The sequence below is a fragment of the Cricetulus griseus genome, chromosome 6 (genome assembly GCF_003668045.3).
Source record: "Cricetulus griseus strain 17A/GY chromosome 6, alternate assembly CriGri-PICRH-1.0, whole genome shotgun sequence".
Lineage (NCBI taxonomy): Eukaryota > Metazoa > Chordata > Mammalia > Rodentia > Cricetidae > Cricetulus > Cricetulus griseus.
Window position 1 is genome coordinate 141,526,390 of NC_048599.1, and position 107,236 is coordinate 141,633,625.

The following is a 107,236-nucleotide window of genomic DNA, read 5'->3' on the forward strand; positions in this document are numbered from 1 at the left end:
CGGGATTCCCGGGTGCCCGAATTCTAGGAGTGAGATGAACGTTCAGAGTGCGAGCGGTCCACCATTGGCCCCGTATCCTCCCTTCCTGGCCGTTGCCTTTTGAGGTCCACACAGAGAGGGCAGCCCGGGGACGCGTCTGGAGCAGGTGTCTGACCATGGACATCTAGGACCCGGGCTGAGAAGAGGGCAGCGGAGCGTGCGGGCACCCGCAAGGGTCGCAGGGGCCCCATTGCTGTAGCCACGCCCCTCAGAGACCCCGCCTCCATGCCCCGCCCGTCCCGCCCCCTCCCTGCCGGGGTGGGAGACCCGGGGGCCTCCACAGCCGTGAGTCCCGCCATGAATGTTGCCTCGCTCCTACTTCTGCTGCTCCTGGTGGGCCGCCGGCTCCAGGCTGCGGTTGTCACGGAGTCAACGCTGCCCACTGTGGTCCTTGCTATCCTGGCCCGCAATGCGGAACACTCTCTGCCCCACTACCTGGGCGCACTGGAGCGCCTGGACTACCCCCGGGCCAGGCTGGCCCTCTGGTGAGAGATCATGGGTGGGCACATCTGGGCATCACACCCCAGGATCCAGGACAGCCTCTGACCCGGAGGCTTCATCGCTCCTGTTCAGACACCACCGGGCAAGCTCCTCCCTCCCAGACATGCACTTAGGGCCTCAAGCCCTTCAGCAGGGTCCCTAACCCTCTAGGGGCAAGGGCAGACCTCTGAGGCCTTGGGTCAGCCCAAGGACACCCACTCCTCCTTCGGGCCTCCTAGTTTTCGGGCTCATCCCCGGCTTACTCTAGTTTAAGTTAGGCCTGTCCTTTCCTACCCAGCCCTTAGAGCTCACAGCGCATCTCAGTGGTCAGCTTGATTTGGAGTATAACAGGAGTAGAAAACTCTGGAATCCCCAGGGACCTAATGTAGCAAGGATCAGTCAGACTGGAGGTTTCTAGGGAGCAGATGGAGGGAACCCTCAGCTCCAGGCTGCATGCTGGGCAGGGGCATCAGGCTGAGTCCCCTCCTCAGTAGTACTGCCAGCCTCTCCCGGTAGAGGGGCTGGTAGGTTCCATCCCCAAGGTCTGTGGCCTGGGCTCCCAGGCTACAGCAGCCTGTCTATAAAAGTCTAAACAGGGAGGAGCCCAAGCTGAGGCTGGAGATAAACTGCTCCTCTCAGCACACCAAAGTTGGGCTTGGGGTGGAGCTGTGGCCTGGGGAGGCTGCCCACAGTCTCAACAGCTTGGGAATTAGTTCCCACCCTTGTAGGACTTGACACGTAGTTAGTCTTCACTTCTGAGGAATTGGCTTAAAGGGGCAGCATCGTCCGAAACCTGGCTCTTGGCTGAGATTCCCAGCTCTTTTATAAGAACCCCTTCCCCAGCAGAGAGAAAATTGTGCTCCATGGTAACAGGTCTGGCCTCCAGCACTTCTCAGTGTGCTCAGAGCATGGTATAGAGTCCCAGTTACAGTTCAGGATAGAGAAAGGCGGTGACTCTTTTGTCTGATTCAGAGATGGAAAGGGCCTGGCTTGTGGTGCCATGAAGACGGAAGAAAATGAGGGGCATAGCAGGTGCAATCCTTAAGGTCAAGTGCGTCTTTCACAGTGCACTCAGGCTGAGGATGTGGCTCGGTGGTCAAGGGCTTGCTTGGCATGTACAAGTCTCTAGGTCCAATCCCCCAGGACAATGCCCCAAATTAGAAGGGAGGATGTGAAGCACAGCACATCCTCCAGCACCTCCACTGTAGGAATACCTCTCCCCCATTGCTCTCAGGACAGACCAGACTTGAGGGTGTCCAAGGGCACTTCAAAGTCAAGTGCACCTTGGGGTTCCAGCCCCTCTGTGGCTGTGGTCTCTCAGTTTTTATATCATGTGCTCACAGGTGTGCCACAGATCACAACGTGGACAACACCACAGAGATGCTACAGGAGTGGCTGGCTGCTGTGGGCCGTGACTATGCAGCTGTGGTCTGGAAGCCCGAGGAGGAGGCCAGGTGTTAACCTGAGGGCAAGGGTGTTGGAAGAGATGGAGAACAGCTGTTACCCAGTGTCACAGCCCCCAGAGCAGGGCTGTGTCCACAGCCCTGCTGAGAAGGAGAGGTTCCTCCCTTAGAAGAACATCTAACTTCCTTCCCTCCTCAGGCCCTACCCAGATGAACAGAGTCCCAAACACTGGACCAAAGAAAGGCATCAGTTTTTAATGGAGCTGAAGCAGGAAGCTCTGACCTTTGCCAGGGCCTGGGGAGCCGACTACATCCTGGTAAGGAAGCCTGGTCTGGGATTACGTGGGAGGCATTGGTATTGGTCCCCAAAAGAAGTCTTGGTTATGACCAAACCACCAGGCTGCATCTTTTTAGATTGAGCTGAGACCCTGTATTGGCTCCTTGCATACTAGATACTAAGCCTGGATCCTAGGACAATTCTGAGGTTACATGTTGTGCCTAGATTCCTGAGCTTTTGTTTAGAGTATAAACTAAGCCTGGATCACAGGACTGGAGTGCAGAGTATGTTTTTTAAATATTTATTTATTTGGTTTTTCAAGACAAGGTTTCTCTGTGTAACCCTGGCTGTCCTGGAACTCATTCTGTGGCTGGTCTTCAGAGATCCACTTGCCTCCACCTCCCAAGTGCTGGGATTAAAGCTGTGTGCCACCACTACCCTGGGCTCATTTTTGTTTTATGAAAGTGGGCGTTTGGCCTGCAAGCATGTCTGTGCATCACATGCATGCAGTGCTCACAGAGGCCAGAAGAAGACCTCAGATCCCCTGGAAATGGAGCTACACTCAGTAATGAGCCACCATATGGTTGATGGGTTTCAAACTCAGGTCCTCTGGAAGATCCAGTAGTGCATCTAACCACTGAGCTATCTCTTCAGTGCCCTCAGTGTTATTCTTTTGTTTAAATTAGAAATAAAGAAGAAAAGAGGCGGATGAGACATAAGACTGAGAGACATATTAGACATATTAAGCAGTTTATTTTAGGCCTGGCAGAGTAAAGAGACTAAGAGAGAAGAGAAACAGGGGTAATGGCTGACCGCCATGGCCGGTCACCATAGAGAGGCAGAGAGAGTGTAGGTGGGGGAAGAGAAGAGCAGAGAGAAGAGTAGAGAGAGAATAAAGAGAGAGCATAAATGGGCAGGGATCTGTCTTTTAAAGGGGTCCTCTGCACCTGTGTGCAGAATTAGTTCCCATGGAACCCTGGGCTGACCAGGGTACTGCCTGTTCCACCAGGTAACAGGGGCAGGCCAGCATAATGCCTGAACCTTTCAATCCTACCTTTACTTATTATTTTAAGAAGGTGGGGTGTTGGACATGGCAGAATAAGGAATAAGGGCGTTGAATTCTCAAGACTGCCTCCTGCTGCCTTGGGGGCGTTGACCATCTTTGGGGGACCTGAGAAGGTTGGGGTGCTGCCACGTCCTGGGGAAGCTGGTTGTTTCATCGCAGTCCAGGCTGTATGGAACTTCTTAGACCTGGCAAGATGTTGGCAGAGTAGAGGACAAGGTTAAGTTTAGAAAACAATTTGTTTCTTAGGTCCTGTCACTTGAGGGGAAGATTGTAAGATGAAGTAGGGGTTCCCGAGGAGTCCCAACATGAGGGAAGGGAGTCCTGGGACCAGGGAAGGATTGAATAACTGGAGTGAATCTGACCTGTTTGTCTGGATCCAATTCAGCTCCCTGGAACTTACAAGAATCCTTAGAGTTTGTGGAAACATAAGTATTAGACACATTAGCAGCATATTCATGTTAGAAGCAACTTGGCTGAAAGCATTAACATTTTAAAATTGACAGATTTTTTTTAGGACAATGAAAAGCATCTTAATCTTGACCTTGTAGTTATGATCGTATAGTGGTATTGTAGAACTTTACTGACTATGAACAGTATCGTGAGAAATAGAGAAATCAGGAACATATTTCATTCTTTTTAATGTCTCAACTCACTTTATCATCACTTAAGCCTTTTTATCCTCAGACCTTTATAACTTTAATTCATACACCTTGCATTACCATCTTAGACCTTCCATTGACCTTCCATTTTTAGACCTTTATACCTTCCATTTTCAGATCTTCATAACTTGTATTTATCTACCGTGTTAGACCTTTCCATCCTCAGACCTTTGTAACTACATTCCCAGACCTTCATATATCTTATACTTTTCTATCTTCACATAGATAAACCCCAAAATACCTGTTCCTGAAATCTGTTTTGCTTTAAGCTGGCAAGATTACCAGTCGTCAAAAGCATCATTGTTCTTGAGAAGGATAAGATTTTACCTGAATCAATGAATAAAGAATAACAGAGACTTGCCAGCAGGCTGTATGGACAGCCACCCCCAAGGTCCTGCATCCATAGCAGCGGGCTGCAGGACACCTGCCTTCCTCCTGATAGCATGTGACCTGTGGATTACAGACTACGGGAAGACTCCCTACTGTTGGCCCAAGCAATGCAGGGAAAGTCGATTCCACTGTCCTCTTGTCCACAGTCTGGAGTACTTTGTAGCAGTTGAGGTGAAGGGCAGGGTTGCTCAGTGACTAGCGTTGTCACTGACTTAAGATGAAGTTTCTTCAGTGCCCATCAGTCTTCTTTGAGGAAATGGGATGGGGCCAGCAGCTGGTCTGCCTCTCTGTTATAAAAAGCTTTTTAACAAAACATTTTAAATGCCATGTTCTCTAGATCTCTGAGCATTTTAGGGCTGTCTGTCTGTTTAGTATCTTAGCAGTCAAAAATTGCCTTTAGTTAGAGAAAAATCCCTTTTTGTAATAAAAAACCTGTACCTTTGTAAACAGCTTACAGGATGAACTGAGTGGTATAAATATTTTATTAATTTGAAATAGACCTTTATGATTTTAAACTTTGATCATCATTTAAAGATATATGAGTTAAATTTAAGTTGTATAGACTTAGCTTATATTTTAATATATTATATTATATATATATATAATTTTTTTTTTTTCCGAGACAGTGTTTCTCTGTGTAGCTATGGAGCCTATCCTGGCACTCGCTCTGGAGACCAGGCTGGCCTGTAACTCACAGAGATTTACCCGCCTCTGCCTCCCAAGTGCTGGGATTGTCTCTTAGTCTTATGCCTCATCTGCCTCTTTTCTTCTTTATTTCTAATTTAAACAAAGAATAACATTTGGCGCCCAACTCGGTTTAGGCTCTCTCGGCAAGCTCTCTTGCAGCTTGCTGGTGGGATAGGCTTTCTCTGTAACCTCTCCTGCCAGGGGCACAGGAAATTTCAGGGATCCTAAAATCTCATAACCCACTTTCCATCTCGGCTTTTCTTGGCACTTCCTCCTGCTTGCGGCAGCCTGCGATGCCAGGACTCTGTACACTTCAACTTGCTGCTTTTCCAACTAAGCATCTTTGGAACCCACTCATCTGCCTGTTTGCTACAATCCTGTAAGACATCCCTTGATTCTCCCTTGGGTCAGGTTTGGGATACCGTTCCAGGAGTGGTGCTGTTTTGCTTTTTCAGTTCGGACCACTGGGTCCTTTCCCATTTCGGGACAGCTGTGTCCCCTTCGGGGCCAGGCCCCTGGCAACTCCCATGGGCCCACGGGCATCTGGAGAGGAGCTTTTTTGCTGGTTTTTACATTTGCCTCACCCATGGGAAATGCATAGAGGAACCTTTCTGGTTGCAGCCAACAGGCGGGCAAACAAACAAAAAAGCAGCTATGGTCGCCACCATCTTGGCCATGTGGTCTAACCTGGGGGCTACCATCTTGGCCATGTGGGCTAACTTGGGGGCCACCATCTTGGCCATGTGACCTACCTATAGGCACGCCCACTCTAGCGGCCTGTGCCAGCAAACCTGGCTGCCAGATCTTTTTACTTTTTATTATTTATTTATTTATTTATTGCCTGTGATTTCTTCTTTCACTGGCTCTGTTGCTCATGGCTTGTTTACAGAATACTGTGTCTTTTCAGGGCCAGTTTAAGTCTACTCTGTCCCTTTAAATCTCCTGTCTGTTTGCTACAATGTACAGATTAGAGATTACATTCTGGTTCCCCCTTTTACTCTTATCAAGTCCTGCTTGTCTCTGTACATGTAATTTAAATTTAACTTTATACTTATCTAACTCTATATGCAACTTAAACTGTTCTAAGTCTCATATTTCTAAATTGCTATGTATCTTTAAATGATGGTAAACATTTAAAGTCATAAAGGTCTAATTTAACTATATTTAAAATATAGCCGGGCGTTGGTGGCGCACGCCTTTAATCCCAGCACTCCACTCGGGAGGCAGAGGCAGGCAGATTTCTGTGAGTTCGAGGCCAGCCTGGTCTCCAGAATGAGTGCCAGGATAGACTCCAAAACTACACAGAGAAACCCTATCTCAAAAAAAAAAAAAAAAGACTAAGAGACATATTAGACATATTAATCAGTTTATTATAGGCCCGGCAGAGTAAAGAGACTAAGAGAGAAAAGGAACAGGGTTAATGGCTGACCACCATGGCCAGTCACCATAGAGAGGCAGAGAGTGTAGGTGGGAGAAGAGCAGAGCAGAGAGAAGAGTAGAGAGGAAGAGAGCGTAAATGGGCAGGGATCTTTTAAAGGGGTCCTCTGCAATTGCCTGCAGACTTTGTTCCCATGGAACCATGGGCTGACCAGGGTACTGCCTGTTCCACCAGGCAACAGAGGCAGGCCAGCATAATGCCTGAACCTTTCACTCAGATCTACCCTCTAATTTAGATATCCAAGCCAGGACCTCAGAACAGCCTCTGGTCACAAGTGGACTGTGATAGTTAAGACCCCTCACATCATTTATTTGTATCCTGTGAGTATGTGTATAAATGTACGTCCACCACAGTACGTGGATGTCAGGGAACAGCTTTCAGGAGTTGGTTCCTTCCTTCTACTGTGTGGGTCTGAGGTTGAACTCAGGTTGTCAGGCTTGGTAGTGCCTTACCTCTCTATAGACACCTCTCTGGTCCCGGTTAGATTTCTCTGTGGATACTTGTGCCCAGAGTCACTCTGAAGGAATTCCCACTCAGTGAGCTCTTTAGTCCTGAGGCTCAGACAGGATTTCTGTGACATCTTCCTTCCCCAAAGTTTTCAGACACAGACAACATTCTCACCAACAACCAGACGCTGCGGCTTCTCACAGAGCGGCAGCTGCCAGTGGTGGCCCCAATGCTCGACTCCCAAACCTATTATTCCAACTTCTGGTGCGGGATCACTCCACAGGTAAGGCTGGGAGGATGGACTCAGCACAGAGCCTGAGACTTCAGGGCCTTTGGGGCAGGACAGGCCTGGCCTCAGCCCCAAACATTCCTTCCTCCAGGGCTACTATCGCCGTACAGCTGAATACTTCCCTACCAAGAACCGCCAGCGCCAGGGCTGCTTCCGGGTCCCTATGGTCCACTCTACCTTCCTGGTGTCCTTGAAGACTGAGGAAACAGCCCAGCTTGCCTTCTACCCACCTCATCCCAACTATACTTGGCCCTTTGATGACATCATTGTCTTTGCCTATGCCTGCCAGGCTGCTGGTGAGGACCAGGCCTCCTGGAGCATTCTTTGGAGGCCCCTGGGCCTTAGCATTTGCCGCTTCTCCCTGCTTAGCATTGCCTTTCCACCCCACAGTTCATCCTGACAACTCTTGTTGGTCCTTTGGGTCATGACCTTTCTTAAATCTACTGTCTAGTGGAGGAGATAGGCTTCTGGCTGTCCCCATTTTGGTACTTTCAGATATAGCTTCACGGCGAACATATTTATGGGACACCAACTGTGTGACAGACACTGAGGAGATAGTGATAGTGAGGCAGTCCCTGCTGTCCTACCGTCCTAGAGCCTGCAGCCCAGTCAGAGGACCTCACAAATCAGTGTCCATGACGGGAAGGAGGCCTTGATTATAGGTGTTCCAGGAGCTCAGGCCAGAGTGGATTTAGTCAGATAGTCAGAGAAGACCTCAGTGAACTCTTTTTTGTTTGTTTGTTTTGTTTTTGTTTTTTCAAGACAGGGTTTCTCTGCATTGCTTTGGAGGTTGTCCTGGAACTTGCTCTGTAGACCAGGCTGGTCTCAAACTCACAGAGATCTGCCTGCCTTTGCCTCCCAAGTGCTGGGATTAAAGGCACCACCGCCGCCCGATGCCAGTAGTCTTTTTAGACAAGGTTTCACTATGTATCTCTGGCTAGCCTCATTATTAGGTAGACCAAATTAGGCCTCAAACTCACAGAGACCAACCTACCGCTGTCTTCCAAGTGCTAAGATTAAAGGTATTCACTACCATGTGCAACTTAGTAGGTTTTTTGTTTGTTTGTTTTTTTTTAAGACAAGATTACTCTGTATAAACAAAACAAAACAAAAAGCCAGGCGTTGGTGGCGCACGCCTTTAGTCCCAGCACTTGGGAGGCAGAGGCAGGTGGATCTCTGTGAGTTCAAGGAGGGGTGCTGATTGTTTCGTCCAAAAGGTGCCGGGGAAGTCTGCAGTGTGTAGACAAGTAAGATGAAAACTGCTGGAGACATGGCCCAGTGCCCTCACCACTGTGGCAAAACTGAGTCCCAGACAAGACTTGGGTCACTGGCAGTGTCTGCTGAGAGACTCAGCCCCAGTCCCGCACTCAGGGGCCCTCTCTGCAGGGGTCTCCATGTATGTGTGCAATGACCATCGTTTCGGGTACATGAATGTGGCAGTGAAGCCCGACCAGGGGCTGGAGGAGGAAAAGACCAACTTCATCCACCTGATTTTGGAAGCACTAGGTGAGGGCTGGGGTCCCCTGCCTTCCCACAGTGTGCTTTTCCTAGGCATAGATTTAAGCATGTTTGGGTGTCAGCCTTGCTCTGAACTTGTGTTATGACAATCAGCAAGCCCCTTTCCCTGTGGTACCTCAGCCTTCTGAGCTGTACAATGGGGTAGGAGCTCAGGGAGCCCGTCCTGATTGGTGTTCTGCTGGAGTCATAGGAATGAAGCTGGGGCTGGATTCCAGGGTGTCTGTAGGGACTCATGCCTGGGGGTTGGGGGTGTTGTTTCCTTTTACAGTGGATGGGCCCCCCATGATGGCCTCAGATCATGTGTCTCGGCCCCTAAAGAAGCCCAGCAAGATGGGATTTGATGAAGTAAGTCTCCATCTTATGGGACTGGGGTGGGGGTGGATGAGCAACCCCTCCCTAGGCTCACCTCTGCTTCCTCTAGGTCTTTGTTATCAGCCTGGCGCGCAGACCCCAGCGCCGGGCTCGAATGCTGAGCTCTCTTTGGGAGATGGAGATCTCTGCTCAGGTGGTAGATGCTGTGGATGGCAGGTGAGGCACCCACAGATGGGGCTCGGGGACCATGAAACCCATCTGAGATCCTAGGAGTAGACAACAAGACTAGTAGAATGAGCTTCCTAAAGATCCAGGAGGTGGCCACACAGGGCCAGAGTCCTGCTGTCTCAGGAGTGCCAGAATAGGCCAACAGGACAGACATCCTCCCCCAGCCCACCTTAGGGAGAAGAGTGCTGTTCAGGGGACTCTAGGACCTGGGTTGATGACTGTCACGTACCACTGTCCCATTTCTCACCCTCACTTAAAAAAGGTATACAATCATGTTTTGTCATTGTGGTCCCCAAGGGTCCAGTGAGACACTTAGGCAGGATCCATTACCTATAAAGTATTCCAAGGGGTAGGCAGCTTCAGGGATGTTCTCCTTGTTTTGAGAGTTAGGTCCCTGAGGGACCAGAGTGTGGTGTGTTCATGCAGTGTGGCTGTGTTCCACAGGGATCCAGAGGCCAAACTACAACTGCTACTAGGGTCATGTGACCCATATGTCATATCATGTGCTATTTGTTTCAAATCCCCAGGTCCTTTATGTTCACATATACATAAAAATTATATATATACATATATATATTTCACAATTTTACATAATGTGCTTTGAGCATATTCTCTTGTTATCCTTTTAGGGGTTTATTTAGAAAAATTTCAAGCTTATTTATTTGTGTGTATGTATGTATGTGTATGAGGGTGGACACATGCCACAGAGTTCCTGTGGAGGTCAGAGGGCAAGTTTTGGGAGTCATCATCTCCTTCCACTGTGGGACCTGGGGATTAAATTCACATTCTCAGGATTTCAGCTCAAACACTGTATCTCACCGAACCATCCCACTGGTTCTTGGCTTGTTTCTTTGAGACAGGGTTTTTGGCCTTGAATTTGCTGTATAAATGAGGATGACATTGAAATCCTGATCTTTCTGCTTCTACCTCCCAAGAGCTGGGATGATACACATGCACCAGGAAATGCTTCCTTCTGTCTGTCTGTCTTCCTCCCTCCTTCTCTCCTTCCCTCCCACAGTAGAGGATCTCACATAGCTCTGCCTGGCCTGGAATTCACCATGTAGACTGGGCTTGGCCTCAGAGGCACAAAGATCTGCCTGCCTTTGCCTCCCGGGTGCTTGGATTACAGGCCTGCACCAGTGTATCTGGCTGTCCTATGGGATGTCTGTCCTTTACTGGGCCTTGGTGCAGAAAATCTCTGACAGGTTGTCCACTCATCCTGGGGTGCCTCCCCCACACAGATTCCATAAATCCATCCTCCTGGGACTTCCTCAAGGAGGCTAGAGCTCCGAGGCTAGAGGCTAAGCTCGGTTCACGGCAGCCTCAGGCCACATGAAGGAGTTACAAAGCTGGGTCCTCCTTTAAACCAGGCTCCTGTGTGATTCTCTCCAGCACATACAAGCGAGGACCCTCTGGATAGAGGGTTGTCACACACTTACCTTCTGTCTTTCTCACAGGACACTCAACAGCAGTATCCTTAAGCACCTTGGTGTGGACCTGCTCCCTGGCTACCAGGACCCCTACACAGGCCGCACACTGACTAAGGGTGAGGTGGGCTGCTTCCTCAGCCACTACTCCATCTGGGAAGAGGTGAGGATACCTGCCCTCTGGACCATGCCTGTAGAGAGAGCAGTCTCAGTCACTGCTGTGTGCCAGGCACACAAGTGGTTGATTGACCGAGTGAATAAATGCATCCAAAAAGAAGGTTCACTGAGCCGGGCGTTGGTGGCGCATGCCTTTAATCCCAGCACTCGGGAGGCAGAGGCAGGCGGATCTCTGTGAGTTCGAGGCCAGCCTGGTCTCCAGAGCGAGTGCCAGGATAGGCTCCAAAGCTACACAGAGAAACCCTGTCTCGAAAAAAACAAAAAAAAAAAAACAACAAAAAAAAAGAAGGTTCACTTCTTTGTGGTCAACACTTCCCTGGCACCCTCAGAGGTGGGTGACTGTGCTTATTCTAATGTTTCTGTTGAGCACTGACTATTCCGTAGAAGGGATTCTTCTCTGCTAACACAGGGGACACGGAAACCATGTCTGTCTCATGCCTACAGTAGAGAGATCCTGTGGGTGAGGAGATGGCTCGTGGTGAAGTGCTTGCTGGGGAAACATGCAGACCAGAGCACAGATTTCAGTTGGGTATAATAGCACAAAAAGTTGGGTATAGCAGAGCACATCTGTAGCCCCAGTGCTGGGGAGCAGATCCTGTGGGTTTGCCTGGCAAGCCAGTCTAGATGAAATGGAAAGCGCCAAAAAATAAGGTGGGTTCTTCCTTTAATCCCAGCACTTGGGAGGCAGAGGCAAGTGGATCTCTGTGAGTTCAGGGCCAGCCTGGTCTACAGAGTAAATTCCAGGACAGCCAGGGCTACACAGAGAAACCCTGTCTCAAAATTTTAAAAAAAAAAAAAAGTGTCATGATTAGAGAAAGACATCCCAGGATTGACCCCTGGCCTCAAAATGTAAGCATGTGAACACACATAAAAGGAGGGACACAGCCTGGGGCTCTAGAGGGTGACAAATTAGAAGAGGGGCCCCGAGGCTGCATTTTGTGGAAGAGGTGTAAATGGTTCTGTTAGTCTGCCTTGCTTGGGGGCAGGGAGGGCAGAGAGGGCAGAGAGGGCAGAGAGGGCAGAGAGGAGAGCCTTGTAGGCAGGAGAATATGAATTCCTCCAGGCGGGAAGGTGTACCAGGAAGACCTGGACCTTGGTTCATGTTGGGGGCTTGTCTTCAGTCTTGGCGGGGACAGCAATGCTGAGAACTGGAGGGCGCCCCCTCCAGGAGACAGTGAGCACGTACCTTGTTTTTCTTTCTTCCAATGCCAAGGAGTGTGTGGACGTGTCTGTGAACGAATTTAGGGGATGACTCAGTTGGCACTTCACCTAGCTGATTTCACATTCTTTTCACATTTTCCTGTTACAAAAAGTAGCTTTTCTTGGTGAGTTTAGGGGTTGGACTCTCTCACACCCCTGCCCACCTCAGCTTCAGTTGGCAGAGCAAGAACCTGTGCTTCTGTGAGGCTGAGCAATGGCACTGGCCCCTGGGAGAGCATGGTTTTCAGTAAAAGTAGCAAACCCTGTGATTGTCACCATGGCTGTCTCGGAAGCTAGACTGGGGTGTGGGAACTCAAGCACCTTCAATACCAGAGCAAGATGGGTTTCGGTCCCAGGCAGTGGGAGCCCCAGCAGGTTTTGGGGTAGCAACATAATATGGCCTAGATATGTGGCACTTAGGCAGAAAGAGTCTGCTGGCCTGAGTCTAGGCAGACAGGAGCAGGCAGTTCAAATCTTTGAGTTCTTTCCCCTGTCATGTGTACTGCAGGTGGTTGTCAGGGGCCTGGCCAGGGTTGTGGTGTTTGAGGATGACGTACGCTTTAAGGACAACTTCCGGAGGCGGCTGGAACAGATGATGGAGGATGTGGTGACCCAGAAGCTCTCATGGGACCTGATGTAGGCCGACTGCCTCTCAGGGGCTAGGGAGAGAGCATATGCCCCTGGGGTCTGTTTCTTATGCTGGGATCCTAGCTAGCACCGCTGCATAGCCCGGCCTTAGCGTAATGGGAAGGGCCAGGACATCCTAGGCTTTGTAGTGACTCCTGCCATACCTTGGTGTCATTTGCAGCTACCTTGGCCGGAAGCAGGTGAGCCCTGAGGAGGAGGTGGCCGTGGAGGGCCTGCCTGGTCTGGTGGTGGCTGGGTACTCCCACTGGACGTTGGCGTACACCTTGAGCCTGGCAGGGGCTCGAAAGCTGTTAGCCACCCAGCCTCTGCAACGAATGCTACCTGTGGACGAGTTCCTGCCTGTCATGTTTGACCAGCACCCAAAGTGAGACCTGGGTGGGGCAGGGCAAGGTCGTCCTAGCCAAGGGCCTACTGCAAAAATCCCTTACTAGGCAGCTGGAAAGAGGGAGATGGTCAAGGTCACCCACATGACCTTGATGAGCCCACTCAAAAGTTTCCCAGGTGCCAGGCTCAGCTAGGTGTGAACACTGTGCTGCCCATTTCCATGTGAGTTTTAGGTTTTTTTTTTTTGGGGGGGGTTAGAGATAGGGTTTCTCTGTGTAACAACCTTGGCTTCTCTGTGTAACAACAACTCGCTCTGGCTGGCCTTGAACTTACAGAGATCTGCCTGTCTCTGCCTCCCAAGTGCTGGGATTAAAGGCGTGTGCTACCACTACTCATTTTATTTTTCAATTTTTAATTTTATGTATCTATGTGTGGGTATGTGTATATGAGTACAGGTGTCCAAGGAGGTCAGAAGAGGGTGTCAGATCCCCATGTAGCTGGAATTACAGGCAGTAAAGGGCCACTTGATGTGAAGGCTCTTAAAGGCTGAGCCATCTCCTTGTGGCTTTCAATCATATGACTCAGTATAATTCCTATACTTAGCCTCAGTGTCCTCTTCATGGGAAGTAAAAGTGTCACTTCTCAAGTAGCTGTGAGGACTAATGGGCAGGGCAGAGGCAATATAGACAGTCAGGCCCCCATTTTGGATTAGCATCATGGGGTCTAGGAGGAGAGTCATTTCAATCCACCTAAGCTTTCTTCTCTCAATCACAGTGACCAGTACAAGGCACACTTCTGGCCTCGGGACCTCCAAGCCTTCTCAGCCCAGCCTCTGCTTGCCTCCCCAACCCACTATGCAGGAGATTCTGAATGGCTCAGTGACACAGAGACATCCTCCCTCTGGGATGATGATAGTGGCCGCCTAATTAGCTGGACTGGCTCTCAAAAGACCCTTCCTGGCCCCCACCTACCCCTGGCTAGCAGCAGTGGACATAGCCTCCATCCTCACCCCACGGATGAGCTCTAGGTAAGGCTGCGCCTGGAAGAGGACCAGTCTGTGGCCTGGGCTTTCTCCTCTGGGCTTAACTGTGTCAGTTTTCTACCTTTTTAGCTCCACCACCTTGAGCTCTCCCTCTCTGATTTTACTAGTTTTGTCTCCATGTTGTCTTTGTGTCTCTCTCTTTCTCCACAACTGTTGGTGTCTATGTCTAACTCTAGATCTTTCCTTTTCTTTCTTCTTGCCCCCTGAAGCCCTAGCCCACAAGGTCTGAGTGGGAACTCCAAAGGAGCAACAGGAACAGAGAGGGTCGACAGGAAACACAGAACCTACAGAAGCCTGACTGTTACCTTGGGCTCAGCCATTCTGGACCAATCCCAGGTTGGGAGAGCCACTCAGAGACAGGATCCATTCCCTGAAAGTCACAAAGTGAAAAGACAAGATTCGGAGACACTTGATTCTGACTGCAGCTTTAGAGCCCAGTAAGCTCAGGAACAAGGGAGACCTCAGCTTTTGGATTTCAAGCTGGCCAGACCCCAGACTCCTGCCCTCTTTGAGGACTCAGCTGCTGGGCCTACCTTGCCTCCATCTACCTCCACCTCAGTGCCCTCCCTGGCTTCACATCTGGGGCTCACTATTACCTTCTTCCCTGTTTGGCAGAAAGTGCAGGAAGGTGGGAGGCACACCTGGTGCTCGGCACACAGTAGGCTTTCAATAAAAGTCCTCTGCATTAGCACTTTATACTTCACTAATGGCTGAACCTCTTTGCATCTCACCAGGACTGGGCAGGAGAACCTCTGAGTTAGGGACAGAGAGGGAGGGTAGAGGAAAAGGGCTCAAGCCAGCGGGCGCTTGCTTCCTGGCTGGGCATCTATCTCCTCTTTGGTAGCTCCTGAGTAGAATGGATACTCCTGTCACCACCATCAACCTTTGTTCATCAGGTTGGGCCTGGTCAAGATCCAGCCAGGGGTCACCCCTACTCCTGCCTAACCAATAGCTGTGCCTGGAGGAGATCCAGGGTTCTGTTCTGGCCCTAAGAAGTAGTACCACCAGAAGGCGCCAGGTGGCAGAGCACTTACCTTGTGGACCAGGATGCTTTGCTTCTAATGGACGGACCTACAATAGAAAAGGGAGTGTGGGGAATTTAGTCAATCTGCTGAGGTAGCAGAGATGTGATAGGCTACTCCATATGCTGTGCCCTTCTACTTTGGAAGTGGGGTACTTACCTCCTTCCACTAGGTGCAAAGGACCAGGTTTCTGGGCGTAGCAGCTGTCAGGTGCTTGTTCTTAGCTGGCTGGAAAACTGAACGGGAGGGAACTCCTTGTCTTGATCATGGCTGCCTTAGCCCCTACCAGCACAAACAGGCTCCTTGCTTCAGAGGCGCCCCTTTTCCACCCATCTTCCAGGGAAGCCTTTGGACATGGGTCATGTGAGCACCCAGTCCTGGCAAAGTCCACTGGTACGCCCTGAGATTAGGCTGCCAGTGGGCTCTGTCCTGGGGTGAGAACCTGCCATGGCTCTGAGAACTCTGGGCCAGAGCTGAGGGCGAGGTAGGTGCTCTGGGTGGCTGTGATTGGGAGTGAGTGACTTTTTCATCCTTTCATTCATTTTGTGAAATTTGATGAAGTCCTTGGGACCGAGATTTGGAACTAAGGATTCAGCAGTGAATGGAACTGACACAAAGAGTGTCAGGTGCCTCAGTGTGGAACCTCTGTCCAGTACTCAGAGGTGTCTTCCATTACCAGTACTTAAGACAACAAAATACTACAAACCACTGCAAGCCTGACATGGGGGCTGGAGAGATGGCTCAGCGGTCAAGAATATGGGCTGCTAATCCAGAGGACGTGGGTTCAGTTTCCAGCACCCACATGGCCGCTCACAATTCCAGGTGATCCAACTCCTTCCTCTGGCCTTCTTGTATTTGCATTAATATGTGTGTATGCATGCACACACACATACACACACACACACACATACACACACACACACACACACAATTTAAAAAATATAAATCAGGGGTGGTAATGAATTTGGGCAGCAGAGGCAGGAGGACCTCATGTTTAAGGCCAGCCTAGTTCTCATACCCAGACCTGAGGATTTGTGGTTTTTTGTTTTTTTGTTTTCGAGACAGGGTTTCTCTGTGTAGCTTTGGAGCCTATCCTGGCATTCGCTCTGGAGACCAGGCTGGCCTCGAACTCACAGACATCCGCTTGCCTCTGCCTCCAGAGTGCTGGGATTAAAGGTGTGTGCCACCAACGCCCGACTGTGGTTTTATTTTATTTTTTGTTTCTTTTTCTTTAAGATTTATTTATTTATTATGCATACAATTATGTATACAGTGTTCTGTCTGCATATATGCCTGCAGACCAGAAGAGGGCATGAAGTCTCATTATAGATGGTTGTGAGTCATCATACTGTTGCTGGGAATTAAAGGCAAGACCTCTGGAAGACCAGTCAGTGCTCTTAACCTCTGAGCCATTTCTCCAGCTCCTATTTTTTGTCAAGACAGAATTTTTCCATAAAGCCTTGGCTGTTTTTCGAACTCTGTAGACCAGGTTGGCCTTGAACTCACAGAGATCCTCTTGACTCTGCCTCCTGAGTGCTGGGACTAAAGGCGTGTGTCATCACAACCAACTGATTTGTGCTTTTAACAAGTTCCTTAGTGCTGCTGATGCTGTTATGCTGTTAGTTTATGGACCACACTCTGACTCCAGTACCATCACTGAGCTCAACATCCATCCAAGGCTCAAGAACAGTGAGAGGCAGTTCAGAGGATTCAAGGAGACCAAAACCTGAGGGCCTGGGATGCCCCAGCCGGCGGGGCTTCCAGTAATTCGTGAGTCTGAGGTGGATTAAGCCTGAAATAATGGGCGGGAAAGAAAGATCAGGACCAAGCAGGTTTTGTCAAGGCCCAACTCTATTGAAACCAAGGGGGTTTTTAAAGAGAAAGGAGGAAGCAGAGAAAAAGGAGGTGGGGGAGGAATGAATGTTAATTGCTCTCAGGCCAGGTATCCAGAATCTCTTATGTTTATCTCAAGCACTAAGAAAGTGGGGGAAGGAATAGGTGTTAGTTGCTTCTCAGGCCAGGTCCCCGAACCTGAGGGGTGGGCTGCTAGACTAGCTGGTGGCTAGCTAGGCATGGGGGGGTCGCCAAGGCTGGCTTCTGACACTGGGAGAGCTTCTTCTAGCTCCTCCATAGAGACTTGAAGGCACTGGGAGTAAAGTCAGACCCACTCTGTAGCACTGATACCCTCTCCCCAGGGCTGTGGCAGTTGCATCAGAGCCTCAGAGCAGGTGTTCCTACATGGAGACAACTTAATCAGGCCCTTGAGTAAACGGAGAGGCCTTAGCCAGTGTTATGTTTTTATTTAAAAAGAGGAAAAGAGAAAGCTGCAAGATGAGACATGTTAACTAGTTTATTATATGGCCCGGCAGAGTAGGGAAACTAAGAGAGAAGAGGTACAGGGGTAATGGTGGACCACCATGGCCGGTGGCCATAGAGAGGCAGAGAGAGTGTAGGTGGGAGAAGAGAAGAGCAGAGGAGTGAGCAGAGAGAGAACAGCATAAAGAGAGTGAGCAGCAGGGAAGTTGGAAGGCTGTGCATGTGCACTGAGGTTCCACGCATGCCCAGAGTCCTTAGTAGGCCGTAATGTGTGGTGGGTGACGTGGTGATGACATAGCACGATTTCTTGTTTGTGCCCTGAATGTTGTCAGGGGGCGGGGTCTGTCTCTTAAAGAGGTAGAGCCGATCAGCATCAAAGCCTGAACCTTTCTGCCAGGGGTCTGTAAAACATCCCTCAGTACAGAGTTGTGTGGCTGGGACCAGGTCTGCAGCCCAGAAAAACTCCTTGAGATTCACAGAAGGAAGGAAAATATAGGTAGCTGTAAGATGGATTGTTTTCCTCTTGGCCCTAAATTTCGAATATGAGTTTTATTTTTAATTTTTTTCAAGACAGGGTTTCTTTGTGTAGCCCTGGCTGTTCTGGAACTTGCTCTGTAGACCAGGCTGGCCTTGATTCAAGAGATCCTTTTGTCTCGGCCTCCCAGGTGCTGGGATTAAAGGTGTGCACCACCACTGTTCAGCTGAGTTATATTTTTTAAGAGATGCTAAAAGCTTCTTTTATCCCTACCTGGACCTTTTTTTTTTTTTTTTTTTTTTTAAAGATTTTATTTATTTATTATGTATACAGTGTTCTGCCTGCACACCAGAAGAGGGCAGCAGAAGAAGAGCAGTCAGTGCTCTAAACCTCTGAGCCATCTCTCCAGCACTCCTTACTGGGTCTTTTAAAAATAATTTTTATTTTTTATCTGTATGAGTTTATGCTTAGATGTATTCGTACCATGTGCATGTAGTACCCATGGAAGCCAGAAAAAGGTGTTTAATCCCCTGGAACAGGAGTTATAAACTGTTGTGAGCTGCCACATGGGTGTTGGAAGCAAACCTGGGTCCTCTGCAAGAGCACCAAGTGCTTTTAAGTGCTGAGCCAATTCTCCAGACTCCTCTCACTGGCTCTTTATTGTTTTGTTTCTTGAAGTTTTGGCTTTGTAGTTGCTTGGCCTTGTTCTTTTTTTAAAAAAAAATATTTTTATTTTATGCATATTGGTATTTTGCCTATACCTATGTGGATGAGGGTGTCAGGTCCCCTGGAACAGGGGTTATAAACAGCTGTTAGCTACCATGTGGGTGCTGGGAATTGAAGCCAGGTCCTCTGGAAGAGCAGCTCTTAACTGCAGAGCTGTCTCTCCAGCCCCACTTGGCCTTGTTCTGTGTTCTGCCACCAAGAACACATTCTCAGCATATATATATATATATATATATATATATATATATATATATATTGCTTGTGTGTATATGATTTCAAGGCTGACCACTTTGCCTTGACCAACCAATAAGTCAATAAGTGGTTCATCTCTGGGAGACTCTATTTCTCTTTTTTTTCTGGCAGTCATTGGTTTTCTATAGTACTTTGTCTGGAGGTGGGACCCCATGAATCCCCCCTCTCACACTACCTTTGGTATTGCCATCGTTCCAAACTTGTTTATACAACCCTTTCTAGGAGAGACTATTTCACAGCACACTTCCTGGTATTCTGTCTCCCGACCTGTAACGCTCACTTGGATGCTTCAGTTTCAGAGGTCCAGTTCCTTATGATCATGAAGGGGAGCATGGCGGCATGCAGGCAGACTCGGTGCTGGAGCTGAGAGCGGCACATCTTGACTCAGAGGCAACAGGAAGTCGACTGCCATTCTCACCCTTCTTTACTAGAGCTTTATTGATGAAAGACCCCCAGACCCCTAAGGGCCTCAGGATCCCGAGGAGCCCCCGAGACTCAGAAACCAGACCAAGAGCTGCAAAAGCAAGAGGGTTTATTGAACGAATGCATTCGGGTGTCAGCAATATTGGGAAAGCTGCACACCCCAGCATGGGGTGCAAGCTCCTTATATAGGAGAAAACCGCAGATCAGCATTCAGGCCGGGGGCACAAGGTGATTGATTACAAAGTATGATCTCATGTTAGAGTGGTCACCCAGGTGTGACCTGCTTTTCTACAAAGGAAAAACCACAGAACGTACCCTGAAAAGTCCTTGATTGTCTGTTGGCCAGCCAGGTGTGACCCAAAGAGGGTTGTCTTGGCGATTGCCCCCGTCTAAACCATAGGATGTGCCGGGGTTGGGGCCAGCTTCCTTGTAATGGGCCAAGGCCCGTGGGAAACCTTTTCTCTCTGTGAACTAAAATCTTTCATTTATTTAGTTATTCTTGTTTTTGGAGACAGGGTTTCTCTGTGGCTTTGGAGCCTGTCCTGGCACTCGCTCTGTAGACCAGGCTGGCCTCGAAACTCACAGAGATCCGCCTGCCTCTGCTTCCTGAGTGCTGGGATTAAAGGCGTGCGCCACCACTGCCTGGCCTTTATTGGAGTTTTACTCTGAAACTCACAAGAACCTGTTTTGTGCCCGGCTCTACAGGATAGGAAGATGCCAGAGAGAGCAGCCAGCGTCAGGTAGTGATGGATCCACATGTAATGTTCATGTATGCTGGACCCGCACACAGAAGGGAGCTGAGGACACATCCGTCTCAGGGTGGCCCACAGATGGCTCCAGAGAGAAGGGAGCCACTGGAAGGCCTTCTTGTTGTATGGCATGGTAGTCAATATTCTATTGTTGTGAAGAGACACCCATGACCAAGACAGCTCTTATAAAAGGAAGCGTTTGATTGGTAGGCTTACTTACACTCTCACAGGCCTAGTAGATTATCATCCTGGAAAAGATCATGGTGGTGGGTGTGTTGCTGGAGAAGTAGATTATTTGAAAGCACAGAGACAGAAAACCTGGGCCTGGCAAGGGCTTTTGAAACTTCAAAGCCCACCCTGTAATACATTTCCTCCAATAAGGCCACACTCCTAATCCTTCTAATTCTTTCAAATAGAGTCACTTCCTGGTGAGTAAGCATTCGAATATATGAGCCTCTGGGGGCCATTCTCATTCAGACCACCACACAGGGTAGCAGGTCCCTATCCAGTTCAACCCAACCTCTGCCATCTTGAAGCAAACATTCTTCAGAGACAAGAGCAGGGCAAAGACATTTCTGGTTTTGGGTGGGTTTGTGTTTGGCCAAGGGAGTGTCCCAGGCTGCCTTTCTTTTCTAGAGTGTCAGTGTGCTTAGGTGTATACATACAACCGCAAGCTATTTGGGCTCTGCCTCCCGATTGCTGGGGTTAAAGGTGAGTGTCACTACCACAGTGTGGAAAATGACTTTTCAGTGCTGCCCATTCTCAGACCCTTTGTTACAAAAGCTACACTGTCAGGGAGGACTCTGTTTAGAGGTGAAGAAAAGATAACATATGAGCTCTATTTGTCTGATTTCATTAGGGCGATAGGCCATGCACTTCTTTGAGACTGAAACGAACATGATGTCCCTTGAATGTAGCATGGATTTAATATAACTTCATTGAATGGAGGGCACGATAAGAGATGAACAACAATTTCATTTTTGGGGTTAGCAAAATGAAATTTAATTATTTTAATTATTTGTAAGCATGTCTTGCTATGTAGACCACTAGCCTCAGTCTTCTGAGTTTTGACATTATAGGTGTGTGTCATCATTTTAAGTTTATAATCAAAGTTTATAAGACCTAGACCTGAAGGGAGAATTTAAGAGAAGTTAAGGAGGAGAAAGTATGCAAAGGTTAAGGGAATTCCTTGTTGCAGCTTTTTCTCTATAATAAGGACCTTAATAAGGACAGAAGAGGCACAAGTTTGGAAAATCTACTATTGGTAACAGTATAGATAGATTGCTGGACAGTGTGGAACAATGATGTGTAGTGTTTATAAAGTTTATTGGTATTGAAAATTGAATCTAGGCTCTTGCTCATACCAGGCACCTCTACCATTGAGCCCTTATCCCCAACTGTAGATTTGATCTTGCAGAACCTCAGAATGGTAGGGTTAAGTTATGACTCAGGGATCTAGACTGGCTTCCAACTCATTGGCAATCTTCCTGCCTCAGCCTTTTCATTGCTGAGATTACAGGCATTAAAATAATAATAAAAAAGACTGGGTATGGTGGTGCACTCCTTTAATCCAAGCCCTCAGCAGGCAAAAGGCAGGTGGATCTCTGCTCAAGGGTAGCAAGTTCCAGGCCAGCCAGGCTGCACCCAACAAAATGAACTGTCATGGGTTGAGGAACAAATATGACAGTGTGAGAATGCCAAGGACGAAGGTTCACACGCCAGGGAGGAGCTGATGGGACCAGAAATGGTGTGTTGGAGATAAGGGCGTCAAAGAAAGGTCTTGCCGGCCCTGAGGTTGTTAAAGTCCCAGAATCCAGGGCGGCAACTAGCCACGTGACAGTCTCACGATTGGCTAACAGGGAAGTATAGTTGGGAAGATGGCGGCTCAACAGAGGGAACCTCAGCAGAGTAGGTCCGTACAGAAGCTGCGTACGGCATGCCAGAGGGCGGCGAGGGGCGTGGGGAGTGCGGCCTCTTCTTTCTGTTGGGCGGTGTGGGAGAGGGGCACAGCCCGGGTAGTGTGCACAAGTTGTCTGCACCGAGTGTACTAGGCACAAGGATGGCTTTCCAGAAGCCCAAGCCCGTAGCTTGTTCAGCGACCCCCCTCTGCGCCCCGCTTCCTACTGTGTTTGAAGGAGAGCGCGTTAGGCTCAGGAGTCAGGAGGATCAGGGCAAAAATGGCGGTGGGGACGCGGGGCCCTGAACGGTGGGACAAGACTGGCTGGCCTGCACGGGAGGCGTCGCGCGTCTCCCTGGCGACGGGGCGGTGGGCCGGCCGCGTGGCCCGGAAGTGGGCGGAGCGTCTCCCGTGGGGCGGGGCATCTCTGTGACGCTGGGGGCTGGGCCTAAATGGCGAAACCCGAGGGGCTCCGGGGGGGGTTTGAACTGGCCAATGGGCGAGCTGCCGACCGGGTGTCGGAAAAGGAGGCGGAAGCGGGGAGGAGCCGCCGCGGGAGCCGGACTGCATCCGCCGCGGCGTCTCCATGGCACGACCCTGGCCTCCGACTTCAACGACTTCATAAGGAGACGGTTCTGGGCGCAGCCGTGCCGCTCTTGGTGAGAGGCCGCGCGGCGGGGCGGGACGCAGAGCGTCGCGGGTTCAAGCCCCGCGCTCCCGGCCCGGGGCTGGCTCGACCGGGCATCGTCCCCGCGTCCAGGCGCGCTCCTTTCTGCGTCCGAACCCGGCCCGCCCCGCCCCTCGTTGGGCGCGGGCCCGTCCTCCTCCCGCTAACGGGCGGGCCGGCCGCCTCCGTCCTCTCCTGGCCATCGGCAAGGCTCTTTCCCTCCTCTGCTGCCCTCGGGCAGGGCTGCGCCCTTCTATGGGCAGAACCCCGTGCCCTCTTGCCCGCTGGTGGGTGGCCGTGTGCCTCATCCTCCCCGGAGGCTACCCCTGCTCCCTGCGTGTTGGGCCGGCCTCCGGGGATCCTCCCGGCCAGCCCCGAGGATGCGGGCGGCCTTGGAGCTGTCCGGCTGCCCCTGTCACCTGCCTTGGCCGCCGCTTCTCCCTCTCCACCTGTTGGGTCTTCCCGGTAGCTATTCTGCCGGGAACGCCCCTTCACCTAGGAGACAGTTGCCGGGGTACCGCCCCGAATATCCCTCCAGCTCCCTGCGCGGGTTCCCGCCCCTGGGGGGCCCACTTGGGGCCTAGCGGTTCTCACCTTCTTCGCACTCCAGCCAGCCCTCAGGTTTAACCCCTGGTAGCCATCGGCCCGCTCTCCTTCCCGGGTGGGGCCTGGGCATGCTGATCGTCTTTCAGTGACGCGTCCTCTCTCTGTTCCGCCTCGCCCTCCACCTGCCTTCTGGCAGCTCACTCGGCACCACCCCGCAAGTCGCTCAGCCTCTCCTGTCTTCCCCCTCCCCACTTTGGCAGGACAGTTGCTGTGCGACTTGGACAGTAGAGGAGCGCCTCCCAAGTTTTCATCCAACTGCCACCCCCAAAGCTTCCACCCTCCTCCCCTCAGAGAGAGGACGTTTGATGCCTGGCCCCTGAGATTCTCATTGGCAAGCCCCTCTGGGTCCCCCTGAGCAGAGCCTGCCGACCCAATTGCCCACCTTTGCGGCTTTGATGCTTAGCCATGTCTGCCTCATCCTCAGGCGGCTCCCCCAGGTACAGCCAATGTGGGGGGCGCCTTTGCAGTAGGGCAGGGAAAGGTGGTTAGGGCTCCCCAGGCCACGCTCAATGGAAACTTCTCTTTTAGTTTCCCAGGTACTGAAAGTCTGGACCAAAACCACTTAAAAGTGACTTTGTATAGTGAGCAGTAAAGACACACAGGCTTACCGGCCTCCTCTCCCCACCCCAACTCTATCCCCTTCACCCCCCAAGACGCTACAGCTTTCTAGTAGCAAACAAGATCACTCTTGTCTTAACAATGGAGTGTGAAGGTCTGAGGCCAGCTTGACTCAGACTTACCAGGTAGCCAAGGTTGTCCTCAAACTCTTGATTCTTCTGCCTCTACCTCTACCTTCCATATGGTGGCTTAAGCATTTCCCACCATGCCACCTCTAAACTAGTTTCTCTGAGTGAGCAGAAATGTTACAAGTAAGTAGAAGGGGGAAAAGCTGAGTTCCTAGTTTGGACAGTCTTCTAAATGACATCCAGCTCAGCAAATAGTTGTAAGTCAACTGAGCAAAATGCACACTGGTGCTGTTTTCATGTTTTAGTATTTCCCCCAAGAATTTGTGAGGTTGGCAAAAGGCTATTTGGGGACTGCAAGGAGGCAGTGGGATATGTTAATTTGACCATCTAAATCCTTCTCCCCCAGCCTGGAATTCTTGGCTGGACTGCTAATTCTGGATTATATTATTTGCTGTTGTTCCATGTCTCATGTTGGGCTGTGTATATACAGGCAAGGCTCTTGCAGGGCAGTCAATGGACTGCATTGGGAAGTGGGTTCTTCATGTGCTTAGGCAAATGAGTGAGCCTTTGTTTTATAAGCTTGAGTCTCATAGACTTCGCTGCTTAGTTGAGTGCTCTAGACGTCTCTTAGTTTCTTAGGTTAACCTTTCACTGAATGTTTCCCCAGAGGAACCTGTCTTCCAGACACTGACCACCACCCTTGTTTGAGACTACCTTGGCAGCTTTTTTTTTTTTTGTTACCTGGTAGGATGACAGGTAGCCTTTTCAGCAAAAGGTCACAATACATATGATGCGATGCAGGTTAAAAGGCCAGACTTGTAGACACCCTTCACCTTGTTTCCATCCTCTTGCTGGGCACACCATGCGTACCTTGTGCCCATCTACAGGGAGCCAAGGGATTCAAGATTGGTTCTCCTGGCTGTCAACTCAATAGGCCACCACATGCAGTGTGTCATCTCCCAAGAGCTGAGAAATAGGAGAACCCTGGTTTTCTGCTCATAATCTGGTTCTTGTGCCCGGGTACAGGTTTCCATCGTGTGGGAAGAACGGAGTAACGAGTCTCACACAGAAAAAGGTCTTGAGAACACCTTGTGGCGCACCCAGTGTAACTGTGACGGTAGGTGACTCTCACAACAGCACCATCAGAAACGCTTCTGCAAGCCTTTGCTAGGGCTGCCAATACTGTGAGGGCCCAGGTGTTCTGCTTGCTGATGAAAGTGCCAGGTGTGAGGAGGTTGTCTTGGTAGACTTCCAGCATCTTTAGAACAGATATTTTAAAGAGGGAAAAGAAAAAAAGTAAAAATAAGAGAGACAGGATAGGAGCTGCTGGTGGACAGGGCACCTGTACCTGGGGTACAGCCCTGCTCATGTTTTCTTTAGTCAACACAACCTTCTTACCCTTGGCATGACCACTAGCTCTCTATGCCCTAGTGTCTTACTTGCATGTGTCCTGATTTATCTATGCCTTAATCATTTTGTGTACAGTTTCCCATGCTAATTTGCATGCCTGGTTGAAAGATGCAGCTTTGCAGCTGAGCTACACTAAGTCCAAGAAGGAGCTGCCCAGGCCAGTGTGCCCAGGCCAGTGGAACTGCAGCTCTGAGGACCCCTCTGTGGCTTGCCTTTGGGCTTTTAGAGAACCCTGTCCCAAGTGGACCTGGAGGCCTCAGCTGGGACCTCTGCAGAGTCTGCCTAAGTGATACTCCTGCCTTGCTTCCTGCCTGCATGCTTGTAGTTGGTAGCTGTCCTGCTCGCTTGGTGGCTGAGCTTTCAGGTGTCCCAGAAGCCTCTGAGCTTTGTTTTCATGCCCAGTTTACTCATCCACAGATCAACCTTTTTTGTGTTGCCCTCCCCTGCCTGCCAGAGGTGAACTATGAAGGACCGATCTTCAACTCCCCCCTTACATGTTCACGTGGATGAGAACACTCCTGTCCACGTCCACATAAAAAAACTCCCGAAACCGTCAGCAGCCAACAGCCAGGTAGGAACATGACAGTGGGGTGAGGTCACAGCTGTGGATCAGGGCACTGTCTCCTGGCCCAGCTTCCTCACCCTTCTGACTCCAAAGGTTTGGGAGACACTCAAACTTTTCTGATTACGAAGGTAGGCAACAGTAAAGTTACCCAGAAGAGGCATCCCTGGAGAGTTGATGTGTGCCATTAGAGGGGCACTGAGCAGCTGGGCCTAGAGATGACTCTAGTTTGTCTCTTTCCACAGAAATCTCATAAGCGCGGAATGAAAGGGGACACCGTGAATGTACGGCGGAGTGTCCGGGTGAAAACCAAGGTACCTTGGATGCCCCCTGGAAAATCATCTGCCCGGCATGTGGGATGCAAGTGGGAGGTAGGCTCAGTCTTGTTCAGGCTTCTCTTCTTGGACTGGTCAATCAGACTCTAGCAGGCCTCAAACTTGGTATGATTGCAGAAATTACAGTATGCCTCATTTATTGAGTGCCTTACTAAACTCCAAAAGCATACAGCACTACTTGTAGCATTGCTGTGTGGTGGGGTCCTGCTGTTCTAGCATAGAGATGAAACAGCTGAGAACTGCTGTCTCTGGAGCTGAGCAGCAGAGCTGGAGTTAGGATCTGTTTCATTTTGGAGACTGAACTCAGCCTCTGCTTTGCTAAACAGATTTATGTGTCTGTCATAGTACCTGAAGCATAATTAAAGCTAAGGTTCGGTATATGTGCAAATGTACATATACCAACATATAAAATAGCTAAGAAAATGTGGCCATATGGATGATTCAAGTATCTTATTCACACTATGTTTGGAACAGTCTATGGGGGAAATAATGATTGCTTTCAGTAGTAGAGCATATGTGTCTTATACCTTAACAATATTTATCCATGCACCTGCTCAACCACCTATCCATCCATCCATCCATCCAACCACCCACCCAGCCACCCACCCACTTGTCCCCCAACCCCAGCCATCGTTCTACGTCAACCACCCCTACTCAGCCATCCATCCAATGATTCATACACAGTACATTCCCTGAGACTTGTACCAGGTATTGCCAGCACAGGGGTTCTAGCTACAAGCCTGGCAAGACGTGTTTCTTTATTCTTCGTTTAAGTGATTGCAGCAAAGAACTCAAAGGCTTAAAAAAAGCTTTTGACTGTGTTTTGAACAACATTCTCATTATCACTAGAAGTAAAGGCTCAGCACTCTGTGAGCAGAGGCGGGCTGATCTGAGTTCCAGGCTAGCCTAGTCTACATAGTAAGTTCCAGGCCAGACAGGGCTACATGGTGAGACCCTGTTGAAAAAAACGTGCTCAGCCTGATTTTTTAGAGTCAGTCCTTTTCTTATAGTTGTTACTCTGAAATGAGAAACCCAAAAATGGATGTAATTCTGACATTCATAATCATACCACATGGATTTGATTTTTTGATTTGTCAGTTTATCCTCAGCAGACAAGAGGAATCTGGGTATCCTCAAGAATGCATGTAAAGTGTTGAGAACAGTATAAGAACACAAGAAATATGAGCATTTCTGGCTCCAGAGTGAAGCTAACTGGCAGAGTGCATGTGTGAGGTCCTTGGTTCACTGCCTCAGTATTGCCACTATAAAAGACACTGCTTCCCCAAAAGAAGGTTGATATAGGGGCTGGAGAGATGGCTCAGAGGTTAAGAACACTGGATGGTCTTCCAGAGGTCCTGAGTTCAATTCCCATCGATCACATGGTGGCTCACAACCATTTGTAATGAGATCTGGTGCCCCCTTGCTGGCCCGAAGGGATACATTTATTTATTTAATATATATATATATATATATATATATATATATATATATATATATATATTAAATAAATAAATAAATAAATCTTTTTTGTTTTTTCAGACAGGATTTCTCTGTATAGCATTGGAACCTGTCCTGGAACTCTCGTAGACCAGGCTGGCTTCGAACTCACAGGGATCTGCCTGCCTCTGCCTCTGCCTCCTGGGATTAAAGGTGTGCGTGCACCACTACCACCTGGCTCTAAATCTTTAAAACAAACAAAAAAAAAAAAAAAAAAAGAAAAGAAAGAAAGAAAGAAGGTTGAAATAAAAATGGTCCCTTAACATTGCTTTACTACCTTAGTAGTAATCATTGAAAAATAAATTTGAAACTTTGATTTGCAGAGAAGTGCCAGATGTGGTAAATGTCTGTAATCCCAGCACTTGGGAGACTGAAGCGGGAAGTTTGCTAAGAGTTAGAGGCCAGCTGAGACTTAGTGAGGCCTTGTCTCAAAATCAAAAAAATAAAGAAATTGAAACCAGTGCAGCAAGGTACCATTTTTATTGAATGGAAAGAAGTTTAAAAGCACTAGAAGAGATGGCTCAGTGGTTAAGATCACTGAATACTCTGCAGAAGACCCAGATTCAATCCCAGCACCTACAAGGTCACTCACATGGCCTAACTCCAGCTCTGACTCCAAGGGAGTCAGTTCGCAGTTATTTCATGTGACACCCTCTTTTGGCCTCTGCAGGCATAAGGCACACACATGATGTACAGACATACAAGCAAGCAAAACATAAAAATAAGTAAATCTTAAAAAAAAACAAAAACAGAAAGGAGGTAAAACGTTATAATTATCCTACGTCATTAAGCATATGAGGATCAACTTTTTAAGGTATTTTTGTTGTTGAGACAGTCTAGCGAAGCTTACTCTGGCTTCAAACTCAATAGGTAGTTAAAGATGACTTTGAATTTCTTTTAAAAATTTAAGATTTAAAAAAAATTGTTGGGCTGGAGAGATAGCTCAGAGGTTAAGAGCACCGACTGCTCTTCCAAAGGTCCTGAGTTCAATTCCCAGCAACCACATGGTAGCTCACAACCATCCGTTATGAGATCTGGTGCCCTCTTCTGGTGTGCAGATATACACAGAAGCAGAATGTTGTATACATAATAAATAAATAAAATCTTTAAAAAAAATTTGTTGCTGGACATTGGTGGCGCACACCTTTAACCCCAGCACTCAGGAGGCAAAGGCAGGAGGATCCTGTCTCGAAAAAAAAACAAAAAACAAAAAACAAAAAAAAATTGTTTATTTGCATGAGTGATTGTCAGCGTGTACGGCTGTGCCGCTTTTGTGCCTAGTGACCATGGAAGCCTGTGAAGGGCAATAAGTTCCTGGGACTGGAGGTACAGATGGCTGTGAGCCACTGTGTGGGTGCTGGAGTTAGACCCAGGTCCCCTGGAAGAGCATCCAGTGCTCTTCACCACTGAGCCATCTCTCCAGCCCCAAGATTCATTTTAGTTATATGTAGTGTGGGTGTGTCCTCATTAGTGCCGAAGCCTGAGGCGGTCTGAGGCTTTGGACTCCCCTGCAATTGAAGTTATGGGCAGTTGTATATCATTAGATGTGGGTACTGACAGTTCTGTCCAATGACAGTGCACACACCCTCTTAATGCTGAGCCATCTCTCCACTCTAGCAGATCTTTTTTTGGTTTTACTTTTTGAGACAGTCTGCTTGTCCCTGGCTGGCTTAGAACTTATCGTGTAGCTCTGATTGACCTCAAACTCACATCATCTTCCTGTCTCTGCTGAGTTTTTTTGTTTGTTCTTTTTGTGGTTGTTTTTTTTTTGTTGTTGTTGTTGTTTTGTTTTTTGTTTTTCCAGACAGTTTCTCTGTGTAGCCCTGGCTGTTCTAGAACTTGGTGTATAGATCAAGCTGTCCTGGAACTCACATTGATCTGCCTGCCTCTACCTCCCGAGTGCTGGGATTTCGTCCTTTGCTGAGATTAATGGCATGTGCCACTATGCCCAGCCTTCCAGCCCTTTTCCTTTTTTGAGACAGGGTCTTTATTATATAGTTCTTTGACTGTCCTGGAACTCACAATGTAGACTATGCTGGCCTTGCATTCCCCAAGATCCATTGCACTCTCCCTCATTAGTACTGAGATTAAAGGCCTGAGCCACACCCTTGGCTCTGCTCCTTTTAACAATTAAAAAAGTATGTGTGTGCATGGTGTGCAGGTTCATGGACACAGGGCGGTGAGAGGACAGCCTCTGGGGTCTTTTCCTTGAGAGATATGCAACTTGGTTTGTTTGTTTTGTGACATGGTCTCACTGAACCCGAAACTTGCCAAGTAGGTAAGGCTGGATGACCATGAGCCATAGGGATCCTCCAGTCTCTATCCCTCCAGAGCTGGAATCATAGGCATGTACCACTGAGCCTGAAATTTTTGTTTTGTTTTGTTTTTTTGTTTTTTAGAGACAGGGTTTCTCTGTGCAGCTTTAGAGCCTATCCTGGCACTCGCTCTGGAGACCAGGCTAGCCTTGAACTCACAGAGATCCTCCTGCGGTTAAAGGCGTGCACCACCAACGCCCGGCTGATCGGTCTTCTTAATGGCTGAGCCATTTCTCTAGCCCCTGAGCCTGGATGTTTTAATGAGTTCTGGGTATTGAACTCAGACCTTCATGTTTGTGTGGCAAGTACTTTATTGACTAAGCTGTCTTCCTGTCTCTGGCTTTGAATTTCTGATACTCCTGCAGGAACAATAGGCATAAACTACTGTGTCTTTTTATGTGTTTTTGGTAGTCCTGGTGATTGTACCCAGGGCTTCACACATGCTTAGCACTCTACAAACTGAGCTGCAACTCTAGCCTATTTCTAGATATTTTAAAAATTACACTTATGGGGGTTGGGGAGATGTGTCTGTAATCCAAGCTCTGAAGAGCCAAGGCAAGAAGACTGCTGTGTATTTGAGGCCAACCCAGGCTACATATACCCTGGGACAATATGGAACAAAAACTTGCCAGGTTTTGTGGCTAACATCTGTAATCTCAGCACTCAGAAGGATGAGGCAGGAAGATTGCCATGAGTTTGAGGCCGTTCTAGGCTACATGTTGAGGTCAGGCCATCCTGGATCTATTTATGCTCACCATCAGCTAAATTTGGTTTGGTGGCTCATGCCTCCTAATCCTAGCACTGGATAAACTAAGGCTGCAGTATTAAAAAACAAGGAAAAAAGGGGCCAACAAGATGCTTTGTGGGAGCCGGGCGTTGGTGGCGCACGCCTTTAGTTCCAGCACTCAGAGGCAGAGGCAGGCAGATCTCTGTGAGTACGAGGCCAGCCTGGTCTCCAGAGGGAGTGCCAGGATAGGCTCCAAAGCTTCACAGAGAAACCCTGTCTCGAAAAACCAAAAAAAAGATACTCTGTGGGTAAAAGTACTTGCCTGATGATCTGAGTTCAGTCCCTGGGACCTACGTGGCAGAAGGAATGAAATGCTGCCATGAGAGGATGGTGAATGGCTCTGTGGACAAAAGTACTAGTCTTGCCATTTGAGCCTGGTGATCGAAGTTAAGTTCCTGGAAATCCTGGAGGTATAGATGTCAAGAACCAACCTCAAAAATCTGTCCTCTGACCTACACACACACACAGTGGAAATTGGCTTCCTGTAACAGTGGGTTGCTGGGAGAAATAATCCTGCTGTTTTGCCTGGAAGCTTAATCCCAGAGATTCCCCAAAGAAGTGACTTTTCCAAGCTCTCCCAGGAATCCAAACTGCAGCTGTTTTTCCTGTTTTTTGTTTTGTTTTCTTTGTTTGTTTGATTTTATTTTACATGCTTGAGTGTTTTGTTTTCATGTATGTATGTACCCCATGTATGCTTGGTGTCACAGAGGTCAGAAGGCAGTTTTGGATTGCCTGGATCAGATGGTTGTAAACCACATTGATATAACAGCTCTTAAGCACTGAGCTATCTATCTCTGCAGCCCTGCCTCTGAGGTATTGTGTGATTTGGTGGTGGTGGTGCTGGGGTTGAACTCAGCTAAGCATGCAGCCTGCCACTGATCCCATGCCTTCCCCTGCTTGGTCCTGCATACCATTGTTTCTCTTGGGGAGAAAGAGGATCTAAGTTTTTTCCCTTTTTAAAAAATTTTTTTGAGAAAGGGTTTTACTGCATAGCTGACCTAGAACTCACTATGTAGATAAGGTTCACAGAGAACCTTTGCCTTCCCAGTGCCAGGATTGCTGATGTGCACCTCTATGTCTGTGCCCAGCTTCCCCTTACCTCTGGCCTATTCTCATCACTACCACCCTATTACCTACCACAGTAACCTCTACCCCGGTCATTTCTCATCACATTTTCCCCCCTGTGTGAATTTCAGGGGTTTTTATTTGGTGTTTTTTGGGGGGGGGGGCATTTTGAGACAGGGTCTCTCTGTTTAGCTCTGGCTGTCCTGAAACTAGTTGTGTAGACCAGGCTGGCTTCAAAACTCACAGAGAACCGCCTGTCTTTCTCTGCCTACCAAGTGCTGGGATTATAGGCATTAGCCACCACTGCCTGGCCTATTTTTATTTATTTATTTATTTATTTATTTATTTATTTATTTATTGTGTGTGTGTTGCCTGTATGTATGTCTATATACCATCTGCATCCAGTGCCAGCAGAAGCCAGAGTGGGTGTCAGATCCCCTGGAACTGGAGTTAAAAAAAAGAGGTGTGAGCAGCCCTGTGGGTGCTTGGAATACCAAATACTCTTAACTGCTGAGCCATGTCTCCGGCCCTATTTTGTTTTGTTTTTTCACTCAGGATTAAAGGCCCTGCATATACGAGGCCAGTGTTCTACAAGACTATTGCTGTTTGAAAAGAGAGTTGTCATTTTTTAAATATTCTCTTTTCTCAGAAGTGGCCCCATTCTTTTGCTCTTAGTAAGAATTGAGGCATATTTTTCTTGTGACTGCATGAGGTGTTTCTGTAAATTTTCTGTTTTTGCATGACTAGCAATTAAAACCAGGTGGTGCTCAAAGGTGCTCTACCTGAGCTATAGCCCCCAGCTCTGGAAATGTATTTTCATCATGCTTTAGTTCCTTTGAAAAGGTATTGCTATGTTGCCCAGGCTGACCTGAATTCATTAGCTCAAGTTATTCTCCTGCCTCATGGGACTAAAGGTGTAGCCTTGAATTTATGATCCTCCTGCCTTTACCTCTCAAGATAGGTGTGTGCCACCAATCCCAGTTTTTTCTTTTTTTTTCCTCCGAGACAGAGTTTCTTTGTGTAGTTTTGGAGGCTTGAAACCCTGTCTTGAAAAAACAAAAAACCAAAAAAAATTAACATTCTAACCCATGCCTTTTCTTTCAATGTTTGTTAGAAATCCTTTAAAAGCATCACTTAGACTTGGGTAGGTAATGTTCCCCCTCAGGAGGGCCTGGAGCGGCTTGTTCCTGGGCAGGATCTCTGTGGTTGGCCATTGGTTTGTGTTGGCTGTGCCAGCCACCTTGGTAATCAGCAAGCCTGTAGTGCACAAATAATTAGTGGAATTCTGTTAGAGGCTTGACCTCAGCCACTTATGTGTCTCTCCGTCCTTTGCATCAGAATCCACCTCACTGCCTGGAGATCACACCACCATCTTCAGAAAAGCTGGTCTCGGTAATGCGATTAAGTGACCTCTCTACAGAAGACGACGATTCAGGTCACTGTAAAATGAACCGTTACGATAAGAAGATTGACAGTCTAATGAATGCGGTCGGTTGTCTCAAATCTGAGGTGAGGGAGCTAGTTTCTAGTACCTGAGAACAAGCAGTATGGGCTAAGCAGGTTGGTCTGTGGATGCTTCCCTCAGGCTGCCTCTCTGTGGGTCTCCTGCCCCTCCTCAGCAAGCCTTCCCAGGGCATCTATTTGGAGAGGTCACTGGGCAGTTTGAATTTCTCCAGGAATACTTAGCTTTCCTGGTAAACTCAGTAGTGGCCAGATGTGATTACTGTAGTCAGTGAAGCTGGCAGGATTAGCCCCTTTTTTGTGTTTTGAGACAGTCTTACTATGTAGCTCTTGAGCTATCCTCTTCTGCTTTTTGAGGGCTACAGTTATGGGAGTGTGTCATTCCTCTGGCTTAGTGCCTAGAAAACAGAGCCCAGCCTTTGCTGCCTAGATAAAGCTGGGGAGGAGGGAGTGGAGCTGGAAACACCCCATGCTATGCAAGGACTCACCACCACCACCACCCGGAAGCAGGTGGGGCTGGCATTAAAAGCCAGGTCCCTTACTGCTGAGGTGCCTGTGTCATACATTTTTTTGTTTTGTTTTTTATTAATGCTATAACAATTAAGGTAAATGCATCAGGACACATCTTCTAATCCTTCCCAAAGAGTTCCACAAACTGGGACTAAGTATTCAAATAGATAAGCCACTGGGGGCCATCTCACTCAAACCATACAACAGCTTGTGGGAATTGGTTCTCTCCATTCAACCTGTGGTTTAGCCAGGTATTCAGGCTTGGTAGCAGTTGCCTTTATGTGCAGAGTCACCTCATCAACACTTCTCCTTAATTTTTGTTTTTGTTTTTGTTTTTCAAGACTAGGTTTCTCTGTGTAGCTTTGAAGCCTGACCTGGAACTCGCTCTGTAGCCCAGGCTGGCCAATTCAGAGATCTGCCTGCCTCAGCCTCCTAAGTGCTAGGATTACAGGCGTGTGCCACCACTACCCGGCTCATTTTTATTTTTAATTGTGGGTTATGTATATGTGAGTGAGGGTGCCCTTGAAGCTCAGAGGCACTGGATCCTCCACGGCTGGAGTTCCAGGTAGTTTTTTGAGTCACCTGGCATGGGAGCTAGGAGTTGAAATCATGTCCCATAGGTACTGAACCAAAATCATGTCCCATAGGTACTGAACCAACTCTCTAGTACCTTTTCTCTAATATTTAAGAAAAAGAATTGATACCCTTTTATGTGTGACTTTCCTGTGTCATATCTTGTTTTTTTTTTTTTTTTCGAGGGTTTCTCTGTGGCTTTGGAGGCTGCCCTGGAACTAGCTCTTGTAGACCAGGCTGGTCTCGAACTCACAGAGATCCGCCTGCCTCTCCCTCCCGAGTGCTGGGATTAAAGGCGTGCGCCACCAATGCCCGGCTCTGTGTCATATCTTTAACTCTTTACTTATTGGAGGTCCTGAGACCAACCTTCCTGACAAACAGGCCATCCTAGCTCCCTAGCCCACTGTCCTTTTTTGTGACATCTTCCCTCCTGCATCGTGCCAACTGTACTACTGTTGCTGCCTAGCCCCACCCCTGGCTAGCACGCATCACTCAACTTGTTTGTACTCAGGTTCTTCAAATATAGACTGGGTGGAGTGTGTATCTGGAGGAGAGCCAATGTTTTTGTGACTGAGAAATGCCCATAAGGCCTCAGGCACAGAACCCTATCACCCTTCTTAGAAGGGTTGGATATAGCTGTCGCTTCAGTGGCTCTTTCCTGTATCCCCTTTCCAAGGTCAAGATGCAGAAAGGAGAACGTCAAATGGCCAAAAGGTTCCTGGAGGAGCGGAAGGAGGAGTTGGAGGAGGTGGCTCATGAACTGGCAGAGACAGAGCATGAAAACACAGTGCTCAGACACAACATTGAGCGCATCAAGGAGGAGAAGGACTTTACTATGTAAGGAGTCCTGCTTCTGTGTTGACCCCTTCCTGCCCACCCTGGTAGTGCCTGTGGGGAGCCTGCTCAGTACCGCACACAGCTGTCCCTGGGGAAAAATGAGGACCCAGTGTGGTATTGTGGATAGTGGCCAGAGATCTCCTTTAAACAGGGATTTGGGGGGAGACAGGACTGTAGAGTTAGACAGGTAGGCATCAGAAGATGAAATGCTGGGAACCCAGAGTGGGCATCGTTTGCCTTGAGCATGGAAAGTAGGTTAAGAGAGGCTTCAGAGGGCAAAAGTGTCTCAGAGATGGCAGGGTGTAGAGTTGGGATTTTTTTTTTCAGTTCTAGGTATAGAATCCAAGGCCTGAGCATGCTCAGTGCTTTACCTTTGAGCCATGAGTCCTCTAACCTGTTGGTAACACTTTGAGGATGTGGGGAATACTTAAAAACCGAGCAGTGACCAGGCATGGTGCCATTTGCCTGTAGTCACAGCACCAGAAGGTAGATCCAGGATTGAGAATTGAAGCCCAGTTCCTGTGACATAGCAAGTCCAAAAGCCATCCTCAGCTACAAGAGACAGACTGAAACAACCAGAGTGACAGTGATGAGAAGGGATGAGTGAGCTCAAGAACATGGAGACAGTCTTGAGATAGTCGAGGTCATTGGTTATGGCATGCTGTCTCCAGTAGAGGCTGAAGCAAGTATGACTCGTGGTTCTCAAGGCCACCTGGGCAGGAATGGCTTCCTGCACCCTTCCCTATTGTTTCCTGGCAGAAGGGGAGTTTCTCAGGCCATTGTGAGGTAGGCTTCAGAGCTCTGGGCAGGCTATGTCTTGCCACCGCTCAGGAACCCTCTTTTACTGGCCCCAGGCTTCAGAAGAAACACCTCCAGCAGGAGAAGGAGTGCCTCATGTCAAAATTGGTAGAGGCTGAAATGGATGGAGCAGCCGCTGCCAAGCAAGTCATGGCTTTGAAGGATACCATCGGAAAGTTGAAAACCGTAGGTGGAGCCCTAGGATGGGGTGGGTGGGGGTGGGGTGGGGGCTTTACGCAGTCATCAGGCTGACTTTATGACATCTCCAGGCTGGGGGAGGGCACACTTAACTGCTCAGTCCCAACCCCCCACTCTCACTTCCTGGGCCTTGGTCCTTGAAGATGACCTCTGTTGATCAGGGCATCTGAGGAGACTAAATCATGGGCCGCTTTGGATCACAGTGAGTCAAGGCATGTGGTTGATCCTGCAAGTGCCAGTCATCAGATGTTGCCATCTCTCTTGCCTCCTGCAGGAACCCTGCCCTTAACATCCTCACTCACACTGAGCATTCCCACCCCTCTCCACCTCTCCCCTTCCCCAGGCCCACTTCCAGGACACCTGCCCTTGACCCAAAACCTCAGCTCTTTTGTCTGAGTTTCCTGGTACTCATGGGCCTGTCTCTCCTGCTGTGTAACACATGCATAGGCCTGCCTTCCCCTGAGCTGCATAACACATGCTTCTCCTCCAGGAGAAACAGATGACTTGCACTGACATCAACACCTTAACGAGGCAGAAGGAACTTCTCCTGCAGAAACTGAGCACTTTTGAAGAAACCAACCGCACCCTCCGAGATCTGCTGCGAGAACAACACTGCAAAGAGGTGAGCATCTAACCCGGCGTAGCTTCAGTGCACTTCTCTCGCTTCTCCCTGCCCGGTTTGAAGCCTGCTTGGTTGTCTCTAAACTCTGTAAGGCCTTGCCTGAAAGGACCAGGGAGCAAGTCAAGGAAGTCATTGATGTTAAGTGTTCGAGACTGTCACAGCTGGTCTTGAAGCCAGGCTCAACAGCAGAAGGACCTCAGCAGTCGAAAGGCAGTTCTGGGGGGAGGGGCAGGGGAGGCCTAGACTTGGTTTTCCTGTCCTACTCTTCTTTTCTTCTCTCCTCCCTCCTCTTTTTCCTTGGATCATAAGCTTGCAGTTTTCCAGCCTGAGCTATTAAAATCTTAAAGAGTTAAAGGTGGACCAAAAAAAAAAAGTTAAAGGCCTCTGAATGCATTTTATGTTAGGTGGAAAAGTGACCATTGGCAGGGATCCAAAAATTGGGTGGTGGCGCTTGGGCTACATAGCAAGACCTTGTTGCAAATAAACATTTTAAAGGGTCAGAGAATCTGGGTAGTGGTTGCACACACCTTTAATCCCAGCCCATGGCAGGTAGAGACAGGTAGATCTCAGAGTTCAAGGTCAACCTGGTCTACAGAGCAAGTCCAGTACAGCAAGGGCTACACAGAGAAGCCTTGTTTCTAAAACCAAAAAAAAAAAAAAGGGGTGGGGGGGGACTGGCATGTTGCTCAGTGTTGGAGGCTTTGCCTGTCACATGGTGGCCTCTAGGTTTAATCTGTAGTGTCACAGAAAAATAGGTATTTTGTGTGTGCATGCATGTATGTGCATGAATATGTACACATACTACAGAAAACATGGAGATCAGAGGCTAATTCTGTGGAGTTGGTTCTTCTACCTTTATGTGGGTTCCAAGAATCATACTTGGGTCACCAGGCTTATATAGTCATTTCTCAGGCCTCTTATTTATTTTATTCTCAGAGGGGTCTTACATAGCCCAGGCTAATTAGCCTTGAACTCTTGATCCTTCTGTGTCTACCTCCCAAGTGCTGGGAAAGATGTGAGCCCCACACCTGGCTCTAATATTCCTGGAACTCTTTTGTAGACTGGGCTGGCCTTGAACTCAGAGATCCTTCTTCATCTGCTTCTGCCTCCCTAGTACTAGGTGTAAAAGTGTGTGCCACCATGCTCAGTCGTTAAATATGGACCTTAAGAGAACAGGAGAGATACAATAGAGTAGTAAGTAGTCTTTTTGGGTGGAGGGTGGGTATCTCATTTTGTAGCTGGCCTGGGAACAGGTTGTCATACTACCTGTTCTACTGAGTGCTGAATAATGTGAACAGCATTACTGTTTTGTGATAGGTGTACTTAATGAAATCAAGACAATTAATATATGTAGGATAATTAATATATGTAGGATAATTAATATATGTGTGGTAACAATACATAGAAACTACTTTTTTTATAATAGATTATTAACCAGAGTCATTATGTTGCATGGTGGGTCTCTTGAACTTACTATTTTGTAGCTCTGTGTGTGTGTGTGTGTGTGTGTGTGTGTGTGTGTGTGTGTGTGTGTGTGTGTCCGTGAGTATGTGCACATGAAGTGCCTGGAGAGACCAGAAGAGGGCATCAACTCCCCTTACAGATAGAGTTACAAGCAGTTTGGGAGCAGCTATGTAGGTGGTGGGAACCAAACTCAGGTCCTATGCAAGAGCAGTATTCACTCTTAACTGCTGAGCCATCTCCCCTGTAAATGAAAAAATTTTTTTCAACTTTTTTTATTTGAATTAGGAACAGGATTGTTTTCCTGTAACTGAAATTGTGAGTCCTTGCCCAATAACTTACCAGTTGCACCTCCTCAATCTGGTCACTACTCTTCTCTGCTCCTATGTTTGACTTTTGCAGATTCTATATGCGAATGAGTCTATATGCAAATGAGGTGATATTGCCTTTGTCCATCTGTGTCTGCCTTATTTCATTTAATAGTGTTCCCCAGGGTCAGCCATGCTATCACAAATAGCAAAGACACCCACCCCCCCCACCTCCCACCCCCCGCCACAAGACTGTTGATGGGTGTCTGATTGTGCATTGTGTGCCCACTTGTTCTTCAGTGGCTCTCCAGTAGGATAGACTCTAAACTTTGGAGTGAGAAATACTGCTAGGTTAGCAAACATCCATGTTTCCCCAAAGTGGGGATTGTGGCGAGGGTGCATGCATATTAGACAAGAGCTCCACACCGAGTTACAGTCCCAGCCAAGTGAACATTCCCGAGAAGACTGAGAATACCTATGGTTTCTGTTTGTTTCAAACACACACACATGCACACACACACACACACACACACACACACACACACACACACAGAGGCACTGTAATGTAATAACTAATAAATATGTAATATTTATTATATGTAATAACTAATAAATAAATATAAATATTATAAAAATATGATATACTCCCTGTCCAACTTCCAATGTCAAGTCCCTTGTATCTCCATTTGTGATAGAATCTTTGCAGAGGGAAACTTTTTGTTTTTATTTTTATTTTATGTGTATGGGTGTTTTGCCTGCATGTGTGTCTGTACACCATGTTGAAACAAGGGTCTCATTCTATATATAGCCCAGGCTTGCCTGGAACTCATCTTTGGCCTCAAACTCACAACAGTCCCCCTGCCTCAGCCTCTCAAGTGTGCAATTGCAGGAGTCAGCCACCATGTCTGACTGATAGCTCTCAGACATCACTCTTCTCCTTCAGGCCTCACATGGATTTTTGTTGCTATATTCTCATTGTAATAGACCCCTTCTCTTGATGGACACTTGAATTGTCCCTCTTTCTGCCAAATTGTCACTCTGCTGTGCTTGAAAGTTTCTGAGTGAGCATGGCAGCACAGTTCTGAGAGGCAGAGGTAAGAGGGTTACCAAGTTTGTACCCAGCTTGGACTACATAGTGATTTCCAATTTGCATAATGAGAACCTGTCTCAACTAAACATAAAAACTATATGAAAAGTCTTAAATTTATGTTTCTATTAATGCTTTTAATTATAGCCAAATTTGTTTCTAAAAGAGTTATACCTGTTTAATTTCTGGCTTGGTGATCTCAGTCAGGTAATTCGTACCTCAGTTTTTCTTCTATAAAATGGGGAGAACATCCTCCTCTTGAGATTATGCAAAGATGAGAGAATTTATGGATGATGAGAACTGACATCCTTCCTGGCATGTGACAAGTGCCTGGTAAATTGTAGCTGCTGCTTCTTTTCCTGGAGGAATGCGGCACTTTCAAAAAGACTATAGCTATTTGTTTTTTCTCTTGGGGAGCAGAGAAAGATTTTTTTGTTTTGTTTTGTTTTTTGTTTTTTGATGACAGCTATTCGCTCAGTAGCCCTGCTGGCCTGGAATTTACAGTGTAGGCCCAGGCTAGCTTTGAATTCCTGATTACAAGTAGGTGCCACTACTCTCAGCTTTTATTTGGTTTGGGGTTTGAGACAGGGTCTTATGGGTAACTGAAATATAACCTTGAATTTCTGAACTTTGTGTTTCTGTCTTAAATGCTGTGAAGACAAACCAAACCCTTGGTTCTGGTTTTGCTTTGAGATGGTGCCTGTGTGGACTTAGTTTTCGGTGTAACCTAGGTTAGCCTTCAATTTTCTTTTTTAAACAAATTCATTTTGCTGGGTAGTGGTAGCACACACTCCAATCTCTTGAGTTCGAGGCCAACTTTGTCTACAGAGTGAGTTCCAGGACAGCCAGTGCTACACAGAGAAACCCTATATCCCAAAATCTTAAAAAACTAAAATAAAATACATTATGTATATTAGTGTCTTGTCTGCATGTGTGTCTGTACATACATGCCTAAGACCAGCAAAGGCCTGAAGAAGGCCTCAAATCTTCTGGACCTGGAGTTAAGGACAGTTTAGAGCTGCCAAATGGCTTCTGGGAACCAAACCCTGGTCTTCAACAAGAGCAACAAGTGTGCCCCCCCCCCGCCCCGCCCCCTGTTTCTCTATGGCTTTGGAGTCTGTCCTGGAACTTGCTCTGTAGACTAGACTGGCCTGGAACTCACAGAGATCCACCTGCCTCTGCCTCCTGAGTTGCTGGGATTAAAGGCCTGTGCCACCAACGCCCAACTGCAACAAGTGCTCTTAACTGCCATCTCTCCATCCCCTGACTGTCAACCTTTTTTTTTTTTTTTTTAAGAATATTGTGTGTGTGTGCTCTCGTGTGCGTGTGTGCGTATATGAGTGCAGTACCCTAGAAGGCTAAAGGCCAGGGTTTTTAGGCAGTTGTGAGTTGCCACATGGGCGCTAGGATTCAAACTCAGGTTCTCTGGAAGAGCAGCAAGCTCTTCCCTCTTAGCCTTTGAGCCATCTCTCTTGCCCTCAGCTTTCAATTCAATGCTTGCCTTCACCTCCTGATTGTTAGGACTACAGGGGAGCACACCAGGCTTTTCTCCTTTTGTAACATAACCTCTATCATCTTGGAGTCTGTCTCTTACTGGATAAAAAACGCTCACCCAACTTGAGTTCCTATTCACAACATGTATGATCTGTTTTGTGTCTCAATGCCTACTTTGGGGACAAGTGCTTAGTGTTTGGACTGCTGCTCTAGCTTTGTAGCCTGAGCCTACTTCATGGCCCAGCTCTGCCCTTTGTTGTGCAGCCTTTGCTTGTTCCAGTCCTGCCCTCAGTTATAAAGTGAGAGAATGCCTCCTTGAATATGGTGGCAGGAACCTGAGTGGCAGACCTGAAGGCAACAGCTATAGGCTTTTCTTTCCTTTCCTTTTCCCTTCTTCTTCCTTTTCAGTCACAGTCACACTGTGTCCCAGTCTGTCCTTGACTATTCCATTCTCCTACATGAATCTCCCAGGTGCTATCTCTTGTCAGTTCCTAAGTTCTTGGGAAATGGCATCAGGGAACCTGGGAAATTAGAGGGAAATTAGAGTGTGAGCCTTTGTCAAGGGGTGATTTGTTTGTGTGTCAAGAAACATACTTGGGCAGTCATAGAGATACAATGAGTGAGAAAATGGGCAAGGAGAAACAGATAGTCATCAGAGGACATCCAGATGACTGTCAGTGTCTAAGATGCTGAGTCATGGCTTGGCAGTGGTGGTGCACACCTTTAATCCCAGTGCTGTGAGACAGAGATTTCTGAGTTTGAGGCCAGGCTGGTCTACTGAAGTGATTTCTAAGATAGCCAGAGCTAAACAGAAAAACCCTGCTTGAAAAACAAAACACCAGGGGGCTGGAGAGATGGCTCAGAGGTTAAGAGCACCAATTGCTCTTCCAGAGGTCCTGAGTTCAATTCCCAGCAACCACAGGTGGCTCACAACCATCCCTTATGAGATTTGGTGCCCTCTTCTGGTGTGCAGATATACATGGAAGCAGAATGTTTTATACATAATAAATAAATAAAATCTTTAAAAAAAAAAAAAAAAAAACAACAAAGATGCCTAGTCTCCCTGATAATTAGAGAAGTGTAAATTAAAACAGCCAGGAAAGCCTTGGCTGAGACCTTGGCTACCTAGGGCACTCAGCTTCTGTAGGGTCCATGTGAGTTAGTGTGTCTCTCTTCCTGGTGTCATTCATTCTAAGAGACCACTCTCCATGCCTAGTAGTGTCCATTGCCTCATTGTTGCAAGTATAAATCCACGAACAGCCTAATTGCCCAGACTGTAGAAGGAGTTAATATGCTAGAAGATTAGAGACGAGATAGCTCAGAGGGTAAAAATGCTTGCCAAATAGTTAAATGTGGCATGAGTGAGAGCTTGAATTCAAATCAAGAGCACTGACTGCTCTTCCAGAGGGTCCTAAGTTCAATTCCCAGCAACCACATGGTGACTCACAACCATCTGTAATGAGATTTTGTGCCCTCTTCTGGCATGCAGGCGTATATGCTGGCAGAACACTGTATACATAATAAATAAATCTTTAAAAAAAAAAAAGCTGCTGGGTAAGGGACTGGAGAGATGGCTCAGATATTAAGAGCACTGGCTGCTCTTCCAGAGGTCCTGAGTTCAATTCCCAGAAACCACATGGTGGCTCACAGCTATCTCTACTGGGATCTGATAACTTCTTCTGGCATAACTATGTACATGCAGACAGAGTACTCATACATAAAACAATCAGATCTTTAAAAAGGAAGAAGCTGCTGCATAGAACTGGTGTCTATAATCTACTGGGAAGACAGGTAAGAATGTCCTGGTAACTTAAGGACCATCTAGCCTGAGTCAAGGTAGGAGATGAGGACCAAAACCTGAGGTTGTCGTCTGCACACATGCATTCACACACATGAGCGTGCACATACACAGCTGTGTCTGTACACATTGTATACAAAAATGCATATGCAAGAAGTTGAGAGACAGGAAAGAAAGGGCTGGTTTCCCTGTGGCTTTGGAGCCTGTCCTCGAACTCACAGAGATCCACCTGCCTCTGCCTCCCAAGTGCTGGGATTAAAGGCGTGTGCCACCAACGCCCGGCAGGAAACAGCTTTAAATTCAATAGAATTCAGGTAGTGGCATGGGCTTATAATTCCCAGCACTCTGGGAGGTAGGGACAGGAGGATTCTAAGGATCTCTCTAGGCCAGCCTGGGCTACATAGAGACTCTCTGAAAAAACAGTAGAGAGGTGGATCATTAGTTAAGAGCATTTGTTGCTCTTGCAGACAACTGGAGTTTGATTCTCAGCACTCAGGTCTGGTGGTTCTTAACAGCATATAATTCCAGTTTGATAGCTGCATACATGCTATACATATGCACACACCCATATAAATAAAAATAAAGTATTTAAAAACATATGGAAGGTAATCAGCAAGGAGAGTGAAAGTGCAGTGGCTGCAAATACACCTCAGAGCTGTTGCGCGTCGACCATGTGTGATGTCCTAAGTTCAATTCCTAGTACCAGGGGAAAAAAAAGCAATGACAGGTTAGAGACAGGGGTAAGTTGGTGGTTTCCAAGGACTAGAGGGAGGGTGCAGTAGGGAGAAGATGCTTAATAGGATCAGGGTTTCTTTGGCATGATGGAAGTGGTAGTGATTGCATTGTCCTGTGAGTGCACTAAATGTTACTGCTATATGCCTAACAAGCTAAAGTGGCAAGTTTTATGTTACATATTTTACCAAGATTAAACAACAATGTACCCAAAAGTCATTAATTTTTCTATTTTAAAAAGTTTTGCCAGTGTAGGAGGACTGTAATTGATAAGAACAGTATATATTGCAGTTGTTGGGTAGATATGTGTGCTGGGAAATGGTCACCACAGTGAACTCATTAACTTTTTGTGTGATGAGCACATGAACTGTGTTGGATCAGATGGTCTGTGCATACGCAGTGCAGCACTATGAAGCTCCAGTCACTGCGGTCTACAGGTCAGGATATTGATTGTATGGCATTCAAATCTGTTCCCATAAAGCTTTCTTTAAAAAATAATAATAAGCAGGGCAGTGGTGGTGCCCGCCTTTAATCCTGGCACTCAGGAGGCAGAGGCAGGCGGATCTCTGTGAATTAGAGACCAGGCTGGTCTACAAGAGCTAGTTCCAGGACAGCCTCCAAAGCCACAGAGAAAAAAAAAAAAGAAAGAAAGAAAGAAAGAAAGAAAGAAAGAAAGAAAGAAAGAAAGAAAGAAAGAAAGAAAACGAAAAAGAAAAAAGTAATAAAGGAGGGGCGGGAGAAAAGGCTCAGGAGTAAGAGCACTTGTTGCTCTTGCAGAGGACATTAGGTTCTCAGAAGCCACTCCAGTTCCAGAGATTCTGATGCAACTCTCTGACTTCCTCAGGAACTAGGCATATGTGTGCTCATGCAGGCAAAATGGTCATATACTTATAAAATAAAATCTAAAAAGAAGAAGAGAGAAAAAGAAAAATCAACTGCAAGGCAGCATGGTGGCACAACCTGTAACCTCAGCACTCTGGCTGAGGCAGAGAGATGGAGGTGTTCAAGCCTAACCTGAGCTACTTAGTGAGTCCTAGGCAAGCCTGGGCTACAGAGAGAGACAGTCTCCAAAAACAAAACAAAACAAAACAAAACAAAAATTCAGGTTGTAACACATAAAATATCTTTTTTATTTTATAAAGTATTTATCTTTTATGTATGAGTTCTCTGCATGTATGCCTGCAGGCCAGAGAGGGCACCAGATTTCATAATGGATGGTTGTGAGCCACCATGTAGGTGCAGGGAATTGAACTCAGGACCTCTGGAAGAGCAGCCAGTGCTCTTGACTGTTGAGCCATCTCTCCAGTCCATGATAGCATTCTTTAAAAATTGCATAGTCCCTGCCTATTCCCTTAAGGAAAGAGAAATGTCTATATATGCATCTAAATGCAATGCCCAGAGGAGCTGGAGAGATGACTCAGTGGTTAAGTGCAATGGCTGCTCTTAAAGAGGACCTGTGTTTGGTTCCCAGTACCCACATGGTGGCGGCTCACATCCATCTAATAACCTCTTCTGGCCTCTGTGGGCACTGCATGCATGTGATGCACAGAGATACATGCAGGCCAAACATTTATATGAATAAAAAAAAATGAAATAAAATGAAGGGGCTGTAGCAATGACTCTGTGATTAGAAAACACTTACTCCTCTTACAGAGGGCCTGAATTGAGTTCTCAGCATCCACATGGTAGCTCATAACCATCAGTAACAACAGTTTCATGGGATCTGATGCCATCTTTTGACCTCTATGGACACCAGGCATGCACTTGGTACATGTGCATACATGCAGGTTAAACGGTCATATACATTGTGCCTGGAAAGATAGCTTGGTGGTTAAGATCCTTACTTGCTCTTCCAGGACTTATGAATTTAATTCCCAGCACCAACATGGTGGCTCAGAAACACCTCTAAGTCCAATTTCCAAGGGATCCAATGCTCTTGTCTGACCTCTGTGGGCACCATACACTTGTAGTACACAGATACTCACAGGTAAAACACTCATAAACATATGATGAAACAAATCTAAATTTTAAAAACATTAGAAGTAAAATGAGTTGAACAGTGGTGGTCCACACTTTTTAATCCCAGCACTTGGGAGGCAGAGGCAGGTCAAGGCCAGCCTGGTTTACAGTGAACCACCACCACCAACACACACACACACACACACACACACACACACACACACACACACAGACCCCGTAAAGGAAGCAAAATTTAAACATAATGCATAGAAAAGCGAAAACTTTTAGCTTTAGTTGAGATCTGGAGGGTGGTTGTGGGGATGTGTATTCAACTTTTATTTCTATTTTATTTTGGTTTTTTGTTTGTTTTGCTTGTTTGTTTGTTTTCCCTTGAGATAAGGTTTCTCAGTATTGTTTTGGAGGTTTGACCAGGCTGGCCTTGAACTCACAGAGATCCTCTTGCCTCTGCCTCCCGAAGGCTGGGGTAAAAGGCATGTGCCACTACCTGGCATATTGAACTTTTATTAACATTCATGACTTTATAATGAGTCTGGATTGACATATACTAATATGGTTAGAAATAGTTTGGGGAAGCCGGGCGTTGGTAGCGCATGCCTTTAATCCCAGCACTTGGGAGGCAGAGGCAGGTGGATCTCTGTGAGTTTGAGACCAGCCTGGTCTACAAGAGCTAGTTCCAGGACGGCCTCCAAAAGCCACAGAGAAACCCTGTCTCAAAAAACCAAAAAAAAAAAAAAAAAGAAAGAAAAAAATAGTTTGGGGAAAAGAAAATCAGTGAGATATAGACTACTTATTTTAAAACCTTTTGTTTTGTAACCATGCTGAAGGATTCTGAGAGACTAATGGAGCAACAAGGTGCATTGCTGAAGCGTCTGGCAGAGGCGGACTCAGAGAAAGCGGTAACCACAATACCCCTTGCCCACTCCCCTGTTCTGCCATTTGTCTGGGTGGTATTTTGTGATCTATAAAATGGGTTGGCACCTGCTTTGCTTCCTTCTCTACTAGACTTATCTAGCTAGTTGATCACTAGAGGGCTCAGGGTACAAAGTGAGAAACCAGCATGAGGGATCCTTAGTTCTCTGGCCCTGTTAAACCTGGATTTGTTTTTTTAATTTCCAGCAGTCAAAAAGTATATGTTGCTAGGTGTGGTGGAATATGCCTTTAATCCCAGTACTTGGGAGGCAGAGACAGGTAGATCTCAGTGAGTTTGAGGCAAGCCTGGTCTACAAAGTAAGTTCCAGGACAGCCAGGATGACAGAATAGAGAAAGACCCTGTCTCAAAAAAAAAAAAAAAAAAAAGTAAGTACCTTTTTACTAGAAGTCCATCTTAGAATTGTCTTCCAAGGCTGCATGTTCCATGGAACTTGAAGCTGTGCGAGATGTTAGTTCCTGAGTGCAAGCAACCAATAGGAGTCTAGTGGCCAAATAATTTGGGAACCTGTTGGCTGCCCTCAACTTAAAAGTACACCAGACTTTTTAACCTCAAGATGTTGGGAGCCTCTGGTATTGAATGGCCTTATGTGTCTCTGCGAGATGTTAGGAAGTGGAGCTAAAGGCCTTGCTGCCTGACTAGTGATCACCGTGAAGGATACCAGTCTGTGTGTGCCTCTTCCCAGCTTATCCGGCTTTCACACTCTAGTGTGCTTTTCTTAATAAGCCATCTCTAACCAAGGCTCAGAGAGAGAAAATACAGATTTGAGGAAGGAGTTGGGGCATTGACATTGCACTCCCAGCTTAGGAAGAAGCTAAACTAAGCTATGGTGGTCAGGATGCTGGAACATCAGCACCTGTTCCAAAAGATGTGGAGGATTCAGTCATATTGTGATAAATGTGAGATTTGTAGAGTGCAAAACAAAACGCATTTAGTACTTATTTTGAATGATGTGTGGTTATCGCTGGGCAGAAGTGTCAGGGATTCTTTGAGCTTTGTGTTTTTCTATATTTTCCAGTTAACATCAACTTTTTTAAAACTGAGAAACATTCATTCTTTAAAAAAAGAATATAGGCTAGATGCTTCCTACCTGGGTCTCTGACACTTGCCAAGTGGCTTTCTATGTTGAGTAGTCAGGCCCCTCTGCCCGATTCAGAGGCATGTGACTTTTTTCTCCCAGCGCCTGCTGTTACTGCTGCAAGACAAGGACAAGGAAGTGGAAGAGCTTCTCCAGGAGATACAATGTGAGAAGGTACCATGCCCAGCCCCTAAACTGTGTTGAGTCCGTGCTGCTGGGCGCTATGCTAGAGCAGGCTCAATCACTTTTTCTGTCTTCCAAGGCTCAAGCAAAGACAGCATCTGAGCTCTCTAAGTCCATGGAGTCCATGCGTGGACATCTACAGGCACAGCTCCGGTGCAAAGAGGCTGAGAACAGTCGCCTGTGCATGCAGATCAAGGTACTTGCTGGCTCCCAGGTGGGGCAGGAAGAGACTGTCACTCTCAGGTTTCTTATGACTACCTGAGGAAGTCATTAGTCTCAAATGCTTTCCATGTTCCCAGAGTGGCTGCTCTCCTGAGTCACTTGGGTATCTGATTTTAAAAGCTCTCCATGCTTAAAGAGACTCAGAGGAGTCACAGCTCTGGTGTCTGTCCCAATAGGTCTGAGTTCTTCCATCTTCCCCCTCTCTGTTCTCCACTGCCATACTTCCTTGCTGTCTTTTCTACCTCTTCCTTCTTGTCTCCTCCCAGAACTTGGAGCGCAGTGGGAACCAGCACAAGGCGGAAGTGGAAGCCATCATGGAGCAGCTGAAAGAACTGAAGCAAAAGGGAGACCGAGACAAAGAGACCCTGAAGAAGGCCATCCGAGCCCAGAAGGAGCGAGCTGAGAAGAGTGAGGAGTATGCCGAGCAGTTACATGTGCAGCTTGCTGACAAGGTAACAGGCCTGGGCCATGCCTCTCCTCTCAAAAGAGCACCTTTGGTTAGAGTGAATGAGCTGGGAGGGGTGTGGCTGGGGAAATGGAGAAGATTGGAGGGTTAGGACTGTGTAGCACATGCAACTTAAGTGAAGGGTGACTCAGGAGCTGTCCACAGGATGCAGTGAGATGCTGGGAGCCTGGGATCTCAGCTTGGCTTTCTGTACCATTCCCAGTATTCTGTCATCTTGAGAGAGGGAGGCTGGGTCTGTCTTCCTTTTGGCCTGAGTGTTGAAAGCAGGCTGACATGCCCACTGTCCTATGTTCCCAGGACCTTTATGTTGCCGAAGCTTTATCTACTCTGGAGTCATGGAGGAGCCGCTACAACCAGGTTGTGAAAGACAAAGGAGACCTTGAGTTGGAGATTATCGTCTTAAATGAGTACGTCTTTGTGTTAAGAGAGGAACTGAGGGAGGAACTTTGAGAGGGGCAGGTGGAAGGAGCATGGTACCCTGAGGTCTCAAAGCTATTGAGGCTGCTGTGGTCTCTGTGGGTTGGAGTTGTAAACTGCTGAGATGTGAGCAGCCATGTGCCAGGCTCTGGCTCTAGCCCCAGGCTTCTACTGTTCTTGCATAGCACATGAGAGGCCCTGGTTTCCATCCCCTGAACTGTAAATATCTGTAAGTATCCTGGGTGTGTGTGTGGGGGGGGGGGATAAGGTTCCCCATCACAGAGGCCTAGTCTAGCCCGAGTCTTTGTAACAGAACATGGGTATACAGTTATCTTGCTTGATTTTGGGGCATGGTACAGCTGGTCCCTGTGTATTCCCCATTGTCTGCCAGTGCTGCCTGCTAACAGGTCAGAGGCAGCAGTAGCCTCCAGGGTGGTATGACTGACTTTGATGTACTTTCTTTCCCAATGGTGGAATATCGGTGACCACTCAATCGTTCCCAGCCATAGTCATTTCTTCCTTCATTGTAAAAGTGTGTGTGGAGCATCTCCCATGTACCTGTGTGCTGGCTGTGGGGCTGCAGCTTGAAGAATACAAATGTATTACCTGCCCTGAGTTCCACTTGAGGTCTTGGGGCTACAAGTTCCTTTGGCCAAGGAGGTAGGGCCACAGGGAGCTAGCAGCCTCCCATTTGAGGACAGCTTTCCTTGGGAAGTATTTGTGTTGCATTCTGCTCAGTTCAGCAAGGTTGAGAACCTGCTGCGCATCAGGTGCTATTCTGAGGGAATTCTCAATCTGGTGGGAGAAGAGAGAGGGAGAGGAAGGTGTAAAGAAGGATACATGGTACAGATGAGGGGTTGAAGAAGGGATGTTCTGAGGAGGGGAGGAGCCTGAGTGAATCTTTAAGGGTGAGTAGTAGGCTGCCTGCTGAGATGCTGTGTTCTGGCTTGGGCCCAGTCAGTGCTCACTCAGTGTTTGCTAAATGGCAGCCTCTAAATGAACACCCTAAGAACACAGCTGTGGTAGACCTCAGTGGGGGTGTTTGCCTAGTGTGTGAGAAGCCCTGGTTTACATCCCCTGAGCTGAAAAACCCCAAATAATAATAATAAAAATTTCAAAGTCCCTGAGAGCAACACAGGGGGTGAGGTGGAGTGGTGGCACATGCCTTCAATCCCAGCACTTAGGAAGCAGAGGCAAATGGATCTCTTGAGCCTGGTCTACACAGTTGAGTTCTGGAACAGCCAGGACTTTTACACAGAGAAACCCTGTCTTGAAAAACAACAAATATGCCGGGTGTTGGTGGCGCACGCCTTTAATCCCAGCACTTGGGAGGCAGAGGCAGGCGGATCTCTTGAGTTTGAGACCAGCCTGGTCTACAAGAGCTAGTTCCAGGACAGCCTCCAAAGCCACAGAGAAACCCTGTCTCGAAAAAAAAAAAAAAAAAAAAAAAAAAAAAAAGAAAAACAACAAACACAGAGAGTGCAAAGATTGTGTGATGCTGTGAGGTTGAGGTGTGTAAACCTAGAGCCTTGGAACTCTCCCACAAGGCCACAGTCTGTAGATTTAACTGATAGCCTGGCAACAAAGAAGGGAGAGAAAACAGGAAGCCAGCTTCCAGTTGGCTTCTTGACTGTCGCTCAATCATCTCTCACAAAATCTTTACAGTTTTTTACAGTCTTTACAGATAGCCAGGTGTATACACATAGGAACATTGCTGTGGGGACAAAAGCCACATGTGCCAAGTGCCTGGGGGTGAGGACTAACTGGGCAATCCTTACCGACTGACCACCAGCCTGGAAATTGTGGGAAAGATCTCAAAGGACTCTGTCCTAACAACAAGAAAGGATGGGTAGAGGGCTGTCTGGTGATCCTGAAATCAGGGAGGACTGTGTCTCAGTCTTTCGAGATGATCAGAATGGACACATTTAACAGTTATCCTGGCTAAATAGTAGACAGCTTCCAGAGGACATCTCATGGGAACAGTTTTTGAAAGGATATTATGTGGAGGTGGGACAATGATGTGAAAAGGCCACTTCTTAGTATGGAGACTGGGGGCAGAAAGAAAGACAGCAAGCATTGATTCTGTCTGCTCATCTTCCAGCCGGGTGACAGATCTTGTAAACCAACAACAAAGCTTGGAGGAGAAGATGCGGGAAGACCGGGACAGCCTGGTGGAGAGACTGCACCGGCAGACCGCCGAGTATTCTGCATTCAAGCTGGAGAACGAGAGGCTCAAGGTCTGGATGCATCCTGGGAGCTGGGAGGCCAAGGGCAGGCTGACCTCAGTGGGACAGACCTGCCTAGGCTCTTCAGAGAGCTTGGGCAGTGTGCTGATAAAGGGAGTGCTCTGGAGTCAGTGAGTCTGACCTCACTCGCAGTGCTACCTCTTACTAGCTTCAGGGCTGTGCGTGTGTGTTGGGGGTGGTGGGATGGTGGTAATGTAATTAATCATTGCTTTGGCTCCCTGAGTTGGGGAGTCCTGCTGAGAATGTAGTATTATGTGAAATGCTTACATGATGCATTTAGTGAACAAAATTGACTTTGGCTCTTATCATGGCTCTCTAGGGGTCTGCTGGGTACTTCATTTTCATTTTAGCCTTGCAATTGTATGTTGATTGTTTTGGTTAATAAGGAACTTAGACTGGGATGTAGCTTACTTGTAGAGCGCTTGCCTAGCAAGCCTGGGGTTCTACGTTTGATCTCTAACCTGCCAAAGATAATAAATAAAGCAAGGCTTGGCCAGATGGTGGTGGCGCACACGTTTAATTCCAGCACTCTGGAGGCAGAGGCTCTGTGAGTTTGATGCCACAGCCTGGTCTACAAAGAGAGTTCCAGGACAGCCAGGGTTATACAGAGGAAACCCTGTCTCAAAAAAACCAAAATGAGAGATAGAGGACAAAAAAGCAAGCAAGGCTTAGAGAGAGTCACACAGGGTTTTTGCCCAAGGAAGTATTTAGACTTGGGATTTGAAATCAAGAATGATTCTGTAGATCCAGCTATTTATTTGTCTTTAAATACTAAATGTGGCGTTACATACCTGTAATCTCAGCACCGAGGAAATCTGAGGCAGGAGGATCACTGTAAGTTTATAAATTTGAGGAAACTTGGCCTACGGAGTGAGTCCTGTCTCAAACATACTAACCCAAACTCCAAGTAGGCTCTGACTCAGGCCAGAGATCCTGAGCAGAGCTGACACTCCAGAGAAGCTGATTTTCCTTCTGATTTTAGTTTTTGTTAGGCAAGACAAGTGTAACATGGGAAAGTATACAGCTTAACCTTTCAATCACCCTGGAAGGTATGAGCACCCTGTAGCTGTGCCCTTGTAACGGCAGCTGCTGAGTGTTCATCACAAATCCATCTATGTGCTGTAGACTGAGTTCATGTACTCAGCACAGTGTGTATAATTTACACTGTAGGTGGGAGCTGGGAGATGAATTCACTAGAACTTGTCTGTTTTCCTGGTAGTGGACATCTCCTGGTACATGTAGTTGGATATACTCCTTGAAAGAAAATTGTGAGGTCATCTGGTAGTTCAGCCTTAGCAGATGTTAACAAGTGGCAAACAGTTGTATACATTGTTTCCACCGGTGTCAACAGTTGTTCTGTGTCCCCTTGGCAACACTTAGTATTATAAGTCTGTTTTATTTTTTACTGCTTTGGTGGTACAATATCTTTGCTGTGCTGCATTACTAGACATCCTGGAAATAACTTCCAAGGGTGACACACGAGCAGAAGGCCAGCATGGGGGACTATATACAGTGAGATTTAGGTCAACTTAGGATACATAGAGACCCCATCTCAAATACTATTAATAACCTCCAAATCTAACCCTTAGGGATTAATTATAGCATGGTGTATCTGTGTAGAATATACACTGTAGCCATTGAAAGTGTGGTCTGTGGAAGTGCATCTACCTATTCTTAGACAGTCAGATATGCTCATAGGAAATGTTTGAAACATCACAGAAACTAAGGGTGTTGCTCAGTGGTAGAGCAAGCAGTTGACATGCACTAAGGCCCAGGGTTGCTTGTCCAGCACCAGATACAGGTCTCTGTCATAGTGAGTGTCTTTGTCCTGACGGTAACAGTCAAGCACGCCTGCACTCTTCACCCAGCTGATGCTCTGAAGCTCCCTTCTGCTTTCTGCTCCCCCATCTCCCTCTCTTCCTGGCTCAGCTCCCCCATCTCCCTCTCTTCCTGGCTCACTCAATCTGATGCTGAGGACAGAGCTCAGGGCTTTGCACTGTACCATCAGACTGTACTCCCAGCCTTTTCCTTGCTTTAGCCTTTCATTTTTCCTTCCTCCCCACTTCCACCTCCTTTGTTTTTTTTTTTGGATAGTGTATTTTTAAGCCTTAACTAGCCTCAAACTTGCAACAGTCGTGCCTCAACCCATTCAGAGCTGGGGATTAAATATGAGCCACCACTCATCTGTGTTTATTCATTCTCATACTCACTCCTGTTTCCTTTTTATCTGTATATATTGGGGTTATTTGGGGGGGGTGATTTTTCAAGACAGGGTTTCTCTGTGTAGCTTTATAGTTCAGGCTGGCCTTGAACTTACAGAGATCTGCCTGCCTCTGCCTTTGCCTCCTGAGTGCTGGGATTAAAGGCATGTGCCACCAACGCCCGGCTCATATTGTTAATTTTAAAAAGTATTTTTCAAGTTTTAAAAGCATCAAATATGTACTGGGCAACAGTGGCACACACCTTTAATCCTAGCATTCACGAGGCAGGCGAATCTCTGAGTTTGAGGCCAGCCTAGACTACACAGGGGGTTATAGGACAGACTCCAAAGCTACATAGAGAAACCCTGGAGAGAAAGAAAGAGAGAGAGAGAGAGAGAGAGAGAGAGAGAGAGAGAAACCATCATATAATCTTTATTCATAAAAATGTCCAGAACATAGCTGTGTGGCTAAGTCTTGAGCCTTGGGCATATGAGCTTTGTGTTTTATCTTCATTTTCTTTCTAGCATGCTAGATAACTACATTATCACTTGGCTTCACCACTCCTGTTTCCTTTAGAGTTTGTATATTGCTTTTGGGATAAGAAATATCATTTGCTGGGTATTGGTGGCCCACGCCTTTAATCCCAACACTCGGGAGGCAGAGGCAGGTAGATCTCACGACTTCTGGGACAACCTCCAAAGCCACACAGAGAAACCCTGTCTCAAAAAACCAAAAAAAGAAAAAAAAAAAAAAAGAAAAGAAAAAAGAAAAAAGAAAAAGACCATTTATTTGTCATCTCTGTTCAATGGAGGAGTCACATTTAGGAATCATACTTGGAAACTCACTAATGAAAATTGCTATAGAGGGGCATGTTCTTTACTGGTTTCTAGAAGTAGACTAAAGGTCAGGAGGCCCTGATCTTGAACCATCTTTCTGGTTGCTCACAAGCTTTGTCGTCTTTAGGCTAGCTTTGCCCCTATGGAGGACAAGCTCAACCAGGCTCACCTGGAGGTCCAGCAGCTGAAGGCATCGGTGAAGAACTACGAGGGGATGATCGACAACTATAAGAGCCAGGTAGACCCTTGGGTAGCCTGGCCCTGCTGGTTGGCAATTCACCACTAAGCCTCTGAGGGAAAAGGTGGGAGGGGAAGGTTCTGCCCAAGAGCACCTATTGTGGTTTTGTTCCCTAGGTGATGAAAACCAGATTGGAGGCTGATGAAGTGGCTGCCCAGCTAGAGCGCTGTGATAAAGAGAACAAGATCCTTAAAGATGAGATGAACAAAGAAATTGAGGCGGTACTGTCCCCCTTCCTTGCTCTCCTCACTGCCCTGTACAAGTGTCTGATCCCAGTGGCACCCTGTGTGCCCTTAACCCTACCTGATTTAGCTTAACAAGAGTAACTGATTGGTTGGTTCCCACTCCACCCTATGTATGTGTTCTTTTTTTCTCTGTTGTTGTCCCCTCTCTGGCTTTTTTTCTATACTGTGCATTGTTGCCATTTTTTCCTCTGTGTGTGTGTGTGTGTGTGTGTGTGTGTGTGTGTGTGTGTGTGTGTGTGTGTGTGTGTGTGTTTTCTTTTTCCTTTACCTTTTTCTCAAGAAAACAAAGGTCCTCCTGCTTGAGGCATCTAAGTGGACTCAGACACACCCAGTGGCTGGGTATTTGGATACCTATTTTATTCTGCCGGGAACCTTTGTTTTTGTAGCATCTGAAAATGTGCCTCTCATCTCCTCTGGAAGGACCTCCTTCTTCTAGAGCTGTTGGCTGACTGGTGTGTGGTGATTACCTTAAAAATAACCTTGGAGACAGTCTGAGTCAGGCTCAGCATCTGGTTTCTTGAGCAGCTTCCTGCTTGCCTCTGGTCCTCAGTCTTGTTAAAGCTCAAGGATGGAGTAGGGCCAGCTATTTTTAGTTTCCCCCCTGGTATTTGTATCGTTGTGGCTGCCTTCCTAGGGGATTTGGAATTAAACCAGCCTGTAATCCTGGCTTTTCCAGGTTTGAGCTAAGTTTGAGCCCTGTATCCTTAGTGTCCTTTTGTGGTTACAACTGTGCCTTATTATTGTTCAAATAAATTAAATTCAGAGCCCTCAGGATGGTGCTGAATCCCGGTGTTGCTCCTGATACTGCTGACTAAATGAATGGCCACCTCAAATGGCAAGGCAGGCCCACATGTGCCCTGCAAAGATCAGTCGCTTGGCCTGTGGGAGAACAAGCCAACTGCTGTCTGTGGGCTTTGTGAGATCTTTGGAGACTGGGACAGCCCTGCTGTACTCTAGAGGAAGTCCATCCGATTCTAAGTCAGGATCTTGCTAATGGTGTGCTTCTCTTCCTGCTTCAGGCCCGCCGGCAGTTCCAGTCGCAGCTGGCTGACCTGCAACAACTACCTGACATCCTCAAGATCACAGAGGCCAAGTTGGCCGAGTGCCAAGACCAGCTGCAGGGCTACGAGAGGAAGAATATCGACCTCACAGCCATCATTTCAGACCTGCGCAGCCGGGTAAGGGACTGGCAGAAGGGATCCCACGAACTGGCCCGAGCAGGGTCCCGCTTACCGAGATGAGCTGCACGCCCCCCAAGGGAGGACCACTTCCTTTTTCTTGGCTGCCGATTTCTGAAAGGAGTGAGCTATCATCAGTGCTGTGAAATAAAAGTCTGGTGTGCCAAATGCTTTGTGTTGCACAAAATGATTGTAGCTATAGAACTCGCCACTCTAGGAGCCTTTGGGCCCTCCTGCTATGGCCACCCAAGTGCTCCGTGCTCTACCTACTTCTGCCCCGCAAATCTTGGAGCTGTCTTCCGATCCACGGACATAGAAAGGAGACCCAACAGATACCTGGCCATTGCTTGTCCTTTGTTCCATCTTTCTCAAGCTTTAACTGCCTCTCCTTGTTTTCCACAGATCCACTCCACACAGAAGCAAGCAGCCCCTTTGTCCAGAAGCAATCTGTCTCTCAGTTACTGGAAACATGTCTCGTGCCTGCATTGTCCAAGACATCATATGCCACTCATTTTTTGTCTGACTAGGGCAGGTCTCTACCCTTTCTTTTTAAAATCTTTTTTTTTTTGGAGACTGTACTTACTGCGCATAGCCAAGGATGACCTTACACTCCTACTCTTGCCTCTGCCTCAGAGAATGCTGGGATTGTAGTCATGCAACATTGTGCCCCACTCCTCTCCTGAAGTGTTTGCCTTGGGTAGCCATAAAGCGAAGCTGCTGTTTTGTTTTGTTTGGGGCACCTGCCCCATTCTAGCAGGCTGTCATTTCATCCCCCAGAAACCTAATGCAGTTACATTAATGACAGCCTGAGTCTTAGAGGGGACAAGTGAGTCCCTATGTCACGGGGATACTTAGTATCCACAGGGCTTTGAACCCATTGTCTCAAGACTGTTGAATGTCCTCAAGGTCTCTTGAGCTCTTGTACCTGAGACTCTCACATAAGGCAGTGCTCAAGATAACTTCTCAAACTTGCTGGCCTAAATGAATCAAAGGTGCCCTATTGCCTTGCTGCATTGCTCCATTGAGGGAGATGAAATCAGTGGTGCCAACAACATAATTGGGAAAGTTCAGTGGTTTGTTATACAATGAGCTGCTGTTAACACCTCGTGCCTCTGACAGTCCCAGCTGGGCCTTTGGAGCTCCTGATCAGGGACAAATCACAGTTGTAGCTCTTCAGCATCTAACCTGTGGTCTCCTGGTGTGGGAGGTAGATTGCGCCTGCCCTGCCCCTGCTCTTCTCTCTTCCAGGTTGTTGGTTGCATATGGGACACCTGCTGAGGGCAGCATGCTTCTGTCCTGGGTGTGATGACATCACAGGGAGAAGGGAGAATTCCTTCATTAGCAGCTCTTACGGGAAATTCCCTCGTAAACCAGTCTACGTTCCTGTCATTTTAGATCGAACACCAGGGGGACAAGCTGGAGATGGCGAGAGAGAAACAGCAGGCTTCCCAGAAGGAAAATAAACAACTGAGTCTGAAGGTGGATGAACTGGAGAGGTTAGAGGCACTTGGTCCCATGTCTGTCCTCTTCCTAGGACTTGAGACTTTCTGCCGCTTAGCTGCTTTGCGCTTAGTATGCCAAAGTATTGGAGGGACTCAAGGCCCTGGAAGGTGCTAGGCAGAACTCAAGGAAGAGCTGCTTGCATTTCATTGGTAAGCCTTGTGGGTGAGAAGGAAGGGGACGTCAGCCTGAAGGGGTGCTGTGCGACTGTGATGGAGGCCGGTCTACTGGTAGGCACCATTCCCTCAGAGGCACATTTAGACCAGCAGGGCCTGCCTTGAATGAAACATCCCGAACACCAGTGTGCTGCTGAGCTGCATTCCTACAGCCTCCGTGATCTGACTCTTCTTATTTACAGACTGTCAAAAGCAGCTATAGGGGAGGCTTGGCATCAGAAGCCCTGGCCTTGGGTCCAGTTCAGACACTTGCCTACCTTGTGACCTTGGGTAGATTATTTAGCTTCTGAACCTGTTTCCTCATCTAAGGAAGGATCAGTGTAGGAGTAATCTACCAGCTGAAGGAGTCACGCTAGTCCTCAGTGAGAGGGTCCTCATAAATGGGTCTAACACGTCACGTCACTTAGAGATGAAAAGATAAGCTGGTTGTAGATTGTTTGTCAGCTGGTACTACTCCTATTTTAATTCTATGTATTTGTAGGTATCTGGGAGTATGTGCACAGAGGCCAGAGGCTCAGATCCCCTGCAGCTGGAGTTACAGGCAGTTGTGTGCTGCCCCATGAGCGTGCTGGGAACTGAATTTGGTTCCTCTGCTCTTAACCACTGAGCCATCTCTCTAGCCCCTATCTTTTTTTACCCTGTTTTTATTAAGATTTATTTGTGGGGCTACAGACATGGCTCGGAGGTTAAGACCACTGGCTGTTCTTTCAGAGATCCTGAGTTCAATTCCCAGCAACCACATGGTGGCTCACAACCATCTGTTGTGAGATATGGTGCCCTACTCTGGCGTGCAGGCATATATGGAGGCAGAATGTTGTATACATAATAAATCTTTTAAAAAAAATTTATTTGTGCCCTGCATGGGTGTGAAAGTCAGAGAACAACTTGTGGGAATCAGTTCTCATCTTCTACCATGTGGGTCCTGGGGATTGAACTCAGGTCATGGGGCTTGACAGTAAGCACCTTTACCCACTGAACCATATTTTGCCAGCCCTGCATTTTGGCTCTTTGAGATCATGTCTCAATCTGTGGCTTGCCTTAGCCCCCCATGTACTGGGATCATAGGTGTGATCTACCCAAATGTGAACTATGAGGAAACCAAGCTCAGGGAATGGTGGTAACTTGCCTATATGCACACAAATGGTGCTTACAAAAGCTGCTTCTTATGCTGGGAATTCTTCCTGCAGAACCATGTTAGCACCTTTAAGTAGAGGACCAGGAACCCCAGCATGGTGGCATACCACTAACCCAGTACCTGGGAGGCTGAGGCAGAAGGATTGTTGCCACCTAGAGAGTATCCTGAGTTATGTAATAAGACCCTGTCTCAAAAAAATAAAAATGGGCTGGAGAGATGGCTTTGCAGTTGAGAGCATTGGCTGCTCTTCGAGAGGAGCTGGATTCAATTCCCAGCACCCACATAATAGCTCACAGCTGCCTTTAAACTCCTGTTTCAGAGGATCTGATTCTGGCATACATACTTGTAGGCAAAATACCAACGTATATAAAATAAGAACAAGTTATTAAAAAAACAACAGGACTGGAGAGATGGCTCAAAGGTTAAGAGCACTGACTGCTCTTCAGAGGTCCTGAGTTCAATTCCCAGCAACCACATGGTGGCTCACAACCATCTGTAATGAGATCTGGTGCCCTCTTCCAGCCATGCAGGCAGAGCATTGCATAAATAAATAAATACATACATAAATACATAAACAACCCAGAGGGCTAAGAACTAAGGTCTTATAGGGTCTTAATTGCCCTAGAGGCCAATACAGCCTGCAATGGGGCTAGAACAGGTGGCCTCCTGTGTTGCACTTCTGCTCTGCCTAGCTGGCCCATAAAATGTAGTCAGGTTCAATAGGACTTGCTGTGTTCATTAAGAAGAGGGGAGACAGTAGCCTGAGCTGTGCTGACCTCAATCCTGCTCCTGCTGCTTCCTTTGGGCTCTGCTCCCTTATTCCTGGAATGGACTGATAATGGCAGCCTTCTGTGAGCTGCAGGTTGCTGTTCTCTGTGTGACAACATGTAGGTGGCATCGTGCACAGTCAGTTACCCTTGCAGTCTTCCCTCTCTCTGCACTGTTGGAATTACACAGTCCAGCAGCCACATTCCTGATCTGCAAATACTGTTCTTGTGGAGATTCTTCAAGTGACGAGATCCCCAGCTCAGGGGAGGCGGCAGGTAGGTCATTGCAGGGTCTAATGGAATGCTCTTACCTAGGAAACTGGAGGCCACCAGCGCCCAGAATGTCGAGTTCCTACAGGTGATTGCCAAGAGGGAAGAGGCAATCCACCAGGCTCAGTTGCGGCTGGAGGAGAAAACACGGGAGTGCGGGTCCTTGGCAAGGCAGCTGGAGAGTGCCATTGAAGATGCCAGGCGGCAGGTCAGTCTCTGTCCTAACCTTTCTCAGCCTACTTTCCCATCTGAAGAATGGGTACAGTAGTATCTTCCTCCTGAATACACTGTGAGGATGAAATGGATATCTGTTGTAGAGGATCAGCCCTTTATATGATTGCTCATTTACTTTCTGCCCTCTTGAGACTCACGAAGACTTTTTTACATTTTAGGGATGCTAAAAAAGAGTAGGCAAAGGTGGATAGTAAGTTTCCCTCTAGTTAGCTTCTGTTCTAGGGCCCCAGAAAAAATTTTGCATATTGGTATGCCAGTGGGCTGTGACTCGTTTGTGGGACTGGCCAGCCTTCTCTCTGCAGGGTCAAGCAACCCTACTTCTACCTTGTGTACAGGTGGAACAAACCAAGGAGCAGGCCCTCTCCAAGGAGCGAGCAGCCCAGAGCAAAATCCTGGATCTTGAGACCCAGTTGAGCAGGACCAAGACAGAACTTGGCCAGCTGCGGCGGACTCGTGATGATGTGAGTTGGGCTAGTGGGCAGGGCTTCCTTGGGCTGCAGGCAAAACTGTCTACTTGTGTTTCCATGAATCTCACCTAGGTTACTGTCTCCAGTCACCTTGCCACCCTATAAGGTTATTCTGGGTAGACCTCCCTCCCTTTTTTGGTACTATGGATTGAACACAGGGCCTTGACTGTGTTAGGCAAGCTGCTACCACTGAGCTATGGCTACTGTTACATCCCTTCTTTTTTTTAAAAAAAGAACATTTTCTTTTAAGATGTATTTATTATGTATACAATGTTCTGCATGTACACCTGCAGGCCAGAAGAGGGCACTAGATGTCATTATAGATGGTTGTGAGCCACCATGTGGGTGCTGGAAATTGAACTTAGGACCTCGTCCTAAGCCAGTGCTCTTTTTTTTTTTTTTTTTTTAATTGAAATTTATTTATTTATTTATTTTATAAAATACATCAGAATTTTATTGCTTGGAGAATATAGCATATGAAATCACAAGAATATCAAAATGAAAAGTCACTAGGCTTCAAACATAGGATACATTACCAGATGCAGTGAAATATTAATTAACCTGAAGTCTACATCAGAAAGAAAAAGGTATGGGAAAATACCTAAATTGTTTACTTGAGAAACATACACTTAAAACAAAGTAAAAGAATGTTCTAGTACAAATTAAAAAAGCCAACAATGACTTTTTTACGTATATATATATTTATATTTATATAAAAAGACCAATAATGGCAATATGTTATGCATCAATAGCAGCAACAGCTTTTCCAGGTTCTGCAGTCATTTAAACAAAATTGTAGAGGCATCTAGCACTCTCCATTAAAAAAAAAAAAAAGTAAAAGACAAAATCCCAGAAAAACAGCACAGTTCTGTTACTCTTGTGGTACCTGGCACCATTTTTTTAAAAATTAGCTTCTCAATCATCATCTGGGAGGAAACCATTCTGAGCAACATCATTAAAAACAGCTCTGATAGAGCACGTTCACTACTATGTATCATAAAGCAGGTCCACATATGAGTGAGTACATATCATGTTTGTCGTTTTGTGATTGGGTGACCTCACTCAGAATGGTTTCTTCGAGTTCCATCCATTTTCCTGCAAATTTCAAGATTCCATTGTTTTTTTCTGCTGAGTAGTACTCCATTGTGTAAATGTACCACATTTTCTCTATCCATTCTTCAGTTGAGGGGCATCTACGCTGCTTCCAGTTTCTGGCTATTACAAATAATGCTGCTTTGAACATGGTTGAACAGATGTCCTTGTTATATGAATGTGCTTCTTTTGGGTATATGCCTAGGAGTGGATCTTGTGGTAGACTCATTCCCATTTTCTTGAGGAGTCGCCATACTGATTTCCAAAGTGGCTGTACAAGTTGTCACTCCCACCAGCAGTGGAGGAGTGTTCCTCTTTCTCCACACCCTCTCCAGCATAAACTGTCATTGGTGTTTTTGATTTTGGCCATTCTGACAGGAGTAAGATGGTATCTTGTCTGGGTTGTTTTGATTTGCATTTCCCTGATGGCTAAGGATATTGAACACTTTCTCATGTGTCTTTCAGCCATTTTAGATTCCTCTATTGAGAATTATCTATGTAGTTCTGTACCCCATTTTTTAACTGGATTGTTTGGTGTTTTCGAGAATAGCTTCCTGAGTTCTTTGATTGACAGGTCTACCTGTCTATTTTTGTGCCAATACCAAGCTGTTTTCAGGACTATAGCTCTGTAATAGAGCTTAAAGTTAGGGATGGTGATGCCTCCAGTAGTTCCTCTATTGTACAGGGTTGTTTTGGCTATCCTGGGTCTTTTGTTTCTCCATATAAAGTTGAGAATTGTTCTTTCAAGGTCAGTGAAGAAATGTGTTGGGATTTTGATGGGGATTGCATTGAATCTGTAGATTGCTTTTGGCAAGATTGCCATTTTTACTATGTTGATCCTGCCTATCCAAGAGCATGGGAGATCTTTCCATTTTCGGGTATCTTCTTTAATTTCTTTCTTTAGAGACTCAAAATTCTTACGGTACAGGTCTTTCACTTTTTTGGTTAGTGTTACTCCAAGGTATTTTTTGTTGTTTGTGGCAATTGTAAAGGGTGATGCTTTTCTGATTTCTTTCTCCACCAATGTGTCATCCGTATATAGTAGGGATACAGATTTTTTTGAGTTAATCTTGTATCCTGCCACTTTGCTGAAGGTGTTTATCAGCTGTAGGAGTTCCCTGGTTGAGTTTTTCGGGTCACTTATGTAGACTATCATATAATCTGCAAATAGTGAGAGTTTGACTTCTTCCTTTCCGATTTGTATTCCCTTGATCTCCTTTTGTTGTCTTATTACTCTAGCTCTAGGTATGGAGAGAGTGGACAGCCTTGTCTTGTACCTGATTTTAGAGGAATTGCATTGAGTTTCTCTCCATTTAATTTGATGTTGGCTGTTGGCTTGCTGTATATTGCTTTTGTTATGTTGAGGTATGTTCCTGTTATCCCTGATTTCTCCAGGACCTTTATCATGAAGGGAAGTTCGATTTTGTCAAAGGCTTTTTCGGCATCTAGTGAGATGATCATGTCATTTTTTTTCCTCAGTCTGTTTATATGGTGGATTACATTGATGGATTTTCGTATGTTGAACCATCCTTGCATCCCTGGGATGAAGCCTACTTGATCGGGATGAATGATTTCTCTGATGTGTTCTTGGATTTGATTTGCCAATTTTTTTTTTTTTTGGTTTTTCGAGGCAGGGTTTCTCTGTGGCTTTGGAGACTGTCCTGGAACTAGCTCTTGTAGACCTAACTCAAAGAGATCCTCCTGCCTCCTCCCGAGTGCTGGGATTAAAGGCGTGCGTCACCAACGCCTGGCTTCGATTTGCCAATATTTTATTGAGAATTTTTGCGTCAATGTTCATGAGGGATATTGGTCTGTAGTTCTCTTTCTTAGTTGTATCTTTGTGTGGCTTGAGTATCAAGGTTATTGTGGCCTCATAAAAAGAGTGTGGTAATGACCCTTCTGCTTCTATTGTGTGGAATACCTTGAGGAGAACTGGTATTAGCTGTACTTTGAATTTCTGGTAGAATTCTGCACTGAAGCCATCTGGCCCTGGGCTTTTTTTGGTTGGGAGACTTCTAATGACTGCTTCAATTTCATCAGAGGTTATATGTCTGTTTAAGTTGCTTATCTGTTCTTGTTTTAATTTTGGAAAGTGAAATCTGTCCAGAAAATTGTCCATTTCCTTTAGATTTTCAAATTTTGAGGAATATAGGTTTTCAAAGTATGACCTGATGATTCTCTGGATTTCCTCTGTGTCCTTTGTTATGACCCCCTTTTCATTCCTGATTTTATTAATTTGCATGTCTTTCTTGTTGATTTTCTCGAAGAACCAAATCTTTGTTATATTGATTCTTTGTATTGTTCTCCCAGTTTCCATTTTATTTATTTCAGCCTCAATTTGATTATTTCCTGGCGTCTGCTCCCCCAGGGTTTATTGGATTCTTTGTTTTCTAAAGCTTTCAGTTGTGCTGTTAATTCTCTAGTGTGATTATTCTCCTGTTTCTTTATGTGGGCATTTAGCGCTATGAACTTTCCTCTTAGCACTGCTTTCAGAGTATCCCACAACATTTGGATATGTTGTGTCTGCATTCTCATTGAATTCTAGGAAATCTTTAATTCCTTTTTTTATTTCTTCCTGGACTCATGAATTGGGCAATTGGGTGTTACTTAATTTCCATGTAAGTTTGTAGGTTTTCTTTAGTTCTTGTTGTTGTTGAATTCTAATTTTAAAGCATGGTGGTCTGATAAGACACAGGGGGTTATTTCAATTTTTTTGTACTTGTTGAGGTTTGCTATGCTGCCAAGTATGTGGTCAATTTTAGAGAAGGTTCCATGTGCTGCTGAGAAGAAGTTAAATTGTTTTGTATTTGGGTGGGATGTTCTATAGATATCTGTTAAGTCCAATTGTGCCATAACTTCTATTAGTTCTTTTGTTCCTTTGTTGTTTCTTTCTGGTGTTCCTGTCCAGTGGTGAGAGTGGGGTGTTGAAATCTCCCGCTATAAGTGTGTGCGGGTTTTATGTGTGATTTGAGTTTCAGTAAAGTTTCTTTTACAAATGTGGATGCCTTTGTATTTGGGGCATAAATGTTCAGAATTGAGACTTCATCTTGATGGATTTCTCCTGTGATGAGTAGGAAATGACCTTCTTCATCTCTTTTGACTGATTTTAGTTTAAAGTCCAATTTGTTGGATATTAGGATTGCTACCCCTGCTTGTTTCTTGGGTCCATTTGATTGGAAGATCTTTCCCCAACCTTTAATTCTCAGGTACCGTCTGTCTTTGAGGTTCAGGTGGGTTTCTTGTATGCAGCAGAAGGAAGGATTCTGTCTTCTTATCCATTCTGCTAATCTGTGTCTTTTTATAGGGGAGTTAAGACCATTAATGTTGATGGATATTAATGACCATTGATTATTGTTCATTCTTGTTAGTTTTTGATTTGGAGATGGTGGCAAGATTATGTGTGGGATTCTATCCCTTTTTGCTTTTGGCTGTTCTTTCAGAGATCCTGAGTTCAATTCCCAGCAACCACATGGTGGCTCACAACCATCCGTTCTGGCGTGCAGGCATATATGGAGGCAGAATGCTGTATACATAATAAATGAATAAAATCTTTTAAAAAAAATCAAGTTTCCCAACATAGAAAAGCCCAGGATTAGATAGATGCATGATTCACTATTGAACTCTACCAAACTTTTTTTTTTTTTTTAAGAGACTAGGTCCGTCTATGAAGTCCTAGGTGTCCTGAAACTCTTTGTAAATCCGACTGGCCTTGAACTCAGAGATCTGTCTGCCTCTGGGTCTCCAGTGCTAGGATTAAAGGTGTGTGCCACAACACCTGGTTTGTTCTCTTTCTGTCTTTTTTTAATTAATTTATTTTTTAAGATTTTTTTATTTTTTATTTTATGTGCAATGGCATCTCCCGTGTTCATGTGAGTTGTTGGATCCCTTGGGACTAGAATTACAGACAGTTGTGAGCTGCCACGTGGTGCTGGGAATTGAACTCAGGTCCTCTGGAAGAACAGCCACTAAGCTGTCTCTTCAGTAACAAAGTAACAGTATACATATACTATCACCATGCACTATCAAGCTGGCTATGCAAAGCCAGCTTTCTCTTGATACCAAAACCACACAGATACAATGAAAAAAGACAACTAGGAAGCAGTTCTTTTGATGAACATAGATTTAAAAGGCCTCCAGATTCTTAGAAATGGAGGTTAAGAACATATTCAAAAGATCACAAACCACAACCAAGTTGGTTTCATTGCAGGGATGTGAGGTTAGTTCTGCACATGCAGGTCAGCAAGTGTAACAGAGCATACTTAGACATAAAGACATAAGGGCAAGCTGCAAGGTCATGTTAATTCAGAAAAGACCTTCAGCGTCCTTCATGATACAAGCCCTGTGGAAATGTGTAACAGAAGGAAAATACCTCACCATAATAAAGGTATTTTTTGACACACCTAAAGCTGACACTGTCCTAAATGGAAAGAACCTGAGTTATTTCCCCCTAGATTTTCTGTTTGGTTGGGTTTTCTCTTGGGGGGAGGTTGTTTTGTTTTTTTGGTTGGTTATTTTTCTGAAGCAGGGTGGCCCTGGCTGGCCTGCAACTGGCTCCAACTCACTGAGATCCACCTTCCTCTGTCTCCCAAGTGCTGGATTAAAGGCGTGCACCACTTCCACTGGCTTTGTTTTTGTTTTTTTGTTTTTTTTTTTTTATTATTTTATTAGTTCTAGTTAGGGAACAAGCTTATTTCAAGTCCCTTCTCCCTCTCCCTCCCCTCACCCCCAAACTTTCTCCCCCACCCCCAGCCCATCCCCCCAACCCCATCCACCCACTACTCCCCAGGCAGGGTAGGGCCCTCAACGGGAGCTCAGCAAAGTCCACCAAGTCTTCCTATGCTGATCCTGGGCCCTTCCCCATGTGTCCAGGGCCAGAGTGTAACCCTTCATATGGGATGGGCTCTCAAAGTCCCTTTTTGCACCAGGGAAAAATACTAATCCACTACCAGAGGCTCCCGGCTTTGTTTGTTTTTAAAACAGGATATCACATTTAACCTTGACAGGCCTTGAACCTATCATGCTGACCAGGATGGTCTCAAACTCGTAGAGATCTGCCTTGTTTTGCCTCCTGAGTGCTGGGATTAGTGGTGTATGTTACTATCCCCAGCTCAATATAGCTTTTATGCTGAAGAACTGGAGAAATGGTTCAGTGAATAAAGCACTTTCCACTAAGCCTGACAAGTTAGAGCCTCAGAATCCACATGATGAGAGTTTGAAAAAAATCACTTACACAAACACAAATGAATGTTTTTTTAAAAAAACAAAAAACACAGGGGTGGGGGTGGGTGGGGGGGTGGTGGAGGTGGTGGTGGTGGTGGTGGTGGTGGTGGTGTGTGGTGGTGGTGGTGGTGGTGGTGGTGGTGGTGGTGCACACCTTTAATCCCAGCACTCCGGAGGCAGGAAGGCAGATCTCTGTGAGTTCATGGCCAAACTGGTCTACGGAGTGAGTGCCAGGATAGCCTCCAAAGCTACACAGAGAAACCCTGTCCAAAAACAAACAAACAAACAAACAAAAAACAAAAACAACAACAACAACAAAAAAAAACTTTTAGGGAAAAATCTCAGTTGAATAGATGCTTACATGTTTGAAGCCCTGGGTTTAATCCCTAGCAACTATTTTGCTTTTTTAAAACAGAAAAACAAATCAAGCAGGGTGGTAATGCTTGTAACCTCAGCCTGTGGGCAGGCAGAGGGGTCAGAGATCCAACACCATCCTCAGCTTCAGAGCAGATTTGAGGCCAGCCTGGGTTACACCAGTCCTTGCTTAAAAATAAATGAGAACACAAATGACGATGTGTGTTGCAGAGGATGTGGAGGAAGAGCAGTCCTTCAGCCCTTAGACATTGTGATAGGAATGTAAACCTGGACTGTGGAAATCAGGATGCAGCTTTAGGGGGAAAATGTATAACCCAGCAGTACTGCTTTTAGCTTTATTCCCAAATAGCTTTTTTAAAGGTGTGTGTGTGTGTGTGTGTGTGTAATTAAGTGTAAGTTCTCTCTGGAGGCCATAAGAAGGCATTGGGTTCCTTGGAACCACCTAGTGAGACTCTTGGTCAAATAGTTAATAAAGTAAAAACAAATTCACCGGGCATGTTGACTCTGTGTGTTGCCGTAATTCCAGAACTCAGGAGGTTAAGGCAGGAAAATTCAAGGCCCATGTACTGAGTTCAAAACAGTAAAACAAAAACAAACAAACAAACAAAAAAACCAAACAAGTAATTCCTCCTACCCAAGGGTAAAATACGAATCTCCGTTTCAGGCTCTGGGGCTTCTCCAAATGCTGGCACCCTCTAAGTGCATGTCTTTGTCTCCGACTGCCCATTATTACCTTCTTAGTCTTGGCCCTGCTCTTTCTTCTCCTAGGCGGATCGTCGATACCAAAGCCGGCTGCAGGATCTGAAAGACCGCTTGGAACAGTCTGAGAGCACCAACCGCAGCATGCAGAATTATGTCCAATTCCTCAAGTCCTCCTATGCCAACGTATTTGGGGATGGCCCTTATACATCCTCTTATCTGACGAGCTCACCCATTCGCTCCCGATCTCCCCCTGCCTGAGGCCACCTGTCCAGAGTCTAAAGCCCTTGCCTGATGCCAGGAACTGAGGAGTTGCCATCCTATAGCTGGCAAGCCCACTGGCTTTCTCTTCTAGTGATCAAATGTGCTCAGGGTCTGTTCCTCCACTCCTAATCCCAGGAAAGCCCCCAGGGCAGCTAGAGATGAATAAGGAAGAACATAGTTCTTTCCTTGTCTGTGAGCCTGGTAGGATTTGAAATGGTCTTCACAGGCCTTATATTTGCTACATTAGGTACCAGATTTTTAAGTCCTTGTGATTTTTCAGAGTCTGCTTCCTTTCCTCTAGGGATTCAGGATGAACTTTCCCTGCATTCTTCTTCCAACCCTCACCTTGCTATGCATCCATGTCTTTGGTTTATCTGAGCTGAAGTAGCAGGAGTCTTCCTTGGACTAAGAAACACCTAAATCACCCTTTCCTTTTTTTAAGTTTATTTTTATTCTATTTTACTAAAAATAAAACTTTATGTGTATCAAGAAATAGTGAAATCAGATAAATTAGTAACTGAGTGAGTCTCTGCTTCTATCAGCATAAAAGTCAAATGGAGTCAGAAAGATGTAACATGTTCTCCTAGAGTGATTAATGGTCACAGCTCCCTTTGCTCCTTTGGAATCTGTAGCTGCAGATGTCATGAAGTGGAGTAGTCACAGCTACAGTAGTCAACTATGAATTGTTTCAGCACAAAGCTAACAGCAGCAAGTGTGCTCACATCAATGTATTCTGTTTTCATGGTGCTGTTAACACTTTAAAAAAAAATACTTTAATTCATCACCTCTTATTGGCAAGGAAAATATGCAGTGCTTCAGGAATTTTTGTGTCATGCTTGAGCAGAGACCATGCTAATCTGTGTTCTGATTTTACTATATATGCTGATGAAGTGAGCATGCTTTTTCCTTCTTGATGGGTAAGGCAGGAATTGCTGTTGTCTGTAGCGCCAATGGACACCTCCCACGTCTGCATTTCCTAGAAGCCACCTGTCCCCACCACTTCACAAAAGCTAATGTCCATCTGGCTTACAAGTATAATTCTAATCTCATTGCTTTTCTTTTCTCTTTGAACCTCTGAAATTCACTTATTTTTGAAATTTTTGCGTGATTTTATTAGAAATAAAGTTTTATAATTGGTTATGTAAAACTCCTTTGATTTCCTTTATCCTTCTCTCCTCACTTTAAAAAAGATTTAGCTTAGCCGGGCATTGGTGACACACGCCTTAAATCCCAGCACTGGGGAGGCAGAGGCAGGTGGATCTTTGTGAGTTTGAGGCCAGTCTGCTCTCCAGAGTGAGTGCCAGGATAGGATCCAAAGCTACACAGAGAAATCCTGTCTCAAACAAACAAACAAAAAGATTTAGCTGGACAAAAATTGTTTTTACTGGGTTGTGGTGGCACATGACTTTAATCACAGCACTTGGAAGACAGAGGCAGGCAGATCTCTGTGTGTTCCAAGCCAGCCTGGTCTACAAAGTGAGTTCCAGGACAGCCAGGGCCACACAGAGAAACCCTGTCTCAAAAAAAAAAAAAAAAAATTTAGCTTCGAGTAGTAATGCACCCCTGTCATCCAGTGACTTGGGAGGTGGTGGCTAGAGTTCAGGGTTATCCACAGCTACAGTGAGTTGAAGTCAGCCTGGGTTACATGAGACTATGTCTGAATAAAAACGATATTTTAAATTATTTAATAAAATGCATGCGTCAGGTGGTGTTGGTGCTCGATTTTAACCCCAGCACTCCTGAGACAGAGGCAGTCAGATTTTTGTGAGTTGGAGGACAGCCTGGTCTACAGAGTGAACTACCTGATAGCTGAAGGCAAGGCACTTTCTCAGGCATTACAATTCAGGGTTTTGGGAGGATCACCGTAACAGAATAGATAGGTGTGGGATGTGCCTGTATTTATATTAAATGCTATCTGCTTTCTACATGATAAGATTTTGGGCCATTTTATATTTTCCTGTATTTGAAAGAGTGAATGGTATGCAGTACTTGCTTAGTTTGTGCACATGTGCAAGAACCTAGGGTTTTGCTTTTGATTGATTTTTAAGTTGGACTCATGTATTTTATGTGTGAATAGCCTGCATGTGTATATATACTGTGTAACTGTGTTCTTGGTGCTCTCTGAGGTGAGAAGAGAGCATCAGAGTCCCTGATACTGGACTTATGGGTGGTTGAGAACCACCATGAGTGCTGGAATTGAACCCAGGTCCTCTATAAGAGCAGCAAGTGCTCTTAACTACTGAGCCATCTCTCTAGCCCCAAGGGCCTAGATTTGATCCCAGGACCCCTTACCCCATCACTACCATCATGAACCAAAACCCACAAATGATACAAAACAAAGCCTGTTCTTCAAAGAGATCACAAAAAACAAAACAAAACAAACAAACAAACAAAAACCTGGCATTGACCTGAGTTCTAGGCTTGACTATTCTCTTGTTATTTCTATTGCTGGAATAAAACACCAAGACCAAGGCAATTTATGAAAGAATTTAGCATGAAAAATAAAAGACCCAGAGATAGATATTTGGGTTTAAGCTTCAAACTAAAGATCAGAAAAAGCCAGAGCGGCAATGCTGAAAAGGGAGTTCTACCAGAAGATGAGGAGCTAGCTGCACCTGAATCTCCCCTACCATCGTTGTCTGAGATCTGACACTGTGAACCAAAATAAATTCTCCCTCTGTTACAGTATTCCTGGCGGATGTTGTCACAGCAATATGAAGATATCTCAACGGAGTGTGAACAATGGCGTGCATCTTTACCACAGCATGAAGAATATGCAGCCCATCACCCAGACGCTAGCTACTGGAGGGGCATATGTGACCTGACATTTCATGCTAGTTTTTAATTTTTTCTTTTATTCCTTTGCTTTATATTTTGGGTTAACATTGTAAAATATTAAGTAAATTGGTAATGTCTTTCGTTTAATGAAAAGGGAAAAAGTAATTACACATGGGAGGGTGTATATTTTGAAAGCACCAGCTTTCAAATATATACTTAGATTTAATGTGACACTGGTCTACATGGGAGTCTTCTGCCTCCTAATGGCCTGGTTCTCCTGCAACTACCAAGTACAGAGGAAGCTGTTCTTCCTGCAACACAGACTGTCCACTGTGGGATCAAATGGAGCCGAATGCTTAGAAGATATTTAACTACAAGGGAGACATACAAACATTATAAAAAAAAAAGTGTATCTCTTGTTTTATCCTGGGCATAATAGCAACAGGGTGCCTACTGGTCCTGAGATCAAAATTTCTCCCCAAGTAACCAACTTCCTGTGTGAAGATATAGTTAGCAAAATGTTTCCTGGAGTAGCAGCTGTAGTAGTGAAAAGCCGAGAGCAGAGGGTCTTTGCTGAGTAATCTTGGCTGTACCCAGGCACGTAGAACATGATACACCAAAATGTATCTAAATCTGTGGGTGTGGTAAGATATTAATGACAGATTGGTAAGTGACTAAACAGAATAAAATATGCATATATGTGTATGTAGTCAACGAAAGTTCTGCTCTTGCAGAGGACCTTAATTTATTAACGTGGCCTGGAGAGATGTAGGAGTACCCACTGTTCTGGCCCACATTACATAGTAGTTCATAACCACCAGAAACTCAATCCTGCTGCTGGGACCTTCAATTCCTCTGGCTTTAGGAGGCCCCTACACTCAACGTGTAGTCAGATTTTCTTTGGACTACCAGAACCCAAATAATGACACAGATTTCTTATTAACCATAAATACTTGGCCTTAGCTTGGGCTTGTTCACAACTAGCTCTTTTAAATTAACCTATTTCTATGAATCTACATCCTGTAGCTCATTACCTCTTATTCTTACTGTATGCCCAACTCTTCCATGTCTGGCTGGAGAAAACCCACATGCCTCAGATTCTTCCCGAATTCCTTTCTCTCCCTGGGAGTAAAGAGAGTAAAAAGAGCAAACAGCAGGGAAGTTGTTATTTTTAAAGGGAAGACTGCGCATGTGCACTGAGGTTCCATGCATGCCCAGAGTCCACAGCAGAGCAGGCCGTAATGCGTGGCGGGTGATGTGGTGATGACATAGCAAAAGTTTTCCTGTGCGTGTCCTGACTGTTGTCAGGGGCCAGGGTTTGTCTCTTAAAGAGATATTGCTTATCAGTACTAAAGCCTGAACCTTTCACCATGGATCCACTGAAACTGAAGTTTCCATTGTGAGCTGCTATGTGGGTGCTGGGAACTGAACCACTGTCCTCTGCAAGAGTGGCAAACACTTTTTTTTTTTTTCCTCCTGAGACAGGGTTTCTCTGTGTAGCTTTGGAGCCTGACCTGGAACTCTCTCTGGAGACCAGGCTGGCTTCAAACTCACAGAGATCCACCTGCCTCTGCATCCCAAGTGCTGAGTTAAAAGGCATGTGCTGCCACTGCCCAGCTGTATTAAGCACTTCTTAAACCTGAGCCATCCCTCCAGGAAAAATATTGCTTATCTTCTTGAGTTTCTCTCCTACCTCAAACAGATGTCACAGAGTCATGGGCAGTACAAGATGGAGAGCATCCGTCCAAGCCAGCTCTGGGCAGTTGTGATCTTCAGTGAAATTGCATTTGGATTCAACCATGTGTGGAGCTTTAAGGGAGGCTTAAGTGAGACCTATTAAAACTCTACGGTAAAGTGAAGGTTTTTTGTTTTTTAGCATATTTACCAAGGTGTGGTTATTACCATGATCTTATTCTAGTTCATTCTCATGAACTCCAAGAAATTCCTTCTGCATTTGCAGTGACTCGATGTCCCACTTCTGCCTCTGGCTTGTCCTGACAATCTCTAATGTCTCTGGATTTTTTTACTCTGGACACCTCACATAAAGGGAATTATATACTGTGTTCTCGCCTTCAACTTGCTTCTTTTTGTAGTTTTGTTTTTTATTTTTTTCCTTTTTGTTGTTCGAGACCGGGTTTCTCTGTGTAACAGTCTTGGCTGCCCTGGAACTCAATTTGTAGACCAAGCTGGCCTCTGTCTCTCTCTCTCAAATGCTGGGATTAAAGGCATGTGCCACTACCGAGGTGCAACTTGTTGCTTTTACTTAACAAAATGCTTTCAAGGTCTGTGTTACACAATGTACCATTATTTACTTGGGACAGGGGAAGAGTTCCATTGTTCTTCACAGAATAATTTGCCAATTCAGGAGACTGAATTTGGGAGGCTTGCACACTACTATTAACGCCGGTATGAATATTCATGTTCAACTTTTGGTGCGTTTCGTTTCTCTAGCGTAGGCCTTTAAGAAATGATACCTCCGTTTAGCTTCTCCAGACGGTCAGTCTCTCACAGGAGGGTCCCCCATTGCTAGAAGCACCGCCTCATTTCCGCTTTCTTGCTCGCACAACTGTCTGCGCAGGCGCAGGTGTTGACAAGTGGGCGGTGCGCCGCTGACGGGCGGTGTCTGCGACCGTTACCGGCGGGGTTGCGCCGGATGTGGGGCGGGAGCCCCGGAAGCGGAGGCTTGCGCCTCCTCGGCGGCGGATTCGAGGGTTTGTTTTGTTGGGAGAGTTTTCTGATGCGCTGCTGGTGACCCGCCATGCCGTCCGAGGGTCGCTGCTGGGAGACTCTAAGTGCGCTGCGGAATTCCAGCAAAGGCCGCCTGCGCTACCACCGCGAGTGGTTGATGCACTACGAGGTAAGCAGCGGCCGGCGTCGCGTGTTCAGCGCTCTTCCTCGAGGCGGGCGCGGAGGACTCGGCGTGGCGATGGGCAGCATTGCTTTGACTCCTGTGCACACAGCTTTCTCCGGCCTCTGTAGTTCATCTGCGTCCCCTCCACTTCACGGGAAGCCTTCTGCCCAAAGGCATCACTGTCACCCCAGTCCCGGGTGGGGCATCTTGTAGCAGCTCCGGCCTTTCAGTCTGTCCTTCTGCTTTATATTCCACTTGTTAGGACAGTGGCTCTCAGTCTGTGGGTCTCGACCCCTTTGGGTAGTCGAACGACCTTTTCACAGGGGTCACCCAAGACCACCAGAAATCAGACTATTTGCATTACGTTTTGCAACAGTAGCAAAATTACAGTGATGAGGGAGCAACGAAAACAATTCGTTGGAGTCACCAGAACGTGAGGAGCTGTATTTAAGGGTCGCAGCATTAGAAAGGTTGAGAACCACTTCACGGAGTTCCATGTTTCTCGGAGAGCGGTCGATTTGACCTAACTCTAGCTGCCAATGAGATGACCACCTTTTTATATTACTAGCAGACCTGTGAAGGGGGGTCGTGGTTCCTATAACTAGTATTTGAAAACCTCTTCCGGAATACTTGTTGGTTGCCGTTCTAATTAATGATACACATTTGCCTGCTCACTGCCTGAGTTTTGTATTACAGGCTTGAACAACTATATCCAGTGATAAGATACCTTTGGACTCCATGATAGTTTACTTGAAATTTTCTCACGGGCTGTATTTTGTTTGATGTTTTACTTTGCTTTCATACTTGCCTTAGTGAGGACCAGTGAGTTGTCTCAGCTAGTAAAGACACTTGCTACACGAGCCTGGAGATGTGACTTCAACCCCTGGAACCTAAGTAAAGTTGGTTGTGACCCCCAACCAGAAAATTATTTTGTTGCTACTTCATAACTGTAATTTTGGGGCTGGAGAGGTGACTAAGCTGGCTACTCTTCCAGACATCCTAAATTCAATTCCCAGCAACCACATGATGGCTCACAACCATCCGTAATGAGATATAGTTTTGTACATAATACATAAATCTTAAAAAAAAACACTGTAATTTTACTACTGTTATGAATCTCAATATAAATACGTGATATGCAAGATACCTGATATGTGACCCCAAAGGGGTTGTGACCTGTGGGCTGAGAAATGCTGCTTTTGGGAGTGGGTGATTGAAAGTCTTTTGTAGCTGAGGATTGCTTTTAACTCCTGACACTGCTTCCCTATTGTTAAAATTAGAGGCATGTGCAAGCCCATCTGACTTTAGTCTGACAATTTATTTATTTATTTTTGGTTTTTCGAGACAGTGTTTCTCTGTGTAGCTTTGGAGCCTATCCTGGCACTTGCTCTGGAGACCAGGCTGGCCTCGAACTCACAGAGATCCGCCTGTCTCTGCCTCCCGAGTGCTGGGATTAAAGGCATGTGCCACCAATGCCTGGCTAGTCTAACATTTTAAAGAAATGTATTCTGGGTCCTCATTAAGAATCCACTTATGAAAAGAAAAGAAAAGAAAAGAAAAGAAAACCACGTACTGCCGGGCATTGGTGGTGCACGCCTTTAATCCCAGCACTCGGGAGACCGAGGCAGTCAGATCTCTCTGAGTTCAAGACCAGCCTGGTCTACAAGAGCTAGTTCCAGGACAGCCTCCAAAGCCACAGAGGAAACACTATTGCTGGGTACAGTGGCTTATAATCTCAGAGCTTCCTAAAGGTGATCCTTAATTTTTTTTTTTTTTTTTTTTGGGCGTGCACCACCAACGCCAGGCGGTGATCCTTAATTTGATACCCTGTATCAAAAATGAAAAGTGGAAGAAAGAAAAGCCTGCTTTGCTTTCATCTCTGGTTGTGTTTTTTTGAGGGGATGGTGTTTTCACGACAGAGTTTCTATGTGGCTTTGGAGGCTGTCCTGGACCTAGCTCTGGTAGACCAGGCTGGTCTCGAACTCACAGAGATCCGAGTGCTGGGATTAAAGGCGTGAGCCACCACTGCCTAGCCATCTCTGGTTGTTAATGCAATTACTTTATCTACAGTATAACTTATTTGTTTGGGCTCTCAGTTATTGAGCAATGCATTTAATGTCTTATATTAGTGGACATAAAAATAGTCTTAACCTTCTTCTTAGGATGTGTTGGAAGAATGCACGTCTCTTCCCAAACTGTCTTCTTACTCTGGATGGGTGGTAGATCACATCCTACCCAACACCTCACCCCACCTGCAAGAGAACTCTCCTTCTGATAATTCACCATCCTCTGGATCTGCTTCAGGCCTGGACCAACCCTCCCTTCTTAAGTCTCCTGTCAGAAGCACCCCGGAACCCCCCTCACCTTCAACACCAAATGGAACCAAGGTTGGCTGCAAAATTGAAGTGTTTATGTCAAAATTGAAGTTTAATGTCACATGACAGTCACATTACCCTGGGGAAATGATTGTTTCCTATTGTAGCTGTTTGTAGGAACAGTATTTTTTTTTTCCCCGAGACAGGGTTTCTCTGTGTAGCGTTGGAGCCTATCCAGGCACTTGCTCTGGAACCAGGCTGGCCTCGAACTCACAGAGATCGGCCTGCCTCTGCCTCCCGAGTGCTGGGATTAAAGGCGAGCGCCACCAACACCCGGCCTAGGAACAGTATTTACCATATCACCCAATGTTCTTGTGTGTGTAGATGTATGCATATGTGTGTGGAGGCCAGAGATCAGCTTTGGGTATTTATTCTCCAGGGCGTTCACCTTGTTTTTCAAGACAGGGTTTTGTTTTTCTAGACTGGGTTTTTGGTGTAGCTTTGTAGACCAGGCTGGTCTCCAACTCACAGAGATCTGCCTGCCTCTGTCTCTGGAGTGCTGGGATTAAAGGCATGCACCACCACCAACCGACCACCTTGATTTTTGAGACAGTGTCTCTCATTGGTCTGAAGCTCATTAATTAGTATTAACTGGCTGGCCAGTAGTCCCAGGAATCCTCCTGTCTCTCTTCTCCAGTGTTGGAATTATAAGTACTTGCCACCAAGCCAGTTTTATATGGATTTTTGGGATCAAATATTAGGCCTTCCTGTTTGCACTTTACCTACTAAGCTATCTCCCCAAACCAAGAAGAAACATCATTTATTAAAGAAAACCAGTTTGACACCAGGTGTGGTAGGGCACACCTTTAATTGAAACACTTGGGAGGCAGAGGCAGGTGGATCTCTGTGAGTTCAAGGCCAGCCTGGTCTACAAATTATAGGACAGCTAGAGCAACATAGTGGAACTCTGTCTCAAAAAAGGAAGAAAAGTATTGTGCTTCTTGACCTTTTGGGAAAGATCAAATGTAAATCAACTAGGGCCAGAAATGGAGAGAGGGAGAAGAGGGAGGAACAAAATTGACATCATGAAAAACAGTGGTTCTAATCTGTTTGCTGCTCTAGTTGGCAGTGTGAACCTGGGAGAGTGGGCCCAAAAAATAAGGCAGAGTCATGTAATAAAATAAGTAAAAGTAAGTCAGTCTCATGTAATAGTCAACTTTATTCAGAGCATTAGTCAGTTTATATTCTGAAGGTTAAGAAGACTCACCCGAGTAAGGTGTTCAATCACAAAGATGAGCCACATGTGGCAGAAACGTGTTTTTCTGTAGAGACATAAACATGTCTGAAATAACTCACTCCTATCTGCTATATGTGGGGTAGGCAGGAAAGCACATTCCAAGAAAAATTTTTGTGCTTTGAAGAAGTTGAGGTCATAAGATCATGTTTTCTTGGAGATTTCTCACAAGCACTCAGAAATCCCCTCGCACAACTTGTATGGTGTTCTGACACTAAGCTAAATTATTTTCATTATTGGTTCCTAAATTGGACAAGTTAGGGTTTGGCACTCAAGCGTACCTCAAAGGATCCTGTGTTTAACTTTGACCCCCCCAGGCAGCAACATTGAAAGGTGAGGCTTTTGGGAAGAGATTGGCTCATTATCTTCAGTAGATTAATCCATTGATGGGCCCATCATCCGATAGGGTATCAGGTTGGGAACGTAGTAGGTGGCAACAATTTGAAGGGAGTAGGTCCTTGTTGGCTAAATCTAATCCCAGGCCCCTCCCTTCTCTTTCCTTTGCTTCCCAGCCACCTTGAGGTGGCTGCTTTTCTCTAGCACATGCTTCTGCTGTTGTGTTCTCTGCCTCAGCATAGCCCAGAAACAAGCAACAAAATCATGACACAGAGACGTCTTACTAGTTATGCATGCTTGGCCTTATGTCCATCCCACTAGCTCTTATAATTTGTATTAACCTATTTCCATTCATCTACATTTTTGCCTCAGGGCTTTTTACCTTTCTTTCATTCTGTATGTCCTACTTTTCCTGTTTCCTCCATGTCTATCTGTCCCCTGGTGTCTCCCTCATTTCTCTCTCTCTCTCTCTCTTTCTCTATCTCTATCTCTCTATCTGTGTGTGTCTGTCTCTTTCCTCTTTCTATTCTCTCTGCCCACCAGCCCGCCTATTCTTCTACTTCCTAGCTATTGACTGTTCAGCTTTTTGTTTTGTTTTTCGAGACAGGGTTTCTCTGCGTAGCTTTGGCGCCTATCCTGGCACTCGATCTGGAGATCAGGCTGGCCTTGAACTCATAGAAATCACACTGCCTCTGCCTCCCGAGTGCTGGGATTAAAGGCTTGCGCCACCAACGCCCGGCCCGACTGTTCAGCTTTTTATTAGACCAATCTGGTGCCTTTTGTAGGCAGAACAACACATCTTTACATCATTAAACAAATGTAACACATTTTTACATAGTTAAAGTAATATTCTGTAATAAGTGAATCAGTTGCCATGTATAGAAACTTCTGAGTTGGGAGCCAAAATAAATCTTCATTTTGGATTATTATCTAGGAAAAACACCTAGAAAACCACAGTAACAGAAAGACATGATCTTTGTCTATAAAAGGCAACACAAGTTTACTGTGTTGAAAGCTCATTTATTTATTTTCATCTTCTGTTCAGAGCACATATGAGTCCCAGCACACAGAACCTATTGCTCTTCTGTCCTCCCGAGCAATCAAAGTGGAAGGCTGCATCAGAATGTACGAATTGGTGCACAGAATGAGAGGAACGGTAAGTGAGACCATAAGGCAAGGAAGACTTGGCACTAGAGAGAAACCCTTCACTAGATCCACCCCTCCCTTTGGGGGGAGCTACCCACTACATTTGACACCCACTGAAAACTCACTTTGGAGACAGTATGATATAAAGGTCAAAAGTGAATACTCTCAAGTGAAATCTGGTTTCATTTTCTGGCTGTTCTAACTTCAGGAAAATTACTTAGGCTTTCCTATATTACATTTAATACTCCAAAATTTGCAGATGGTATAGATGTGTCAGATATGTTTATATTATGACAGTTGTATTTTAGCTTCTGAAAGAACAGCACTATTTTAATTAATTTGACTTAGGGAATACTTCTATCTTGTAAAATTAAGTTTTGCCTGAGTCTATAATTGAAAATACAGAAAATTAAGATCATTAAAAATGGGCTGGCTGGGGCTGGAGAGATGGCTCAGAGGTTAAGATCACCGACTGCTCTTCCAGAGGTCCTGAGTTCAATTCCCAGCAACCACATGGTGGCTCACAACCATCCGTAATGAGATCTTGTGCCCTCTTCTGTGCAGATATACATGGAAGCAGAATGTTGTATACATAATAAATAAAGTCTTTTTTTTTAAAAAAAAAAAAAAAGGGCTGGCCGAGGGTGTGGGGGTGTAGTAGGTGGTGGTAGTGTCGAATGCTGTTACTCCCAGCATTCTGGAGGCAGACACAGGCAGATCTCTGTGAGTTCGAGGTCAGCCTGGTCTGCAGAGCTAGTTCCAGGATAAGCTCCAAAGCTACACAGAGAAATCCTGTCTCAAAAAAAAAAAAAAAAAAAAAAAAAAAAAAGGAGAGAGAGAGAGAGAGAGGCTGGAGAGATGGCTCAGAGGTTCAGAGCACTGGCTGCTTTTCCAGAGGACCTGAGTTCAATTCCCTGTAACCACATGATGGCTCACAACCATCTGTAAAGAGATCTGGTGCCCTCTTCTGGCCTTCAGGGTATATGTAGGCAGAACACTATACATAACAAATAAATCTTTTTTTTTTTTTTAATTTTTATTTAGTTTTACTTTATGTGCATTGGTGTTTTGCCTGCATGTGTATCTGTGTAAGGGTGTTAGGTCCCCTGGAACTAGAGTTACAGACATCTGTGGGCTGCCATGTGGGTGCTGGGAATTGACCCAGGTCCTCTGGAAGAGCAGTCAGTGTTCCCAACCACTGAGCCATCTCTCCAGCTCAAACAAATAAATATTAAAAAAAAAAAAAAAATGGCAAGAGCACTTGCTCTGTAAGCATGAGGACCTGCCCTCAAATCCCTAATACCCAAAGAGAAAGCTAGTCATGGCTGTATATGCCTGTAGCTCCAGCATTAGGGGAGAGATAGTCACATGCCCACTTTTAGTCAAATGGTGAGCATCTGGTTCACTGGTAATTAGAGTAATAGAGGAAGACACTTGACATCTTGCTGTGTAAATGTATACACACAACACAATACATATACCACTACCCGCCGCTGCCGCCACCACCACCACCCCCACACACAGGCGGGCAGGCACGACTGGAAATAAGCTCAACTGATAGAGTTCTTGGTTAGCCTGCACAAAGTCATGGACTTAGTCAGTCCCTGGAAGCATATAAAACTGGGCCCATGTGCATATTACCCAGCACTAGGAAGTTGGGAGACAGACAGAATTTAAAGGTCATCCTTAGCTACAGAACAAGTTTGAAACTGGCAGGTGCTACATGAATTCTGTCTAAAGAAAAGAAAAAAAATCCTTCTAAGGACAAGTGATCCTACACAGCTCTTGAGAAGCAAATAGGTGGTTCCGTGCTCTGGAGTCTCCCAGGTTCTAAGGACTGAGGTAGTGGTCAAGGAGCACATGAGCCAGATGGCTATGGCACACCAAAAGCAGGTGCTGATCCTTTTCAGGAGGGCCTGAGACAGTGGCAGGAGGAGCAGGAGAGGAAGGCACGAGCCCTCTCAGAGATGGCATCTGAACAACTAAAGAGGTTTGATGAGCTGAAGGAACTGAAGCTGCATAAGGAATTCCAGGACTTACAGGAAGTGATGGAGAAGAGGTGAGTCTTCCTGGGTGGCTGCTGCAAATGTGTGTGGTCAGCTTGATTGCCTCTCAGAGAAATCCCAAGGTGAAAGTCAGCTCTTAAATATCAAAATAAAACAGGCAAAGAAGTTTACTGCTAGAAGAGTGACCAACCTTGAGAAGAGGCCTAATGTGTGACAATAAGGGGGAGGGAAAACTTGTCTTAGGAGACTTCCCTGACTGTGGAGAACCTTGAATTAAGATAACTTAATAACAGCCATCTTGTCTTCTTTCTGCTATTTTAAAGACTAACCTCTACTTAAGCTTCTGTTTCTCCTTAACTGATCTCTTTTCCTGTAACTCACTCCCTCTGCAGTTAGGGACTCTCCCACCAGGGTCTTATGGCCTAGCAACACACCCTACCGTCCTTTCCCGCCCTAAGGCGACTTAAACCCTGTTGGTGTATTCAATAAACGAGACTTGATGAGAATACTGTCTTGTCTCCGTCTCTCGCGTCTCTTGTCCCCCCCATTCTCATTCCCTCCCCTAGGGTCCCCATTAACTGATCCCATGGGTGGGGCACCTGACTCTGCCTTATTTATCAGTACCAGAGAAGCCCTGGGGCACCAGGAGAAGCTAAAAGCTGAGCATCGCCACAGAGCCAAGGTCAGTGCCTGGGAGATTGGCATGATTGTACTGGTATGTCTCTAGCCCTCTGAATGTTCATCAGACTGTCAACAGACAGCCATTCTGGAGACCTTAGTCCATAATCATGTGTAGGGAGACACTATAACCAGGCTTCCTAAGAGCTAGCTACAGGTGTGCTTAGCCATGCCTGTCAGGGTGTGGTCAGGGGAGGTTAAGGATGACGCATGGGGAGTTCTTAAGGTGTAGCAGAGATGTGGGAGCTTTCTCTCTCGCCTCCCTAGCTTGCTGCCTCCGGCACGCTCTGGCTTGTACTTGGCCGGTATTACTTGAATAAAGATATCTTAACCTGCACCCTCGGTACAATCATGCTCCTGGATAGCAGCTGTGTAGTAGTTACTTCTTTGATACCTGAGAAGACAAAGGGAAAGGGGATTTTTTTCAGTTACTGGTTTCAGATGGCACAGAAAGCCTCTGCTCTCTGGGTTTCCCCCTTTTTTCCTTCTCCTCCTCCTCGGGGCTCAGCCTGTGGAGATGGAATCACCCACATTTGAGCAGGCCCTCCTCCTTTGTTAATCCTCTCTGAAAACATCCTCAGAAACCTAGAGAGGTGTGATTTGTTACTCTTACTACGTTCTTTTTAAGCCAATCAAGTTGAAATTGCAATTAACCTGTGTATTGTCCTTGGAGTTTATTTCCTGTTCTTAGCCCACCTGTGAAAAGATGTAGCTCACCTAAGATTTGAGCAGCGTGGAAAGGGAGTGGCTCCGCCACTCAGCGACTCAGTGGTCTGTTCAGTAGATTCTCAACCTGAAGCTTCGGGAGGCAGAGCAGCAGCGTGTCAAGCAGGCAGAGCAGGAGCAGCTCCGGAAGGAGGAAGGCCAGGTCCGTCTGCGCAGCCTGTACACCCTACAAGAGGAGGTCCTTCAGCTTAACCAGCAGCTGGATGCCTCCAATCAGCACAAGGACCTGCTGAATGTCGACCTGGCTGCCTTCCAGACCCGGGGCAACCAGCTGTGTAGCCTCATCTCTGGAATCATTCGCACCACTTTGGAGGTAAGGGATTTCAGAATAACTGCTTCAGGTTACAAACAAAGATGGTTAAAGTCAAAATGTATTTTGATTTAAAAATAATGCCTGCCTGTTGGAGGAAATACCAGTCATTGCTTGACCAGTGGGTTAAGAGCTAATAACAGAGCTCCCTGGTAAAGCTTTTTCTAGCTTGATATGAGGTCCTGGTAATGTAAAATGAAAACCTAGCAATAAGAGATAAATACATAAAAAAGATTAAATAGGGGCCGGAGAGATGGCTCAGCGGTTAAGAGCACTGAACGTTCTTCCATAGGTCCTGAGTTCAATTCCCGGCAACCACATGGTCTTACAACCACCTTGAGTGAGATCTGGTGCCCTCTGCTGGCATGCAGGCCAAAGACTGTATACATAATAAAATCTTTAAAAAAAAAGAAAAGATTAAATAAATTTTACCTTCATACATTTGTCTTATTCCATATTTTATATTTAAATATAAAGCCAGAGACAAATTAATTATTACGTACAATGGCAAAAAAGGTAAGTAGTTGATAGTAAGCACAAGAAAAACTGAAGTTATAAAGGAAAGTGCTGACATATCTGAGTACATAAAATTTAAAGATACTACAAATCAAGAAAAATTTGTCATCTACACTAAAACTTAATGTTCTTGATTCAAAGAATGCTCTTGAAATTTTTGCAAAAGAATAAACTGCTTTCACTTTCTGCTTTTCTTGTACAAGGAAAAATGAGTAAAGGACAAGACAAGTGGCTTTAAAAAGCTGATCCCCAGAAGGTAGAGGCCTTCTGTTTAGGCTGATGAACCTGAGTTCCTGGCTCACACAAGGTGATAGGAGAGAGCCGACTTGCAAGAGTTCTGTTTTTTGTTTTGTATTGTTTTGTTTTTTCAAGACAGGGTTTCTCTATGACTTTGGAGGCTGTCCTGGAACTCCATCTGTAGATCAGCCTGGCCTCGAACTCACAGAGATCTGCCTGCCTCTGCCTCTGCCTCTTGAGTGCTGGGATTAAAGGCATGCGCCACCAACACTCGACTGCAAAAGTTCTCTGACTTTCATGATTACATCTGTAAGCCCACAAGCACACACACACACACAGTGTAATCTTTTACCAAAAACAAAAGATGAAATAGAATTTTGAATACTTATGAATCACCACTAATAGATGTTTTACAAATTACAGCTTTTTATTTGTTACTGAGGCAATACAGCCCAGGCTGACCTCAAACTCAATGCCTCCTTTTAACTTGTTTTGCTGGATCAAAGACCTGCACCCAGCTCTAATCAGCATGTTTAACTAGCATATTGTTGTAACTCCCACCACCTACCTTTGTTTTTGTTCTTTTTGACTGTGTGTGTGTGTGTGTGTGTGTGTGTGTGTGTGTGTGTGTGTGTTTGTGTGTTTCCATGGAGGTTAGTAGTGGACCTGGAGTTCTATGTGGTTGTGAGCCACCTGACAAAGTTGCCAGGAACCAAACCCAGATGATCTGCAAGATTAGCAAGTGCTCTTAACCGCTGAACCATTTCTGTAGCCGCCTGTTTTTTGTTTTGTTTTGTTTTTGTTTTGTTGTTTGTGAGAGGATCTTACGATATAGTCTACATGGCTTCGAACTTAAGGCATTGTTCCTCCTACATCAGCCTTTTGAGTGCTAGGATTACTGGCATATGCACCATATACTTGGTTTTGTCACAAACTTTTTTTTAAAAAGATTGCTCTGGTTGGGTGGTGGTGGCACATGCCTTTAATCCCAGCACTTGGGAGGCAGAGGCAGGTGGATCTCTGTGAGTTCGATGTCAGCTTGGTTTATGGAGTAAGTTCTAGGACAGGCTCCAAAACTACACAGAGAAACCCTGTTTTGAACCACGCCCCAAAAAAAAGAAAGAAAAAAGAAAAAAGGTTGCTCCATTGTTGGTTGCTATGGATGTGATTAGGATAAACCTTTTGTTGTAGTTGTGTGCGTGTGTGCCCGCACACATGTGTGGAAGTCAGAGGACAATTGTGTGGGGTCAGTTCTCTCTTATTGTTGTGGAGGTTCCAGGTATTAAATTCTGTCAGAGTTGCTAAGCAAGTACCTTTACCTACTGAACTATCTCAATGGCAATTTTTTTTTTTTTTTTTTTTTTTTTTTGACGCAGTCTCACTGTGTAGCCCTGGCTTGTCTCAGAGTTGTAGCAATCTTCCTGCCTCTATCTCTCAGGTGCTAAGATCACAGACATGAGTCACCACTCGCAGCTCTATGATAGTAAATCTTTAAGAGAACAGAAAAAGAGTAGGTATCAATATTTGATCATGTATATACCTTGGTCCAACAGTTTTACTTCAGCAATGTATTGTGTGGTGTGAGTTAGCCCCACAATGGTACCTAGGAAATGAATGTTAAATATTGTCTCTCACTTTGACAGAGTGGTTATCCCACAGCAGAGAACCAAGCTGAGGCTGAGAAAACCCTGCAGGAAATGCGGGACCTCCTCTCAAATTTGGAGCAGGAAATCACCAGAGCCTATGAAGTCAAGAAGAAGCAGGATGAAGAGGAGGCCCGGGCCAAGATGCAAGAATCACAGGTGCAGCAAGGTTCAGGGGCTCCCACCCAGCCCCCAGTGCACAGTCCAGGCCCAGCAGTGACACAGAATGAAGGTAAGTGTGAATGCAGTCCTTCAACTGTTTAAGTGTCAGGATATTTAAGGCAAAACAAACATATGTGTGAGAGACAGAGACAGAGACAACAGAGACACAGACTGAGAGAGACAGAGGGAGAATGTGTTACACTACAGAATGGCCCAGTTCATCAGAATTTTTACATAATGTGTTTTAGTTGATCTGGAACCAATTTCAGATTCTAGCACTTTCCACAGGGACATTAAAAGGCTGTTTATGTCTAATGGGTATGTTATTCCAAATATTGCTACTGCTACGTATTTTATTTTAAAAGAATTGCTTGTAGCTGGAGAGATGGCTCAGAGGTTAAGAGCACCACCTGAGTTTCAGTCATGGCAACCACATGGCAACCCACAACCATCTGTAATGAGATCTGGTTTATATTAAGTATTATGTACAGAGAACCTTGTTTAATATGTTTGAGGATCACATAGCAATGTGTTTAGCCAGACAGTGGAATCTGTTTCTACTTGTATATCAGTTTGACCTTAGCAAACAACCTTTTTGTGTCTGTGTCTTTACTCATTAAATGGAAATAGTAGAAGTCTCTACTTCATAGTTGATTGTGACCACTAAAACAGCCAATGCATAGTGCGGTGCATAGAATAGTCAAAGCTTATGTGGCATGTTAAGTAAGCTCACTGCCATTAAGGCCTGTCTTATTCTCAGACCTGCAGGTGAAGGTACAAGATAGTACCATGCAGTGGTATCAGCAACTTCAGGATGCTTCTGCCAAATGTGTGTTGGCCTTTGAGGGCCTGACCAGCAGCAAGGACAGTCAGGTAGGGGAGAGTTGGATGGCAACAATTCTTGTGGTATGCCCCACAGCCTGAGCCCCACAGCCTGACATTCTAAAAGAATGTACTTATGTCATGTTCCTTCATCCTAAAGGCATGGGCTCAGCTACTTAAAACCATCTGTCATGTCACCATTCTCTTTTGGCAGGCTAAAAAGATAAAGATGGACTTGCAGAAGGCAGCCACCATCCCAGTGAGCCAGATCTCCACCATTGCAGGTGGGTCAATGGTTCACTTCGTTTCATTTTTGCAAACTGATTGCTTTGAGGTTGTTATACAAAGTGTGTTTTCAGGGCTTGGGATGTGGCTTAGTGGCAGAGTACTTGCCAAGTATGAGCAAGGGCCTGGGACCAATCTCTACTAACACACACACACACACACACACACACACACACACACACACACACACGCACAGTTCAAATTTGTGTTGGTTGCACACATTTTTTTTCTCTTCAAACAGAAGATTGATGTGATGAGTCCAGTAGTGCAGGTCTGTAATCCCAGCTGGTTGAGGGAAGGCCAGAGGATCATAAATTCAAGAACAACCTGTATGAAGTGTAATGCACTAAGAACTTATCTCAAAAGGAGAAAGTCCGGAGACACTGGGGATGCAACTAGTAGAACACTCAGGCCTGTACTAGGCCTAAGGCAATACTCAGTAGCATAGAAAGAAAAAAATAAATATTTATTGTCTCTCTTTGGAGGGGTTCAAATGATTTTATTGAGAAGCTGGGAGGTGGGGGAGCTAGGTAGGCTCATTTATTTATTTGTATTTGTTTGTTTTAGTTTTTTGAGACATGATTTCTTTATGTAGCCTTGGCTGTCCTGGAACTAGCCTGTAGACCAGGCTTGCCTTGAACTCATGGAGATTCGATCTTTTTATTTTTTTTATGGTGTTGGGGGTTGAACACCACTGAGCTACTGATTCTAATTTGTTTGTTTTATTGAGTTAGTGGGCTAGCTCAGACTGTGTATCCCAGGCTGTCCATGAATCCATCTTAGCTGATGGGTGTTCTTGATTTAAGACATGTGCCACAACCCTTGTCTCATGCATGTTGTTTTAAGGGTTTTACTTCTGTGTCTGTGCAGGTATCTGTATTATGTGAGTAGATGAGTCTATGTGCGAGTGAACCCTTGTCTCATGCGTGTTGTTTTTTGTTTTTGTTTTTTTTTTTTTAAGATTTTATTAGCCGGGTGTTGGTGGCGCATGCCTTTAATCCCAGCACTCAGGAGGCAGAGGCAGGCGGATCTCTGAGGTCGAGGCCAACCTGGTCTCCAGAGCGAGTGCCAGGAGAAGCTCCAAAGCAATACAGAGAAACCCTGTCTCAGAAAAACAAACAAAAAACCCACCACAGGGATGATGTAGATTGTGCCCTCAAGGTCATTTGACCAAACTTACTTAACACCCTCTGTTGCCTTCAGTTCTTTATAGAACAGGTCAGAGCATAATAAACAAACATATAACATATTGAGGAGTTTAAAGTGTGGTTTCCTTTAACAGTGATAGCAGAGGGGATTAACGACTCTTTCCTGTTTATTTTCATTCCTTACCCTCAGTCACTACAGTCTTGCTTCAGCTGCAGCAGGAAAACAGAAGTAGCCTGAACTCCTCAGATGCTGTATTCACTTCTTAGTCTGTTTTAGAGGCTGAGGTGGCCTTGCCCTAGTCAACTCTTCTAAAAGTCTATCTTTGCTCCCATCCTTTCTGTCACCTGCAAGACTTCATTCACTGCTTCTGGCCATTCTCCCTGCTTCCAAAAATGGGTTCTTTTTGTAACTTCTTTCCTTCAGTCTTTAAATGTGCTTGAGTTGCTCAGATCCAGCATCGATTCCCTTGCTCTGCTGCCTTCTACTGAGTTTCTAATCTAGCCAGTGTTTCCATTTGGCCTTTGGACTACAAGCTTCTCTGTGAAACAGCTCCCTGGCTTGTGTGGCAGCACTGCTTCTCAGGTTCTATCCACCCTTCTTACCCTACCCTACCCTACCCTGACTGTAGTGTTTCTTAGGGGCCTGCAGTCACCCAGTTCTATTTATCCTTTGTAATCCCATGGTATCAAACATGACTTTTATACTAGTGACTCTTCACTCTGTCCTGGTTCATTCCTTTCTTCCAAGCTTCAGAGGCAGCTACATTAGGCACTTCTCTGCCTAGATGTGCCTCAACTCCCGCCTAACTAGTTTATCTTCTCTGTGGCTCTTTTCCTCCTGCCAGAAACTTGTAGCAATCTGCATGTTGGTTCCCATTCTGCTGTTAGTCTAGTGAGACCCAGCACTGGAATTAGCACTTAGGAAGGTTGAGTGAGCAGAGGAAAAAAAAAGAACTCCATTCTTGCCACTAAAGGTGGACAAAAATCATGAAGAGTTAGAATTGGGGAAGATTTATAAGTAGATGTGGGCTAGTGGGTATGGTAGCCACATCAGGCATGGGGTTGTGAGATTCAGCCTGTGGGGCCATTGGAAGATGTTTGTAATAGTAGTAGAGTATGACTTTGACTTAGCAGGAATGTACTGAGGAAATGTGTATATAGAACTGGAAACATTTAACATCCAAATCCTTTTTTTTTTTTTTTTCCCGAGACAGGGTTTCTCCGTGGCTTTGGAGGCTGTCCTGGAACTAGCTCTTGTAGACCTGGCTGGTCTCAAACTCACAGAGATCCACCTGCCTCTGCCTCACAAGTGCTGGGATTAAAGGCGTGCACCACCAACACCCAGCATGTACTATCTTTTATTTTATTCTTTTTTGGGGTTTTTTTGTTGTTGTTGTTGTTTTGTTTTTGAGACAGGGTGTTTGTATAGCCCTGGCTGTCCTGAGACTTGCTCTGTAGACCAAGCTGGCCTTGAACTCACAGGGATCCTTCTGCCTCTGCCTCCCGAGTGCTGGGGTTGAATATGTGTGTCACCACTGCCTGGCTCTTTGCTGTCTTAATTCATTTTGGTTTCCTCCTGCATCTCTGGCTTAGGTGACATTTTTGAGTCATTAGTATCACTTCTGAATTGATTAGAAACTTCATAAAGTATTTTTCAGCTGGAGATGCTGGTTAATTAAACCTTTGATTGTAGGTACTGGAGTAATGAAGGCATATTCAAATCTGTTTAAGCACAGGGAAAAACAATTTTTATTGTAACAATGTTTCACAATAATATTTTACAGAGCCCACTGGCAAGAATGGAGCTAGGTCTCTTGAAGGAGAAACTGTAGTTACCTTTCCCATCTTTCCTGACAATCTCCATCGTCATCTCATAGTTTACCTGTCTTTGGTTCAAGCATCAGGTCAAAGGCAGTAGGCAATGTTGCAGAAACAGCCACTTGAAGGAATTGACAGCTCATTGGCTCTGTGTAGCTCTGGCTGTCTTGGAACTCAGACCAGGCTGGCTTTAAACATGGAGATCCACTTGCCTTCCAAGTGCTGGTATTAAAGGTGTGGACCACCACTGCCTGGCTATGTGTTCTTTCTTCTACATACATGGTAGGAAATGTGGGTGTTAGCTTTCCATTCCTGTAACAAACTTGTGAGTTCCAGGACAGTTAGGAGGTTACACAGAAAAACCATGTCTGGAAAGCCAACAAAAAGAGATTGACATGAAGTTGTATATTGTTGAGATGGTCTCATGTGGACTGGACTGATCTCAAATTCATTACATGGCCATACTCAACACAAGCATGAATTCTGATCTTTCTGCTCTTCCTCCCCACTTCCCAAGTGCTGAAGTTAGTATAAGTGTGCACAACCATGTCTAACTGCTGTTTTATCTTTTTGTTGCTTTTTCTTTCCTATCCAGGTTCAAAACTGAAGGAGGTCTTTGAAAAGATCCATAGCCTACTCTCCGGGAAACCTGTTCAATCTGGCGGGCGTTCTGTGTCTGTTACTCTTAACCCACAGGGGCTGGACTTTGTCCAGTACAAACTAGCAGAGAAATTTGTGGTGAGAAGCCTTATTGTCAGGGTTATGGGCCGAAGAAGCTAGTGGGCAGTGTTGAACCTTGCTGTGATACTAATTTGAAACTGTGCTCATCTTTGTGTCCTAGAAACAAGGGGAGGAGGAAGTGGCCTCTCACCATGAAGCAGCATTCCCCATTGCAGTGGTGGCATCTGGTATCTGGGAGCTCCACCCTAAAGTGGGAGACCTCATCCTTGCTCATCTCCACAAGAAGTGTCCCTACTCTGTTCCTTTCTACCCAGCTTTTAAGGAAGGGATGGCCTTAGAGGACTATCAACGGTGAGATTTTGTTTTCTCTTTCACTCTACTCTCATTCTAGAGAGAGTAGAATAGAATAAGAATCTGAATTTGTTTTCAGTCTTTCTCACAGTTCTTTCTCTGTACTTTAAATGTCCTGTCAGAAACAAAATGTCTTGAGCCTTGATTGGTATTGCATATCTGTAATCCCAGGATTTGGGAGGCTAAGGCAAGTGGGTTTCAGGTTAGCCTGGGCTACATAGCAAGAATCCTGTCTCACAAAAAAAGGGGAAAAAGTAATGTCTTTCCCACAAACTGGAACCTTGGGATTTGTAGATTTGGGGGGTGGGTGGTAATTGATAATCACCATCTCTTACTGTATAGAATACTGCATCTAGAATTCTGAGTCTTAGAATTTATTCATCTTATGGCTTTGCAAAAAGGGTAAGTCATTTAGTTCTCATTGAGAAGCTATCTTAGTTAGCGTTACTATTGCTGTGATGAAATACCATAACTAAAAGAGACTTGGAGAGGAAAGGGTTTATTTCACTCCCACTTCTGTATCCAATCACATGGTGGCTCAAACCATTCATAATGTGATCTGGTGCCCTCTCCTGGCATACATGTAGACAGAACACTGTATACATAATAAATAACTAAATCTTTAAAAAAAGAAAAGAAAGTAGGTGGAGCAGGAACTCAGGCAGGACAGTAACCTGGAAGCAGAAGCTCATGCAGAGGCCATGGAGGGATGCTGCTTACTGGTATGCTCCCCTTGGCTTACTCAGCCTGCTTTCTCACAGTACCCAGGACCACTAGCCCATGGGTGGCACCACCCACAATGGACTGGGCCCTTCCTCATCAATCACTCACTAAGAAAATGTCCAGCAGATTTCCCTTACAGCTGTTTTATAGAGGTGTTTTTTCAGCTGAGGTTCCCTCTTTTCTGACGACTCTTGCTTGTGTCAAATTGTCAAAATTAGCCAGCATCAAAGCAGTTTCCTTGTTTGTGAGTTCACTGATGAGCTTTCTTTGTAAATAGAAATTTGATCAGGGATACCTGTGCTTTGTACAGATATAGTAATAATAATAGTACATAATAATAATAATACAAAGTGCAACTATTAGTTCCTTAAGTCATAAAAAGAAACCTCTTCCTCTTTTTCACCTTTATTTTGGCCTTGTCATTCTGAATCTTGCCTTCACACATAGGATGCTTGGCTACCAAGTGACAGATTCTAAGGTGGAGCAACAGGACAACTTTCTAAAACGAATGTCTGGGATGATCCGTTTGTATGCTGCCATTATCCAGCTCCAGTGGCCATATGGAAACCGGCAAGAGGTAGGTAGAACAGCCTTTGGAGCTATGGTGAGGCAAAGCATTATGGAAGATGCATGGGCAGAGCTGCTATGGCAGTTTGTTACTGAAAGATGCAAAAAACTTTTGGGGTGGGGGTCCATCCCCAATGACCTAAGTTTCCAACTGGGCTAAACTTCTTAAAGGTCCCACACTTTACAGTAATGCCACAGGCTGGTGACCAAGCCTGTAACCTGGTCTTTATGGGCTCTGTCCATCATAGAGGCTGTGCTGTGGAATGATGGGTAAAGAGTGTGGTAGCTTCCTGGGTGTATTTTAGAGAAGCGGGTATTGATTCTTAGGCAGCTTTTTTGAATCAACACTTTTTGAATCAACAAGAAAGTTCAGTTGCTCCTTCAGCTGAGGCCATAAAGAACTAATCTTAGAACAGAGTTCATAAGTCATGACATTTATAAAAGTTTCATCCAGCTGTGGCATTACTGTCTGTAATCCCAACACCAAGAAGCTGTGGCAGAAGGATTGCAAGTTCCAGATCACTCTTGGCTACACATGAGACCCTGTCACTACAATACCACAATCAGACAAAAAGTCAGGTGTATGTGGGGAGGCATAGTGACACACCTTTAATACAGCATTAGAAGGCATGGACAGTTAGTTCAATGTCAGCTTGGTCTACAAAAATTTTCCAGGCCACCCAATGCTATTAAGACCCTGTCTTGCCGGGCGTTGGTGGTGCACGCCTTTAATCCCAGGACTCGGGAGGCAGAGGCAGGTGGATCTCTGTGAGTTCCAGGCCAGCCTGGTCTACAAGAGCTAGTTCCAGGACAGCCTCCAAAGCCACAGAGAAACCCTGTCTCAAAAACCAAAAAAAAAAAAAAAAAAAAAAAAAAAAAGACCCTATCTCAAAACAAAAACAACAAAAAACAATCCTTCCAAACCAAAATAAACAACAGACTTGTAAGATGATTACCCCTTTACTCCCATCTTGGGAGAGTGGGCCAGGGAGGATAGCCACGAGTTTGAAGTAAGCCTGGGTGACAAAGTTCTTTGTTTTTGTTTTTTGTTTTTTTGAGACAGGGTTTCTCTGTGTAGCTTTGGAGCCTGTCCTGGCACTCACTCTGTAGACCAAGCTGGCCTCGAACGCACAGAGATCCGCCTGCCTCTGCCTCAGGCGTGTGCCACCAACACCCCACTCTGGGTGACAAACCCATCTGAAAAATAAACAAACCTCCCTGAACATGAAGCTGATGCTTATATATCAAAGGAATCCTATAAAGAATTGTGGGAGGGGGCTGGAGAGATGGCTCAGAGGTTAAGAGCACCGGCTGCTATTCCAGAGGTCCTAAATTCAATTCCCAGCAACCACATGGTGGCTCACAACCATCCATTATGAGATCTCGTGCCCTCTTCTGGTGTGCAGATATAGTGGAAGCAGAATGTTGTATATATAATAAATAATAAAATCTTAAAAAAAAAAAAAAGAATTTGTGGGAGCCTGCACATGGATCATAATATTTTTTAAAAAACAAATGATCAACTAGACTTTGAAGATCTTCCATGAAAGGCATCATCCTCCCTGGGGAGCAGAAAGGGGATTGGATAGGGGGTCGGTGGGGCAAAGGGGAGGAAGGGAGGGAGAGGGAACTTGGATTGATATGTAAAACAAGATTGTTTCTAATTTAAATTTAAAAAAAAATAAAAGATTAACTTTAGTTCTTCTGTTCTGTCATGTATGCATGGGCCAGGTGATCTTGGGGTTCATGATTAGTGGCTGAGTGATTCCATTGAGAGTTTATGCTGTGAATAAAATGAGGTGAAGTCATGACACAGCTGCTTTCCTTTCAGGCTCATCCCCATGGCTTAAATCATGGCTGGCGCTGGTTGGCACAGATCTTAAACATGGAGCCTCTGTCAGATGTGACAGCCACCCTGCTGTTTGACTTTTTGGAGGTAATTCGGTTATCAGATGAGAGAAAGCCAGTGACTGAGGCAGCTTTCAGGACAGGGGTAAAATGAATGGGGAGGCAGCCAGAAGTGGACAGGGCTAGGCTGCTGTCACCCAGCTCTTTCTAACTTCTACTCTTTCTCTCAGTGTCCTTGACTTATCTTTCACTTAGGCTAGGATGGACCATTGTCTTCTCTTTATAATGTCTCAGAGTCCCTAAAGGCTTTATAGCTGGCAAGGGAAACAGATTAGGTGAGAGCAGAATGAGACTCAGTTCAGCCCAGTGCTGAGCCAGGACTTCTTGGAGTCTGACATGAGCTCATAGATTTTTGCCATATATAAGCGCAGCACAATTTTGGAAAAAAGTTTTCAGATAGTAACTCAGTCCTGTGAGTACAACAAAGCTTAAGACATGCTTATATTGATGTTCTTTACAAAGTACATATGGCTGCATTCCCTAAAATGGGTTCTTGATACTCAGAAAACAATGCTCAAGATAAGGGTCTAGGAGAATGACTGAGGTAAACACAGTGCCCGTAGGAGTCAGGGTTGGCCTGGCCCTAAGAGAACATAGAAGTCCTTTAGACTGTTGTAAAATACACGTGACATCTGTCACAAGGATGAGTTTTACGGTGTTAAGTAATGCTCAAGGTTTAAGAGGAAAGAGCCTGGGATAAGTTAAACCTAAATTCTGTAAAGATACAGGCTGAGCTTGGCTCATCAAACAGCAAAGGATCACCAGGTTGTTGACTGCATCCATTCTCAGAATGCCAGGAGGAGGACGGGTTAAAAATATCTTTCCTTTGAAGGATGCTGTGAGTTTAACTTTCCTGGCGGCTGCTGCTGCTGCTTCTTCTTTTTGGAGGTTTTTTTTTTTTTCTTCTTCTTCTTCGAGACAGGGTTTCTCTGTAGCTTTGGAGCCTATTCTGGCACTCGCTCTGGAGACCAGGCTGGCCTCGAACTCACAGAGATCGACCTGCTTCTGCCTCCCGAGGGCTGCACCACCCTCACCTGGCTTGCGCCACTGACACCCGGCCCTGGCTTCTTCTTTACTGATTTGTGTGTACAAGCACTTTCTGCCCTCTACAATCATGTATATCCTAACCTAAGTAGAAAGCAGACTTCATTTTAGGGATATAGAATTGAATAGTGGAACCATGGTAGACTGAGCAGGTGAGTCTCCTGAGACAATGGAAACAGTCTCCCTGGATCTAGTCTTCCATAAACATTCTTGCTTTGTAAGCCCTCTTTCCTTGCTTCTCTGTGCATTGGTGAGGATGCAGCTATCCTGGGCTATCACCCAGTCTCAGTTTGGTTACCCAGTGTGGAGGGATCAGTATCTTACTGTTCTCATTCCTACTTTCTAGGAAGAAAAATGCAAGCTTGGGTCAGGTATCTCCCTCCCTGGAAATCATATATCCCTGCCCTTAAGAAATCACCACTCTGACTTTCGGGCCTGGAATTTACTATACTTCAGGCTGCCCTATACTTCAGAGATCCACTTGTCTTTGCCTCCTCAGTAATATGATAAAAGCATTCACCACCACACCCAGCTGAAGGAACCACATCTTAAATAAGCTTCAGGGAACTGGGCATGGTACTCCTTTGACTATAATCCCAACACAAGGGAGGCTAAACAGGAGGATCACAAGTTTGAGACCAGTCTGAGATACCCAGTGAAGTCTTGCCTCAAATGAATGAATACTGAGAGTTCATGTCCTGACAAATCTGAGGCCCTTAGGCCTGTAATTCAGTTCTTAGTTAGCATATGACTCCTGAAGTCATGTCAACATTGAGCCTGCGTCTTTGAGGCAAGCAGTGTTCTGTATTCTTACTAGACTAAGAGGGATACCATGAAATATTTGTTAAGCCTTGATACTTGACTTAAATTAGAAGAAAGTTGGATTTTTCTTTAATGTTATGAAGGGACTTTGGGTCTTGTGCTTCCTAGACAATGTCCACAAATGAACTACATCACCCGCATAGAAAGGTGGGTCTTTCCTGCCTAGTCCGTAGCTAGCGAAGTGATGCTATGGCTAAGCTGTTTTCCACCTATTCCCTAGTTAGCTAAGTGATGCCTCCCTAGTTAGCTAAGTGATGCCGTGACTGAGATGTTTGATAGGAGTGGTAGGCAAAGGAGTGATTGTGCTTCTCTCATGAGTTAATTTTTGTTCTCTGCTCTCACAGGTTTTTTTGTTTTGTTTTTTTTGAGACAGGGTTTCTCTGTGTAGCCTTGGCTGTCCTGGGACTCTCTTTATACACCAGGGTGGCCTCAAACTCACTGAGTTCTGCCTACCTCTGCCTCCTGAGTGCTGGGATTAAAATAGTATGCTGCCACCTTCTCCTCCAACACCACCTAGCTGCTCTCACAGTTTTTACTTTCCCTCTAGGTGTGTGGGAATGCCCTCATGAAGCAGTACCAGGTCCAGTTCTGGAAGATGATACTTCTCATCAAAGAAGACTACTTCCCCAGGTATTGGCTTGTTGAGCAGACTACTGGGGAGTTAGTAGGTAACATTTGGAAGCCATGCACCATGAGTTCCTAATTGCTAGTACATTGTGTGTTTGTGGGTGGGGTGGTATCTGGGATGAGTTTTTATTTTTTTGTTTTCTCTTGTTCTTTTGTTGAGTCTCTGTAGCCCAGACTGTCCCAGAACTCCTACCAATCCTGTCTCAGCCTTCTTTTTTTTTTTTTTTTTTTTTTTTTTTTTGTTTTTTGTTTTTTGTTTATCGAGACAGGGTTTCCCTGTGGCTTTGGAGGCTGTCCTGGAACTAGCTTTTGTAGACCAGGCTGGTCTTGAACTCACAGAGATCCGCCTGCCTCTGCCTCCCCAGTGCTGGAATTAAAGGCGTGCGCCACCACTGCCTGGCCTCAGCCTTCTTTTTTATTTTTTCTTCTCTCATACAATATACTCCGACTGCAGCTTCCCTCCCTCCACTCCTCTCACATCCCCCATAGCCCCCTCGCCTAAACCCACTCCCCCAACCCCTGCTTCTTCCCAGAAAAGAACAGGCCTCCCAGGGACATCAACCAAACACATCACAACAAGGTACGAGAAGACCAGGCACAGACCCTCACTCACATCACGGCTGTTTGAGGCAACCCAGTATGTGGAAAGGGATCCCAAGAGCAAGCAAAAGAGTCAGACACCCCTAGTCTCACTGTCAGGAGTCTCCCCAAAACCCATGTAAACAACCATAACATATATATGCAGAGGACCTACCTATTGCAGACTTATGCAGGCTGCACAATTGCCAATTCAGTCATTCTAAGCCTGTGAGCCCTGCTTAGTTGTTTGTGCCGGCTGTGCTCTCCTGCTGTCTTCACTGGCTCCCACAATTCTACCACCCTCTTCTTTGGGGTTTACTGAGCTCTGAGGGAAGGGACCCAGTAAAGACCTCCAACCTATGCAGGCTTTCTGCCTAATGTTTGGCTGTGTATCTTGTGCATGGTTTATTTTATAGTTATATTTGTTTTTGTTTTGTTTTGTTGATTGGTGGGGCTGGAAGTGGAACTTGTGCATGCCACAGTGTACAATGAAAGTCAGGATAGTGTGTGGGAACTGGATTTTTCTTTCACCTTGTGGATTCCTGGGATCAAATTCAGGTAACTCAGACTTGGTGGCAGGAACTTTAACCCCTGCTAAGCCAGCTTTCCTATCTAGTGTGTGGTATTTTTGACTGAAGTGAAAAATGATCTAGGTTAAGTGGTTGGGCATGTGTCCAACATGAGCAAGGGCCTGGGCTTGATCCCCATGATGCAGACAGGAATCTGTTTAAAGATAATGCTTCTGGCCAGTCATGGCTCACGTCTTTAATCCCAGCACTCAGTAGGCAGAGGCAGGCAAACAGTTCAAGGCTAACCCTGGTCTACAGACCTAGTTCCAAACTGTGTGTTTGTACACTTACAAATGTTCTTAAACACACACAAACACAAATACACAATATATGCATGTGCCCTGAGAGGTCGGAGGTGTTGGAATTACAGGCAGTTATGAGCTGCCCTTCATGGGTGCTGGGAATTGAACTCAGGTCCTCTGCAAAACCAGTAGGTACTCTTTTTGGTTTTTCAAAGAGTTTCTCTGTAGTTTTCGAGCCTGTCCTGGTAATAGCTCTATAGACCAAGCTGGCCTTGAACTCAGAGATTGGCCTGCCTCTGCCTCTGCCTCTGCTGGGATTAAAGGCGTGTGCCACCAATGCTGGCCACCCCAGGGATTCTTTTGTTGCTGTCCCAAGCTCATGTACCACTGTACATGCCCCCACCTCTGGCTTCTATATGTGTTCTGGGGATGGAACTCACCTACTCTTCATGCTTATGCAATATGTGCTTTACCAATTGAGCCATCTTTTCAGCCTGCTTTTGTTTTGTTTTTTAAGAGAGGGTCTTCACTCTCTAGTCCAGGCTGAACTTGGTACATACTATATAGCCAAAGGTGACACTGTACTCTTGTTGCTTCTGCCTCCTGTGTGCTAAAGATTACTGTACATGACCATACTTGACTCTATTGTGTTTAAATGTAATTTGTAAACTTCCCCATATAATCTGGAATCGTGATTACAAGTAGTCATGAATTGAACCATGGAGCTGAGTCCCTCATTAAGTCAGTTGGAGAAACTGATCTGCCTACCAGATTGCCTGACTGTGGTGTGGTTTTCATCTATTCACCTTAAAGTCCTCTTCTAAATTCATTGGGATTTCAAGTACGGGGAAGACTCATCCTACCTGATCAAAAAGACCTCAGAACAGAGAATCATGTCCTCTCCTTTGTCCCTTTGGAAGAATAGCAAAGACTATCTGGAAGACCAGCCAGCATTTTTTGTTTTGTTTTGCTTGCTTGTTTTTGAGGCAGGGTTTCTTTTTGTAGCCTTGGCTGTCCTAGAACCCACTCTGTAGACCAGGCTGGCCTCGAATTCACAGAGGTCTGTCTGCCTCTGCCTACCAAGTGCTGGGATTCAAGATGTGTGCTACCATTTCCTGGAACAGTCAGCATTCTTTAGAAGAGTCAGTGGATCTAGTCCTCACCTGACCAAAGCATGGTGGGATTCAATCTCTCTCTCCCCCTCTCTCTCCAGAATTGAAGCCATCACAAGCTCAGGACAGATGGGTTCATTCATACGCCTGAAGCAGTTCTTGGAGGTAAGATGTTCTATTCCAACATGCCTTAAACTATAGCCTTAGACATACTCGTGTCCCTCAGTCTTAGGCTTCCAGACCTCATAGCTATCTCTTCTGTTTGCCCCCACTATGCTTTTTGTTCATAATTCCCCTTGCATTTTAGACCAAAGTATGTCTTTTCAACCCCACATACCGTTCTCCACACTGCCTATCAGGCAGCTGTCCTAAAAGATTAGTTGACCGTAAGGTATATGTAACAAATCACTCGAACACTTTTTTTGCTTGTCAGCCAAGGTTCTTCTGTCAGACTCAGGTGTAGGGAACTATTGAGTGTGTCTGCTTTGTCCGTGAGATCATACTGCTTGTTCAGTTGGAGTCTTCCTTTATTTCCAAATACCGAGACATTTTAAAAGGTTGATTTTTACAGATCATACAGAACTCTATAGTAGGTCTGCCAAGGTAGTCCACTGGCCACCAGCTTCTAGGAGCCCATAAAATAATGATGGTGAGCCAGATAGTGGTGGCACACATCTTCAATCCCAGCACTCGGGAGGCAGAGACAGGCAGATCTCTGTGAGTTCGAGGCCAGCCTGGTCTACAAAGTGAGTTCCAGGACAGGCTCCAAAGCCACAGAGAAACCCTGTCTCGAAAAACCAAAAATAAATAAATAAATAAAAGAGTAGTGCTGGTAGCCAATAAGGTCATGCTGTGGGGAAACAGTTGGGCAACTCTTGGACTGTTCTTTATCGGATCTGTACCTTGTCCCTCAGTGTCTTCCCATTGTTAAATGCTAGAGGCAATTTTGTCAGAAACTTAATCTGTTTTCTTCATCTTTCATGTCTAGAAATGTCTGCAACGCAGGGATATTCCTGTCCCCAAAGGCTTCCTGACTTCCTCCTTCTGGCGCTCCTGATGTCCCTCCATCATCAGTCATCACATCATGTTGCAGGAGGGGCTACAATAAAGCAACTAAGACACGGAGTTTGGAAGAAATCATGTTAGATTTAGAACTTCCTTAGTGTGTTTTTATATATATTTGTACCATGTGACTAAGACGTTCATCTTTCACAGCCTTTTGTCAGTCTCTTGTCAGATCTGGTAGTTGCTATAGGTGTCATGCACAGAACAGCAGAACTGGCCTATCTCATTTTCACAAGTTATAAGAGGAGGTCAGACGAGGCACTGAGCACTTGGCTGCATCCTTTGTGTCGAGTATGTTTCAGAAAGTTGGTGATACTTTATCTGTTTCCCTCTGACCTGGAGTGAGCCAACCTTTTTCACTTCCACTCTGCCCCATCCCTTTTCATACACATATTAGAAAGAATAAGTCTCTCAAGATTCCCTTTATAGTATCATGTGGTGATGAGGCCAATTCTCTTCTATGCAGGGGGTGTGAGGTAAATATGCTTTATACTTGATGGCTTGTAAACTCCTTGTATATTCACAGGACATGTATGATATAGGCATGGATTGAACCCCAGAGTGCATCAGGGTAGCAGGTATGTGGATCAGGACTAGGAACATGCAACATAGAGTACTCCCTGTCGTCTTGACCTGGAATTTGGTCCCTGAATGTCTGGGGATGCTGTACTAGATTAGGTACCTTTTTGTTGTTTTTCTGACAGAAATGAAGATGGGCTAAGATACACCTTATGGGGTTAGGTGAAATCGAATCATCACCAGCGAATGCATTGGTCATCAGGAGGAGCTGACTGTCTCAGATAGGAGTCGGCATTAGGAATAGATGGACTCTGCACTGCACAGGCAGAGCCAAGGTCTATCTATTCTGCAAGCAGAAGGCCTTGTGTGGTGGGTATTCATTGGTTCTCTTAAATGGCCTAAGCATTTCAGTTGTTGACTACAGTGCCCCAAAAAAGTAATAAAGCTTGAATTTTTAAAAATCCTCTGCTATTATGTGGTTGCCTCAATATTATCTGTGTCCTGTGCATGAGCAGTGTATGTAAATCCTGTGAACCTGACTGTGCACAGGTCTAGGTATGGGATATGTGTTTCTTCCTTTTTATCTTCATCATGGAAAAACTTGGTTTTGTTTCATTTTTTTTAAAATGTGTTCGAATAATTGACTTTGATCTAGTGAAAGATGTGGGGGTTGAGGCTATAGCATTTACCTAGCATGCAGGAGACCCTCGGCTCCAACTGCAGTGCCTCTCCCCAGGAAGAGAAGTAAGAATATTAAGTCCCCTGATGTAACAGAAGGGTGTGTACACTTGAGTCAGGTGATTGGACTCCATTCATTTTTGTTTTGTAATCTGGCTATGTCTCACATCTCTGAACCTGACATCCCCACTTACAGAACAAAGGAATTGTCATTGCAGCCTTTTAGCTGTGCCTGATAGTTGCTCCTGGGTTTGAGTTTCACTTTGTCCTGAAACTTGTCTCGCTCACCTGCAGGGCTACCCGGCAGGGCCTTCAGTGAATGGCATACTCCTAGCCACCTGCCACTTGCTCTTCCTGTCTACCTGAGCCTTGCAAATGGCATCTGTTTTCCACAGACCATGACAGGAAACGGTGGTATGTACCAACTTCAGGATAAAAAAGTGAATAGGCTTAGGCCTTCCTCAGCAGATGGAGGTTGTACGGATTTAAAAAGGCACTCCTAGACACCACTCCCTCTTCTCTTCATACTGGAAACCTGGTGCTGAGTGAATGGTGCCCACTCAAGCTAATGCAGCTCACGTTTTGCACAAACACTAAGCAGGACCCTCTGGAGCTCTCTGGCTTTTCCCTCTGCCACAGCATTTTTCCTAAGTTTATATGTGAACTTCTATATATGGAGTGGTTCCTCTGTCAAAAATTAAAATGAGAAGCTGGGTGTACATGCTGGTACATGCCAATGATCCCAGGATTGACTCAGCTGAGGGAGAAGGATTAAGACAGAAATCAAGGTCAGCCTGGACAACATAGCAAGTACTAGGCCAACATGAGCAACACAGTAAAACTCTGGTCTTAAACAAAATATGAAGTTAAGTGTGTTAGCATGAACCTATAGTCAGCCCAGTCTGCTTTGAAGGGTTCTCTAACAGCCTTGGCTGTTCTGGAACTCACTTTGTAGACCAGGTTGGGTTTGAACCTACAGAGATCTGTCTCCCCAATGCTGGGACTAAAGTTGTATGCCACCATGCCCAGCAAGAGATGTAGTCTTAACCAGGTGTGGTGGCGTATGCCCCAGAGATAGGTGGGCTTCTGTGAGTTTGAGGCCAACTTGGTCTACATAGTGAGGTCCAGGACAGCCAGGGCTACATAGTGAGATGCTGTCTAAAAAACAGTAACAACAGTTAGGAACTGTGGCATAAAGCCTATAATCCCAGCCTATGGAGGTTGGAGGCATGAGGATCAGGAGAGTTCAAGACCATCCTTTATTATAATAAGCTTGAGGCCAGCCTGGACTATATGAGACTCTGGTGAGAGAGAGAAAGAGAAAAAGACAGGCACAGGTCAGAGAAACCCTGTCTCAAAAAACAACAAAAAAAAGGACATGTATTTTTAAATGGAAAGGGGGTGGTGATGTGGGAAATTCCTAGGAGCCAGCAATGTAGCTGAGGCGTGGGTGGTATGCACAGTGCTTGTGAATACCTGGCTCTCACTATATAACGCAGGGTGCCTTGGAGATTATGTGTATGAGTGTTTTGTCTGTGTGTATATCTGGGTGTCACATGCTTGGTACCCGAGGAAGTAAGACGTCAGAGGAGGGCATTGGATCTCCTGGAATTAGAGTAACAGATGATTGTGAACCATCATGTGGGTGCTGGGAACCAAACTAAGGTTCTCTTCAAGAGCAACAAGTGTTCTTAACTACTGAGCTATCTCTTTTTACTTTATTTTTACCACACTGTAAAAACCACCTTTTAAAAAGGACAATTATAATATGTTGTTGTGGAAGAGGTTTTCCTTTTGTTTTCACAGGAGAAGAAAAGCTATGGATACCATCAAGACTGATAAAGATTAGAGATTTGAACAGAAGAGACCTCTTGATTAGGAGACGCAATAGTTCATTAAACAGTCTGGCCATTTAATCTAAACTAATTTACAAGACTAACAAAGGGAACTCCCCAAAGTTAGACTTGGGGCTTGTTTTTGTTTTTGTTTTCCAGAAGGAAAAAAAAAAAGCATTCAACTAAGGAACCTAAAGACCACTGGACAAATAAGACATGGGAAGTAGGACAAAGCATCAAGAGAAAATGTCCCAAGAAAGAGAATAAATTGGTGGGGCTGGAGAGATGGCTCAGAGGTTAAGAGCACTGCCTACTCTTCCAGAGGTCCTGAATCCAATTCCCAGCAACCACATGTTGGGTCACAACCATCTCTAATGAGATCTGTTGACTTCTGGCCTGCAGGGACATATGCAGACAGAACACTTTATACATAATAAATAAATCTTTCAAAAGAGAGAGGGGGAGAATAAATTGGCCTAATGGTATAGCACAGTTTTTAAAATTTATTTATTTTTGATTCTTCCAGATAGGGTCTCTCTGTGTAACTTTGGCTGTCCTAGAACTTATTCTGTAGACCAGGGTGGCCTTGAACTCACTGATTACCTAGTCACTGACTCCACCCTGATTCAAAGTTAACTTTATTAACAGTCTTGGAGTGATATGATGAGATCAAATATCCCACAACATTTCCCCTGCCTCCCGGTTCTATTATCCATTCTATCTTGATGTGTCCAAAGTTTTGTACCTAACCCAGTTTCTATCATAACATGCATTGCAAGCATAAAAAAATATCTTTTTTAGGCCTTAAAACATTTTCTTAGATAACTTAGGCGTTTATGTTTCTCAACCTTATAAACTTTACATCTCTTTTGTTTCTTTTCTGAATTTGGTAACAAAGAAAACAGTATAACTATTTTTCAACCCCATCAGAGCCCTGAGAAGAATATACTATTACCTGAGTAAACAGGAAGTGCAGAGCAAACAACTTCCAAAACTATAGGAATGACAGAGACATCTGGCTGCCTGGAGAGTAACTCAAGGTTCCTCTGCAATGTTGGGGCATCTATCTTCAGCCTATGGGCCTAGAATATCTGACAGATTTCTCTGTGAGGCCGAATATTTGAAGAACTGTCCTACCTTGTCTTGACAAAGTTTGGCAGTTACCTTCTTTTATGACCTGCTTGCCCATTGGACACCATACTGTCAGCAGTCAAGACAAGGGGAGTTTCTTGCCTAATAACTAATTTTTGCCACAAATGAAAGCAAATTCCATAAGGTGGTTCTCTGATGTTCTTTGAAGTAGATTGGTGCTGCTGGGAATAGATATGTATCACTCTCATGAAAAGTCTTATGTTATTAAACATCTTAGATGCCATATTCTGTAGGTTTCCGAAATGTTTGAAGACACCTATCCAAAATATATCTGTTTGACCTTGAAAACATACCTAACATGACTACAAGTATGATTACAGATAACCACTAACCTGCATTAAATTATCCTAAATAGTTTATAATAGTATCTTTCAAAGACCAGAACTTTCATTGCATTTTTAAATGAGGGGCAAGCACCTTAAACAAAAGTAGAAATATATAAACAGAATGTTATAACAAAAATAACCTTAAATTTGTATCAACTTACAAAAATACCTTAAAGAAGAGTAGAAATATGCCAAGCAGTAGTGGTGCACAACTTAAATCTCAGCACACAGGAGGCAGAGGCAGGTGGATCTCAGTGAGTTCGAAGCCAGGCTGGTCTACAGAGTGAGTTCCAGGACAGGCTCCAAAGCAACAGAGAAACCCTATCTTGGGGAAAAAAAAAAAAGAACAATTTAGATAAATACTTCATCTTATAGTCTCATGCATTTGGAGGTCTGTGAACAACTGTTGTGAAGTCATTTCCCTTCCACTTTTACATGGGTTGGGGATCGAACTCAAGTTGTGAGGCTTACATGGCAAACTTCTTTACCAGCCGAGCCCTCTTGCCAGCATAAGAAAACCTTTGTTTCAGAATATTTGTTTACACTGTGTGAAGACGTATCACTGTGGTTGGTTTAATAAAGAGCTGAATGGCCAATAGCTAGGCAGGAGAGATAGGTGGGATTTCCAGGAAGAGAGAGGAAGAATCTAAGTACATGGATTACACCAGAGAGATAACCAGTGACACTCTGAAGACGTCGTACATACGATGCAGAGCAGAGATAACCCAGCCATGTTGCAGAATGCAGATTTATAGAAACTGGTTAATTGGGCTGGAGAGAGGCTCAGAGGTTAAGAGCCCTGGCTGCTCTTCCAGAGGTCCTGAGTTCAATTCCCAGCAACCACATGGTGGCTCACAACCATCTGTAATGAGATCTGGTGCCCTCTTCTGGTGTGCAGACATACATGGAGGCAGAATGTTGTATACATAATAAATAAAATCTTTAAGAGAGAGAGAGAGAGAGAGAGAGAGAGAGAGAGAGAGAGAGAAACTGGTTAATTTGAAAGCCCAGCATTGGTAGCACACGCCTTTGATCCCAACACTGGGGAGACAGAGGCAGGTGGATCTCTGTGAGTTTGAGGCCAGCCTGGTCTCCAGAGTGAGTGCCAGGACAGGCTCCAAAGCAATACAGAGAAACCCTGTCTCAAAAATCCAAAAAGAAAGATAGATAGAAAGAGGTTGATTTCAGCTATAAGGGGTAGTTGAAGATAAGCCTAAGCTAAAGGTCAAACTTTCATAATTAAAAATGAATCTGTATCATTATTTGGGGCCTTGCAATCCAAAGATAGTACAACAAGAAAGCTTGCTACATAACTTTTTGTTTTGTTTTATTTTTTTGAGATGGGGTTTTTCTATGTAAATATCTGTGTAGACCAGCCTTGGCTTGAACTCGCAGAGATATGCCTGCCTCTGATTCCTAAGTGCTAGGATTAAAGGTGTTTGATACCACACGTAGCAAGAATACCTTTTATAGCAATTTTTTTTTATTTTGTTTTTTCGAGATAGGGCTTCTCTGTATAACAGCTCTGGCTGTCCTGGAACTAGCTCTGTACACCAGGCTGGCCTCAAACGCACAGAGATCCTCCTGCCTCTCCCTCCCCAGTGCTGGGATTAAAGAGGTGCACCACCACCACCTGTCTGCAATTTTGTTTGTTTCCTGAGTCAAGGTTTCTCTATATAATAGCTTTTATAGCAATTTAATATTCTTCCTTTGGATGGGATTAGCAGTCTTGGCATTTGTCATTTGATGCTAGTTATTCTAATGGAGTCTCAAATGTGAACAAAGAAGATCATTGGGAGGCTGGGTTTTTGATACCCACTGATAGTGTTGCCTCAGAAACCATTACTGCCAGCTGATACAGTTCCATACAGGCACATCAAATGCTTTGCCACGGAGTGCTACAAGCTACATTCTCTTTTCCACTCAAATTCTTGCTTATCTGCCTCCCATTTCAGCGTGACCTCATTTCTTGGGCTGAGTGCTCAAATTCCTGTCATGTCATTCATTGTCCTATATCATCTTAGTGCAGATTTGATAATGTGCTAAAATTCCAGTTGACTGTAACTTCTGCACACCCATCATACAGAAGAATGGGGCTCCCCATTGCCTTAGGATCTCTCTCTCTCTCTCTCTCTCTCTCTCTCTCTCTCTCTCTCTCACACACACACACACACACACACACCCATCAAGAATCCTGTGATGATATAATGAGGTTCACAGACATTTCTAGGTGCCAGGATAACATAAGCCACAGAGCTGCTCACATGTCCTTCCTTGTCACACCTGTCTAATTCTCTTTTCTCTGCCACATTGGATGAATTCACTGGATTTCCTGTGGATCTACAAAAGGCAGACTAGAGTTGTGGACTTCCAGCAATGTGATGCACTTGCAAAATTATCCATTGTAAAGGGGCTTACTGATGGTCTCTAGTGATAGCCAGGCTTCATTTATTAGATAATACCCATTTAGGGAATGGAGAGATGGCTCAGTAGTTAGCAACACTTGCTGCTCTTACAGAGGACTCAGTAAGAGTTTGGTTCCCAGTACCCTTGAGGTTCACAGCAGTCTGTAACTCCTGTTTCAGAGGACCCAATGTCCTTTTCTGGCCTTCAAGGGCACTAGGTAGGCACATAGTGCAGGCAAAACACTCATACACATAAAATATTTTTATTCTTTAAAGCAAGAGGTTGTAAAAACAAGTATATTTTGGGACTGCTCTGAAGTAGATGGTTGTTGATCTGTAGTGCTAGGGAATTGATCCTTGTCTTAATGTAGTAGCGGCAAATATTCTACTAACCGACAAAACTCCCAGCTAGTATTGTGCTTTTGAAGTCAATAAACATAGGTGCATGGAGAAAGACAGTAAGAAATGTTGCCATGGAACAGTAAACTGATGTAAGCCTTTTAAGGCTTTGGAATTACTACTTAAATTGTCATTAGACTATTCTCTAGACAATGGAAAGCTAACATTTTTTTTTTGAGGTGTGAAACTGATTGTTTAAAAATGTGTTTAATATTAGCAGATCTGGGCATGATGATTCTGCTTCTGCAATCACAACACTCAGGAAGCTGAAGCAGGAAGACTGCTATGAGTTCCCAGGACAGACTAGGCCACAGCATGAGATGCTATCTCAAACTACAAAAGCCCAGCATATGCCACTAATCCCAGTATTCTAGGATGGCTCAACAAGAAAAGCTACATGCCACCGAGCTTGATGACCTGAGTC

At 45.5% G+C, this 107,236-nt stretch overlaps 3 protein-coding genes and 1 pseudogene across 14 annotated transcripts; 3 read left to right on the forward strand and 1 right to left on the reverse strand.

Annotated features, from left to right (window-relative positions):
- Nucleotides 1–259: 259 nt before the first annotated feature.
- Cercam (cerebral endothelial cell adhesion molecule) lies at nt 260–14,754 on the forward strand. 2 transcript variants are annotated; one of them, XM_027423115.2, is made up of 13 exons: nt 262–524; nt 1,863–1,973; nt 2,122–2,239; nt 7,035–7,169; nt 7,267–7,471; nt 8,562–8,681; nt 8,962–9,038; nt 9,115–9,221; nt 10,691–10,823; nt 12,546–12,673; nt 12,846–13,049; nt 13,784–14,036; nt 14,261–14,754. In XM_027423115.2, exons 1-12 carry the CDS (start codon nt 265–267, stop codon nt 14,034–14,036), a joined length of 1,851 nt encoding a protein of 616 aa, XP_027278916.2. In that variant the 5' UTR covers nt 262–264; the 3' UTR covers nt 14,261–14,754. The 2 variants fall into 2 exon arrangements, with proteins under 2 accessions (XP_027278917.2, XP_027278916.2); XM_027423116.2 differs by lacking the exon at nt 8,562–8,681 and having other exon boundaries at nt 260–524.
- Nucleotides 14,755–21,906: 7,152 nt separating this feature from the next.
- Nucleotides 21,907–69,284, forward strand: Odf2 (outer dense fiber of sperm tails 2). 10 transcript variants are annotated; one of them, XM_027423118.2, is made up of 22 exons: nt 22,429–22,570; nt 23,385–23,621; nt 24,897–24,987; nt 25,683–25,851; nt 26,088–26,213; nt 33,180–33,350; nt 35,062–35,222; nt 36,077–36,206; nt 36,709–36,840; nt 46,522–46,596; nt 47,809–47,880; nt 47,969–48,085; nt 48,378–48,563; nt 48,875–48,984; nt 51,096–51,231; nt 54,405–54,515; nt 54,632–54,736; nt 55,780–55,938; nt 57,334–57,434; nt 59,832–59,994; nt 60,356–60,481; nt 67,943–69,284. In XM_027423118.2, the coding sequence occupies exons 4-22, from the start codon at nt 25,744–25,746 to the stop codon at nt 68,132–68,134; spliced, it is 2,481 nt and encodes an 826-aa protein (XP_027278919.1). In that variant the 5' UTR covers nt 22,429–22,570; nt 23,385–23,621; nt 24,897–24,987; nt 25,683–25,743; the 3' UTR covers nt 68,135–69,284. The 10 variants fall into 10 exon arrangements, with proteins under 10 accessions (XP_035302205.1, XP_027278924.1, XP_035302206.1 ...); XM_027423117.2 differs by having other exon boundaries at nt 25,698–25,851; XM_027423119.2 differs by having other exon boundaries at nt 25,735–25,851.
- Nucleotides 68,937–69,035, reverse strand: LOC113830858 (annotated as a pseudogene).
- A 4,266-nt stretch (nt 69,285–73,550) lies between the features above and the next one.
- Nucleotides 73,551–100,483, forward strand: Gle1 (GLE1 RNA export mediator). 2 transcript variants are annotated; one of them, XR_003486720.2, is made up of 17 exons: nt 73,551–73,772; nt 75,929–76,153; nt 78,757–78,867; nt 80,768–80,916; nt 81,485–81,545; nt 82,326–82,580; nt 84,974–85,205; nt 85,896–86,008; nt 86,172–86,241; nt 89,804–89,946; nt 90,050–90,240; nt 91,411–91,540; nt 93,362–93,466; nt 95,852–95,934; nt 98,535–98,598; nt 99,422–100,076; nt 100,203–100,483. XR_003486720.2 is itself a non-coding variant. In XM_027423124.2 (16 exons), exons 1-16 carry the CDS (start codon nt 73,674–73,676, stop codon nt 99,488–99,490), a joined length of 2,100 nt encoding a protein of 699 aa, XP_027278925.1. In that variant the 5' UTR covers nt 73,551–73,673; the 3' UTR covers nt 99,491–100,483. The 2 variants fall into 2 exon arrangements, 1 of the variants encoding a protein (XP_027278925.1); XM_027423124.2 differs by having other exon boundaries at nt 99,422–100,483.
- Nucleotides 100,484–107,236: the final 6,753 nt, after the last annotated feature.

Excerpts from the sequence above, each read along its gene's own strand:
- Gle1 (XM_027423124.2), top strand. The coding sequence starts at position 73,674 with ATGCCGTCCGAGGGTCGCTGCTGGGAGACTCTAAGTGCGCTGCGGAAT. Across the intron at positions 76,154-78,756 it reads CAACACCAAATGGAACCAAG|AGCACATATGAGTCCCAGCA; the intron begins GTTGGCTGCAAA and ends TCTTCTGTTCAG. Across the intron at positions 93,467-95,851 it reads TGCTGTTTGACTTTTTGGAG|GTGTGTGGGAATGCCCTCAT; the intron begins GTAATTCGGTTA and ends CTTTCCCTCTAG.
- Odf2 (XM_035446314.1), top strand. The coding sequence starts at position 25,744 with ATGAAGGACCGATCTTCAACTCCCCCCTTACATGTTCACGTGGATGAG. Across the intron at positions 48,985-51,095 it reads GAGATTATCGTCTTAAATGA|CCGGGTGACAGATCTTGTAA; the intron begins GTACGTCTTTGT and ends CTCATCTTCCAG. Across the intron at positions 51,232-54,404 it reads TGGAGAACGAGAGGCTCAAG|GCTAGCTTTGCCCCTATGGA; the intron begins GTCTGGATGCAT and ends TGTCGTCTTTAG.
- Cercam (XM_027423115.2), top strand. The coding sequence starts at position 265 with ATGCCCCGCCCGTCCCGCCCCCTCCCTGCCGGGGTGGGAGACCCGGGG. Across the intron at positions 1,974-2,121 it reads AAGCCCGAGGAGGAGGCCAG|GCCCTACCCAGATGAACAGA; the intron begins GTGTTAACCTGA and ends TTCCCTCCTCAG. Across the intron at positions 13,050-13,783 it reads ATGTTTGACCAGCACCCAAA|TGACCAGTACAAGGCACACT; the intron begins GTGAGACCTGGG and ends TCTCAATCACAG.